This window comes from Nycticebus coucang, chromosome 3 (assembly GCF_027406575.1).
Source record: "Nycticebus coucang isolate mNycCou1 chromosome 3, mNycCou1.pri, whole genome shotgun sequence".
Taxonomy (NCBI): domain Eukaryota; kingdom Metazoa; phylum Chordata; class Mammalia; order Primates; family Lorisidae; genus Nycticebus; species Nycticebus coucang.
This window is the reverse complement of record NC_069782.1, coordinates 72,790,388-72,919,039: the sequence shown is the minus strand read 5'-3', so window position 1 is coordinate 72,919,039 and position 128,652 is coordinate 72,790,388. Positions and strand designations below refer to the sequence as shown.

Below are 128,652 nucleotides of genomic sequence, written 5' to 3'. Positions count from 1 at the left end.
ACATTTGTGCAAAAACCACCCATGGGATCTTGTCCAGCCGCAGCTGCTGAGTCAGCAGGTTGAACATGGCCCTGGGAATCTGCATTCCCTCCAGCTCTGCTGGTGTGCAAGCCACACTTTTGAGTATCCAGTTTTAGGGATCTCATGCATTTGCTCCCACATACCCAGTGGGTGCTGCCCAATCCCTGTGAGGACAAGGGGCTCTCTGTTCACAGGCTTTTGGGCCAGCCACAAAGTCATTGAGCAAACACTGAGCACTGACTAAACCAGGTGATGTGATCTGCCCCCAGGCAGCCAGTCTGAGGCTGCAGCTGCTGAGTGAGCAGTGATATTGTTACCAAGAGGAGCCAGGGCACCATGGTGGAGACGGCTAGGGAATCTGGGGACCAAAAAGGTCTCAGAGGCAGTGGCAGAACCAAGGCTAGGGTCACAGGCCACTGTGTTGTCCCTCCATGGATGCTGTATCTGAGGCAGGCCAAAGGAGTCACACCGGTGGGCATGGCCAGGGCCCTGAGCACAGAGGTGTTAGCTCTAGGCAGCCAGCAGTTTAGGAACTCTGGAACTCAGTCCCATGTACCCAGCCACATCAGTTCACTACTGTGTTCCTGATGACCTGGAGACTAACCAGGCTTAGGGCATGGACTTTACCCCCAGACGGGAAGAAGACGCATCCAAATGCTGTGTGCCTTTGCAGGTGTGTCTTGTATATGGTGCAAGGCTAGGGCCCCAGGCAGAGCTGGGCACAGACATCTCTGACCCAGAGTGGGGCAGGGGTGGCAGGGAGGGCTGCCTGGGACTTGCTTATGATAGGGCCTTGTCCTGTAGACATTGGGATATTGGCACCACGAGAGTTGGGGAAGTTCAGCCCAGAGGAACCTGAACATCATTCCATAGGCAACAAGCACTTGGGAAAGGAAATTTGAGCCAGATCCTTTTGTGGCTCAGCCCAGACAGACCTGGTTGGTATAAGGCCAAGGGGCTGCATGAAGAAGGGGCCCTGGGGGTGGGGGGAATTTAGAATCTGCCCAATCCCCAGACTAGTTTCCCAGGGGGCAGGAATAAAGTGAGCTCCGCTCACCTTGCTGTTTATGGCATCTACACCTACTTCACCTGAGAGTCCATGTGAGAAAGGGTGTGACAAACTCACCCTCGCCTGCAGCCCGCAGTCTCCTTGTAGCTGCAGCTGCCTCACCTGGCTCCAAACCAGCCCTATAGCCATATTCACCCTGCCAGGAACACTGTTCCCAAGCTCTTCCCCCAACTGGCTCCATCCAGACATTCTAATTTCAGCCCTCCTCCTCCTTAGACCCCTTCATTTTACCCCCTTTCCTAAGTGGAAGACTTCCTCAACTCAGGGCTGCCTGCATTGAGACAAACCTCCCACTCCCCATCAAAGCTTCACACCAAAACCCGTGCCTAAATTCGTCTGTGGCCATTGCGTGAAAACTCAATTCTAAGCGCGCTGAAGGGTATTTTGTGCCCAAGCAGAGATTGGAATGGGTGATAACTGGGGAATGGGAAATTAAAAAAGGTCGGAACACCAGTGAGACAAAGAAGGGTAGCAAGAGGCCTAGAGAACGGATTCCTTGGCTGGGCGCCTGTAGCTCAAGCGGCTAAGGCGTTAGCCACAAACACTGGATCTGGCAGGTTCAAATCCAGCCCGGGCCTGCCAAACAACATTGACAACTACAAGCAAAAAATAGCCGGGCGTTGTGGCGCCTGTAGTCCCAGCTACTTGGGAGACTGAGGCAAGAGAATCGCTTAAGCCCAAGAGTTTGAGGCCTCTCTGAGTTGTAACGCCATGGCACTCTACCCAGGGCGACAGCTTGCCTCTGTCAAAAAAAAAAACGGATTCCCTTTAGAACAAAGTTGCTTGGGGAGCTCCGGAACCTCCAGAACGCAGCCCCCGTGGCCTCAGAGCGGAGCGGAAGCGCCCCTGAGTATTGTGTCTCACCTTTGATAGAAGGGTAGGCTGAGCAGCGGGGACCCGCACCGGAGACCTCGCGGGGCTAGCGAAGGGGGCAGATGGGGAGGGGCTAAGGGGCGGGACAGCAGCAAGCGGGCGGGGCCTCGGAGGCTCCAGAGGAACACGCAGGGCAGTCTAGGCGGCCACCAGCCAAGGGCGTAACGCGGGGCGACCTTTGCGCGGGGCGGGTTTCTGGCAACCCCAGGCCAGGACGTACTGCCGCGTAGGAGCCTAGCGCCCTGGAGACCGCGCCAGAGCCGAACCCGGATCCCAGCGCTGCAGCCATGGACATACTGCCACTGGCCAGTAACATCGCGACGCTCTCGCTCTTCGCAGTCCCGGTGTCCTACGCGCTCAACCAAGTCTCTGCGCTTTCGCCGTGCGTGCGGGGAGGGGCTGCGCCGGCCTTCGGGGGTAATGGGGGCGGGCGGAGCGGGGAGGACCAGAGGGGGCCTGCAGGGTGGATGTGAGGGCGGCGGGCCTGGCTCCCACGGTCCCTGCGCCCGCGTCTAGCTGCGGCCTGCGAGGATGGGGGCTGGGCCAGGAAAATTCTCCCCTCTAACCGGAAGTCCCTTTGCCTCTGGTATGGGCCAGGCTAGGGTGCGGGCGCTCCTGGGACATTTGGGATCTGGGGAGAAGGGATGTTGGGAAGAAGAGCCCCCGAGGGCAGGACTCGGAAAGGTTTTGGTGTTTCCTAGGCATGTTTCCATCACAGGCTTCAAACTCGTCAAGGGTCGAAGTATTGTCCCAGATAAAAGCCCCAGCGTTCCCCCACTTCTGTCGCCTCTATCTCAGGCTGAGGGACCCAAGCCATGAGCTAGTGTCTTGACCAGGGTAGGAATTCCTGGCTCCCTGGGTAGGAATTCCTGTCTCTATCTCCTGGGACCCTGGCTAAGCCAAATTGCCTCTGGGAGCCACGGTTTCTTCACCTTTGTAATTTACATAATCCTTGATTTCATCCAATAGTTATGATTGAGGATTATCAATTGTGTGCACAGACTCTGTCCTAATATTATCTGAGTATTATAATTGTCATTGTTGGTCATATGGGACCAGGATGGAGATTCTAGGGTCAGAAGGGTTCATAGAACCAGGTCCAGGTGGGAGGCCTGGAGCGTATGGGCAAGTAATGGACAGAGCCTTGCTGTGTGACCTTGAACCCACTTGTGTTGAGGGATGCCCAGAGACCTGACTTGTTATCTATAACACAGTGAGTTGATCTGTCTTATCAGGTTAGGGGAGACAGATAAGAGCAGTGGTTGGGTGGAGTTGATGGAGGCGTTCGGACTTTAGCTGGGAGGAGTCCAGAGCCTCTACCCGTCTACAGAACTGAGGACTAGAAACCCTCCAGCATGAGAGCTGGGCCTGGCCACAAAGGTGTTGACATTGTTGAATGACTGACTGAGCAAATTGAGTCCAAAGAATCAGCAAATGATGGGATAAATGCTATGGTCAGAAGGGCTTGATGAATGTCTCCTCTGTACCTGATCCAAATCAAGCAGTGATCCTTTCTGGGGAGTCAGGGAGGGATTCCTGGAGGAGGAACAATGTAGATGGGCCATGAAGGATGAGTAGGAGTTGGCTAATTGGAAAAGACATTTGGAGTGGTTTCCAGGAGGGAAAAATAGCCTGAGCAAGAGCAGTTTCAGAGATGACACTGATGGACAAACATGTGCTTTAGCCTCATCTCTTGGAGCTTCCTGGAGCCTGCCCTTCCCCCTACCAGGGAGGGTGGGATGAGGCCTCAGTATGGGGCCTGGCCTACCTGACTTGGTTTACCTCTCCACAGCCCCTTGGCGATAGCATTGATGAGCGCCCTGATCCTAGGAGTGCTCTTTGTGACTATCTACAGCTTGTCCTATTGTGAGATCTCCTACGACCCACTCTATGCTGGTGAGTTAGTGGGAGGCCAAAGGCAAGAGGACTGTCTGAGCAAGGGCCTCCACCCTCAGAGTTAGGGGCCATAGAAGAGCTTCCTCCATCAGCCTGGGGCTCTTGAAGAGCTCCCATCAGACTGGAGACCTCAAACAGACTGAACACTCCCCCCTTAGACTTAGGAGCCTTGAAGACCTTCCTCCTCTTTTTTTTTTTACAGTTTTTGGCCAGGTTGGGTTTGAACCCGCCTCCTCCGGCCTATGGGGCCAGCGCTCTACTCCTTTGAGCGACAGGCGCCACCCAAGACCCTCCTCCTTCAAACCTGGGGCATCTCCCTCCTCAGACTGGAAGTCCCTGAAAGACTTTGCCTTTCCATTATTCTGAGATCTCCTGAGGGTGCCTCTCCCATGAGACATGGAGTCTGCAAAGGGAGTGACTGTACCTCCCCACCAGAACAGGGGCTTCTGAGGGCCAGGCTATGCCTCCTCCATCAGACATGTAGAATGAGGCAGAGCTGTGATCATTTAATCTGATGGGGAGGGACTGGACTTAGAGTCCTTGCCTGGAATCTTAAGTTAACTTCAACCTCCACCTTATACTTGGCCTTGAGCCCACTATGCCTAAAACCCACCTACTCTTGGCCCTAGCCCCATGCATCCCAGATCCCCACCTACCCTACCCACTCTCCTTGCAGTCTTCGCTGTCTTCGCCTTCACCTCTGTAGTGGACCTCATCATTGCTCTTCAGGAAGATGGCTATGTGGTGGGCTTCATGGAGTTCTACACCAGGGAGGTACGTGGGGGAGGGTGGCCCTGGATGTCCCTTTCCCCATTGCCTGCCAGAGCATCACACCTGCCCCCACAGGGTGAGCCATACCTGCGCACAGCTCACGGAGTTTTCATCTGCTACTGGGATGGGACCATTCACTACCTCCTCTATCTGGCCATGGCTGGCGCCATCCATAGAAGGTGCAGGTGATGAATGAGCAGGGTGGCTCCTGACTCTGGGAGAGAAGTCAAGTCCTCAGGTGGGGTTCTGGACCAGGGTAAAGCCAGAGCTGTCTATAGGAAAAATCAGGAGGGCATGTTCTAGGGCTCTAGCCAGGGGAGGCTGGGAGAATGTTCTAGGGAACATCATCAAGTATGTGTAGTGGTGGCCAGTCATCGTTTGTATCTACCCTGTGCCTGGGCAGCCACTTAGACAGAGGGACTGACTGTTCATTCTCCTCTGATCAACTGCCTGTTGTCCCTTCCATCCTGAGCAAAACTGAGAGGGACCTAGAGCTGGGAACCCTGGGTGGTCCCTGGGCCCTGAGCCTGGGAGTTGTTACCTGCTGGTCACCCCTCAATACCCTGCCCAGGAAGAGATACCGGAACCTTGGACTGTACTGGCTGGGATCCTTTGCCATGAGCATGCTGGTGTTCCTCCCAGGAAACATTCTTGGTAAGGACTCAGCTTTGGGGAATCCTGTGTGCCTTGGGCTGTGTTACTTTCCTGCACTTGGAAGCTCCCTGCCCCCCATGTTGAGGCCTCCATCACTTACTCAAAGTTTGCAGAGTCTCCTCTCCCTAGACCTCTCGATAGCCTTGGTCAGCAGCTTACCCCCTTCTATTCCTGAATTCCCAAGCTTACTTCCCAAGCTACTGGTCTCCAACCCCAGAGGTTTGGCCCAGAATGCTCTTAACACAGGGAGGGAATTTTAGAGTTATTCTTGGGGAGAAGAGTAAGAGCTTCATGGTAAGTCTTGGGAAATAGAGCAGAAAAGGCAATATAGGATGTTAGTATGGAGTAGCAAAGCCAGCAGAGGAAACATGCAAGCTGTATCCACAGGATATACCTAAAGTGTAGGATCTGTATATTCAGAGGGTAAATCAAGTCAGGCCAAGCTGAGGATCATGGACATCACCTTGTAGGCACTGGGAGCCATGGAAGCTTGAGCTTGAGTTTGAGCAAGGATGATATTCATGAATTAAGATATTCTGCCAGGGCTCTGGCCTAGTTCAGCTAATTAATGGGCCCAGCGAGGCCAAGGAGACCCTTGCTGAGTGATGCCTTCTGTCCCCCACCATGGCAGGCAAATACAGCTCAGAGATCAGACCTGCTTTCTTTCTCACCATCCCCTACATGCTGGTCCCATGCTGGGCAGGCATGAAGGTCTTCAACCAGTCCCGGGTGCCAACCTGCTTTACCCCTCACATGGTGAGTGTCTCCCTAACATGGTGAGTGTCCCCAGACAAGCCTTGTCCCAGCATACCTGAATGTCCCCCGATTTGGTCAAAGAATTTGTCTCCTTGGTCATGAGGAAAGAAAGGAGGAGCCTTTATTGAGTGCCTGTTAGATACCAGCTTTCTCACACTGTCTCTGTCTCTTGTGCTGTCTCTCTCTCTCTCCCCCTTGGGGCAGGTACAGGAAGAACAAAGAAAGGGCCTTCTGAAGCGCCCAGTGGATCTGGCCCTTATCATATACCTCATCCTTGCTGGCTTCTTCACCCTGTTCCGGGGACTGGTGAGCCTCTTCCTCCCCACTTCCACTCTCCCTTCCCTGACTCATCTCTTCTGCACATGCAGAAGAGCCACCGCCCTTCTGTCTAATCACCCAAGGAAGTTCTTCATCGAGTCTGACCCGAGTGTTCCATGACAAAGCCTCATTCCTAATGAGCTTCTCCTCAACCAGAGGGCAAGAACCAGGGCTGAGAGAGGCCAGAGCAAGGGGTTTTGTCCCTGCCCAGGAGGGTGGGCGGGGCTTCCTGAAAGAGAGAAGTCTGAGGTGAGTTGTTTGTCTTTCTGCCCCAGGTGGTACTTGAATGCCCCATGGATGCCTGCTTTGTCTACATCTACCAGTACGAACCGTACCTGCGGGACCCTGTAGCCTATCCAAAGGTGCAGGTGAGAAGGCAAATAGGAAGAAAGGGCCACACTCCTGCTTGTAGGTAGGAGTGAAGTGCAGAAGCACAAATGGAATGTATCATCCAGTCAAAAAATACAAATATATGGCTTGGCGCCTGTAGCTCAGCGGCTAGGGCGCCAGCCACATACACTGGAGCTGGCGGGTTCAAATCCAGCCCAGGCCTGTCAAACAACGACAACTACAACCAAAAAATAGCCAGGTGTTGTAGTGGGCGCCTGTAGTCCCAATGGGAGGCTGAGGCAAGAGCATCACTTAAGCCCAAGAGTTTGAGGTTGCTGTGAGCTGTGATATCACAGCACTCTACTCAGGGCGACATAGTGAGACTCTGTCTCAAAAAAACCAAAAAAACAAATATATTGTCTTAGTATGGTTGAATCCAGCAATTCAGTGATAGTTCTGTCTCTGGGCTCTGCTTTCTTTGTCTGGCTCCACTCTTAGGCAATCTATTTGTGGGGTGGAAGAGATAGCCTAAGGTAGTGCCAGGCCCCCATTCACCCTACTCAGCCACCCCAGAGGTATGTGAGCCCTTATTGCCCCAGACCTTAAGCACAAGTCTCAAGCAGGCTTAGACTGACCCAGCCTGAATCACATTCTTTTTTTGGGGTTTTTTTTTTTTTGCAGTTCCTGGCCGGGGCTGGGTTTGAACCCACCACCTCTGGCATATGGGGCCAGCGCCCTACTTCTCTGAGCCACAGGTGCCGCCCCTCACATGCCTATTTCTTACTGATCATTATGGCCAAGGAACTAGAATGTTCTGACTGGCTAGACCAGAGTCATATACCACTTTTGGGAAAAGGTGGATGAGCTCAGTGTGCGCATGTATATATATGGTGGGGGGCAGGGATCTCCAAGGAAAATAGAGGATAACTTTACAGAGCTCCTGGGTGGGGCCTGAAGCTGCCCAGACCCTCCTTTGGGGTCCCACCTGTGGGGTCTCAGGAGACCCAGCTGGGGTAGACACTCATTTCATAGACTGTGTTCCCCCCTACTCTTCCTACAGATGTTGATGTATATGTTCTACGCTCTTCCTTTCTATGCCCTGGCCACCTATGCCCTCACCTTTCCTGGTTGCTCCTGGCTGCCTGACTGGGCCTTGGTGTTTGCTGGAGCCATTGGCCAGGTGAGGTAGTAGGTGGGAAGTGAGTGGGTGAGCAGGTGTGTAGTTATTGACCACTCATCAATTGTTTCTGTGCTTTCCCTGGGCATTGCAATGATGACCCCCAAGAGGCCCCAGCCTCAGGCCAAATGCTCTGTGGTTCCCTAGTTTGAGGGAGCCCAAACCAGACACAGAATTTGGGGTCAGAATTAGAAGGGTCCCACAGACGTGATTCTCAGATAAGGACAGGGGCTGAGAGGGATTCCAGAGGGGAAAAATTTCCTAGAGGCAGGGGCATAGGAGCTGGGTTTTGATGTATAAAGATGAGTTCTCTAGGCAGGGAAGGACATTCCAAGAACAAGAACAATACAAGGAAAGACACAGAGGAGGACAATGATTTATTTAGTAGGGCTATAAGGTGGGTAAAGGCAGAGATAAGAGAAATTGGCAGCTAGATAGTGAAATCTTCAAACTCTGATATTGGAGGCTTGTGCTGAGGGTAATGAGGAGCCATGGCACATGTCTGAGCAGTGGAGGGCCTGGTCAGAGATGGGTTCCTAATGGGAAGTATTAAAGCCTGGGCCCAGGCTAGGACAGTAGGGATCAGGAAGCCAATCTATGGGGGAGAATTAACAGGATTTATGTAAAGAGCTCTGGGGTGGGGAAGATTGGGAAGAGAAGCTGGACCTAGGTCAGAGAAATGGGGTGCCAGACTTAGAAGATAGGTGAAGGCTCGGTGCTAATGGCTCAAGCAGCTAAGACGCCAGCCACATACACCTGAGCTGGCGGGTTCTAATCCAGCCTGGGCCCGCCAAACAACAAGGACGGCTGCAACCAAAAAAAAAAAAAAAAGCCGGGCATTGTGGCGGGCACTTGTGGTCCCAGCTACTTGGGAGGCAAAGGCAGGAGAATTGCTTGAGCCCAGGAGTTGGAGGTTGCTGTGAGCTGTAATGCCATGGCACTCTACCCAGGGTGACAGATTGAGGCTCTGTCTCAGAAACAAAAACAAACAAAAAAGAAGATAGGTGAAGATGCATCTTCTGGTTAGGTAGCTGGCAAGAGGTTCACAGGCAGGTAGACAAGGGCAGAGAGGGACTGAGAGGACATGAGGAATCAGGAATATTTAGAGACAGACAGATAGGAGAGGGGAGATAGCTAGGTCAGAAAAGCCAGTGAGATGAAGATGATGCCTAACTGCCATCTGGAAGATCCCAGGAGTAATGTTGGTGATTCTGGAACTTCAGTCTCCTCCTGGCCCTGACATGCGTCTTTCCTGTTTGGCTACCAGGCACAATTCTCACACATGGGTGCTTCCATGCACCTGCGCACTCCCTTTACCTACCGCGTGCCTGAGGACACCTGGACCTGCTTCTTCGTCTGCAACCTGCTATATGCCCTGGGCCCTCACCTGCTGGCCTACCGCTGCCTACGGTCACCTGCTTTCTTCCTGCAGCCACCATCCCCTAGTCTTTCAGCTCACCATAAGAAGCAGCACTGAGGGGGCTGTGGGGCTCCCCAGAACTCTGTTTACACACCAGCTGGCCCTGCCCTAGGAAAGGTGGGGCTTTTGTTTTTAGAGGCAGGAGGGACATCTCCAGGTGTCTTCAGTCCTGGCTTTGGTAGTTTCAGGCCGATGGGTGGGATAGGAGACCAACAGCCAGGCATTCCTGTAAAGAGAGCCTCAAATAGCTGTCACCACATCCCAACTCCCACACAAACTCTTCTACCCCCTTCCAGAATTTATCCATCATCCCCAGATGGATCCTTTTAGTAAAAATTATTTTGATGGGCAAAATGTGGCTGCCTGAGTGTTTCAGGGTGCAGGGGTAAGGGACCTATTTCCTGGACCCTATAAGGACCCATCCATCACTGCCATCATGGCCATGAGGAGATAGAGTTATCAGAACAGCAGAAGTTAGTTCTAGGCTCAGCGCCTGTGGCTTAAGCGGCTAAGGCGCAAGCCACCTACACCTGAGCTGGTGGGTTCGAATCCAGCCTGGGTCCGCCAAATAAAGACGGCTGCAACCAAAAAAAAGCCAGGTGTTGTGGCGGGTGCCTGTACTCCCAGCTACTGGGGAGGCAGAGGCAGTAGAATCTCTTGAGCCCAAGAGTTGGAAGTTGCTGTGAGCTGTGATGCTACAGCACTCTACCCAGGGCGATAGCTTGAGGCTCTGTCTCAAAAAAAAAAAAAAAAATGAATCCAGCCCAGGCCCACCAAACAACGATGACTGCAACCAAAACACAGCCAGGCATTGTGGCGGGTGCCTATAGTTCTAGCAACTTGGGAGGCGGAGATAGGAGAATCTCTTGAGCCCAGGAGTTGGAGGTTGCTGTGAGCTGTGATGCCATAGCACTCTACCCAGGGCGACAGCTTGGGGCACTGTCTCAAAAAAAAAAAGTTCTAGGGCGGCGCCTGTGGCTCAAGCAGTAGGGCGCCGGTCCCATATGCCGGAGGTGGCGGGTTCAAACCTTGCCCTGGCCAAAAAGAAAAAAAAAAAAAAAAAGTTCTAGTTAGTGTGCACAGTTCCATCTTCCACATAGGGAAAACAAAGGCTGAAGATGGATAAGAAACCTGCCGGAGGTCAGGAGGTCACAATTAGGAAAGAAAAGTTCCTGCTCTGCTAATAAATCATAACTAATAGCATGACACTGTTATTAAGCACCATGCAGAAGGCTCACCTCACGTTCCAGATGGGAAAACTAGGGCTGCAGGAAGTAAAGGTCTCAGTCTGAGGTCATCTCAACCTCTCCACCAAGCCAGGCTGAATGAGGGACAGAGCTCCAAAATCCCACAGCAATGAGGAGAATGTTAGATTTGGACCTGTGGCACCAGGTCCCCATAAGTAGAGTGATCACTGTGAGGCCCATACCTTGTACAGTGAGCACTTTTGGGTGCTGGAGCCCAGGACTCCACAATGGTCACCCGGTGGACAGATGGGTAAACTGGGGCTAGCAGGCCAAGCCCTTTAACCAGATCACTCAGCCCTCCTGCCAAAGCTGGGTAACTAATATGAAAGACTCCTGGCTGGGGTGGTGGATTACGCCTGTAATCCTAGCACTCTGGGCAGCCAACGCGGTGAATTGCCAGTTTGAGACCAGAGTAAGAATGAGATTGTCTCTGGCCCAGTGTTGTGGCAGGCACCTGTAGTCCCAGCTACTGGGGAGACTGAAGCAGGAGAATCAGAGAATGGCCTAAGCCCAGGAGTTGGAGGTTGCTGTGAGCTGTGACGCCACGGCACTCTACCCAGGGTGATAAAGTGAGACTCTGTCTCTAAAAAAAAAAAAAAATAGAATGAGATTGTCTCTACTAAAAAAAAAAAAAAAACTAGCCCTGCATTGTGGTGGGCACCTGTAGTCCCATCTACTTGGGAGGCCAAGAAAAGAGAATCACTTGAGCCCAAGAGTTTGAAGTTGCTGACACTATACCCAGGGCAACAGTGAGACTCTCAGAAGAAAAGAAAGATCCAAAAACGTTCTGCTACTGTGAAGAAAAAAAAGGGGGGGGGGGGCGGTGCCTGTGGCTCAGCGAGTAGGGCACCGGCCCCATATGCCGAGGGTGGCAGGTTCAAACCCAGCCCCGGACAAACTGCAACCAAAAAATAGCAGGATGTTGTGGCAGGGCGCCTGTAGTCCCAGCTGCTTGGGAGGCTGAGGCAAGAGAATCGCATAAGCCCAAGAGTTAGAGGTTGCTGTGAGCCGTGTGAAGTCATGGCACTCTACCCGAGGAGGGTACAGTGAAACTCTGTCTCTACAAAAAAAAAAAAAAGAAAGAAAGAATCCAGATTCCATCAGGCTCCCCCTTCTCCCATTTTAAAACTGAGGTCCAGTTTAAATCAGTTGAGGCCCAGTGAGGCTCTTTCCTTGCCTAAGGTCAGCCAGCTGAGACAAGGAACTGGCTGTTCACTTTAAAGTCCAGAGCAGTCCTTCCTCTGCCTATGCTTCAGGCCACTCCCAGCGAAGCAGTGAGCCCTCCGCGTCCCCTTTAACGCCCCTCCTCCCCATCTGTCTCCCTCCTCCCCTTGCAGGCAGACGCCGGGATTGCGCTTCCCGCAGGGACCTGCCCAGTCCTTCCTGGATGTGCGCGGAGCGCAGTCTGGGCGCGGGCGTAGGGGCCGCTCCGCAGGGGCTGCGAGGGCAGAATGGTGAGTGGGGTCAAGGGTGCAAGTCCCAGGTCTCCCCGATCTGGGATTCTGTCTCTGTGTCCCTGGATGTGAGTCCCTTCGTGTTTCTCTCCCTCTCTGACTCTCCCTTCTCTTCCCTCACACCGTTTCGTATTTCTCCTTCTGGTATTCTGAGTTCTCTGTCTTTCTCTGTTCCTCTCCCTATCTTTCTCTCCCTCTCTCTTGTTCTCCCTTTCCCTCTTCGTTTCCCTCTCTTCCTCTTTCCCTTTCTCCCCTTTTTCTCTCCTCTGTGTTCTCTGTCCCTACCCCTGTATCTCCCTCCTCTTCTCTGGGTCCCTCTCCCTGTCTTCCCTTCCCCCTTCTCTATGTCGCACACTCTCTTCTCTGTCTCCTCCTGCCTTTTTTTCTGTACCTGTTCTCTCTGCTCTCTCTCGGTGCATCTCTCCCTAGGTGTCTCTAGTTCTCCCCCCCACCCCCGCCCTCCATCCACCCGTCCCGGCCCCGTTTGCTGCAGTCTCCTGGCGCACGGATAACCTTGCTGCCGACACCGCTCCAGCTCCTCCCTCCCATCCCCAGCCCAGCTGAGGAGGAGAGAGGAGGAGAAGGAGGTGCTCTAACCCACGGGTGTTGGGGGTGAGGGACAGGCGGGAACTGGGGCAGGGCTAAAGATTGGGGAGTCCAGGGGTGTGGGCTACACGCAGGAGCGAAGGGGAAGTCCTGGAAAGGTGAGCACAGGGAGAGGGGAGGAAGACTTCTCCTTAGAGGTGGGAGGGGGTTCTCTGATACCCCGGCCAGGGTGGGGCCGTGGATGTCTGAGAGGTCCTCGCTTCTGGAAAGGTAGGCCAGGGAGCGAGTGCTCCAAAAGGCAGAGGCTGGGAGGCTAGACTGAATGTCACAGGTCCGTCCCCAGGTGTGCGCTGGGGTGGCCCTCAGACCTGGCCAGCTCTTGGCGGTGGCCTGGGGAGTCCTGCTGCTCAACGCACCCGCTGGGGCTCAACGTGGCAGGAAGAAGGTCGTGCACGTGCTGGGTGAGTCAGGGACACCAAGCAGGTCTTGCCCCACGGGAGCCATAGCCAAGATCAATCACCTGGGTGCTGAGGTGGAGGGAGGATGTTCCTGATGGCCTCGGTCCCCCCAGCCCCTCCCCATCTGTTCTTTCTTCCTGAGCCCCTTTGTCCTCTATCTCCTGATCTCCACCCAAGTCTGACTTCCACATCCCCTCCCCTGGGGCCTCTTCCCCAAAGTCCCCCTTCTGACCGTAAGCCTCCTCTCTGAACCCTTCTTGGTCACTCACAGAGGGTGAGTCAGGCTCAGTGGTGGTGCAGACAGCTCCTGGGCAGGTGGTAAGCCACCGGGGTGGCACCATCGTCTTGCCCTGCCGCTACCACTACGAGGCAGCTGCCCACAGTCACGATGGTGTCCGCCTCAAGTGGACAAAGGTGGTGGACCCGCTGGCCTTCAACGACGTCTTCGTGGCACTGGGCCCCCAGCACCGGGCATTTGGCAGCTACCGCGGGCGGGCTGAGCTGCAGGGTGATGGGCCTGGGGATGCCTCCCTGGTCCTCCGCAATGTCACACTGCAGGACTACGGGCGCTACGAGTGCGAGGTCACCAACGAGTTGGAAGATGATGCTGGCATGGTCAAGCTGGACCTGGAAGGTGACCAGCCTGTGGGCAGGATGAAGCTTGCTTCTTAGAGAGGGTGGGGTGGAGAGAATTGCAAGGGACAGAGCCAAATCAAGCTGGCCTAAAGGAAACTAGAGGTTTGATGGGATAGAGGCCCCAGATCTGAAGGGGTGATCTTGTTCCCTGGGGACATTGGCAATGTCTGGAGGCATTTTAGATTGCCCCACTTAGGGCAGCTGGTTGCTACTAGCATCTAGTGTGTAGAGGCCAGGGATGCTGCCAAACATCCTATAAAGCACAGGACAATGCCCTACAGCAAAGAATGATCCAGTGGGAAATGTCAATAGTGAGAACCTTCACTGGGTACAGTGGCTCACTCCTGTAATCCTAGCACTCAGAGAGGCTGAGATGTGAGGATGGCTTGAGCTCAGGAATTGGAGATCAGCCTGAGCAAGAGGGAAATCCTGTCTACTAACAATAGAAAAATTAGTTAAGTGTGGTGGCTGGCACCTGCCTGCAGTCCCAACTACACGGGAGGCTGACACAGGAGGGTTGCTCGAGCTCAGGAGTTTGAGGTTGCTGTGAGTTAGGCTGAGAACATGGCATTCTAGCCCAAGTGACAGAGCAAGACTGTGTCAAACGAAACAAACCAAAACACACACACAAATAGTGAGGACCTGGTGAAATCCCTGGATAGGATTCAGGCACAAGAAGTATAGATTTATATCCTGTTACAAACTCATCCCTCATTTCTGCTTTGCTGGGTGGGCTTTCCTTAAGTGGGTTTCTCTTTATGGAACCACAGACATAGTCCCAGACTTTCAACCTCTCACCTTAACTACTGGTTTCCTAAGATCCTCAACTAGAGTCCCAGAGTTGTCCCTCACTGGCCCAGCTTGAGTCATCCTACCCACCTAGAAGCCAATCCCTGTGACTGAGAGAAAGGATGCTCTGGCTGATTGTGGAGCTGGAAGGTGGGGTTTCTATCTGAAGAATTTCTCCTCAGTCCACCACAGAAGGTTCTAAGGCGAGACTGGAGGACCTTTACTTACTGGACTCCCCAGCTATTACAAATAATAACTATAGCAGCAGCTTTCCTTTACTGGGCATTTTCTACATGTCAGGTGCTTAGCTGAAGAGCTCTCTGAAGTCTCTCATTTAATTTCCTCCAAACTTAAGAGGGAGACAGCTATGGCCAGTACATGGGCACTTGCCTCAGAGAGGCTAAAGCCTTCCTTGCTCCAGGCACATCCTAGTGAATGGCAGAACCTGGATTCACCCCTCCACCCCCAGTCTTTCAGCTCCAGGCATTCTCCCTGGCCCTCGTCTACCTCCATCCTGGGTTTGCTGAGAGCACCCCATTCACCCCAAGCCCTGCCCCTCAAATACAGACACAGAATCTTCTTGAGCTGAGCTGTGAGCCCAGTGAAGGAAAAAAAATCCAGAAGAAAATCCAAAAAAATCTAAAGAACTGAAGGTGGACCGGAAACCAGTGGGTACTGCCCTGGGCAAAGCTGGGAGATTAAAGAGGTCTTCACCCAAGGCCAACCTTCCGGGGGCTCCCGGTCCGTGGTGGGGGTGGGGGGGCGGGGTCAGCACTGGACACAGACATTCGCAGTTTCATGGGCTTGGGGTTGGACCAGAGGGAAGAAACCAGTACTAGGGAATGTCAGAGGCAGGGAAGATTAAATGAAGGAGAGTCTGGGAGCTGGGTTTTTTAGTAGAAAGAACACGAACAAAGCTATCCAGCGGTGGAAGAGGGGTGGACAAAATTAAGTGTATATTTCTTTTCTTTTCTTTTCTTTTTTTTTTTGAGACAAAAAAAGCTGTCTACCCTCAAGCTGTCGCCCTGGGTAGAGTGCTGTAGCATCACAGCTCACAGCAACCTCCAACTCCTGGGCTCAAAATTAAGTATATTAAGAGAGCAGGTCAAGTGAATCCCAAGATTAAGGCAAAGGAAACTATCATGAGGGATGTGAGCTGGGAGGTCTGAGGCTGATGGATGGATTAAAAGAGTCTTATGGCGCCCTAGATGTCAGGTGGATGGGGGCGGGCTGAGGTGCCCAGCCTGACCGGTGAGAGCCCCCACTCCCGCCCCCAGGCGTGGTCTTTCCCTACCACCCCAGTGGAGGCCGCTACAAGCTGACTTTCGCGGAGGCGCAGCGCGCTTGCGCCGAACAAGACGGTATCCTGGCATCTGCAGAGCAGCTGCACGCGGCCTGGCGCGACGGCCTGGACTGGTGCAACGCGGGCTGGCTGCGCGACGGCTCTGTGCAGTACCCGGTTAGCCAGCCCCGAGAGCCCTGCGGCGGCCTGGGCGGCGTCAGGCACTCGGGAACCATTGGAGGCAACAACGGGGGCGTGCGCAACTACGGGTATCGCCATAACGCTGAGGAACGCTATGACGCCTTTTGTTTCACGTCCAACCTCCCTGGTGTGTAGGCACCGCCCCCAAACGAGCCTCCACCTATTCCCCCCTCCGGGCCCCTCTTCTCCACCCAACCCTCAGTGGTGCGGCAACATCACTGCCCTGGCCAAGGGTGGGGTCCTAGGCTGCAAGGGAGCTGCTACTCCAGGCTGGAGTACTGGGCTGCTTGGTGGTGGTGGAGGGGGAAACGCCCTGAATCCCGAAGCCAGTCCCGACAGTGGTCCTAACAACTCACAACCTGCTCCCGCAGGCCGCGTGTTCTTCCTGAAGCCGCTGCGGCCTGTGCCCTTCACAGAAGCGACGCGCGCGTGCGCCGCTCGCGGGGCATCTGTGGCCAAGGTGGGTCAGCTGTTCGCCGCGTGGAAGCTGCAGTTGCTAGACCGCTGCACCGCCGGCTGGTTGGCCGACGGTAGCGCGCGTTACCCCATAGTGAACCCTCGCGCGCGCTGTGGGGGCCGCCGGCCAGGCGTGCGCAGCCTCGGCTTCCCAGACGCCTCCCGACGTCTCTTTGGTGTCTACTGCTACCGCGCTCCAGGCGCCCAGGATCCCGCACCTGGTGGCTGGGGCTGGGGCTGGGCCGGTGGTGGCGGGTGGGCAGGAGGCGCTCGAGATCCTGCTGCCTGGACCCCGCTGCGCGTCTAGTCCAGGAATAGGCAAAGGGCTGGGACACTTGGCCACAGGTCTAGTGTCCTGCGGTCCCCTGGAAGTTGGTCACATTCCCTGTGGTCCCTTAGAAATTAACCACGCCCCTGGGGTTTCTTGAAATTGGCCAGTCCTAGGGCAGCGCCTGTGGCTCAATGGAGTAGGGCACCGGCCACCTATGCCGGAGGTGGCGGGTTCAAATTCAGCCCCGGCCAAAAACTGCAAAAAAAGAAAGAAAGAAAAAAAGAAATTGGCCAGTCCTGCAGACTAATACCCAGGAATTCCTTGGAGACTGGCCAAACCCCACCTCTTCTGGACAGTGGATCTTTCTCCTGCCCTAAATATCTCCAGAAGATGGGTCACACATGCCCCTTGAGGACCTCAGGAAGCTAACAGACTCTGCAGACTCCTGAAAACTGGCTGTGCCTCCCAAGACTAGTTGGAATCAAATGAACTGTCCTCATGGTCTCCTGGAGGCTGGACCCCCAGGATTGTCTGGAGACTGGCCATACACTCCATGCAAACTAGTCCCTTCACTGTCCAGGTTGCCTTGACAGTGAACCTCCCCCTTTCCATCACCTAGAGAGAATGCAGAAACCTCTGGGTTCACACCCCTGTGGTCACATGGCAACTGTGAGCTAAGTCACTTCCACTCCCACAGTGACTTGGGGACTGGCTACTCCCCTTCTACCCTTCTCCTCAAGAGTCCCCTGAAGTTTTCAGGTCACACACATCCACAGGTCAACTGTGGAGGACTCCCCCAGTTTCATGGGAGAATACTCTCATCTGTCACCTTGAAGATGGTTTGACATGCCCCCCAGCTGGCTCACATGTAGCCATGCCCTGTCCTGTTCCTCAAGTATTTTTCTGGATGAGACAGCAAATCCATCCTGCCTCAACAGCCCCTTCTCTGGCTGTCACCAAAGAGACCATTTGCAGAGGCTAGGAACCCATGAAATCCTATCACTCATTATGGAGACCAGTTGTTTCTGGTTCACCACAGTGACCATCCTGTCATCTAGAATCACACTCCTCTTCCCAAATCAGTCACATCCATGGAAATGGTGCCTCCTTCCTCCATTTGTAACCATAGATACTACTCAATTTCCATCTCACCATCCTCCACCCTGTAGAACTACAACTTCACTTCTGGCTGTCCCTACCCTGACTGACCACCACGGAGATCACCCTTCCCATAGCTGTCCACAGGGTGATCCAACATTCAGTTCTCCAGCTCTGACCATGGAAATAGCTTCTTTCCCAAGGCCCAGTCCAGTTCAAGGCCATCCTCTAAGCTCCACCCCTTTTGAGGACAGCTTGGATGCCACAGTGATTGCCATGGAGACCAAATTGTGGTGTCTGAGGTAACAGAATACCTGTCCTTCCTTTTTTTTTTTTTTTTTGTCTTCAGGGCCCAGCCCCACCAAGCTGTCACCATAGAGACTGTCAGTGTTGTCCTCATGACAATTGACCTCCAAGCTCTCAGGAATGTCTCAGCATGGGCCCAGTGCCCTTGTTGTCTCCCACTAGGTTGCCTCCTGCATCCCATCTTGGGCTTGATGGTTGACCATTCCCCAAATGGGTTTAGCCCCAAACAGTAATCCAAGACAGGCTGGACTTCTGGAACTATGGGCCACCCTCTGTTTGCATGCCCACTATATGCCAGCTGTGCACAAGACACCCTTGCAACACCTGGACATTTTTGTTGTCACCCTACAGATGAGGAAACTGAGGCTATGGCATGCCCTGCCTAACCCTTTGTGTTGTGCAGCCACCTTGCTCTGAGACCTCATCCTCATTCTCATTGAGTTCCTCTCTCCTTCCCTGACTTCCACCCACATTTTCCTCCATCAAGACCTTGAAGAGATGGAATGTTTCTTCAACTTCAAAATTCACCAAGTTCTAGGGGACAGTTTGTTCTAAGAGGTCAGGACCCAGCTAAACTCCTCAATGTTGACAGCCAGCTTACAGGAGAGGGTCAGTGGACAAGGCCATCCCAGCCATGGGTGACTTTAGCTCTGAAGTCCTGCTTGAAGGAGCATAGAGTCCCTCCTAGACCCCTCTTACTGTCATATTTGTTACTAGGAAACCCATCTCTGAGTTTTGGAACCATGTGGGTTTGGATTCAATACTATCTCTTTTTGTTCACCAAATGACCAAACCACTCTGAGCCTGTTTCCTCCTCTGTACCAGGGCTGTTCTGAGATCCTGTGAGTGCAAAGCATATAGCAGGGGCTTAATAAATCCTTGTTCCTTTCGATGAATGAGAAAATGAAGACACCAGTGGGTACTTTATCAATGCACTTGTGTAGACAGAATGTTTACCAGCTGAGGTTGCTTGGTTTTGATTGGGAAGAGACACCCAATTCTTCAGCGTTCCTCCCCCCCCAATCTCTCCTCTTCCTTCCTCACTTCCGTTCCCATTCTCTTAAGCCACCCCATGGGTCCACTCGCTGTCAAACGACCCACCATGATTCCACCCCTTGTCATTGACAATACCCCGGGCATGAAATGTGGGAAATTGTATGCAGATTTCCTGTACCAGGAAGGCAATGAAATTGCAAACTTTCTCTCCTATAGGTATGTGGGGGTGGTGGTAGGGGCTGACAATCACTGTAAGTTACTAAGATACAAACAAAGCAAGAGGAGAAAACAATGTGAAGTCCTGATGTGGTTGTAGGAATGGGGTTATGTCACTACTCATTTTCCAATACCACATGGGACAGAGCTTATTCAAACTCCTGGTCTCAAGCAATACTCCTGTCTCAGCCTCCCAGAATGCTGGGATTACATGAGCCACTGCACCCACCAGCTTATTTTATTATTATTATTATTATTTATTATTATTTTTTTTTTTTGTAGAGACAGAGTCTCACTTTATGGCCCTCGGTAGAGTGCCATGGCATCACACAGCTCACAGCAACCTCCAACTCCTGGGCTTAAGCGATTCTCTTGCCTCAGCCTCCCGAGTAGCTGGGACTACAGGCGCCCGCCACAACGCCCGGCTATTTTTGGTTGCAGTTTGGCCGGGGCTGGGTTTGAACCCGCCACCCTCGGTATATGGGGCCGGCGCCCTGCTCACTGAGCCACAGTCGCCGCCCATATTATTATTATTATTATTATTTTAAGAGACAGAGTCTCACTTTATCGTCCTCGGTAGTGTGCTATGGTGTCACAGCTCACAGCAACCTCCAGCTCCTGGGCTTAGGCAATTTCCTTGCCTCAGCCTCCCGAGTAGCTGGGACTACAGGTGCCCGCCACAATGCCGGGCTATTATTTTGTTGCACTTTGGTTGGGCCAGGTTCAAACCCATCACCCTCAATATATGGGGCCAGCACCCTACCCACTGAGCCACAGGCACTGCACGCCCAGCAGCTTATAGAAACTCAAATCCCTCATCTGAACCAGAGGTGGAGCCCCTTGGTGAGGCTACCAAGGTATCTAGCTGGGCCTCAGGCTCCCTAAATAGGGGAAATGGTAAGGGGCATGTTTCCAGAGATGAACACGTGGGATTTCTTACATCCACATTTTGCTTGCTGGTATCATTTCTCCCTTCGTGGGTTCCAGCTCTTTGGTTTTCCCTTGAGTACGGTAAATTACCTTTGTCTCTTTGCTGGGGGCGGGCGGGGGGGGGGCACCCATTTCCAGCTCAGCCAATGAGTGCTGTGCCCTATCTCCTTGGGTAACCCTGATTGGTCCAGGAGTGGGATGAGCCCGTGTGGACCAAGCAGACACAGTCTGGGAGTTTGGTGTAGCAATTTGGCCAAGGGAACCTTCCTTCTGCTCAGGTCTCTACACTGTTAGAGTGGAGATCTCCAAGGCCCACCTGAAGACAGCTAAGGAATGGCATCCTGAATAGAACCTTTCTTGAAGCCGGATATTCAGAAAAACGTCCCTCTGTCTCCTGTCCTCCAACACCCAGTTCCCTGCCCAGATATATCCAGTTACTTACATATCTTTCCAGAGATGTTTTATGCTCAAACATGCATAGTATTTCTCCTCCCTATTTTTTTACACAAATGACAGTGTGCAACCTATACTTTCTCATATTTTGGTAAAACTCATATGACATAAAATACACTGTTTGGGCTGGGTGTAGTGGCTCATGGTTGTAATCCCAGCACTTTGGGAGGCTAAGGTGGGAGGATCACTGGAGTTCATGAGTTCAAGGCCAGGCTGGACAATATATCAATACCCCATCTCTACAAAACCCAGAAACTATTAGCCAGGCGTGGTGGAGAATGCGTTTAGTCCCAACTACTCAGGAAGCTGAGGCTAGAGGATCCCTTGAGCCCAGAAGTGGAAGGCTGCCTTGAGCTATAATTGCACCACTGTACACCAGCCTGAGTGACAGGGCAAGACGCTATCTCTATAGAGATGGTGCCAGCAGCCTCATGGGTGCCAGCTGCCTCGTCACCCCCATAAGATGGATGCTGGCAGCCTCACAACAGCTTCGCACCACCCCTGGGGTAGGAGGAAGGGAAAAAGAGTTAAATGAAACGATGCCAAGTACCATTACTTTTTTTTTTTTTTTTGTAGAGATAAGAGTCTCACTTTATCGCCCTCGGTAGAGTGCCATGGCGTCACACAGCTCACAGCAACCTCCAACTCCTGGGCTTAGGCGATCTCCTGCCTCAGCCTCCCGAGCAGCTGGGACTACAGGCGCCCGCCACAACGCCCGGCTATTTTTTTGTTGCAGTTTGGCCGGGGCTGGGTTTGAACCCGCCACCCTCGATATATGGAGCCGGCGCCCTGCTCACTGAGCCACAGGCGCTGCCCAGGACCATTACTCTTAAATTGGTCTGTATCGGGCTGGAACAGGACAAGATAAGAACGAATGGGCTGGGCGGCGCCTGTGGTTCAGTGAGTAGGGCGCCGGCCCCATATGCCGAGGGTGGCGGGTTCAAACCCAGCCCCGGCCAAACTGCAACAAAAAAATAGCCGGGCGTTGTGGCGGGCGCCTGTAGTCCCAGCCGCTCAGGAGGCTGAGGCAAGAGAATAGCATAAGCCCAAGAGTTAGAGGTTGCTGTGAGCCGTGTGATGCCACCGCACTCTACCCGAGGGCAGTACAGTGAGACTCTGTCTCTACAAAAAAAAAAAAAAAAAGACTCCTTTTGAAATTCTAATTTGAGTCGGTGGTCCTTAATCTCGCCTCATAACAATAATAACAATAAGAAAATTCACTGTTTTAGCACAAACACAAAACATAAAACGCAATAATGTAGCACAGTGGTTATGGCGGCAGCCACATACACCGAGGGTGGAAGGTTTGAATCCGGCCCAGGCCATCTAAAAACAACAATGACAACTGCAACAAAAAATAGCCAGGCATTGGCTAGGCGCCTATGGCTCAAATGGCTAAGGCGCCAGCCACACACACCTGAGCTGGTGGGTTCAAATCCAGCCCGGGCCTGCCAAACAACAATGACAGCTGCAACCAAAAAATAGCCAGGCGTTGTTGTGGGTGCCTGTAGTCCCAGCTACTTGGGAGGCGGAGGCAGAGGAGAATCGCTTGAGCCCAGGAGTTGGAGGCTGCTATGAGCTGTGATGCCAGGGCACTCTACCCAAGGTGACAGCTTAAGGCTCTGTCTCAAAAAAAAAAAAAAATAGCCAGGTGTTGCGGCGGGCACCTGTAGTCCCAGCTACTCGGGAGGCTGAGGCAAGAGAATCGCTTAAGCCCAAGAGTTTGAGGTTGCTGTGAGCTGTAACACCACTGCACTCTACCAAGGTGACATAGTGATACTCTGTCTCAACCAAAAAAAAGAAAAAGGGCGGCGCCTGTGGCTCAAGAAGTAGAGTAGGGTGCTGGCCCCATATACCGGAGGTGAAAGGTTCAAACCTGGCCCTGGCCAAAAACTGCAAAAAATTAATTAATTAAAATGTAATATTAAATTATATTAGTATAAAATAGCAAGATAGGCCAGTTGCGGTGGCTCAGGCCTGTAATCCTAGCACTCTGGGAGGCTGAGGCAGGTGGATTGCTTGAGCACACCGGTTGGAGACCAGCTTGAGCAGAGTGAGATGCCATCTGTAAAAATAGCTAGGTATTGTGGTGGGCACCTACAGTCCCATCTACTCAGGAGGCTGAGGCAAGAGAATCGCTTAAGCCCAAGAGTTTGAGGTTGCTGTGAGCTGTGACCCCATGGCACTCTATCAAGGGTGAAAAAATGAGACTCTATCTCAATAAATAAATCAATAATAAAAAGCCTGATATACAATTAATCATTTTAAAGTGAACAATTCGGATGCAGTTAGTACATTTTGCAGTGTTGTGCAATCACCACCTCTATGTTCCAAGATGCTTTTGTCACCCCCAAAGAAAATCCCATACCCATTAAGCAATCTCTCCCTATTCCTCCCTCCCCTAGCCCCTGCTAATCTACTTTTTGTCTTTATGGATTTGCCTATTCTTGATATTTCGTATAAACAGAATCATACACTATATGGCCTTTTGTGTCTGTTTTCTTTCACTCACCATAATGTTTTCAAGGATCATCTATGTTGTAGCAAATACCACAACTTCATTCCTTTTTATGAATAATATTCTATGGTCATGAAGTGTATAGGCCAATTTAGTTTATCCACTCATCTGTTGATGGACATTTGCACTGTTTCTATGTTTTGGCTACTGTGGATAATGCTGCTATGACGATCAATGTGTCATATATACCTTAAGTAACTCTTCTCTTAATTTTTTTTTTTCAGACAGAGTCTCACTTTGTCACCCTTGGTAGAATGCCATGGCAGTCATAGCTCACAGCAACTTCAAACTCTTGGGCTCAAGTGATTCTCTTGTCTCAGCCTCCTGAGTAGCTGGGAATACAGGTGCTCACCACAATGCCCGGCTATTTTTTAGAGACAGCATCTCACTCTTGCTCGGGCTGGGCTCAAACCCGTGAGTTCAGGCAATGCACCCACCTCGGCCTCCCAGAGTGCTGGGGTTACAGGCGTGAGCCACTGTGATACTGGAATTTTCCTCTTCAGTAGGTCCTTGGTCTGGAGGATTCGAAGAATGAACCCACGGACCACAGATCAATGATAAGATAGGATTTTTATTATAAGTTAGAAAGGAATACCAAAGAGGTAAAAAGCACCAGAGCTTCTGGAAGGGGGAAAGAACTGAACTGAGGAGTAGCTACAGGGACTTTTTATCTAGGGGTATCAGGTCTAGAGAATTACACATGGCCAGGAGTTGGTAGATGGAAAAACATCTTTTCTTTTCTTTCTTTTTTTTTTTTTTTTTTTTGGCCGGGGCTGGGTTTGAACCCGCCACCTCCAGCATATGGGACTGGCACCCTACTCCTTGAGCCACAGGCGCCGCCCTCTTTTTTTTTTTTTTTTTTTGAGACAGACCCTCAAGCTGTCACCCTGGGTAGAGTGCCGTGGCATCCAGCTCACAGCAACCTCCAACTCCTGGGCTCAAGCGATTCTCCTGCCTCCGCCTCCCAAGTAGCTGGGACTACAGGCACCAACCACAATGCCTGGCTATTTTTTTTTTTTTTTTTGGTTGTAGCCATCATTGTTTGGCGGGCCCAGTCTAGATTCAAACCTGCCAGCTCAGGTGTATGTGGCTGGTGCCTTAGCTGCTTGAGCCACAGGCACTGAGCCGGAAAAACATCTTTTCTTTTTTTTTTTTGTAGAGACAGGATCTCACTTTGTCACCCTCAGTAGAGTGCCATGGCGTCACACAGCTCACAGCAACCTCCAGCTCCTGGGCTTAGGCAATTTTCCTGCCTCAGCCTCTGGAGTAGCTAGGACTACAGGTACCTGCCACAACGCCCAGCTATTTTTTTGTTACAGTTTGTCTGCAGCTGGGTTTGAACCTGCCACCCTCGGTATATGGGGCCAGTGCCCTACTCACTGAGCCACAGGCACCGCCCAGAAAAACATCTTTTCAAAGTTAATGAGTGCACTCACAAATGAATGATGTAGTTCCTCCTCCACTAGGGTAAGGTTATCAGGTCCTTTAGTCTTTGTCTCTGAGAAGGAATTAGGGTGTGTGCTCCTATTCAAGGTGGAACCACCCAAAAAGCATCTCAGGCTGCTTTGTTCCTGATCTTATCAGAGTCCAGAGCGTGTGTCCCAAAAAAGGCAGTCTCCTTGTGCCTGGAAATGGGGGTCTGACCTCTGACTCACGTGGGCCTAGAGAATGGGGGGCTCCCTGTCTAGCCCTGAGTCATGAATCCTGTATCAACTGCACCTGGCTTTGTTTGTTTGTTTTTTTTGGAGATGGGTTCTCACTCTATCACCTAGGCTGGAGGGCAGTGGTGCAATCATAGCTCACAGCAACCTCGAACTCCTGGACTTGAGCGATCCTCCTCCCTCAGCCTCAACAAGTAGCTACGACTATAAGAGTGTGCCACGTTCTTTTACCTAATATTGTTTTCAGATTGTTTCCTATCAGCATATAAAGATTTCCCCCTCCCCATTCTTTTGAAGGCCTGAAGAGTATTTCACATTGGATGCACCATAATGTTTATAGCCAGTTCTCCTTTAACAGACATTTAGATTGTATCCCATATTATTTGGTACTATGTAATAAGCACCTATATCGGGTGGCACCTGTGGGTCAGTGAGTAGGGCACTGGCCCCATATACCAAGGATGGCGGGATCGAACCTGGCCCCGGCCAAACTGAAACAACAGCAAAAATAGCCAGGTGTTGCAGGTGCCTGTAGTCCCAGCTACTTGGGAGGCTGAGGCAAGAGAATCACCTAAGCACAAGAGTTGGAGGTTGCTGTGAGCTGTGACACCATAGTATTCCACCAAGGGCAACAAAGTAAGACTCTGTCTCAAAAAAAAAAAAAAAGAAAAAGTACCTATATCATCACACACAAGTGCAAGTTCAGCTAGAGGATGATATCAGAACCTGTCTGGGCAAGGGGTCAAAACTTGCCATTTGGCTCAGTACCTGTGGCTCAAGTGGCTAAGGTGCCAGCCACATACACCTGAGCTGGTGGGTTTGAATCCAGTCCAGGCAGCCAAACAACAATGACGGCTGCAACAACAACAACAACAACAAAAAAACAACTTGCCATTTTAGGCTCGGTGCCCATAGCACACTGGTTACGGCGCCAGCCATATACATGGAGGGTGGTGGGTTCAAATTTGACCCAGGCCAGCTAAACAAATGCAACAAAAAAATAGCTGGGCATCATGGTGGGTGCCTGTAGTCCCAGCTACTTGGGAGGCTGAGGCAAGAGAACCACTTAAGTCCAAGAGTTTGAGGTTGCTATGAGCTGTGATGCCATGGTACCTTATACCGAGGGCGACATAGTGAGACTCTGTCTCATAAAGAAACAAAAAACTTGACATTTTAATAGTAACCTCCACATCTTCTTAGAGGTGGGGCCAGTTGGTACTCCACCAGTAATAGACGTACTCATCTGTTCCACACATCCTTGTCAGCATTGTGTGTTGTCACTGTTTGCCTTTGCCAATCTGATAGGTGAAAAGCAGTAACAGTATCTCAATGTAGTTGTCACTTGTCATTCTGTTTGTGCAACTAAGTACTACACCACCCTACCACTGATTTAGAGCTTAGGTACAGATGGTTGAGCAAGTAATCATAAATCATTCTCAATTCAAGTGCATTGTCATCATTGATCTATGCAAGATTCTCTCATTAGATTTGTTTTTCCCTTTTATGTGCCTTTCCTTGTGTATTTAAGTGTTCTTGCAAAACGTGTGTTGAGCATCTGCTATAGTTTAAGAGCTGTTATTCCTTTTCTGTGAAATTTTTGTTTATATCTTTTGCCTGTTTGGCTATTGAATTATAAGCTCTTTTCCTATTGAGTCATAGGAGCTCTTTATATATTAAGGCAACAAATCCTTTATTCTGATTTGAAAATTTATTTCTAAGTTTGGCATTTACCTTTTTATTTTGCTTATGGTGAACTGTTTTTCACTATTGCTTTTATAATAAACTCCAAACTCCTCATTATTGCAAACATGGCCTGAAGTAATCCATTCTCTGCCTCTCTGAACTCATCTCCCTCCACTCTCTGCCTTTACCACTCTGTTCCAGCCATTATGGACTCAAATGAGTCACAGTCTCTTCTGCAGGAGGACTCCTGCCTTTGCTGTTCCCTCTGCCTGAAACTCTTCCTTTCTTCCCATCCTCATCTAGTTAATGCTACTTCTCATTGAGATTCTATCCACCTCCGCTGGAAAGGCTTTCCTGACCTTCCTCCAGGACCCAAATTTGTCTTGTTCACCACAGCACCCAGCACTATAAGACATGGCTTATAAACACTTAGTAAACACTTGCTGAGTGAATGAATGAGTGAATGTCAGGAGATGACAGGCAGGTTGAGCTGTTAAAAAATTTTATTAAAATGTCCAAGAAGTACATTAATGTCCACAGTGTCAGATATTACAAACTCACAGAACACTGCAGCTCACAGCAAAACCAGCAGAACCCAAAGCTGTTCACACACACACACTCGCATGCATGCCACACGTGTGGCACACATAAACACACACGCATATCCCAAGGGAAAGATCAAAAGACAAACTGCCCACTTTAGAAAAGACCATGGTCCCCTTCCATCATGGAGCTGGGGTAGAGGGTAGGATAAGGGCCTGAGGTGTCCAAGGAGAGGGAACATAAACCAAGACTCCCCCAGATAAGTTTCATCCTCAGTATCCCCCCATAAAGGAGAATTACTTGTGACATGGATGACTAAAGAAGATATGTTGTTATTATTTTAAACTAAGAAGAGTTATCAAAGTAGAAAGTTAAACCTATATCCCTGGGTTTTCTCAACAATAACCATAGGTGGTGGATAATGTCTATAGCAGGGGAGATTGAAGACAAGGATTTAAGGGTCCAGTTTGCACTACTCAACCATTTCCTAAATTGTGTGTATGTGTATGTGTATAAATATGTGTGGGTGTGTGTGAGAGACAGAGACAGAGAGAGAGCTTGTGCAATTATGTTTCAATCTCTTTCTTGGAAGTCCATAGTAGCACAGCAGTGTTTGGAATCAAGACAGATGGAAGTAAATTCTTACTCCTTTGTTAGCTGTGACTTCAAGCCACTGTCTTTCCCTTACATCTGAGCCTTAGTTTCATTGTATGTAAAATGGGAAAATAATGGACTCTAAGTCACTGCATGGTTGAGAAGATTCAAGGAGATTTTGTCCAAGTCCTTAGCATTAGCATGGTACCTATGCTATAGCTATCAACTATGAATATTACTTCCCAGGAAGGATGTAGGCTCAGTTAACACATTTCTTTCTTTACTGAACACCTAGGTGGATCATGTATTTGCTTATCTTTCTTTTCTGCAGAGGACTATTCTCCACTGTGGATTTTTTTTTTTTTAAACAAGATTTTCCTTATTTATTTTTTATTTATTTGGCCAGCGCTAGGTTTGAACCCACCACCTCCAGCACATGGGGCTGGCGCCCTACTCCTTTGAGCCACAGGCGCCACCCCACTGTGGATTTTTTTAAACACTAATCTATAGATTTTACCCAGACTGGAGGGGTTGAGAGTGGTAACAGACACAGAGGAAAAACTGCCAGAGATCAGGCAGTTAGGGAAGCCTTTACAGGTTGCAGATTTAGGGGAGGAAGACAAAGTGAGTTCTTTTCCACTTAAAAAATTAAGAATTTAGCTGAGCATTGTGGTGGGCGCCTGTAGTCCCAGCTACTCGGGAGGCTGAGGCAAGAGAATCACTTAAGCCCAAGAGTTTGAGGTTGCTGTGAGCTGTGACTCCACAGCAAGCGTGTCACCAAGGGTGACATACGGAGACTCTGTCTCAAAAAAAAAAAAAAATTTTAAAAGCAACAAGAAAAAACTGTGTGTGTGTGTGTGTTTCAGTCTCAGTATTGCTCATCTCTCCATAATATGACCACAGGTAGGTGTCACTACTTCAAGTTTTAAGCATTTCTAATCCACTAGGCAATAGCTGAAGACAGGGATCAGGTGTGGGACCCAAGGCAGGAGCATTACCAATGTTTGCTTAAGGGATGGGTATGTGCGTTGGTTGGACTAGAAAACTTGGCACCTTCTTGGTTCAGGAAGGAGGTTTTTTTGTCTCCCTGAGAGATGGAGTGGGATGAAATCTTGGCTTATCTGGACCTCAACATCCTATCATCTGTGTGTGTGAGAGAGATTCATCATATATGCAGAACCACCAATCTCAGCGTCTGACTGGACTTGGGAGGGTAAGCAATACACTTACTTTCCCTCCATCACCTAAATATTCCTCTGATTAGTCTCATCCCTAACTCTGAGGGCATGGAGGGAGGTTGTTGTAAAAACATAACTAAAACCCAATACATGGGAGTTCCACATTATTTTTATCCACTAAGACCAAACACTGAAATTGGGCTGACATCCCGAGTGAAGGAAGAACAGTCATCAAGTTCACATATGTGCTTCTGTTTAGCCTTCTTCTCCCAACGCTAATGACTGCATAAGCCATCATCCTGGATTTAGGACAACTAATCATTTACTTAAGCCCAAATCTCTGGTTTGAAAAGCAATTGCTTAGTGTGAATTCAAACATTCACTCTTGCACCCTCAAACATACACCATTACCAGTTGTTGAAATAAGGCTTTCTTCAGTCTGGCAAGCTGAAGACTAGATCAATACAAAGAATCCTTGCTGACTGTGCTCCCTTCAGCTGGGATATACTCCCAGAGTTCAGCCTGACAAGAATGGACTTTTCAGACATGTGGCTATGCTTGCCAAGAGGACCTTGTTTATGTCAGAAATGACAGAAAGGAGTTCTATACAAAGGATTATGTGTGGGGAGGATGTGGCTTGGGGCTCAGGGACTTCCAGACCCTCTTGTTTCTCTCTGGGCTCTGTCTCCCTAGGCAAAGGCTCCAGAGGAGGTGTGGGAAAGGGTTTGTGCTTTCATTTGCCTGATTCTTCAGCAGAAATTCCCTTCATCCTTCTCCCAGTCCTCTGCTGGGTGTTTCTTGTGTTTTCTGTGCTCCTTGCGCAATTTGTGGTGGTGATGCTGGTGGTGGTGTTGGTGGTGGTGATGGTGTCGCCGCATCCTATGTGACCGTCTGGCTGCAAGGAAGTGAAAGAGGACAGGGAAGAGGTAAAAGGTGGTGAGATGGGGGTGGCCTGATACAGTGGGCTTCCTTGGGGCAGGCTGGTATACTCTCTCTTATCTGCAAGACTGTATTATCAGACTTATATGACGCCAGATCAACATGTATAGTAACAGGATGTTTTAACTGGAAACTACAAATACCTGGAAACCTACATTGGAGCCTCTGGGGGCAGCCACTTACGTTTGGTGCAGACAATTTGGGGCCTGTCCCATTTGCCATTGCTCCGGCACCGGATGGTGGCCACATGGTGCTGGGCAAATCCTTCCTCGCACTGGTAGCGTACAGTCGCATGGACATTATACTTGGCCTTGCGGGCACCAATGAGTGAAGCATTCTCCACTGCTGGAGGGGGACCACACAGCACTGGGGACAGAAGAATCTCCATTTAGGGGAGTTGCCAAATCTGGGCTAATGTAGTTTTGTGTCTTTTGGGGAATGATATCCTTTCCTAGCAGGTCAGCAGGTCCCTGCCTCTGCCCAGCTCTGATCTCACAGAGCTAGAAGTGACATCTGTCTCTATCTCTTTCACCCAAATTGAGAGCTCCATAGGGGCTCTCCAGAGGGAACCCTCTGGATACATCTCACTCCCAAATTTGTATTTCAAGTATGGGGCACAAAGGGAATGAAGGAGTTGGGTGAAAGAATAATTATTTGAACAAATGGAAAGGCAAAAGGCTGTGAAAATTGACAAAGCAGTAGAAGAGAAAGGTAAACATGACAATGTATACAAATGGTTTCTTTCATATGAAAAGGGCTCTTGGGCGGCGCCTGTGGCTCAAGGAGTAGGCGCCGGTCCCATATGCCAGAGGTGGTGGGTTCAAACCCAACCCTGGCCAAAAAAAAAAAAAAAAAAAGAAAAGGGCTCTTAAAAATCAGTAAGATCAGGGGCGGCGCCTGTGGCTCAGTCGGTAAGGCGCCGGCCCCACATACCGAGGGTGGCGGGTTCAAACCCGGCCCCGGCTGAACTGCAACCAAAAAATAGCTGGGCATGGTGGCGGGCTCCTGTCGTCCCAGCTACTCGGGAGGCTGAGGCAAGAGAATCGCTTAAGCCCAGGAGTTGGAAGTTTCTGTGAGCTGTGTGATGCCATGGCACTCTACCCGAAGGGCACCATGGCACTCTACCCGAAGGGCATAAAGTGACACTCTGTCTCTACAAAAAAAAAAAAAAAAAATCAGTAAGATCAACAAGCTGATGGAAAATTAGGCAAAAGAGATTAACTGGCAAGTCACAGGAAAACAAATGCATATATGTACAAATATCCTGTTAACCTACAAACATTTGGTTATTCTTAGCCTTAAGGATGTAAGATAACAAACTAAGATAACAATGAGATGCTTTTTTTCTATCACTTAAATGAACAAAGAACAAAAAGTTTGAGAATGTGTAAAGATGGGAAGGGTGGGAGGAAATGGGCATTTTTACACAGCGTTAGGAAGTGAGAACTGGCTGGGCTGACCTTTACGAATTTAAATAAAAAGATGAGCCAGTAGGGCAACGCCTGTGGCTCAGTGAGTAGGGTGCCAACCCCATATGCCAAGGGTGGCGGGTTCAAACCCAGCCCCAGCCAAACTGCAACAGAAAAATGGCCGGGTGTTGTGGCGGGCGCCTGTAGTCCTAGCTGCTTGGGAGGCTGAGGCAAGAGAATTGTGTAAGCCCAAGAGTTAGAGGTTGCTGTGAGCTGTGTGATGCCACGGCACTCTACCCCAGGGCAGTACAGTGAGACTCTGTCTCTACAAAAAAAAAAAATGAGCCAGTGAACTTAATAGCAGCAAGGAAGGGGGAGGATGCAATGTACCTGTGCCCTTCTTGCAGACATAGGGGAGGTTATAGTTGCAGGGAACATCATTCCAGCGCCCACTCTCATGTGCCACCATCACCACACAGTCCTCTCCACCCGCGAAGAAATTGTCTGGCTGGTTCTCCCGCCAATTCTCATATTGCTACAGGAAAAGGAGACCAGGGAGTTGTTCAGAGGAGTTGTTCAGAGACTCCTGTCTCAGCCCAGGTTCTAACACTGCCTGCCCTGGAACACCCCTGGCCAAATCCCTCAAACTCATAGAGATTTAGTATTCCCATCTCTACAATGGACACTACCCTTCCTGTCCTAAGTGTGGCCACCACTGTGATCCAAGCCACCCTCCTCAGGCTGGGAAGCTTCAACATCTTCCTCCCTCCTGTCTTGCCCCACCCCTGTTCCATCTTCTACAATGGGTCATTAATAGATCAATAGTTGGACGAAAGGTGACCTCAAACTGGAATTTCAGGAGGGCCTCCCTGAGGAGGCAAAAGGAGAAGTGAGGACTCAAGAACAAGAAGAATCCAAGGCCAAGCCTGTCATCCTAGCATTCTGGGAGGCCAAGACAGGGGGACTGCTTGAGCTCAGGAGTTCAAAACCAGATGAACAAGGGGGAGACCCCGTCTCTACTAAAAATAGAAAAATTATTAAGGGCGGCACCTGTGGCTCAGTCGGTAAGGCGCCGGCCCCATATACCGAGGGTGGCGGGTTCAAACCCGGCCCCGGCTGAACTGCAAACCAAAAAATAGCCGGGCGTTGTGGCGGGCGCCTGTAGTCTCAGCTACTCAGGAGGCTGAGGCAAGAGAATCGCTTAAGCCCAGGAGTTGGAGGTTGCTGTGAGCTGTGTGATGCCACAGCACTCTACCGAGGGTGATGAAGTGAGACTCTGTCTCTACAAAAATAAATAAATAAATAAATAAAATAGAAAAATTAGCTGAGGTGATGGCACATGTCTGTAGTCCCAGCTATTTGGGAGGCTGAGGCAAGAGGATCACTTAAGCCCAAGAATTTGAGGTTGCTATGAGCTATGAGGAGGCCATGGCACTCTACCTAGGGTAACAGACTGAGACACTGTCTAAAAAAAAAGAATAGGAGGGCGGTGCCTGTGGCTCAGTTGGTAAGGCGCCGGCCCCATATACTGAGGGTGGCGGGTTCAAAACCGGCCCTGGCCAAACTGCAATTAAAAAATAGCTGGGCATTGTGGCGGGCACCTGTAGTCCCAGGTGCTCGGGAGGCTGAGGCAAGAGAATCGCTTAAGCCCAGGAGTTGGAGGTTGCTGTGAGCTGTGTGAGGCCATGGCACTCTACCAAGGGCCGTAAAGTGAGACTCTGTCTCTACAAAAAAAAAAAAAAAATAAGATTAAAAAAAAAAAAAAAAAGAATAGGAAGGGGGCGGTGCCTGTGGCTCAAAGGAGGGGGGCACCAGTCCCATATACCGGAGGTGGTGGGTTCAAACCCGGCCTCCACCAAAAACTGCAAAAAAATAAAAATAAATAAAAAACAATAGTAAGGATCCAGACAGGGAGCACAGTTTTAAGCAAAGGGAACGGTAAGTTCAAGGTCTCTGAGGGAGGATGAGGAACCTGTTTGAGAAACTGAATAGAGGCCAAAGGGGCTCATGCTGCTTGATGAAGTTGGGATGTGGTCAGAGAGTGGGTAGGGGCCAGATCTCATGGTAGAGGAGAACAGGTAGATTTTTAAAAATTGTAGCAAAATATATATAGCACAAACTTCACCAGTCTAACCATTTTTAAGTATCCAGTTCATTGTCATTAATTACATTTACAATGCTATGTAACCATCATTACGATTTCCAGAAATTTCTCCTCATGACAAATGTGAAACTCCGTAAGTAGTTTTAGTTTTTTTTTTGCAGGTTTTGGCCGGGGCTGGGTTTGAACTGCCACCTCTGGTATATGGGGCCAGTGCCCTACTTCTTTGAGCCACAGGTGCCGCCTGAAACTCTGTAACTATTAAGCACTATCAAATGCCCATTCTTCCCTGCTCCCAACCCCTAACATACACTGATCTATTTTTTGTCTCTACAAGTTCGCCTACTCTGGGTGTTTTGCATAAATAGAATCATACAAGATGGGGTCATTTAGGTCTGGCTTATTTCACTAATGTTATTAAAGATTTACCCATCTTGTAGCATGTACGAGGACTTCATTCTTCTTTGTGGTTGAATAATATTCCACTGTGTGGGTGGACCACATTGTGTTTATCTATTCCTCCATGTTGACATTTGGGTTGTTACCACCTTTGGCTATTGTGACTAGAGCTGCTATGAACATTCACATACAAATATCTATTTGAACCTCTATTTTCAATTCTTTTGGGTAGACACCTAGGAATAGAATTGCTGGATCATATGGTACCTTTTTGTTTAATTTTTTGAGGACCTGCCAGACTTCTGTAGTGGGAAAAGGGAAATTTTTTGTTGGGATAAAAGCCCAAGGGATTTTTTTTTTTTTAATGTTCCTGGAACTTGTGATACCAAGGGAATTTGTATTTTTTTTTTTTTTGAGCCTGAGTCTCACTATGTCACCCTTGGTAGAGTGCCACAGTGTCACAGTTCACAGCAACCTTAAACTCCTGGGCTCAAGTGATTCTCTTGCCTCAGCCTCCCAAGTAGCTGGGACTACAGGTACCTGCCACAACACCCGGCTAGGGAATTTGTATCTTGAGAAGTCTGAGAGACTGGGAGAGCCTGAAGCAGGGAAGATCCCAAGCTAATGTTATGTTTTGTAGTGTTTTGAGATGGATCTCTCTCTGTCACCCAGGCTAGAATGCAGTAGTACCATCACAATTCACTGCAGCTTGGGCGGTGCCTGTGGTTCAGTCGGTAAGGCTCCAGCCCCATATACTGAGGGCGGCGGGTTCAAACCCAGCCCCGGCTGAACTGCAACCAAAAAATAGCTGGGTGTTGTGGCAGGTGCCTGTAGTCCCAGCTACTCGGGAGGCTGAGGCAAGAGAATCGCTTAAGCCCAGGAATTGGAGGTTGCTGTGAGCTGTGTGATGCCATGGCACTCTACCGAGGGCCATAAAGCATAAAGTGAAACTCTGTCTCTACATAAAAAAAAAAAAAATGAAGTCTCCATGGCTAGGGGCTGGAGGATGAAGAATCTAGGTAGCAAGTGACCCTGTGGGGATTGCTGCAGGAGTCCAAGTAAGAGATGACAGAGGCTGCACAGGTAGGGGGATGTAGAGGATGGGAATATTTGAGAGACCACAGCTGGGGGGCAGGCAGAGTGAGCAAGAGGAGGTGTCAGAGCCCAGTCCTAGGCTTCTAGCCCTAGCAATTGGTGGGTGGGTTGGTTGACCAGGCTGGAAAGTCAGGGATGAAGACTGAAGCTTCACTGAAGCTCCTTTGCAAACTTCAGTGTCCCAGAGACACTGGGGATCTTTAACATCTACTTGCAGATCCTTTGCACAAAAGGGTAAACTGAACCCAAAGGGCAGGGCTGATGCAGCTTGGCAGCCTGGACACCAACTTGCCACTCACCAGCCCTGTGTTGTCCGTCCACTGGAAATCCCTCTCCACAATCCTGTCATTCAGGCCGATCCAAGTGTTTTCATGTCCAAAGCCTGCAGAATGGGGGATTGTGAGGGCTGGGCATATGTCTGTCTCTCTCCCAGCATGAGGCATGGGCTGGAGGTGAGGTGGGGGAGTGGGAGGGGAGGACTCATCCACTCTCATCCCCCTACCCCCAGCTTGGAGGTGGTGGAAAGAGAGCTTGGAGGTGGGAATGAAGAGGGGAAAAAGGGAATGGAGAAGATGGGGAAGACCCACAACCCCTCCCTCTACCTCCACACTGGGAAGGGGAGGACCCAGGAGGTAGGGAGGAAGGGAAGGTGATAGAGGTGGGCAGAGTACCCAGAGCCTCTCAGAACCTTGGGTAGGAGGTGGAGGGGGATGGGAAGAATAGAGGAGGAAGGCCATGAGCCCCTCTCCCAGCCTCTGGCATGGATGGGAAGTCCTCACCCCCAACCGCCAGCAGGTGGACCCTGGCTCCCTTCTTATAGGGAGGAGAACAGGCAGGGAAATGGCTGGAATTAGGCCTGGGCCCCAGGACATGTGGCCAGCAGAGAAAGGAATAAACAAAGACATGACCACATCATTGCAGAAATGAGAAAGCAAGAGACAGAAGACCCCAGAGGCAGGCAGGACAGAATGAGTGAGCAAGCCAGTTACTCAGGAGGAGCAGGTGACCGGGTAGAGTATGTTGAAGAAAAAGAAACAAGAGAACCAGGGAATGAGAAAATGAAAGAATCCATGGGGGGAAAGACAGGGGCAAATGTGAATAAATGGATGGATGAAAAAACAGCAGAAGGGATAAATCAATAAATGCCAGATTTAATGAATGTGACACTCATCTTTCCCCCTAGGTCTTTGCAAAGTTCATTCCTCATTTCATCCCATAAGTCACAGATGCTTCCCCCATCACCCTTCATCCTCTGGTCCTGTTTTGTTTTTTTTTTTGTAGAGACAGAGTCTCACTTTATGGCCCACAGTAGAGTGTCATGGCATCACACAGCTCACAGCAACCTCCAACTCCTGGGCTTAAGCGATTCTCTTGCCTCAGCCTCCCGAGTAGCTGGGACTACAGGCGCCCGCCACAGCGCCCAGCTATTTTTTGGTTGCAGTTCAGCCAGGCCCGGGCTTGAACCCGCCACCCTCAGTATATGGGGCCGGCACCTTACCGACTGAGCCACAGGCGCCGCCCTCTGGTCCTGTTTTGTTACTGGAACACATAGGACCTATTAAATTATAGTATAAACTTATTTGCTTAGATATTTGTTTGCCTATATTTCGCTGAATATAGGCACTCCTTGGGGACACAGCAAAGTCCCTCTGGCTCACTGCTGTGTTGCAGTGCCTGAAATGGTGCCTGCACATAGCCAGTGCTCAGGAAATATTCAGTGAATGAATACGTGAGATGAATGTATAAATGAACAAATGAATCAACAGATGCATGAATTAAGAAACATGGCTTGCATTAATGAACACAGCTTTGGAAAGGTGGCATCTGCAGAGCATGCCACAGCAAAGGGATATAAATGGCACCCCTCCTGCCATGTTGGCTGGTGATGCCTCCCCCCCTCCCCAGAGTGCCTACTGTTAATGAAGCTGTGCTCCTCAGGTGAGTGGATACTGGTGAGATGGCCAGCTCGACGGCGGCAGTCCCTCTCGGCGTCTTCCCATGCCCGCCGGTGGGCAAAATACCGGTAGCAGTGGCCCTGGAACTTGTGCCATCCACGGTCACAGCCCTCCGTGTCTGAGAGGTGGCATAGAAGTATGAAGGGGGCCTGACCTTGGTTCCAGGTCTACCAGGCATAAGCTGAGCCAGCCCACCAGAGAGAGACCCAATCCAAGATCTCCCCAAGCCCTCCTCTCCTCCTAAGGCTTTGTGCCCCCACACCCCACCCCACCAATGCTTTCAGCTTCCATGTTAACTTATTTTCTTTGTTGCTGGAAAAGATTTAACTGGAAGATCATTATACCCTACCCCCTCTCACTCCAAAGCTGAAGTCTCCTGCTCTGATTTTTGGGGCCAAACGCTCTGTATAGACACAGAAGCTCAGGAAACTTTCTCAGGAAGGTGTAAAATTTCCCTCCTGGTAACAGGCTTGAATAGACATTTCTCTAAAGAAGATATACAAGGAGCCAGGCACGGTGGCGCACACCTGTTATCCCAGCACTCTGAGAGGTCGAGGCAGGTGGATTGCCTGACCTTACAGGTTTGAGATCAGCCTGAGCCAGAGTGAGACCTCGTTTCTAAAAATACCTGGGTGGCTCAGCACCCATAGCACAGTGGTTACGGTGCCGGCTACATACATCAAGGCTGGTGGGTTTGAATCCAGCCTGGGCCAGATAAACAACAATGACAAATGCAATAAAAAATAGCCAGGCGTTGTGGCAGGTGCCTGTAGGCCCAGCCACTTGGGAGGCTGAGAGTCAAGACAATCACTTAAGCGCGAGTTTGAGGTTTCTGTGAGCTGTGACGCCCTGGCACTCTACTGAGGGTGACATAGTGAGACTCTGTTTCAAAAAAAATAAAAAAGTAAATATAGTTGGGTGTTGTGGTGGGTACCTATAGTCCCAGCTACTTGGGAGGCTGAGGCAAAAGAATTGCTTAAGCCCAAGAGTTTGAGGTTGCTGTGAGCTAGGATGCCACAGCTCTCTACAAGGGCAACAAAATGAGACTCTGTGTCAAAAAAAAAAAGATACAAATGGCCAAAAAGCACATGAAAATATGATCAATGTCATTAATCATTAGGAAATGGAAATCAAAACACCATGTGCTATCACTTCACACTCACTAAGATAGAGATGATTAAAGAAAGGAGAGCTGCGCAGTGGCTCCTGCCTGTAATCCTAGCACTCTGGGAGGCCAAGGCAGGAGGATCCCTTGATTTCAGGAGTTGGAGAACAGCCTGAGTAGAAGGGACACCCATCTCTATTAAAAATAGAAAAACTATCCAGGCATTGTGGAGTATGCCTGCAGACCCAGCTACTTGGGAGGCTGAGGCAGGAGAATCATTTAAACCTAGGAGTCTGAGGTTGCTGTGAGCTAGGCTAATGCTACTGGCACTCTAGCCCAGGTGACAGGGTAAGACTCTTTTTAAAAAGAAGAAAAAGACAGGCTCAGCACCCGTAGCACAGTGGTTACGGCGCCAGCCACATACACCCAGGCAGGCGGGTTTGAAACGGGCCCAGGCTAGCTGAACAATGATGACAACTGCAACAAAAAAATAGCTGGGCGTTGTGCTGGACGCCTGTAGTCCCAGCTACTTGGGACACCGAGGCAAGAGAATTGCCTAAGCCCAAGAGCTGGAGGTTGCTGTGAGCTGTGATGCTACAGCACTCTATCGAGGGCTACAAAGAGAGACTCTGCCTCTAAACAAACAAACAAACAAAAGCTTGTACATCAAGTTTTGTAGCAACACTATTCACATTAGCCACAAGGAAGAAACAATGCAAATAAATATTCACCATGTTATGAACAGAAAAACAAAATGTGATATAGCCATTCAGTGGAATATTAACCAGCCATAAAAAGGAATGAAGCACTGATTCATGTTACAATGTGGATGAACCCCAAAACATCATGCTAAGCGAACAAAGCTAGACACAAAAAGTCACATATTATATGACTCCATTCCTCTGAAATGTTTAGAATGGGCAAACCCATAGAGACAGAAAGCAGATTAGTGGTTGTCAGGGCCTGGGGAGAGGGGAATGAAGAGTGGCAGCTAAGCAGTACTCGGTTTCCTTTTAGAGTGTTGAAAAAGTTCTGAATTAAATAGAGATGATGGCTTGCCACCTGTAGCTCAGCGGCTAGGGCACCAGCCACATACACCAGATCTGGAGGGTTTGAACCCAGACCGGGCCTGCCAAACAACAAGGACAACTACAACAAAAACAAATAGCCCGGGCTTGGCGCCTGTGGCTCAAGTGGCTAAGGCACCAGCCACATACACCTGAGCTGGCAGGTTCGAATCCAGCTCAGGCCCACCAAATAACAATGACGGATGCAACCAAAAAATAGCCAGGCGTTGTGGCGGGTGCCTGTAGTCCCAGCTACTTTGGAGGTGGAGGCAAGAGAATCGCTTGAGCCCAGGAGTTGAAGGTTGCTGTGAGCTGTGATGCCACAGCACTCTACCCAAGCTGACAGCTTGAGGCTCTGTCTCAAAAAAAAAAAAAAAAAAAAAAGAATAGCCAGGTGTTGTGGTGGGCGCCTGTCATCCCAGCTACTTGGGAGGCTGAGGCAAGAGAATCGCTTAAGCCCAAGAGTTTGAGGTTGCTATGAGCTGTGATGCCTCAGCACTCTACCGAGGGCGACATAGTGAAACTCTGTCCAAAAAATAACTAACTAAATAAATAAATAGGGTGGTGCCTGTGGCTCAAAGGAGTAGGGCACCAGCCACATATGCCGGAGGTGGCGGGTTCAAACCTAGCCCCGCCCAAAAACTGCAAAAAAAATAAAAATAAAATAAAAATAAATAAATAGAGATGATAGTTGCACAACACTGTCAGCATACAAAATGGAAATGAATTGTACACTTTAAAATGGCTCATTCTATGTTATGTGCATTTTATTTTTATTTCATTTATTTATTTATTTAGGGGACAGAGTCTAGCTCTGGAGTAGAGTGCTATAGCACCATTGCTCACAGCAACCTTAAGCTCTTAGGCTTAAGTGATCATCTTGCCTCAGTTTTTCTATTTTTAGTAGAGTCAGGGTCTCATTATTGCTCTGGCTGGTCTCAAACTCCTGAGCTCAAGCAATACACCCACCTCGGCCTCCCAGAGTGCTAGGATTACAGGCGTGAAGCCACTCTGCCTGGCCTGTTATGTGCATTTTATACAAAAAAAAATTATTTTTGAGACAAAGTCTCACTCTGTTGCCTTGGGTAGAGTGCCATGGAATCAAATCTCATAGTAGGGCAGCGCCTGTGGCTCAGTAGGTAAGGTGCCGGCCCCATATACCGAGGGTGGCGGGTTCAAACCCGGCCCCGGCCAAACTGCAACCAAAAAAAAAAAAAATAGCTGGGCGCTGTGGCGGGCGCCTGTAGTCCCAGCTACTCGGGAGGCTGAGGCAAGAGAATTGCTTAAGCCCAGGAGTTGGAGGTTGCTGTGAGCTGTGTGAGGCCACGGCACTCTACCGAGGGCCATAAAGTAAGACTCTGTCTCTACAAAAAAAAAAAAAAGCTCATAGTAACCTCAAATTCTTGTTTGTCTGTTTGTTTCTGGGGTTTTTTTTGCAGTTTTTGGCCAGGGCTGGGTTTGAACTCGCCACCTCTGGCATTTGGGGCCGGTGCCCTACTCCTTTGAGCCACAGGTGCCGCCCAGTAACCTCAAATTCTTGGCCTCAAGCCATCTTCTTGCCTCAGTCTCCTGAGTAGCTGGGACTATAGGCATCTGCCACAATGCCTGGCTATTTTTTGGTTGCGCCCGTCATTGTTATTTGGCGGGCCTGGGCTGGATTCGAACCCGCCAGCTCAGGTGTATGTGGCTGGTGCCTTAGCCACTTGAGCTCAAGCAATCCACTCACTTGGCCTCCCAGAGGGCTAGGATTAGAGGCATGACCCACTGCACCCAGTCACAAAATAATAATTTACCTTGTGTTGGACTCACAGCCATGAAACCAGAGACAGAAACCTGGAGTGTGTGTGTAGGGAGACCTTAGCTGGGCAAGCAACTCCTGCAGCTGGGCACACAACTCTATTTCTGGGGTTATGGTAAGTACTCACCTTTCTCACAGAGGCTGCCACCATAACTTGGAAGGCAAAGGCAGACAAAGCCATTGACCTCATCGATACAGGTGCCTCCATTCTCACAGGGACTACAGACGCAGTCATCGATGTCTGGCAGAGAAGGGGAGGAGCTGAGTCAGAGATCAGGGTATGGGTATCTAGGCAGAAGATGGGTCATGATCCTGCCATTTACCCATGACCTGAGTGTAGCAGTGGTGATCTGAGCAGATGGCCCAATGACTCTGCAGCCAAGGGGGGGGCGGAGCTTCACACAATGGACATAAATTAGCATTCATGAAAGCAGATGCCACTGGGCCAGCCCAGGACCAGGATGAACAGAAAGTTCCATCTGACTCCAGAAAAGTGAAGGTCATACTCTCAAAAATAGCTCATAGTGTGCTGAAGCTGAAGCCTCTTTTAGGCATTTGCAAGGACTTGCCAGAATCACAAAACTGTTTGTAGGTAGAGCTGGATATTTAGTTGAACTACTCTTCTACCAATCCACATGTAGATAAGTGTTTGAGGCACGTATGAGGCAAGTCACGTTCCCTCCTTGAGACTCAGTTTATTATTTTGAAAGTGATGATAATAGGGCGGCGCCTGCGGCTCAGTGAGTAGGGCGCCAGCCCCATATGCCGAGGGTGGTGAGTTCAAACCCAGCCCCGGCCAAACTGCAACAAAAAAATAGCTGGGCATTGTGGCAGGCGCCTGTAGTCCCAGCTGCTCAGGAGGCTGAGGCAAGAGAATCGCGTAAGCCCAAGAGTTAGAGGTTGCTGTGAGCCGTGTGACACCACGGCACTCTACCCGAGGGCGGTACAGTGAGACTCTATGTCTCTACAAAAAAAAAAAAAAAAGAAAGTGATGATAATAACATCACCTTTTTAAGGGTGGTTGTGAGTGGTGAATGGAATAGCTCGAGAAATTATATTGTTTATATTTATTGTTATAATTATATAACAATATGTAATTCTATAGTAGTGTGGTTGTAAAGACTGTGAAGTCAAGGAGATACACAGGGCTCAATAAATTATATCATTTATATTTGTTGTTATAATTTTATAATTTGTAGTATTCCCTGTGTTGGGCTTTGGGGCTAGAACCCAGTAGTTCTGGTAGCTGTGCTTATACTCTCGTCCACCTAGGAGAGGGCAGGATACCCAAGGGCCATTTTCTGAGAGAAGAACACTTCATCCCTTTGTGTTCTCCTCCCCACCCTGCACATCCGCTGGTATAGGAGACACACATCAGAGCCTTGGCCCCCAGGATAAGAGCTCAGCTGTTTGGTTCTTTTTCCACTAATTGAGGCTGATTTAGCTGGGTGCAATGAGTGGAGGATAGGAAGGGGGCTTCTGAAGCCACTATTTTGTGATTTCTGAGTCCTATGGGCATGGCTACTGGAGTAGAACCCAAGGCTCAGGAGTCAAACAAATCTTAAGTTCAGGATGTGAGTCTGAGGTACTCACCAATCTCACAGTTCTCCCCAGTGAAGCCCTGGTCACAGCTACAGCCGTACATGGTGCCATTGGCATTACAAGTCCCCCCATGCAGACAAGGGTTGTTCTCACAGGGATCAGAAGGAACTGTAAGATAGATGGGTAATGTGTGGAAGAATTAGGCAACCATTTGCCTTCCCAGAATCCAGACCTTAGGCCCCCAAACCCCTCTATAATTCCCCAACTGGTGGCTGCCAACTGCCTCTCATATGCCCACTGTCATGAGAAGCTTACTCCTTTCAGAAACTGTCCCAAAACATCTGTGGGCTGCGTGCCTGTGGCAAGGTTCCAAAGACCAGGGATTCCTAAAGCTTCTCTTGGGAAGTCTTCTCCAAGAACATAGACTTACGTGTCCTCCCTGACTTGTCCTCCTTCTTCTGGACATGGTCTACTTCTTACAACTTGGGGAACAGGAGTGGACATCGACTCTAAGTAGGGTATGAATAGCACTAGGGAGAATGGTAACTATCACCTCCTTCATTCTGATGGCTCAACATCTTTTTTTTTTTTGTAGAGACAGAGTCTCACTTTATGGCCCTCGGTAGAGTGCCGTGGCCTCACACAGCTCACAGCAAACTCCAACTCCTGGGCTTAAGCGATTCTCTTGCCTCAGCCTCCCGAGTAGCTGGGACTACAGGCGCCTGCCACAACGCCTGGCTATTTTTGGTTGCAGTTTGGCCGGGGCCAGGTTTGAACCCGCCACCCTTGGTATATGGGGCCGGCGCCTTACCGACTGAGCCACAGGTGCCGCCCCAGCTCAACATCTTTTAATGCAACCTTAGTGGTTATAGTATAAATGGGTGGTGAATTATAGTGACTATAACCATGGACTATGGAGTCATAAAGGTCTGGTTCAATTTCTGGCTCTGCCACTCACTACGGGACTGTGGGCAAGACATATCTCTGAATTTCAGTTGCTTCACCAATGAAATGGAAATAAAAATAGTTCATCCTCTCTCCCAGTTCTGACCACCAATGCCATTTCTGACTCTGTCTATATTACCCTGGGGACTTATAGTGGGTAGGGAGTGAGTGGGGTGAGAATCTCATCATTGCTCAGTATGGGATTGAGCACCCATACTCAATCCAGTTGGGTTTCCCTGGAGGCAGGAGGGTCTCCTCCCCAACTTGGGGGTCCAGATGTCATGTAGGTGGTCTCCACTCCCTAAAGAAATACCTCCCTGGAGCCTGGGAAAGGCAAGGCAAACATTCTCATCCTGGCCAGGCACAGTGGCTCACACCTATAAACCTAGCACCCGAGGCAGAGGAGAGAAGATTGCTTGAGATCAGGAGTTAGAGACCAGCATGAACAAGAGCAAGACCCCATCTTTACCAAGAACAGAAAAATTAGCCAGGCATTGTGGTGGACTGTAGTCCCAGCTACTCGGGAGGCTGAGACAGGAGGATTGCTTGAGCCCAGGAGTTCCTATGTGCTAGGCTGATGCCACAGCACTCTAGCCTGTGCAACAGAGTGAGGCTCTGTCTCAAAAAAAGAATCTTTGGGCCAGGTGCGGTGGTTCACTCCTATAATCTTAGCACTCTGGGAGGCCAAGGTGGGTGGGTTGCTTAAGCTCACAAGTTTGAGATGAGCCTGAGCAAAAGTGAGATCCTGTCTCTACTAAAAATAGAAAAACTGAGGCAAGAGGATCTCTTGAGCCCTAGTTGAAGGTTGCTGTGAGTTATGATGCCATAGCACTCTACTCAGGATGACAGCTTGAGACTCTGCCTCAAAAAAAAAATCTTTATCCTGTTGCAGCTGATACCAATCCTTTGTCATGGCAGTATCTGACTGTTCCACCACACAGACACAAAAACCAAGGCTCAGGCAGGGCGTAATGGTTCATGCCTGTAATCCTAGCAGTCTGGGAGGCTGAGACAGGTGGATTGATGAGCCTGAGCAAGAGAGACCTCTATCTCTACCAAAAATACAAAAACTAGCCAGCTATTGTGGCAGGCACTTGTAGTCCCAGCTACTTGGGAGGTTGAGTCAGGGGGATCACTCGAGTCCAAGAGTTTGAGGTTGCTGTGAGCTATGACACCACAGCACTCCACACACAGTGACAGAGTGAGACTGTCTAAAAAACAAAACAAACGAACAATAAAAACCCACAGGCTCAGAGAAAGGCGGAGCCTGGCTCTACGTTGCACAGTAGAATGGTGCAAAAAGCAAAAGATATCAGGTTTAAGGATCCCTCTTTAGTTAGAATGCATTTCTGTTTTGTTCTGGTCTAGGGCCTTACAAGAAATTGAGGTAATATCAAGCAGTTGTCTCCTCCCAGTTCTTCTGGCCTCTGCTGTCCATATGCTATTTTCCTCACAGCAGCCACAGTAAGCCTATGTAAACACTAGTCAAGTCGCATCCCTCCCTTGCCTAGAAACCTATATGGCTCCCCATTGCCTTCGGAAGAAAAGTCACAGTCCTCACCACAGTCTACACAGCCTTATGTGATGTTCTATATCTCCCTGCCCTTCCTTCTCCTCTCTCTCCCTCACTTACTCTGCTTCAGCCACACTGGTCTCCCTGCTTCTGCAAAACACCAGACACAGTACAACCTCTGCATGGACTGTTCTCTCTGCCTGGATCATTCTTCCACCAGATCTGCCATGGCTCTTGCCTGACCACCTTCAGGCTTGCTCAAAAAAAATTTTTGTTGGGCGGCGCCTGTGGCTCAGTTGGTAAGGCACCAGCCCCATATACCTAGGGTGGCGGGTTCAAGCCCAGCCCCAGCTGAACTGCAACCAAAAAATAGCTGGGCGTTGTGGCGGGCGCCTGTAGTCCCAGCTACTCGGGAGGCTGAGGCAAGAGAATCGCTTAAGCCCAGGAGTTGGAGGTTGCTGTGAGCTGTGTGATGCCATGGCACTCTACCGAAGGCCATAAAGTGAGACTCTGTCTCTACAAAAAAAAAAAAAAAAAAAAAATTTTGTTTTTTGAGACAGAGCCTCAAGCTGTCGTCCTGGGTAGAGTGCCTTGGCATCACAGCTCACAGCAACCTCTAACTCCTGGGCTCAAGCGAGTCTCCTGCCTCCCCCTCCCAAGTAGCTGGGACTACAGGTACCCACCAGAACGCCCAGCTATTTTTTGGTTGCAGCCATCATTGTTGTTTGGCGGGCCCAGGCTAGATTTGAACCCGCCAGCTCAGGTGTATGTGGCTGGCGCCTTAGCCGCTTGAGCCACAGGTGCCGAGCCTGGGCTTGCTCAAATTTAATCTGGTTAAAGAGGTCTTTCGTGGGCGGCACCTGTGGCTCAGTCGGTAGGGCGCCAGCCCCATATACCGAGGGGGGTGGGTTCAAACCCGGCCCCGGCTGAACTGCAACCAAAAAATAGCTGGGCGTTGTGGCGGGCGCCTGTAGTCCCAGCTACTCGGGAGGCTGAGGCAAGAGAATCGCTTAAGCCCAGGAGTTGGAGGTTGCTGTGAGCTGTGTGATGCCATGGCACTCTACCCAGGGCCATAAAGTGAGACTCTGTCTCTACAAAAAAAAAAAAAAAAAAGAAAAAGAGGTCTTTTGTGACACACTTTCCCAGGTACAAGCCACCCACTGGCATCTTCCCCCACTTCTTTGCTTTACTTTTCTCTTTTATTCATATCACTTTTATTTTTTTTTCATATCACCTTTTTTTTTTTAGACAGAGACTCACTCTGTCACCCTGGGTAGAGTGCCATGTTGTCACAGCTCACGCAACCTCAAACTCTTGGGTTCAAGTGATCCTCCTGTCTCAGCCTCCTGAGTAGCTGGAACTATAGGCATCTGCCCCAATGCCCAGCTAGTTTTTGTATTTTTAGTAGAAACAAGGTATCACTCCTGCTCAGGCTTGTCTCAAACTCCTGAGCTCAAGCAATCCACCTGCCTCAGCCTCCCAGAGTGCTAAGATTACAGTTGTGAGCCGCTCTACCTGGACTACTTTTTTTGTTTTTAACAGACACAGAGTGTCTCACTGTCACACAGTGATATGATCACAGCTGACTGCAATCTCAAACTCCTAGACTCAAATGATCCTCCCATGTTAGCCTCCTGAATAGCTGGGACTGCAGGGACATGAAACAGGGATTTCACTATGTTGCCCAGACTGGTCTTGAACATCTGGCCTGAAGTGACCCTCCTGCCTCAGCCTACTAAAGGGCTGGGATTAGGGGTGTAAACCACCCTGCTCATCCTCTGATCACTTTCTTTTTTTTTTTTTTGTTGAGACAGGGTCCCACCCTATGCCCCTGAGCAGAGTGCAGTAGGTGTGGTAGCTCACCACAACCTCAGACTCGGGCTGTGGGCACCCGTTGCCTCAGCCTTCGGAAGCCACTGGGATTACAGGCGCTCGCAGTGGCACCCGGCTGGGTTTTTCCATTTTTTTCATGAGTCGGGGTCTCACTGTTGCTCAGGCGAGTCTCGAACTCCTAAACTCAAGCGATTCTCCCTCCTCAGCCTCCCACAGTACTGGGATTATAGGCGTGAGCCACCGCGCCCAGCCTCTGATCACTTTCTAACCACCAGAATAATTTATTTTTTATTTTTATTTTTTTGTAGAGACAGAGTCTCACTGTACCGCCCTTGGGTAGAGTGCCGTGGCGTCACACAGCTCACAGCAACCTCTAACTCTTGGGCTTACACGATTCTCTTGCCTCAGCCTCCCAAGTAGCTGGGACTACAGGCACCCGCCACAATGCCCGGCTATTTTTTGGTTGCAGTTTGGCCGGGGCCGGGTTTGAACCAGCCACCCTCGGTATATGGGGCCGGCGCCCTACTCACTGAACCACAGGCGCCGCCAAAAATAATTTATTTTTTTATTAGGATGATTGTTTCTTGTTCATATCTCTCCCTAGAATAGTGATATTCCATATGGCAGCCACATATAGGTTCATGCTTAAATTAATTAAAATGAAATAAAAGTAAAAACACAGTTCTTCAGTCATACCACATTTCAAGTTAATGTAGATAGAGAACATTTTCTTTTTTTTTTTTTGTAGAGACAGAGTCTCACTTTATTGCCCTTGGTAGAGTGCCGTGGCCTCACACAGCTCACAGCAACCTCCAACTCCTGGGCTTAAGCGATTCTCTTGCCTCAGCTTCCCAAGTAGCTGGGATTACAGGCGCCCGTCACAACGCCCGGCTATTTTTCTGTTGCAATTTGGCCGGGGCCGGGTTTGAACCCACCACCCTCGGCATATGGGGCCGGCGCCCTACCCACTGAGCCACAGGCGCCGCCCGATAGAGAACATTTTCATCACTGGGAAAGTTCCAGTATGTTGCTCTACAATGTCAGCTTTCAGAGGACAGGGGATTTGTTTTCAAGATAGGGCCTGGAACACAGCAGGAGCTCAATAATTGCTTGCTAATTGCATGAGGGTAGCAGCTGAGGCTCTTCTGGGATGGTGGCATGTGCCCCATGGATAGCAAAGAGGCTTGTGGATGGTGGGGCTTGTGGCGGTATTATGGTCTTGCACGTGCATGCACACGCATGAGGCTGCTGGGCGACAGGACGTGTGAACCCCGCCAGGTGCCCTGCGCTGCCAACACCTGCCCACGGACTGGCGGTGATTCAGTCAGTCACTGGTGCTGCATTTATTTTTGGCTTCATTAGCATTTCTGTTGCAAGTGGTGGGTGGGTAGGTGCCTGGGTCTCCCCAGCATTGCAACTGGCTTTAGTCTGAAGCCAAGGATCTAGCCAAGTCCAAGACAGATGCAGCCCCAGCGGTGTCTGCAACTCCAACCTGTATGTGGCTTCCCTCCCACCACTCTGACTGCCCCTTCTCTATTTACCTTGACAGTGAGCCTCCTTTACTCTGCCCCATCATTCAAGGCCAAACCTCCCTACAGCCTATCTCTCCTCTGCTCTTTCTCTGGGTAAACTCACTCCCAGGAGGTGTACTTTTTTACACTGTTGAGCTAAGCATTTTATAGCTCAGTGATTAAGATAGAAACCTTGGTTTTCAGACAGCCTGGATTCAAGCCCTGGCCTTGACATGCTTTAGCTGCCTGGATGCCCAAGTCACCTGACCTGACTGTGCCTCGGTCTCCCCATCTGTAAAGTGAGGCTCATACTAAATCTTTTGCCACAGGATGTTGTAAAGATTAACCAAGATAATTCCAACAAAGTGCTCAGAACAAGCCAAGCACACAGGCACTAACCAATAAGTATTAGCCTTTATCAAAACAAGGCCTCCTGCCCTGGATCTGCCTGACTTCTGGGCATCTAAGAGAAGAAGATCCCCACCCCCCCAAACATAGTCCAGAGGTGACAATCAAACCCTCTATCTGCTATTCCCATCATCACAACGCATAGCCTTAAAAAAAGTTGGGGAGGGGGCGGTGCCTGTGGCTCAGTGGGTAAGGCGCTGGCCTCATATACTGAGGGTGGTGGGTTCAAGCCCGGTCCTGGCCAAACTGCAATAAGAAATAGCGGAGTGTTGTGGTGGCTGCCTGTAGTCCCAGCTACTCGGGAGGCTGAGGCAAGAGAATCATCTAAGCCCAGGAGTTGGAGGTTGCTGTGAGCTGTGACGCCATATCACTCTACCGAGGGTGACAAAGTGAGACTCTGTCCCAAAAAAAAGAAGCAAAAAGCAACTTCAAAACCAATTATGTTAGTAAGAGTGCTTTGGGCAAGGCAGAGTGGCTCACATCTGTAATCCTAGCACTCTGGGAGGCTGAGGCGGGTGGACTGCCTGAGCTCACAGGTTCGAAACCAGCCTAAGTGAGAGCAAGACCCCATCTCTAAAAATAGCTGGGCATTGTGGCGGGCACCTGTAGTCCCAGCTACTCGGGAGTCTGAGGCAAGAGAATTACTTGAGCAGGCCAAGAATTTGAAGTTGCTGTGAGCTCATGGCACTCTACCAAGGGTGACAAAGTGAGACTCTGTCTCCAAAAAAAAAAAAAAAATAAAGCACTTTGCAACTCAGAAAAGGGGCTTTTTAATTAGCTTCATCTTCTTCTTAATTTTTAAAGCTCGTTTGGCCAAAAAACCCAGTTTAATATGGCAGGACCTAAGAAGGTTAGGAATTTGCAGGCAAAGCTCCAGGGAAAACATAGCAGCGGCTTTTCTGGACTTTGGTCATTGACTACCTGGGTAGCAGCAGACATCCCTGAACCTTTGTTGTCTGTAGAATAGAGATAATGCTCACCACTTCTGCTCCTTCCATAGTACCCACATCCCCTGTGGCTTGAGGTTCCCAATTCCTATTTGTCTAGGAAGTCCTACCTGCCATGCTTCCTCCCTCTGGCCTCACCTGGAAGGCATCTGTATCCAGCTCTATCTCTCTGAGACTGGGTGAGTCGCTGAAGTCAGCTCAAAGTAGACATGGATTCGGTTTGTTAGCTGAACTCATTCATTCCCCAAATCAGATTCTACTCAATTCCTTATCATTTCCACATTTTGGTCACTGGTGTACATACACGCTGTGCTCAAAATGGATCAAGTGTAAATTTACCTCCTGGCCTTTGCCCACACTCTGTCCCTCTGCCGGGAATGTCCTTTCCAAAATTGAACTCCACCTGAAGAGCTTGTGCCTCTAGCATCATTCCCTTGCTAAATACCTTCCAGACCCCCAGGGACAATCCCTCCTCCCTGCTCTGGGGCTCCTCCAGCTCCTGGTCCCCAAACCCTGACCACAGTGAGCTGGATAAGGCCTTGCAACTTTGAACTTACCCTCCTCGGCACTCCCATTTGCAGGGGTCCCTGGCAGGGCTGGCTCTTCTCCACTTGCTGCCTCCTCCCAGAAACCCTCCACACCTGGGCTCCCTGCAAGGACCTCCAGCTCAAACTCCTCTGTGCCCAGGGAGATGGGCAGCAGGGTGCTGGTCAAGTCCCATGGTGCTGTAGTTTCTCCTGAGGAAACTGAGACAGCCTCATCCATGCTGGCTGCAGTTGGTGTCCAAGGAGGAAAATCCAGCTTTCCAAGGGGGCTGCCCTGATGTGGAAGGGCTGAAGCTCCCAGCGTTCCCTGGGCTTCCATCTGGCCCTCTAGCTGAAGCTCCAGAAGGGGTTGGGAGCTTGAGGAGGCCAGTGTGGACATGGCCAGGACCTCAACCTTGTCCCCCTGATCCAGGGACGTGAGGGACATCACCATACTTGTATCCACAGCCATCTGAGAGGCCAAGGTGGAGCTTTTGGCTTCTTCAAATACATGGGATCCAGATTCCCAAATTCTACCAGCATCACTGGAGTCTACCAGGGCTGTGGACTCCGTGGGACCCACCATGGCTCCTTCATCTGTAGCAGCCCAAGGCTGCAAATTCAAGGTAACTCCAGGCATGAAGACGACTCCAGGATCCCCCAAGGGTGCAGATGGAAGGCTGGCACCCAGCCCTGCACTGTATGGTGAGGGCCAGGTGCTCTGCATCTCGTCAGCAGTGGCTCCAGAGCTATAAGTAGGGCTTTCTGCTGTGTTGAAGTCTCCAGACTCAGGCCCTAAGATGCCCATGATGCCCGTGGGTTCTGTGGCAGTCTCAGTGGAGGCAAAGTCTACCACCATAGTCCTGTCCACAGAGGCCCAGGGGCGGGATCCGGGGTACTCATCTTTGTTGAGAGGAGTAGGTCTGGTCACTCCAATTTCTCCAAGGTTTTCCCTGGGAGCATCAGAGTTGGCTCCAACTCTTGTATCCATGGGACTTCCTGTTCTGTGGCTGATGAGTGTCATGCTCCTGACTTCTCCACCTAGTCCTGTCGGGCCCAAGGAGGAGGGTAGGGAATACACCTTGGTCTCTGTGACAGGGGAGAGCAGTGCAGTGGCCATGACCTCACCATGCCCCTTGATCCCATTGGCCTCAGTGGGGATAGGTGTTAAGTGTGGCAGGAGTGACTGTTTGGGGGCATGCAGCATGGCCATGATAGGGAGATCGGGGGAAGTGACTACAGGGGATGCCTCCCAGGGGGCAGGGCTGGGTCCTTCCAAGAGGCTAGGAGCCGGGACAGTGGCCTCTGAGGGAGACCAAGGCAGGTCTTGGGCAGGTGGCCTTATGCTGGGGCCCTTGGGTTTCTCTAACTCCAGGCCAGAGATGCTAGGTGGGATGATAGTTGGGTGCCACTGCCAGGGCTCTGGGGAGTTCCTGCCACCAGAAGAACCTGCAACAACATCAACAACAGTATTTGTGATTATCTCTCAGCAGCCTCCTTTTTTTACTATCTCCTCGGCTCTAGGCCTGAGAAAGAAGAACCTTCTGAAGCCAAGGGATTCAGCAGGCATTCAGAGCTTCCACCCCTGGCCTGAGTGTGGCCATATCTCCATTGCTCCCCAGATCCTCAGGCAGGTACGCCCCCTGCAGATCAAACTTACCAGCTCTAGGCACATCCACCTCATTGGTCAGATCAGCCCAGGGCCTCTGGTTCCTGCCACTCTCCAAGGTGTCCTTGGCTCCAGAGATGGTGGGAGGTTCCACATGATTCCCAGCAGTCTCTGTGGTGGGGGGCTGGGTGCTGGCCTCTGTTCCCCTTTGTCCCCCACCCTCTGGTTCCTGCTGCTGGAAGTAGCGCCCATTCAACCCTTTGAAGCGCCCCCTCCTCCTTGGTGTGAGCTGGATTGGGGCCACCTCCATGTGCGAACCTGTTGCAGTGCCTGCTCCCATGCTCCTGGGGCTGGCAGCTACTGTGCTGTGCCACACTTCCCCAGTAGGCCATGAAGCCAGTGTGGGATCTCCATGGGTAGAATGGGGGGTCTCTTGAGTTTCCTGGTTCTCTGCCAATATCAGGGGTTCTTCTTCTCCACTGGACACCAGAGGCTCCTGTAAGTCAGGGGTGACTGCCTCTTCTTTCCCCAAGTTGGGGTCTAATTCATGAATAGGAGGTCCCTCTGCCGACAGAATATCCCCCTCATCCCCAGATGATGGAGTCTCTGGGTCTCCATGTTGTGGTGTGGGGTGATGAGCTATGGGAGAAAGCAGATGAGGTTGTGTTAGACCCAGGGGCTGCTTGGGAGTTCTGCTTGAAGTCTACGCACATTCTAGCATGCTTCAGCACAGATCTTCCATGCATCTCTGTTTCTCTGTACCCCTCTGACTCTCTCTGTGGTTTCTGAGATCTCCAGGCTGAGAGAGGAGGATGCAAAGTTATCACCTCCACTGTTCAGGCTGGGACCCGACTGACTGAGCCCACTCTCAGGGTTAGTGTCAACTGGTCGCACTGAGAAGTCAAGAGACAGTATGGCTCATGGGCAAAGTTCAGGCAGCTTCCAATTCTCATGAAGTCAGGTTAGCCTTGGCCTTGGATCCTCCCCTGGGTATAGGAGGCGCCCTATGGGCTTAACACTGGTTTGTTTTTACTTTTTTCCCCCCAGGGCCAAAGGCAGCTTTACCCAGAGGATTTGGCTCCTTGGGGTTGAGGTTTGCAGCTTCCAAAGCTGTGCCTCCCCCCTCCCCCGCATAAGGGAGAGCGTAATTTTTGATGTGGGCCCCTGTCAAGGCACGTGGCCAATCCAGGCATTACTTTTTCCACGTGGTGTGGCTATGGGCGTGATCCAGATAGTATATGCTCCACCCAGAGGCGTGTCTTTCAAGGTTAGAATTCTCCTAAACTTCAGAAGACAAAGTCCAGTCTGCAAATATGACTCTTGAGCCAAAGCTTGGCCTTCTCTGGTGCCGGATCCTTCCGCTAGGGCGGGGCTCCCAGGGAAATATCATCAGGGACGCGGCCTTCACCAGGGGCGTGGCCTATCGCGCAGCATGCTTCCCGGGGGGCGTGACCTTTGCCAAAGTGACAGGCCTAGGGGAGTGGCCACCAGGCGACTCCCCCTCCCAGGCCGCGGCCTAGCACACACCTCGGAAGCAGTAGGCATCGAAGCGCGCAGCGGGCGCAGGGAAGCCGGTCCGGTTGGCAAAGCGGTACACTGTGCGCACACCTGGCGCTGGGCCCCCGCAGCGCCGACGCGGCGTCTGGATTGGGTAGCGCACGCTGCCATCGGCCAGCCAGCCTGGGTCGCACTGGTCCAGGCCCTCGTGCCAGGCCAGGTGCAGCTGTCCCACTGAGGCCAGAGTAGCGCCCTGACGGCGGCACTGAGCACGGGCGCCGGCCAGCGTCAGGCGGCGGGCAGGGCCCACGTAGAAAACCTCGCCTGCAGGAGGGGGATGGTTAAGGTCAGGGAGGCCCAGAGGACCCTCCCTCAGAAACCAAGAAGGGGGTCCACATAGCCGTCCATATAGCCCCAACCTGGCTGGAGTTTGGGTGATAGTTAAACGAGACAGCGACAAGAGCAGCTGAGTATCCTGCCAGAGCATTGTCGTTATCTCTCACGCAGAGCTAACAAATCTTTTCACCAATGAGGTAAATCAGGGTTCAGAGAGAGGGAGGGGCTCAGTGAGTTGGGGGATCAGAAAGGAGAAAGAGACAGGGCTGGCGAGAGGGAGGTAGGGAGGAGACAGGCGCTCAGGGAGGGACGGAAAGCTCAGAGAGAGGGTGGGTCCAGCTCTTGGCTGCAGGTTTAGAGAGGAGACTTAGGAGAATTGCATAAGGACTTACAGAGGGATGGGAGTTGGGGAGAGTAACAGGGGCTCAGAGAGAGGTGCGTGGGGGGGGCAGGGTCCTGCAAGCCTCAGACTTACCCCCCAGCTCCCTGGCAAAGCAATACACATCATAGTGTTCCTGTGGGTCTCGCCTCCCATAGCTCCGAACCCCTGGAAGACTGCTACGGTCGCCATAGCAACCGGGACGGGACTGGGTGATAGGATACCTGACAACACAAGGGGAGGGTCCTTCTCAGAGGTGTGCTCCTGAAGCCAAGAAACCTCTTTCCTCCATCTCCTCACCCTGTGTACCCCTCACCTAACGGTGCGGTCAGAGAGCCAACCAGCATCACAGTTGTCAAAGCCGTCCTCAAAGGCAGCCTGCAGGTGTCGAGGAGCTGCAATGGTGGCTGAGCTGAGACGGCAGGCCTCCTGGGCCTCAGCAAAGGTCAGCACATAGCGGTCCCGGGCTGCCCGGTAGTGGAACACAACCCCTATAGGGGAACATCCAGGATGAGAGAGTTGACTTTTGCTGGAATATGCAAAAACAGACCCCTCTCTTACAGATGACACTCCTCCAGTCTGCTAATAGACCCACTGTCATACATTGCCTTGTACCACATCCATTTACCCAGCACCCAGCAAAGTGCTAGGGCAATGGTGGTGAGTGAGATCCACATGCCCCCATTTCACAAATGAGAAAACTGATAACAATGTCCATAAAGGACTAGAAGGCTCCCTGGAGGAGTTGACATGTAAGCCAGGATGTGAAGCACCAATAACAGGGTCACTGTGACTCAAATTCTTATTTAGGTATGAAAGAAATGGCTAAGCAAGATAAAAGAATTAAACATTTTGCTCCATCTAATCAGACTGAGAAGTCTAGGCACAGTGGCTCATGCATGTAATCCCAGAGCTTTGGGAGGCAAGGTGAAAGGTTTACTTAAAGCCAGGAATTTGAGACCAGCCTGGGCAACAGACCAAGACCCATGTCACTACCAAAAATAAATCAGAGAGCCCTTGGAGGAAGCTGTGTCCTCAGCATCTGGTGTTCAATAAGTATGTGGCTTAATGAATGAAACAGAACAAATCTAGAGGTAGAATTCACTTTTTCACCACTAATCAGGTGTTTTTTGAGTTTTACTGGTTTTGAGAAGTGAGCCCTTCAAAAGGGGATGATTGGGGTGGTGCCTGTGGCTCAAGGAGTAGGGCTCCAGCCCCATATACTGGAGGTGGTGGGTTCAGACCCAGCCCCAGCCAAAAACTGCAAAAATAAAAAAATAAAAAAAATAGGGCGGCGCCTGTGGCTCAGCGGGTAGGGCTCCGGTCCCATATGCCGGAGGTGGCGGGTTCAAACCCAGCCCCGGCCAAATTAAAAAAAAAAAAAATAAAAAAAAAATAAAAAAAATAAAAAAAATAAATAAAAATAAATAAAAAACAAAAGGGAATGATTGGTTGACCCCATAAAAATGCAATACTATCCTATTTATGTTCCCAATTCATGGCTTGGAGGGGAGAGGATTAATCCCCAGGATAGGGAGTCCAAGGACTTGCCCAAGGTCCACATAAATTATGGGACTAGATTTCACAGTCTACAGCATATTTTCTATACCACAATCCATTCACTGAGTCACACATTAAAAATCTATTGAGCATCTCCTGTGTGCCAGACCCAGTTGTACACTGCTTTAACATTTTTTTTCTTTGTCCATCTTGATAGGTTAGGAAAACAGAAACTGCACTGGGTATTTCAACAGGAAGAATTTAATAAAGGAATTGGAGAAATGGGTATTTATATATACATATATTTTTATATAGTTTATGGTTTGGGGGTTTGGAGGTTTTTTTGTTTGTTTGCTATTTTTTTTTTTGCAGTTTCTGACCGGGGCTGGATTTGAACCCGCCACCTCTGGCATATGGGGCCAGCACCCTACTCCTTTGAGCCACAGTCACCGCCCCTTGTTTGTTTGCTTTTTTAGAGATGGGGTCTCACCCTATCACCCAGAGTGGAGTACAGTGGGGCTGAAGACTCCCGGGCTCAAGAAATCCTCCCACCTCAGCCTCTTGAATAATTGAGACTACAGGCATAAACTACCATGCCTGGCTAATTTATTTTTCCACTACATTGCCGAGGCTGGTCTCAAACTCCTGGCCTCATGCCTCAGCTTCCCAAAGTGCATGGATTATGAAGAGACATTACAGGGTGTCATTCTGTAAGTGGCAAATGCCACGGCCCATGGCCCTTGCTCCTGTAATACATATTTCTTTTTTTTTTTTTTTTTCTTTTTTTTTGTAGAGACAGAGTCTCACTTTATGGCCCTTGGTAGAGTGCCGTGGCCTCACACAGCTCACAGCAACCTCCAACTCCTGGGCTTAAGCGATTCTCTTGCCTCAGCCTCCCGAGTAGCTGGGACTACAGGCGCCCGCCACAACGCCCGGCTATTTTTTGGTTGCAGTTTGGCCGGGGCCGGGTTTGAACCCGCCACCCTCGGTATATGGGGCCGGCGCCTTACCGACTGAGCCACAGGTGCCGCCCGTAATACATATTTCTAATCGACATACATTTTTTTTTTTTTTTGGAGACAGAGTCTCTGGGATATGGTGCTGTGGCATCAGCCTAGCTCACAGTAACCTCAAACTCCTGGATACAGGCAATCCTTCTGTCTCACCCTCCCAAGTAGCTGGGACTACAGGCAAGTGCCATCTCGCCTGGCTAATTTTTCTATTTTTAGTAGAGACAGAGGCTCATCCTTGCTCAGGGTGGTCTTGAACTCTTGAGCTCAAGCAGTCACTTCATCCTCCTAGAGTGCTGGCATTACAGATATGAGCCACTGCGCCCAGCTGGGATGGCTAATTTTTCTGAGTTTTTTGTTTTTGTTTTTGTAGACACTGGGTTTTATTATTGCTCAGGCTGGTCTCCAAACTCCTGACCTCAAGTGATACTCCTGCTTCAGCCTCCCAAGGTGCTAGGACTTTGTTATAAGCCGCCATACCTGGCTGAGTATTCCTGTTTTACATAGAAAGCCAATGTCCTTTGTCTTACGTAAAATTAGGTAAATTAGGTAACTGTAAAATTGACTTTTAAAGCAAAATTGCAAAATCCTGTCTAGATATTACTTACCACTCCTGTGTTCCATAGGAAATTGAGCTGGAGGCTGCTTCCTTTTGATTAAAAAAGAAAAGTAGGCTCTGTGCCTGTAACTCAATGGTTAGGGCGCTGGCCACATGCTCCAGGGCTGGTGGGTTCAAACCCGGCCCAGGCCTGCTAAACAAAAAACAATAGCCAGGCGTTGTGGCAGGCACCTGTAGTCCCAGCTACTAGGGAGGCTGACACAAGAGAATCGCTTGAGCCCAAGAGTCTGAGGTTGCTGTGAACTATGACACTACAGCACTCTACCAAGGGTGACAAAGTAAGACTCTGTCTCAATAAAAAAAGAAGAAGAAGAATTGGCCAGGTGTGATGGTTCATGCTTGTAATCCTAGCACTAGGGGAAGCCAGAGTGGGTGGATTACCTGAGCTCAGGAGTTTGAGACCAGTCTGAGGAAGAAGGAGACCCCATCTCTACTAAAAATAGAAGAATTAGCCAGGCATTGTGGTGGGTGACTGTAGTCCCAGCTATGTGGGAGGCTGAGGCGAGAGGATCACTTGAGCCCAGTAGTTTGAGGTTACTCTGAGCTATGATGTAAAATGAGTGTGCCACGGCACTCTACCCAGGGCAATAGAGTGAAACTCTGTCTCAAAAATAAATAAATAAATAAATAGGTACTAAAAGATGGGATAGTATCTGTGAAGACCTTCTTCATGACTTTATCAAAAGAAATGAAAAGGAATCACTCTTCCGGGTGTAGTTTCTAAGGTGACACTGAGTGGGTAGGCTCCAGGCTCAGCCCCTCCCTCTCCCAGGCTCAGCCCCTCCCTTCCTTGCCCCAACTGACCCGTCACCTCCAAGGGCACCAGGTCCTGTTCATCTTCGATGCCCCTCACCACCTGGCAGCGGTAGAGCCCGGAGTCACTGGCCCTCAGTGGCCCCAGCAGTAGTGTGGCATTGGCTCGTCGCCGGGGGTAGGCAGGCAGTGACACTCGTCCCTGCCAACTCTTGGCCACCCGAACCACATTGTCCTTGGCCACCAGGATGGGCAAGTCTTGTCGCTGGCCTGACGCAGTCCGAATCTTCGTCCACTTGATCCGAGGGGCATCTTGGGCTGCATCTTGCCGTGGCTGCAGGGTGAAGAGACAGGGCAGGGCCACCAGCTCTGCCAGTGCAGCCCGTACTGACCCAGATCCCACCTTGTGCATGTGGAGCCCCTTTTCAGCATCATCAATGATATCCTCTGTGCCTAGGTTAAAGAACATGGAGAGAGGGTATGACTCTGTGATAAGGACCAGCAAGCAGGGACAGCTGTTTCTCTCACAGCCACAGGAAAGTCACTTTCTTTCTCTGAGCCTCAGTTTCTCCAAAAGTTAAGCAAGAGGCGGCCAATAGAAGGAAAATAATATGTATGAAGCATCTTCATTATAACATGCATTTTACAGCAATCAGCTCATTTGACTTTTTTTTTTTTGTAGAGACAGAGTCTCACTGTACCGCCCTCGGGTAGAGTGCCATGGCGTCACACGGCTCACAGCAACCTCTAACTCTTGGGCTTACGCGATTCTCTTGCCTCAGCCTCCCGAGCAGCTGGGACCACAGGCACCCGCCACAATGCCCGGCTATTTTTTTGTTGCAGTTTGGCCGGGGCTGGGTTTGAACCCGCCACCCACGGCATATGGGGCCGGCGCCCTACTCACTGAGCCACAGGCACCACCCTTGACTTTCTTTTTTTTTTTTTTTTTTTGTAGAGACAGAGTCTCACTTTATGGCCCTCGGTAGAGTGCCGTGGCATCACACAGCTCACAGCAACCTCCAACTCCTGGGCTTAAGCGATTCTCTTGCCTCAGCCTCCCGAGTAGCTGGGATTACAGGTGCCCGCCACAACGCCCAGCTATTTTTTGGTTGCAGTTCAGCCAGGGCCGGGTTTGAACCCGCCACCCTCAGTATATGGGGCCGGCGCCTTACCAACTGAGCCACAGGCGCTGCCCTTGACTTTCTTTTTGTTTGTTTTTTGAGAGACAGGTCTTGCTCTTTTGCCCAGGCTGGAGTGCAATGGCATGATCAGCATAAAACAGCCTAAAACTCTTGGTCTGAGCCTCAGCCTCCTGAGACTACAGGCACACACAATTGTGTCTGGAGATTTTATATATATATATATATATATTTTTTTTTTTTTGTCAGTTTTTGGCCGGGGTCGGGTTTGAACCCGCCACCTCTGGTATATGGGGCTGGTGCCCTACTCACTGAGCCACGGGCACCACCCATGTCTGGATATTTTTTAAATATTTTGCAATGGCTGGGCACAATGGCTCACACCTGTAATCCTAGCACCCTGGGAGGCTGAGGCAGGTGGATTGCTTGAGCTCAGGAGTTTGAGACACCAGCCTGAGCAAGAGGGAGACCCCATCTCTACTAAAAATAGAAAAACTAATCTGGGTGCAGTAGTTCATGCCTATAATCCTAACACTCTGGGAGACCAAGGTGGGTGGATTGCTTGAGCTCAGGAGGTTTTTCTTTTTTTGAGACGGAGCCTCAAGCTGTCACCTTGGGTAGAGTGCCGTGGCATCACAGCTCACAGCACCCTCCAACTCCTGGGCTTAAGCAATTCTCCTGCCTCCGCCTCCCAAGTAGCTGGGACTGTAGGCACCTGCCACAACTCCTGGCTATTTTTTGGTTGCAGCCATCATTGTTGTTTGGCAGGCCTGGGCTGGATTCAAACCCACCAGCTCAGGTGTATGTGGCTGGCACTCTAGCCGCTTGAGCCACAGATGCCGAGCCGAGCTCATGAGTTTGAGACCAGCCTGAGCCAAAGAGAAACCCCATCTCTACTAAAAATAGAAAAACTGAGGCAGGATGATAACTTGAGCTCAAGTTAGAGGATGCTGTGGGCTATGATGCCATGGCACTCTACCCAGGGTGACAGCTTGACACTGTCTCAAAAAAAAAGTAATAATAATAATAGAAAAACTAGCCAGACATTGTGGCAGGTATCTATAGTTTCAGCTACTCTGGAGGCTGAGGCAAGAGGATCACTTGAGCTCAGAAGTCTGAGGTTGCTGTGAGCCATTTTGACACCATACCACTCTTCCAGGGCAGCAGAGTGAGACTCTGTCACAAAAAATAAAAGGGCTGGGCCTGGTGTCTCATGCCTATAATCCTAGCAGTCTAGGAGGCCAAGGCAGGAGGATTGTCTGAGCTCTGGAGTTTGAGACCAGTCTGAGAAAGAGCGAGACCCCTTCTCTACTAAAAATAGAAAACTAGGGCAGCGCCTGTGGCTCAATCGGTAAGGCGCCGGCCCATATACCGAGGGTGGTGGGTTCAAACCCGGCCCCGGCTGAACTGCAACTAAAAAATAGCCAGGCGTTGTGGCGGGCACCTGTGGTCCCAGCTACTTGGGAGGCTGAGGCAAGAGAGTCGCTTAAGCCCAGGAGTTGGAGGTTGCTGTGAGCTGTGATGCCATGGCACTTTACCGAGGGCCATAGAGTGAGACTCTGTCTCTACAAAAAAAAAAAAAAATAGAAAACTAGCCAGGCATCGTGGCAGACACCTGTAGTCCCAGCTACTTGGGAGGCTAAGACAAGAGGATCTCTTGGGCCTAAGAATTTGAGGGTGTTGTGAGCTATGCTGTCATGGCATTCTCTGCAGGGCAACTTGAGACTCTGTCTCAAAAATAATAAAATAAAATACTTCATAGATATGGGATTTTGCTGTGTTGCCAAGCTGGCCTTGAACTCCTGATATCAACTGATCTTCCTCCTTTGGCCTTCCAAAATGCTAGAATTATGGGTGTGAGCCATCATGCCTGGCCTCACTTGATTTTTTTTTTTTTTTGAGACAGAGCCTCAAGCTGTCACCCTGGGTAGAGTTTTGTGGCATCACAGCTCACAGCAACCTCCAGCGCCTGGGCTCAAGCAATTCTCCTGCCTCAGCCTCCCAAGTAGCTGGGACTATAGGCACCCACCACAATGCCCAGCTATTTTTTGGTTGCAGCTGTCATTGTTTTTTTTTTTTTTTTTTTTTGGCCGGGGCTGGGTTTGAACCCGCCACCTCTGGCATATGGGGCCGGCACCCTACTCCAATGAGCCACAGGCGCCGCCCTCTTTTTTTTTTTTTTTTTTTTTGCAGCCGTCATTGTTGTTTGGCGGGCCCAGGCTGGATTCGAACCCACCAGCTCAGGTGTGTGTGGCTGGTGCCTTAGCCGCTTGAGCCACAGGCGTCGAGCCAACCTCACTTGATTTTTATAAGCACTGCAGACCTGCAGTGTCTCATTCTCTTTTGGGGGAGCTGAGAAAACAGAGGCTCAAAGAGAAAATTGTACTTGCCTAAGTCCACTAAGCAAATCATTGAATGATTTCTAAAGCCTGGGCTCTTGACCACAATTGGAGAGATGCCAGGAGAAGAATACAGACCTTTATTTCCATTGCCCTTTTCTTGTCAGACATCAATAATCAATCTCCATATTATTCTTATTTCTCTCTCACCATGCTCTCTCCCTTCCCCCTCTCTGTTTTTGCTCTCTCTCTCTCTCTCCCCACCCCTCTTTGGCTCACCTCAGCAAAACACTGAGAGGCGGGAACCTCCAGCTTCTGCTGACAGTGACTAAAAATAACCTCGCAGGTATCTTGTTCTTTTTTGACTGTTCAAAGACCTTTTCATCTATTCTCATTTTATTCTCTAGACCAAGGCAGGGGACCAGCAAGAGAGGGCTCTGGAATTCAAAAGCTGCCCCATCATGTTCTCTTTTCAGACTCTAATCTGTCCTTCCCCACAAGCCAACTCACCCTGTTCCCCAGCCACAAAAATCAGCATCTGAAGCATCAAAAAGCCCAAGGCCCAGACAAACGTGGTCCCCATCCTGGACCTGAAACAAAATGGAGAGGCAGGGAGGAGTAAGCCATGGTACAACCCTCCCTGACATTCAGCTTGGAAGGACGAGATACCCCCACTCTACAGATCAAGAAACTAGGTCTTGAAGAGGCCAGTGTATTATTCAAGGTCACAGAGGAAACATACAAAAATTTGAATCCAGAACTACCTAACTTCAGGATCTAAGCAGTGATGCCTCATGATCAGAAGCATGGGTGTTAGAATGAATCCGAGGTAGGGTTGGCAGAACAACCCTCTGCCTGTTCCTTGCTGAGTGACCTTGGGCACATATCTTAACTTCTCTGTGCCTCACTTTCTTCCTGGGTCAGAGAGGGGCAACATCAAGTAGTTGAAAGGAATGAAAGAGTCAATACATATAAAATGCTTAGAACTGCCTGGCATAAAAGAGTATATTTTAGCTGTTGCTATTATTATTATTGACCTTAGTACAGCCAAAATTGAAATTCCAATTTTTCAAATCAGCCTCCCCCATCGGAGCAGGGGTTCCTAGAGGGCAGCAGCCAGTTGCAATTCTCCCAGGGTCCCCAGTCCAGGCAGCAGGCTGGCCTCCAAGCCAGCCTTTAATCTGGGTTTAATGTGAAGTCTGGAAAGGCAATCCTGTATCCCAGCTGACTGACACGATTCTCAGCTTTAATTCCAGGATTTGGTTGTTACCAAGATTCTATTCTTGGTTTCTGGGATTTCTGAGGTACTGCCAACTCCCAGCTGGAGGAAGGGGCCTCACCCTTGCCCACCCCATCCTCCTTCTGACTTCATATGGCTTGATGAAGATTTTTCCCAGGCACACGGAGAAATTGCAATTGTGAGTCCAGTTCTCCATAAAGGTTGTGACCCATGGGCATAAAGTGGACAATTGCTGAGTGCTTCTTGTGAGCAAAGCCCATTCCAGATGCGGGATACAGCATTGTCTTCCCAGATTTCACATTCTTCCAGAATCCAGAAATCCTCCAGAGAGGGGCCCCTCCCTAAAGCCTCCTACCCTTCCGGATAGCACTCACCAGACCTCAGGAAGTGGACACATATGGGGAATTAGAACATCATCTGCAAATCCAGCCTTTGCACTCTGCTCCCATAAAGAAATAACTGTCAGGAAGGGGGATTGGTTGGAGTCTGGAATGGCTAGAGCTGACCCCCCTCTCTTCTTTCCAGTTCTAAAGAGTCTCCAGGCTGGACATGGTGGCTCATGCCTGCAATCCTAGCACGCTGGGAGGCTGAGGAGGGTGGATTGCCTGAGTTCAGGAGTTCAAGACGAGCCTGAGCCAGAGTGAGACCTTGTCTCTTAAAAAAAAAAAACAACTAGGCATTGTGGTGGGCACGTGTAGTCCCAGCTACTCGGGAGGCTGAGGCAAGAGAATTCCTTAAGCCCAAGAGTTTGAGGTTGCTGTGAGCTCTGATGCCACTGCACTCTACTGAAGGCGACAAAGTGAGACTCTGTCTCAAAAACAAAACAAAACAAAACAAAGTAAAACAAAAAACTCCTGCTAGGAGGCACAGCGAGGGACCTGTCCATGGTGCTGAACAGTGAAGTTTCAACACCACAACACTGCCCATCAAATCTGCAAACACAGTATCTCTGGGGCCCAGAAAGGGCCAGTGGTTTGCTTCAGGCTGCACAGCAGGGCCAAGGTCCAGGCCAGTTCTTGGACTGGTGCCCCCATGCACCAACCTGTAAACCTCAGCAACATTTGACTATATCTAGTGTATCCTCATTTCTTCCCTTTGGAACTCTGTGCTAGGGTGGGGTCCCCTGATGGCTCTTCCAGCCCTGGGCAGGTATTAGAGGGTAGGTCAGGACTCTGGGTTGCACTTGACCACACCAGGGCCTTAGGAGGGGACTGGTCAAAGAATTCATATTCATATTCTCTCTCTCTCATATCCCATATAGTTAAGAGCGCAGACTACATCCAGACAGCCCTGCCTCTGCTCCTGAACTAGCTGCTTTAATCTCTCTGTACCTTAGTTTAGTTTCCCCACCTATAAGATGGTAATGATCCTGCAAATAACTCATAGGATTACTGTAAGAATGAAATGACCTAAAACTTGCAAAGTCCTAGAAATGTTAAATTTAAACACAGCTCTGGTGACGCCTGTGGCTCAGTGATTAGGGCGCCAGCCCCATATACCAAGGGTGGCGGGTTCAAACCCAGCCCTGGCCAACTACAAAAATAGCCGGATGTTGTGGGGGGTGCCTGTAGTCCCAGCTAATTGGGAGGCTAAGGCAAGAGAATTGTCTAAGCCCAAGAGCTGGAGGTTGCTGTGAGCTGTGATGCCACAGCACTCTACCAAGGGCGATAAAGTGAGACTCTGTCTCAAAAAAAAATAAAAATAAAAACAGCTCAAAGTCTCCTGTACACACTAAAAATATACCAACTGAGTGAGGTGGTTCGACATGGTGAGAGACACGGTTCCAGGTGAAATACACACACACACACACACACACCTTCCCACTGCCTTCCACTTGCACGCTCACACACCTACATCCTTGTCTTAAAATACTTCCTCCCTGTGGCTACCAGAGGGTGAGCATTTACACAGCTATCTAGGGCCCATCCCCTCATGAATAATGTAGGATCCTTATACATATGCAAATAGAGGCCTTTGGGTTGCTGGGGGAGGGCAGCCCAGATTAATGTGAGTGAGAATCTGTGTGTGTGTCTCTCTCCCTTCACTCCCACTTTCAGTCTGGGTGGACACTGAGTGAGCGTGAGTTTGTCAGGAGACTTTTTTTGTGTGTTTGTGACTGGGTATACATCAGGAGTTCTGTGTCCAGCTAAGGACATGCATGCTGTTGTGCCCTGTGGTCTGTGCAGCCTGAAGGAACTCATGCACTGGGTGGAGTACACAGAACCCAGTGTGATTTCTGGATGTGTGGGTTTGTCCCTCAGGAGCGGCTGTGTGCACATAGATGTACTTCTGGCCTGAGAGAGTGTATTAGTGTGCACAGGTGTGAATGTAGAACTCTTTAGAGGAGAAAGGAAGCCGGGCTCAGTAAATTATTCTAGGCTGCACCTTGGGGACTTCAACCCCTGCCCAACCTCACCCCATAAGCTCTCTAACTCCTCTCACACAAACCACATCCCACATTCCCACTCCCAGGGCTCATATCGCCACTCACATGGAAAGGACTCTTGCCACACATATGCACACACAGGACACACACATAGCCACACACCCCAGACACAAGACCCTGGGAGACACACAGATTCACAGTGACATTAACAAAGAGAGGCAATATGGGCACTCACAAGACAGGCAGCATGTCTTCTGCACAAAGATACACACCCACAGCCTCCAGGCATCCCCACACAAACCCCTCCATGAACTGATCACCATTAGACATAGCCCTTCACTTCTATTCATGCTCACTCGTGATGCCAGCCCTGGCACAAACCGGGATGGATAAATGTGGCCTCAGTGACTGATGGGTGCTCATCATTTTGCCACATGGTGATGTGGCCCCTGGCATAAGTTGTCTGACAAAGACACAACTGCAGTCATGTCAGACTCACAGGGGATCCCGGACCCCCTGGGCACACTCTCCCTCCCCTGCCTGCCTAGGGCAAACACATACACAAAGCCTCCCTCCTCTTTGGGGGGTGGAACTTTCATTTGGGAATGTCCATAAGCAATTGACACTGCTGGTTTCTGGGGTCCCAGAGTGCACCCACTCCTCCCTCTCTGCTCTGCCCCCACAATCCCCCTGCCAGGGCCCAGTGCCAACCCTTTCCTCACTCTGGCTGTTCCCACTGATGCTGCTTGAGAGGAACAAAGCCCTGAGCGCTCCTACCCACAATGGGCCTGGGGTTCCTGTCCCCTACTTCCCAGCGCCTGTGTCCCCAAACCAAGCCAGGGCATCCAAATGCACCTATAGGAACTGAAGAGACAAGGGTCTATGTCATGCTGTGTGGATGTGCAAGATATAGAGGTGTGATGGGAAGCCCCCTTTTTGTGCTAGCGTCCCTTTTGGATGGTGGGATCCATAACTGGGGGCCCCCACTCAGCATTCACATGGAATACACAGTGTGCTCCTGGGAAAAGGGACAGCACCTCAAACCCAGGTCCAAAGGAACAACGGAGGACCATCTTGGGATGGGGCCCCACAGAGCCTTCTCCCTGAGTCAGAATTTGGTGACAGGACCTGGCCTGAAAGGACAGGGAGACAACAGGGCATCCTTTCCCCATGGCCATTCACTTTTAGCACAGACCCTCTTCCACTGAGCTCAGGCTGCGGCCCCCTCCCCACTGCAGTCCAGCTGGGGAATCCTCCATTCACCTGCAAATTGGGAATCCCCACTTAAAATCCTGGGGTGTCTCAATTCAGACACGGGGATGCCCTGTTCTGGAATTCACAATTCAGCATCTGAGTGTTTTTCTCTTCTCTCCAAACTCAGGTGCTCCTTCCCTAGCCATGGTTCCCATCATCCCCTCCCCAGGTCTGAGACCCACCCCCAACCAGGCCCCCTCCCCACCTTGGGGTTGTCTCTACATTCCTTGGACAACCTTACCCCCAAATGCCTGTCCCCTGACATCCTCAAGCGCCCTCCCAGTTAGCCCTTCCTCCCCATCCTGATGCTCCCCTCCCCCCTTACCCTCTCCTCATTCTGGGGGCTTCTCCCTGATCTCAGACCCCTTCCCCAATCCCAGGCTCTGTCTCCAATCCCGAGGTCTTCTCCTCCAATGCCTTCCCCTCCCCACGACGGACACCCCACCTGGCTCCTAGCTCGGACGCATCCCGGGGCGGTTGCCGGCACAAAGAACGCTCGGATCAGCTTGCTAGGCGCTGGGTCCAGCCCCTGCGCTCCGCTCGCCCCAGCACCGCCTCAGCGCTTATAAAGGGGCCGCGGGGCTGCTCTGCGCATGCGCCCCCGGCAGCCAGCGGCCTCCGGCTGCTTTGGGGAAGGGGGCTCCTTCTGTCTAAAATCTTCCCCCACTTTTCCGTCACTCACTCTTTCCGGGGGTGGGGGCTGTGCCTGACTTATCCCCTACCCCACATTCTCTTTGCCCCAGGAACCGCGTTACGTGTACCCAGACCGCCCCATGATGAAGTCTGACCCATTATACAGGTGGGGAAACTGAGGCCCAAGGGAGGCAAAGTCGCTTGGGGAAGGGCGACTTGGGGAAGGGCAAAGTCGCAACAAAGGGAAGGGCAGAGCAGGAAGTCAAACCCCGGATCTCTGGGGGCTCGCTCTCAAGGCAGTTTTGGCTGCAGTTACTGTTTTATCCCATTCATAAAGAGGAAACTGAAGCCCAGAGAGGCTGGGAAGACTCCTTGGTCACACAGCTGGTGCTAGGCAGTAGGGTGGAAGCCCAGGTGTGCCACATTCCAGAGATGTTTCCAATAGCTCCAGCCAGATAATATCATTTTTTATTAATTCACTTTTGTCCAATCAGCATTTGTGGCTGTGGTTAAAGACCTGGTGCTGTTACTGATACAGGAATATTTTTGCTTTGGACAGGGCATAGGTGTGTCATCGCCAAGATACCCCAGTTTTCAAAAGCCTACATCCACACAATGGAATATTATCCAGCCATAAAAAGGACTAAATTCTGACACCTGCTACAATGTGGATGAACCTTGAAAACAGGATGAAAGAAGCCAGACACAAAAGGCCACATAGTATGTGATTCCATTCATACAAAATGTCCCAAATCCATAGAGACAGAAAGCAGATTAGTGGCTCTCAGAGGCTGGGGTAGGGGGAATGGGGAGTGACTACTAAGGGAGACCAGGTCTCCTTTGGGAAAGATGAAAATGTTCTGGAACTAAATAGAGGTGATGTTGCACAATAATGTGAATGTACTTAATGCTACGAAATCATACACTTTATTTTGTGTTATGTGTATTTTATCACAATAAAAAAACCAGAAATGAGGTGAGGAAAAATCCTAGAGAAGTCAGTCCCATCCCCTGTCTACCTTCCTGTAGTCTCGGTATCTCATAGATGAGAATGGGCTTCCCCCCACTACCACTGGAGTCTTACGTCTGTGTGTATGTGTTTGAGTATCTCTGGGTTGGGTGTCAGTCTAGTGAGGAGAGAGACAGAAAACAAGATAGTTTCCACAAGATTATAAAGAGAAGTGGGGGGTGGCTCAAAGGAGTGGGGCGCTGGCCCCATATGCTGGAGGTGGCGGGTTCAAACCCAGCCCCGGCCAAAACTGCAAAAAAATAAAAAATATTGGGCGGCGCCTGTGGCTCAGTCGGTAAGGCGCCAGCCCCATATACCGAGGGTGGCGGGTTCAAACCTGGCCCCGGCCAAACTGCAACCAAAAAATAGCCGGGCGTTGTGGCGGGCGCCTGTAGTCCCAGCTACTTGGGAGGCTGAGGCAAGAGAATTGCTTAAGCCCAGGAGTTGGAGGTTGCTGTGAGCTGTGTGATGCCGCGGCACTCTACCGAGGGCCATAAAGTGAGACTCTGTCTCTACAAAAAAAAAATAAAAATAAAAAATAAAAAATAAAGAGCAAGTGGGAATGAGTGAAGGATGAAGGAAGAACCCAAGGGAGGAAGGGGCAGCCCTAGGGTCTAAGGTGACACAAAGGGCAGCTGCACTTACTGTTTAACTCCATGTCACAGAAGGGAGTTGTAGGTCAGGGATCTCAGCTGATGTGACTTCGGGTAACAGCTGTGTCACCAGAGACCAAAGAGTGTGTGACTCTGGGAAAGCCATGTGCTTAACTGTGCCTTGGTATCCCCATCTAAAATGGGGATAATTGGCCAGGTACAGTGGCTCATGCCTGTAATCCTAGGACTCTGGGAGGCCAAGGTAGGCAGACTGCTGGAGTTCAGGAGTTCAAGACCAGCCTGAGCAAAAGTTAGACCCTGTCTCTACTAAAAATAGAAAAACTAGCCCAGGCTCAGTGCCTGTAGCACAGTGGTTACGGCACCAGCCACATGCACCAAGGCTGGCAGGTTTGAGCCTGGCCCTGGCCAGCTAAACAACGATGACAACTGCAACAAAAATATAATCAGGTGTTGTGGTAGGCGCCTGTAGTCTCAGCTACTTGGAAGTCTGAAGCAAAGAAAAGAAAAAGAAAAACTAGCCTAGCCTTGTGACAGGCACCTGTAGTCCCAGTTACTCAGGAGGCTGAGCAGGAGGATTGCTTGAACCAAGTTTGAGGTTGCTGACAGCACTCTAGTCTGGGCAACAGAGTAAGACTCTGTCTCAGGGCGGCGCCTGTGGCTCAAGGAGTAGGGCGCCGGTCCCATATGCTGGAGGTGGTGGGTTCAAACCCAGCCCCGGCCAAAAGTCACAAAAAAAAAAAAAGTTGAGTTGGGCGGCGCCTGTGGCTCAGTTGGTAAGGCGCCGGCCCCATATACCGAGGGTGGTGGGTTCAAACCTGGCCCCGGCTGAACTGCAACCAAAAAATAGCTGGGCGTTGTGGCAGGCGCCTGTAGTCCCAGCTACTCAGGAGGCTGAGGCAAGAGAATCGCTTAAGCTCAGGAGTTGGAGGTTGCTGTGAGCTGTGTGATGCCATGGCACTCTACCGAGGGCCATAAAGTGAGACTCTGTCTCTACAAAAAAAAAAAAAAAGACTCTGTCTCAAATAAATAATTAAATAAATTAACTGGGAATAATTAACTGTCCCCATCTTATAGGTTGCTGGGAGAATGAAATGGGAAGTTAGCACACAGGCAGAGGCTGCTACTTATTTTACACTTTTCTGGGGAAACTGAGGCTCATGGAGATGGAATCACCTCCCTAACAATGCACAGCATGGGTATGGACTTGGTAGGAGTTCAGGTTTGTGGCCAGAGAGCTGACTCTCACCTCCCCATTTCCCCTGTCCTTTCCCTCCCCCTCTTCCCTACCCCCTGGTTTCCCCTAAAGGAACCAGACTTGAGCTTAGAGGGTCTGGCCTGAGGCCCAGGGGCGGGCTGTTGCCGGGGGATTGAATAAGGTGATCTTGCCTGGGAATCTGCTGGGCTCAAAGAGCTATTTATAGGCCAGAGCTGGGATTGGACAAGCCCCCCTAGCCCCATCCCTGAGGGCCTTCTCTGTCCCCCTCCCACCAACACTGGGGCCCGAGCCAGGGGCTAATGCCAGTGGGGGAGGGGGCTAGTGGGCCAGAGTGGAGATGGGGAGGCCAAGCCATCCAGCAGAGCTGGGTCGCAGGGGTGAACAGTGTCCCCCCAAGTACCTCAGAACATACCCAAAGTGGCACATGGTCAAATTACATACAAAGTCATCAACCACCATCGACACATAGTTATATCCAACCACACTAATCGCACGGTCAGCTCTCATACAACTTCATTTGGACACCCATGAGTCTTCTCAGCCACACGAAACCACACCTGACCACACACAAAAATCACACCTGGCCATGCACAATCAAACCTGGCTATCCCAAACCACATCTGGCTATGCACAACCACACAACCACACTTGATCACATACAAGTCATGCTTGCTGCATGACCAAATGCACAGCTGTGAGTGAGGCTGCATCTAGCATCCCTCTCTCCTCAAACACACTCATTGTTGTTCATACCCACCCACCTTCACCTTTTTTTTTTTTTTTGTAGAGACAGAGTCTCACTTTATGGCCCTCGGTAGAGTGCCGTGGCCTCACACAGCTCACAGCAACCTCCAACTCCTGGGCTTAAGCGATTCTCTTGCCTCAGCCTCCCAAGTAGCTGGGACTACAGGTGCCCGCCACAACGCCCGGCTATTTTTTGGTTGCAGTTTGGCCGGGGCCGGGTTTGAACCCACCACCCTCGGTATATGGGGCCGGTGCCCTACCGACTGAGCCACAGGCACTGCCCCACCTTCACCTTTTTGCAAGCCACAGGAAGCTCACCTTTGCCCCAAGGTATCACACCCAAACATGTTTCCAGGTATGGCCACACCCTGGAAAGGGGCGCTAATGTTATTAACCCTGACATACACAAGCCTCCCAGCTACTGTCACAGTCAGCCCCAAATCTTCCCACGTATGCTCATCTCAGTCCCTGCACACCCAGCCACTCACTCACACTCACACTGTACCTCCAGTGGGATGCCACGCTTGCACCTCACCAGCATCAACAACCCCTGCTAGCTGTCAGTGAGCATCCTTCTACTTTGTGCTGGTCCCTGCTGGACCTGGACACATCCTGGCAGGTAAATTAGACTCAGTGTGGACAGATTATGGGTTCCAGGCTTGGGAGATTTTGTCACACCCTCCTTCCTCTGCAGTCACCTCAGGGTGAGACCATAGGGAAACTATTACACCCATTCCCCAGGTTTGAAGCTACCTGAGGGCCTTTTCCTGTCCTGCTCCAAGATGACAGATTTATGTTTTTTGCATGAATGGGGTGAATGCCGTGGGAGAATCCCCACTGACCCAAACTTGCTGTGTGACTTCAGCCAATCCCCAGCCTCTCTGAAACTCCAGTTTCTCCCTGAAAAATGCAGAACTCAGCCCAGTGGGAGGATTTTGGGGGGGTCAGACTGCAGTTTGCATCCCAGTCCCCCAAGGTGGCCATGGCTAAATGACTTTGCTTTTCTGTGCCTCACTTTCCCCCAGCAAACCAGAGAAGCTGCCTTTGAACCTTCTAGAGCAGTGGTTCTCAACCTTCCTAATGCCTCCAAATGCTGCGACCCTTTAATATAGTTCCTCATTTTGTGGTGATCTCCAACCATAAAATTATTTTCGTTGCTACTTCATAACTATAATTTTGCTACTGTTATGAATCGTAGTATAAATATCTGATATGCAGGATGTATTTTGTTACAAAGGGGTCTGGACCCACAGGTTGAGAACCACTGTTTTAGAGCTCTCCCTGCCCCATCTCCTGATTTGGGGTGGGAGTTCTTAGTCTCTCCTCACTCAGGAGAATGAATGGACCACTTTTGGCTGCCCTGCTAGGAGCCTGGAGCTGTTAATTCCCTGGAGAAAAAGGAGGCCTTTTCATGCCCAGGCACCAGTGGGGTGAGGAGGCAGGAAGAGGGTATGGAGCTGGCTGCACCCCAGTGGACAAGGTGGCCCCATGCCAAGGCCAGGAGTGGTGTGGAGAACCCTGGGGCCATGCATAGCTCACTGGGGGACGTTGGCTAAGTTGCTGTGTCCTCGGCTATAAAATAGGGATGACAGAGACCAGCTAAGGCAGGTTTAATGGGCTAATGGATGGCAAAAAATATATGGCTTCAAGTCAGACACACAATGGGCTCCCAACAAATGTCAGCCACTATTGCTATGTGTCAACTTAAAGAGCCCACTGAGTCCTCCAATGGTCCTGTAAATAGAATTCCCCCTACTTTACAGATGAAGAAACTGAGGCTCAGAAAGGTCAGAATGTTTGTCTAAATTCACATAGCCAGTGATGATCCAGCCAAGATTTGCACCAGATCTGGGCTCTCCAGAGTCCATTCTCTTCTTAACTTCCTCTGGGGGTAAAGATGGGGGTGGAGTATTTCCTGTCACCTCCAGTCCCATCCCTGAGATCAGCAAAGCTGGTGGCACCCTTCAGGGGCTCATGAGGCAGCCCTTCTGTGGGTGACCCAGTTTCTCCACCAGCCCCCATCCTGGAGTGGGTTTAGGCACATGCTAGCAGGATGCCAGGGGGACCATTCCCCCAGCCCTTGAAGAAAGGGGCTGGATGCCAGACCATTCAGCTAAAGCCAGGGACAACAGTCTCCTGCCAGTGACTGCTCTGTCTGGGAACCCTTCATTCATGCAGATCAGATGGCAACCTGCCCTTTCTCAAGCACCTTTCATGACTGCTCCAGGCCTAGAAGGATATGGCTCCACATATATATTTATTCTTTTGTTTTTCTTTGAGACAGAGTCTCACTTTGTCACCCTTTGAGAGTGCTGTGGCATCATAGCTCACAGCAACCTCAAAGTACTGGGCTTAAGCGATTCTCTTGCCTCAGCCTCCCAAGTTGCTGGGACTACAGGAGCCCACCACAATGCCTGGCTATTTTTAAAGATGAGGTCTTGCTCTGGCTCTGGCTGGTCTAGAACCTGTGAGCTCAGGCAATCCACCAACCTGGGCCTCCCAAGTGCTGGGATTACAGGCATGAGCCACTGCGCCCAGCCTCGGCTCCACATATTTTATTCAAATTCATGGTCTTTTACCCAATTAAGCTTTTGCTTATGCTGTTCTCCCTGCCTGGAATGCCCTTCCCACACCAGATTTTCTTTTTTTTTTTTTTTGTAGAGACAGAGTCTCATTTTACCGCCCTCGGTAGAGTGCCATGGCGTCACACGGCTCACAGCAACCTCCAGCTCTTGGGCTTACATGATTCTCTTGCCTCAACCTCCCGAGTAGCTGGGACTACAGGCGCCAGCCACAACGCCCGGATATTTTTGTTGTTGTTGTTGCAGTTTGGCCAGGGCTGGGTTTGAACCCACCACCCTTGGTATATGGGGCCGGCACCCTACTTACTGAGCCACAGGCGCCGCCCACACACCAGATTTTCTTACCCTAGTGGATTTCTGCCAACACATGAAGGTACAGGTCAAAAATCTCCTCTCTCAGGATCTCCTTCCTCCAGGTGAAGCCCCTGGTCCTCCAGCCCTATCTCACCCTCTGGCTTAGCCCTGATTCTCTGGGGCACACAGTGTCTATCTTTATCTTGCTCAGACTAGGATCTCCTCATTCAGCAACTGGGTTAGAATTGAGGTCTCTTGCCACCCCTAACATCATGCAGCACAGGGCTGAGGAAAAGGGTGTGACAATAGAGGAAGGCAGGAATTGTCTAGTGAATCACTGAACCAAATATTTAGCCTGGTATCTGAAGCTTTGCATAATCTGATTTGGCAAACTCTTGTTCATGCTTCAAAACCCATCTGCATGCCCCCACCTCTCAGAAGCCTTCCTTGATGTCTTCTGGGAAAGAGATTTGGCAAACAGGTCTCCTATGTTCTAACAAGGACAAAGGAGATTGATGAGGACTCCTGATATTCCCAACATCATGGTCTTTTCCATACCTCTTGCTTTGGCCTCTGGGAGGCAATGAGGGTCAGGGGTTTCCAGACTGCATTAGCAGTTAGGGAGTGTATTCAGCACTTTCCCGAGTAGGAAGCCATCGCTATAGGAAGTCTCTCGGATTCCAAAACCAGTGCTGTGCATCCCAGCACCAAGGAACAGCACCCGGAAGACAGAAGGCCTTCTTTCTCCAGCTCAAACATTGAACCTGGGCTCTTTAAGAAGCGGGCATGAAGGGGCGGGGTGAAATCAAACCCTGCCCTAGGAGCCGCGGGGGGGGGGGGGGGCGGCACCTGACTTACATTGCGCATGCGCCGCATTCACGCGGTTCCGGGTCCCAGGTTTTGGTTTCCAGGGTTGATCCGCGACAAACTGAGGTTCGGATAGGGAACGACCATCCCCCAAACCCGCGGGAAACTTGTTTCCTGTGAAAAGCCTAACCTCTGGTCATTGGCATTTTCTCCGATCACCACTCCTAAATTGTTCTGGCCTGTGGGAGGGTGATCGAGATGATATTTAGGACTGGAGCAGGCAAGGGAGTTACGGCTCAAAGCCAGAATTAACAGGTAAGGATGTGCAGGCCAGGGACGCGGTCAAGGTTGTAACCTCTGTGGCTGAGGTGGTGTCGGGAGTCAAACCTAAGTTGAACCCAGACCCCGAGAAATCCTGTGGAACCGAGATGACCCACTCCTTGGTTTGTCCAGAGACAGTGAGCAGGTAAGAGTCTGGGGGTTCAGAGAGTGTCAGAGTCCTAAGGCTGAGGTCAGCCCAGCTCAGTGAACAGAGCTGGGAGGAGCTCCCTCCGCAGCGCCGGGGACTGGCTCAGTCCCTCTCCTCACCCAGATCATACTGGTGCCTCTTCTAGGGTGAGTTCTGTGCTGAATCGCAACACTCGGCAGTTTGGAAAGAAGCACCTATTCGACCAGGATGAGGAGACGTGCTGGAACTCGGATCAGGTGAGGTGCTTCCCCAGACCAACATCGGTGGTGTCAATCAGTTTCAGGAGTCCAGGATGCCTTGAGAACTTTCGGCAGGGGAGGAGGGCCCAGTGGGTATCAGGAACAACACATGTACTCAATTTCTTTGTTTCTCCTCATGGACTGTGTGAATGAGAGAGACAAGCAGAGCAGGGTTCTGAGCCTGTACCTACCATGGACCTTAGTTTCCCTGTCTGCTTCCAGGGCCCCTCCCAGTGGGTGATACTAGAGTTTCCCCAGCGTGTCAGTGTCTCCCAACTGCAGATCCAGTTCCAGGGCGGCTTTTCCAGTCGCCGGGGCTGCCTAGAAGGTACTGGAAGATCGTGAGAGGTGGTGGGTCCAGGGAGTACCCTTCACACTCACTGTCTGCCTCTTTCTCTGCTGCAGGTTCACAGGGAAATGAAGCTCTTAGCAAGATTGTGGATTTCTATCCTGAGGATAGCAACTCGCTCCAGATATCCTGTCATGGCCTTTGTGGTGGGGTGGCATGGGCCTTTGAAAGCTTTGGTCTCACCCAGACCTGAGTGGGTGAGACTTCTAGGTGTGTGACTTCTAGGCCTCCATTGCTTCATCTGTAAAATGGGGGTGATGACCACCTGTTTTATGTGAGAGGATCAGAGCAACCCATAGTTTGCCCAGGTCATCCAGGACATTAGTGATGTCTGAGCTAGGGCTATAGCCCAGGTCTGGGAAGGGTGGGGCTTGGCAGGTGGGAACAAGAAGCCACTGTTTCCTTTGACTGCCTGTGATCACACCTTCTCTGTGCCAGCTACTGAGGTGGACCGGCTGAAGGTAACATTTGAGGATGCTACTGACTTTTTTGGCCGTGTGGTCATCTACCACCTTCGGGTGCTGGGAGAGAAGAAAGTGTAAGACCTCCTCCAGGAAGCCCTTGGGGAAGGAAACACAGCAATACAGTGAAGTCCTTCAAGTTCTGCACAGGTTTATTGCTTCCTCTTGGGAAGGGTCCCCTCCCACCACCTGTCCCGGAGCTGCCTTGGAAGCCAGTTCTGGGTTTACCCAGCTCTGAATTAACTGTTTTGTTCCCTGAGTGTCTGAGTCCCCAGCAGGTGGCCTTCACTCAGAGTTGGCAGGTACCAGGTTGTTCTGGAAAAGTTTGAGGATGTGGTTCTCAATCACCTGTTGGACTAGAGATAGGACAAGGGAAAAGGGGGGACTGTGAGCTTGAATTGGGAGCTAGAGAGGCACAGCCAACCTGCACTCTCCCACCTTGGGAAACAAACAGAGGCCTCCCAGCCCTGAGACTTGGATGAAAGACCCACTTTATAGACTAGGGAATCCATGCCCTTCCAAGAGCAAAGCTGGAAAGATCAACATCCCGTCCCAGGAAGTTCAACTTCTGTAAGTTTGTAAAAATCCATTTTTATGTGGTTTTCCAAAATTATAAAAGTATTTTCTACCAAAGTTGGTGAACTGTGACTTTTATGAAAAGACAAGAGGGGTGGCAAGGAATGATTTGTTTCAAATGGAATAAAACACCAAAGAAAGGAGGAGAATATTTCCTAAGCCCTTAATCCCCATCATGACCCTAGGGAGGTTCTGTTAGGATCTCCTCATTAGATGAATGGGAAAACTGAGGTCCCACTATCAGGGAGGAAGCAGGGAGTCAAACTGGGGTCTTTCTCTGCTCAAAACCATCTCCCACCATAGAGGGTTGGCCTCAGTGGCTCTTTGCTCATAGTGGCCTGTCTACCTCTCTTCTAGTCTCCCAGAATCCCTCCTTGACACCCTCCCCCATCCCCAACATCCTAAGGTTGGACTGGGGCCTCCTTTGGTCTCTCCGTGCCTGTGTGTTTATACCACAGCCCAGTCACTGACACTCATTGGTCTCCCTACCTCAACACACAGAGTCTAGTCACAGGTGTCCTCAAACTACGGCCCCCGGGCCACAAGCAGCAGTGTGATTGTGATTGTATTTGTTTCCGTTTTGTTTTTTTACTTCAAAATAAGATATGTGCAGTGTGCATAGGAATTTGTTCATAGTTTTTTTTTTAAACTACAGTCCGGCCCTCCAACGGTCTGAGGGATAGTGAACTGGCCCCCTGTTTAAAAAGTTTGAGGACTCCTGGTAGAAGTTAAGACTGGGACATGCCCAGGCCAGGTAAACCATGGCCTCTGACAGTCTTTGAACATTCTCAGAAGCTATTCTCAGAGGATAACCCATGTACCCCTTTGTGGTTCCCTGCTTATGGCACCCCATTGCTGCTCCATGGGTCTCAGGCCAACCTTTCCGGTATCCCAAGGCCACAGCGAGGTCCATCGGGGTATAGCCTGAGTCAGCTTCAGTGGTGAGGTCAGCGCCTCGGGCTGCAAAGCAGAGCAGATGCTGGAGGAGAAGCTTGGCCTAGCAGCAGGAGCCCAGAATGGGACCTGAAGACTCAGGAGGTCCAGTGACCTCATGACCTACTATGTGGCTATGGGTCTGCCCTTTGCCCATGTGGCCTTGGACAAGAGCCCAAACACTTTAAGGCTTAATTTTCTCTGAAGACTGTGGCGCCAGGGGCTCTGAGCCATGGAAGGTGTAGGTGTTCAACCCTTTGGTCAGACCCCTACATTATCTTAACATTTCCTCTTCCCAAATCCCCGCCTCTGAGAGAAGTAGGTAGTCACCACCCATTTCAGGAACAGTATAAGCATTCTTGCAAGGCCATTTGCGGCATTGGGGGGCCCCAGAGCTAGTCTCTACTCCCACTCACCCAGCAAAGCCTCAACGCACTTCACGTGGTTCCCACGTACAGCATACAGCAGTGGGGTCCCTCCATTCTGTTGAGGGGGAGGCAAGGGAAACTCAACCATTTATCTCTTCCCAATTCTCACAGTGTACCTCACTCTCTGGCCTCTAATTTAACATGGTTCCTCCTCCTGCTCATCACCTGGCCAGTCTTTCTTGTCCTTTGGGTCTCAAACTTAGATGCTCCTTCTTCCATGAAGCCCTCCCTAATCTTCTTTGGGTATTTATGGGTACTTGGAGCTGCTTGTGTGCCTGCCATCACAGCACTGTTCATTACATCTCAGCGGCCCAGTTACATGACTGCCTCCCCCAAACTTGGGAATGGGTCTGACTTATGTTCCCAGTGCCTACAGCAAGTCCTAGTGCCCTGCAAACACTGGAAAATTTTGTTGTGTTTAATTTTTTTTTAGAGACGGTCTCACTGTGTTGCCCAGGCTGGAGTGTAGTGGCATGATCATAGCTCACTGTAGTCTCGAACTCTTAAGCTCAAGAGATCCTCCTGCCTCAGTTTCCCACATACCTGGGACTACAAGCGTGTGTCACTATGCCTGGCTAATTTTTTTTTTGTTTTGTGTAGAGACAGGATCTGATGTTGCCAGTCTGATCTTGAACTCCTGACCTTGTGAGCCTCCGGCCTAGACCTCTCAAAGTATTGAAATTACAGGTATCAGCCACAATGCCCTGCCTTGATAAATGTTTGTGGGCAGAAATGTTAGCAAGGAGACTGAGAGGTGCCCGGGTGGGTAGTGCCTCACCCAGTCATAGATATTGATGTCCACATCACGCTCTAGCAGCAGCCCCACGATGTCCGTGTAGCCACCAGTGCTGGCCAATGACAGGGCACTCTCCCGCTCCTTGGCCAGGATGTGGGGGTCAGCACCCTGACAGGGAGAGGGGACAGCAACAAGAGGAATAGGGGCATCCCCAGGAATCCTGGGGTCATCACAGCAGTTTCTTTTTTTTCTTAGAGACAGAGTCTCACTTTATCGCTCTCGGAGAGTACCGTGGTGTCATAGCTCACAGCAACCTCCAACTCCTGGGCTTAGGCAATTCTCTTGCTTCAGCCTCCCAAGTAGCTGGACTACAGGCGCCCGCCACAATGCCCGGCTATTTTTTTGTTACAGTTTGGCCGGGGCCAGGTTCAAACCCACCACCCTCAGTATATGGAGCCGGCGCCCTATCCACTGAGACACAGGCACCACCCTCTCCCACAGCAGTTTCATTGTAAGGGCCAAGTAACTGGCAGACACAGCTGAGACACAGACCCCAAGCCCACCTTCCCTGCCAATCCCAGGAACCTCCAGTTGGGCCAGAACATACCCACTCAAGCAGGAAGCGGACGGTCTCGATTTCTCCAAATGCAGAGGCCCAGATGAGGGGGGTGAAGCCACGTTCGTCTGGCTTGTTGATGAGGTTGTCACCTGGCAGGAGGGGGACAGTACCACCAGGCTATACCAGGTCCTCTCTCCCCAGTGCCATGAAAGTGAGGAGGCACATGCAAAGATGGACACATGTGGACATGCTGACACACATGTAGGCATGGGCACAGAGGACCCACATGCACACACCAAACAAGCACAGGCACACTAGCACTTGCACGTAGACACGCACCTTTCTTCAGATGCTCCTTAAGCTGGCTCAATTCCCCCTGGGCTGCAAGCTGGTGGATAGACAGGGCTGGAGGCCAGAGAGAGGCAGAGTCCTCATCTGTCCTACCACTTCTCTGTGCCTCAATTTACCCTCTGCCCAGAATTGTTCCTCTTGGCCCTGCCATCCCACTACCTCTCTTGCCACTGGGGACCATAGGTCTACTCACAGTCTAAGGTAGCTGGCAGGGCTGACACTTCGTTCCCCCGCTGCCGGTTGGTGAGGGTTGTAGAGTGCTTCAGGGAGCTGCCTACCGGGAGAGACAGGAAAGCCCTTAGTTTCTCTTTTTCCTTTTTTTTTTTTTTATAGACAAGAGTCTCACTTTATCACCCTTGGTAGAGTGCCACGGCATCACGGCTCACAGCAACCTCCAACTCCTGGGTTTAAGTGATTCTCTTGCCTCAGTCTCCTAAGTAGCTGGGACTATAGGTGCCTGCCATAACACCCGGCTATTTTTTTTGTTGTTGTTGTTGCAGTTTGGCTGGGTCTGGGTCTGAACTCACCATCCTCGGTATATGGGGCTGGTGCCCCACTCACTGAGCCACAGGCGCCGCCTTTTTTTGAGACAGAGTCTCACTATGTCACTCTGGGTAGAGTGCCGTGGCGTTACAGATCACAGCAAACTCAAACTCTTGGGCTTAAGTGATTCTCTTGCCTCATCCTCCCAAGTAGCTGGGACTACAGGTGCCTGCCACAATGCCCAGCTATTTTTTGGTTATAGTTGTCATTGTTGTTTGGCAGGCCCGGGCTGGATTCAAATCCACCATCTCAGGTGTATGTGGCTGATGTCCTAGCTGCTGAGCTACAGGCGCTGAGCGAGTTTCCTTTTTGTGGAAGGGAATCTTGGCAAGTACCCTAGGGACTTGGAGCTACTAAAAACAGTGCCTGAGGGTGGTGCCTCTGGCTCAAAGGGGTAGGGCGCCAGTCCCATATGCCAGAGGTGGCGGGTTCGGGCCCAGACCTGGCCAAAAACTGTAAAGAAAAAAAAAAAAAAACAAAACAGTGCCTGAGACTTCACCATTCACTCATTGCACTCTCTTGGATGCTCAGGGTGCATCTTTCTCCTCCATTCCTGGCAATGTCCCTAGGCAAACAAGACAGAGTTTTTGTCTTTAAGGGACCACCTGGCAAGTGGGTACTTCAGGCATATAGAAATAGAACAAAACCTCAAGTTGAAGCAAGGGTTCAAAAGAATTTAAAAAGCAGGGAGAAGACAATGAAAATAAGGGAGAACAGGGGATGAGTCTATTTTAGACAAGACAGTCAGAGGAGGGCCTCCAGGAGGTGACACCATTGAGATCTTAGAGTCAAAGAAATCAGCCACAGGAAGAGGTGTTGAAGGAGCATTCCAGACAGAAAAATGACAGAAACAAAGGACCTGAGATAAGACTGAATTAGACATGTTCCAGAACTCCAGTCAAAAATAAATCCTCAGGCTTGCAGACAAAATCCTGTACATGGGCTGGGTGTGGTGGTTCATGCCTGTAATCCTAGCAATCTGGGAGGTGAACGTGGGAAGATTTTTTTTTTTTTTTTTGAGACAGAGCCTCAAGCTATTGCCCTGGATAGAGTGCTGTGGCACCATAGCTTACAGCAACCTCAAACTTCTGGGCTCAAGTGAGTCTCCTGTCTCCGCCTCCCAAGTAGCTGGGACTATAGGTGCCCGCCACAATTGCCCGGCTATTTTTTTTTTTTTTTTTTGTAGAGACAGAGTCTCACTTTATGGCCCTCGGTAGAGTGCCATGCCATCACACAGCTCACAGCAACCTCCAACTCCTGGGCTTAAGCGATTCTCTTGCCTCAGCCTCCCGAGTAGCTGGGACTACAGGTGCCCGCCACAACGCCCGGCTATTTTTTTTTTTTTTTTTGGTTGCAGTTCAGCCGGGGCCAGGTTTGAACCCACCACCTTCAGTATATGGGGCCGGCGCCTTACCAACTGAGCCACAGGCGCCGCCCCCAACGCCCGGCTATTTTTTGGTTCCAGCCATCATTGTTGTTTGGCAGGCCCAGGCTGGATTTGAACCCACCAGCTCAGGTGTATGTGGCTGGCGCCTTAGCCGCTTGAGCCACAGGCACCGAGCCGGTAGATTTCTTGAGTTCAGGGAATTGAGACCAGCCTGATAACAGTGACACCTTGTCTCTACAAAAAATAGAAAATATTAGTCAGCCATGGTGGTGCGTGCTTATAGACCCAAGTACTCAGGAGGCTGAGGAAGATTACTTGAACCCAAGAGTTTGGGGTTGCTGTGAGCTAGTGATGTCACAGCACTCTAGCCTGAGCAACAAAGTGAGACTCTGTCTCCAGAAAAAAAAGAAAAAAAAATCCTGGCTGGGCAAGGTGGTTCACACCTGTAATCCCATGTAATCCCAGTACTCTGGGAGGCTGAGGCAGGTGGATCGCCTGAGCTCACCAGTTTAAGACCAGCCTGAACTAGAGTGAGACCCCTCTCTAAAAACAGGCGGTGTTGTGGTGGGCACCTGTAATCCCAGCTACTTGGGAAGCTGAGGCAAGAGAGTCACTTGAGCCCAGGAGTCTGAGGTTGCTGTGAGCTATGATGCCATGGCATTCTACCAAGGGCAACAAAGTGAGACTCTGTCTCAAAAAAAAAAAGGAGTGTTGTGCCTGTGGCTCAGTGAGTAGGGGCGCAGGCCCCATATACCGAGGGTAGCGGGTTCAAACCTGGCCCGGCCAAACTGCGACAAAAAAATAGCCAGGCATTGTGGCGGGCGCCTGTAATCCCAGCTGTTTGGGAGGCTAAGGCAAGAGAATTGTGTAAGCCCAAGAGCTGGAGGTTGCTGTGAGCTGTGTGATGTCATGGCATTCTACCGAGGGTGGTAAAGTGACACTCTGCCTCTACAAAAAAAAAAAAAAAAAAAAAAAAGGAATGTCTAACAAAAGATGAATGGGTAGCGTGGGGCCTGTGGCTCAAAGGGGTAGGGCGCTGGCCCCATATACCACAGGTGGTGGGTTCAAACCCAGCCCCGGCCAAAAACTGCAAGAAAAGAAAAAAAAGAAAAGATGATGGATAAACAAAGTATGGTCCATCCATACTTTGGAATATTAGTCAAAAAAAGGAATGATGCACTGACACATGCTACAATGTGGATGAACTTCAAAAACCTCATGCTGAATGAAAGAAGCCAGTCATAAAAGGCCACATATTGTTTGACACTATTTATTATTTTATTTTATTTTTATTTATTTATTTTTTAGAGATAGAGTCTCACTTTGTCACCCTTGGTAGAGTGCTGTGGTGTCACAGTTCACAGCAACCTCAAATTCTTGGGCTTAAGTGATTCTCTTGCCTCAGCCTCCCAAGTAGCTGGGACTACAGGTGCCCGCCACAACGCCCGGCTATTTTTTGTTGCAGTTCTCATTGTTGTTTAGTAGTCCTGGGCCAGGTTCGAACCCGCCTGACCTGGTGTATGCAGCCGGTGCCCTAACCACTGAGCTATGGGCACCAAACCTGTATGACACCATTTATATGAAATGTCCAGATAGATAAATCCATAGAGATAGAAAGCATATTAGTTGCCAGGAAATAAAGGGAAAGGAGAATGGGTATTGGGTGTGGAGTTCCTTTTGGGGTGATGAAAAATTCTAGATAGAGGTGGTGGTTATATAACACTGTGAATGTACTTTCTGACACTAAATTGTACTGAAATTCTAGTTTAAATGGTAAATTTTATGTTCTGTATACTATATATACCACTATATAAAAATGTACAAAGTTGTGAACAACCTTGTTGGGTGGAGAGGGAAGACATGTCCTAGGGAGTGGATCATAAAAACAGAGGTCTTGGGCCAGGCAAGGTGGCTCATGCCTGTAATCCCAGCACTCTGGGAGGCCAAGGCGGGTGAATTCAAGACCAGCCTGAACAAGAGTGAAAAACCGTCTCTAAAAAAATAGCCAGGTGTGTGGCAGGCGCCTGTAGTTCAGCTACTTGAGAGGCTGAGGCAAGAGGATCGCTTAAGCCCAAGAGTTTGAGGTGACCCCTCAGCACTCTACCAGGGGCAAGAAAGTGAGACTCTGTCTCCAAAAGAAAAGAAAACGACAGAGGTCTCATCTGACATTCTATCAACATTGAATCCCAGAAGGCCAATGCCAGAGGAGGTACCTTACCCTGCAGGGAAGAGACACTGGCATCTGGTTCAGGATTCCCAGGCTCTGGGGTGCAAGGGTAGAGACTGAGGACCACAGTGTCAGAGCCATCTGGGGCTTCATCCTCAGGGTCTTCCGGGTCCCCAAGTTCTAAGGCAGGGGGCTGCTGGGTCAGGATGAGGTCCTCTGCAGGCTGGGTGTGCTCCATAGGGGAAGCTGGGGGGACACCAGAAAGACAGAGATGACAATAATTACCAACAGCTCTTATTAAGTAGGCACTGACTGCATACCTGGCCTTGGACTATGAGGGTGGTTAAACTGAAACTCAAGTTAATTGCCAGAGCTAGGAAATTAAAACCAGAGTCCAACTGCTTTTCAGTCCTACTATTCACCACCACCAAGGCAAAAGCAATATGCAATGCTAAAAAACCCCAACCCTTCTGTCAGCTGTTTGGGTTTGAATACTCCCATGGATAGGCTGTGCGAACTCAGGCATGTGACAACCTCTGAGCCTCAGTTTCCTTCTTAGTAAAATGGGGAAATGAGGCCTAAAATAAATAGTCTGTAAGTGGCTTAGCAGCGGGCCCAATTAGGGCAGAACTTAATAAACAGTCGCTTTGCTTATTTGGGAGTGAGGGCTCCAGAATGAGTGAGGGCTCAACAAAGATGCAATTGGCATCAGTCCCACCCGCGCCTCCCAAACTGATTCAGGGTCCACTCACCTCCCCAGGAGTCTCCTCTGTCCCCCCGCGCCGCAAGCCCAGTTTCCCCAAAACTTGGGGGCCCAATTCACAAACTTTTTTCTGCCAACGGATATGGTAGGGAAGAGGTTAGAGACTGGACCTTCAGCGTCCTAGCTTCCTCTGCGAGGACACGGAGCAACTTGATACGAGACCGCTACCTCCCCCAACTCCAGAGCTCCCCCACACTCCAGAGCTCCCCCACTGCGCCTGCGCACCCCCGCCCCGCAAAAGTACGAAAGGTCCCGAGCGATAAGAGATGCTCTGCCCCTTTAAGACTGTGGAGAGGCGTGGCTCCCGTAAGGACCCTGGAGGTGCAACTGAGCCTGCGCATTCTTTCTCCCACGCCCACCAACAGCTCCGGAAGGAATGGGCGGGGTCTCAAGGGGTTCAGAGAATTTCCCAGCTCTTGTTTCCCCTCCACCTCTATCTCCGTCGGTATATTTTTCCAACGGAAGCCAATCAGCTGCAGTCCCGGAAGGATGGACGGGGCTTTCTAAAGAGGGGAGGGTAGCGGGGAAGTGGGCGGAGCGTCCAGAGTTTTAAACTGGCGAGGTGGCACCGCTACCTAGTTACGTAACAAGGTCTCTTCTGCTGTTCCTAAGCTTTATAAGCATGTGCAGGGATTTGGTAGCAGCAGAGGGCTAAAGAAGGGGGTTCATACGGCCCGAAGTGGGCAATGTGTAGAATGGTCTTCCAATACATCTGCCCCTGGAAAAAGAGGTTTGGGGAACCAGGGAGTTCTTGCCCTCCCCCGCCTGGGTGTCCGCGGGAGCTTCAGGGGTCTCCTCCCTCTCCTCATCCAGCCCCCGGGAGTGATCCTTCCCTCCATCTCTCACTCACATCCCCTTTTCTATATCGGAGATCGAGAAGTGGGGTGAGCAGGCCAACTGATAACCGGAACTGGAGTCGTGCGGCGCCCGGTTTCCACAGGGAAGGCTTAGGCAGCAGTCCCGGTTTTCGGACTTCCGGGTTCTGTCCACCGATTCATTGGCAGCAGTCGCTATGGAGGAACCAGAGATGCAGCTCAAGGGGAAGAAAGGTGGTGGGGGTCCCCGGGAGGGGTCGGAGGGGTCGCGGAGGGGCGCCTTCACAAAGGGGAGCGTGGCAAAGGCGCGGAGGGAGCGTTCAGGGAACAGTGATATAACTGCTATTGAATCTGAGCTCAGCCACTAACTAGTTGTGAAATCTTTTTTTTCTTTCCATTTTTTTTCCCTTTTTTTTTGGCCGGGGCCGGGTTTGAACCCACCACCTCCGGTATATGGGACCAGCACCCTACTTCTTGAGCCACAGGCGCCGCCCCTCCATTTTTTTTTTCTTTTGGCCGGGCCGATTTTGAACCCACCACCTCCGGTATATGGGGCCGGCGCCCTACTTCTTTGAGCTACAGGCGCCGCCCTAGTTGTGAAATCTTTAGAAAGTGGCCGGACCTGGTTTTGTCATCTGTAAAATGAGGCGTGTAATACCCCCCTGAATTGTTTTACTAATTCAGTAATCTGCCCGGACGTTGTGGCTCACCTGTAATCCCAGCTTTGGGGGAAGTTTAAGAGGATCATTTGGGCCTAGAAGTTCAGGCTGCCATGAGCTGTGATCGTGCCACTACACTCTACACTCGATCCTAGGCGACAGAGCGGGACCCTGTCTCTTAAAAAAAAAAAAGAAAACATAATCTGATATTTATAACACATTGGAAGAATGGGTAGGGTGTGGTAATTGCTGTCCCTGGTGTCTCCTTATTCAACTCTTTTCTTTTACTTTTTTTTTGAGTCAGCCTAGCTCACAGCAACCTCAAAATCCTGGGTTCAAATGATGGCGATTCTCCTGCCTCAGCTTCCCAAGTAGCTTGGACTAGAGTGCACGCCACAACACCCAGCTAATTTCTTCTATTTTAGTAGAGATGGGGTCTTACTCTTGTTCAGGCTGGTCTCTACTGAGCTCAAGGGATTCTCCTGAGTCTGACTCCCAGCATGCTAGGATTACAGGCGAGAACTACTATGCCCTGGCTGGCTGGCTTCCTTCTTTCTTTTTTGTTACTTTCCTTTCCTTCTTTTTTTTTTCCTTTTTTCATTTTTGAGACAGGGTCTGACTGTCACCCAGGCTATATTGCAGTAGTGCCATCATAGCTCATTACAGCCTCAGACTCCTGGGCTCAAACTATCCTGACGCTTAAGCCTCCCAACCCAGCCCAACTAATTTTTCTATTTTTTTTGTAGTGACTAGGTCTCACTCTTCCTCAAGCTGGTCTCAAATGCATGACCTCAAGTGATCTTCCCACCTGGGCCTTCCAGAGTGCTAGGATTAGAGGCAGGAGCCTCCTTGCCCAGCCCTTATTTTTAAAATGTTCACACATTTTAAGAAAACTATATTAAAATGGTAATAATATATACCAATAACAAAAGATGAAGACAACTCATGTTTGAGCACCTCTTCTAATTGCGTAACTCAAATGTGACTTAAGTATTGCCATCTTAATACAATTTTCTCCTTTCTTAAAAACTATACATTTTTTTGGCACCCTCTGCATGTATACATTTCTGTGTTTCCATTGACTTACCACATACATCCAGCCCTTCTGTTTTTTTTGAGAGAGAGCCTCACTATGTTGCCCTGTGTTGTGTTGCCCTGAGTCACAGCTCACAGCAACCTCAAACTCTTGGGCTTAAGCCATTCTCTTGCCTCACCCTCCCACGTAGCTAGGCCTACAGGTGCCCACCCCAATGCTTGGCTATTTTTGTTGTTGTAGTTGATGTTGTTTGGCAGGCCCAGACCGGATTCGAACCCACCAGCCCAGTGTATGTGGCTGGCACCCTAACTGCTGAGCTACATGTACTGAGCCACAGCCCTCCTTATATGCAGGTTCTGCTTGGGTGGATTCAGAGAAAAATTCAAGAAAAGCCGGGGGCAGTGGCTCACACATGTAATCCTAGCACTCTGGGAGCCCGAGACAGGCCGATTGCTTGAGCTCACGAGTTCAAGACCACCTGAACAAGAGCAAGACTCCATCTCTAAAAGTGGTTTGGGCTCGGCACCTGTGGCTCAAACGGCTAAGGCACCAGCCACATACACCTGAGCTGGCAAGTTCGAATCCAGCCTGGGCCCGCCAAACAACAATGACGGCTGCAACCAAAAAATAGCCGGGCGTTGTGGTAGGTGCCTGTAATCCCAGCTACTTGGGAGGCGGAGGCGGAGGCAGGAGAATCACTTGAGCCCAGGATTTGGAGGTTGCTGTGTGCTATGATGCCATGGCACTCTACCCAGGGCAACAGCTTGAGGCTCTGTCTCAAAAAAATAAAAAATAAAAAAATAAAAGTAGTCTGGAGTTGTGGTGGGCACCTGTAATCCCAGCTACTCAGGAGGCTGTGACAAGAGGATCACTTGAACCCAGAAGTTTGAGGTTGCTGTGAGCTATGGCACCATGGCACTCTACCAAGGACAACATGGTGAGACTCTGTCTCAAAAAAAAAAAGAAAGAAAAAGAAAAATTCAGGAAAAAAAATTTCACGAAGTTCCAAAAGGCAAAACTTGAATTTGGCTTTCACCTTGTACTACTTTGAATCCCTATGACTAAGGTAAGGGCCAAGACCCTGAGGTGGTAAAGTATTCAGAGCTGGGATTTAAATTTAAATCAATTAAAATCAGGTAAAGAGCAGAGCACTGTGGCTCATACATGTAATCCTAGCACTTTGGGAGGCTGAGACAGGTGGATTGCTTGAGTTCAGGAATTCAAGACCAGCCTAAGCCAGAGCAAGATCTCATCTCTAAAAATAGCTGGGTGTTGTGGCTGGTGCCTGTAGTCCCAGCTTCTTGGGAGGCTGAGGCAAGAGAATCGGTTAAGTCCTAGAGTTTGAGGTTACTGTGAGCTGTGAAGCCACGGCACTCTACCAAGGGCAACAAATTGAAACTCTGTCTCAAAAAATATAAATAAATAAAATCAGGTAAAATTAAAAATTGAGTTCCTTTGTCACACTAGTCACTTTTCAAGTACTCAGTAGCCATGTGCGCACTTTACAGTCTCAGCCAATTGGGAGGCTGAGACAGGAGGATTGCTTGAGCCCAGGAATTGAGTCTACCCTGGGCAACATAGTGAGACCCCAACTAAAAAAAAAGTTGTAAGATACTTCTGCCATCTCAGAAAGTTCTTTTAGACAGTGCTGGGTGTGTCCAAGGAATAGCCGAGGGTGGAAGGCAAGGAGAGCAGGTAAATAGCAACCAGAATCGGCCATGGTACGAAAGACAGATTTTATCCTCTGGCAGGTGGGAGCGTTGGAAGCAAGGGAGGGACATATCTGGCCTCAGCCTGATCCTACAGAGGAGCTCACAGGAATGAGTTAAACCTCCATGTAGTTCCTGTGTGCAGCAAGGGGTATAGGCTTTCATGTCACTCTTTCTGTTATGGCTGAAGGCCATCCAGGGATGTAAACTTTCAGACACTTGGGTTCTGTGGCATTTTCTTTTTTCTTTCTTTTTTTTTTTTTTTTTGAGACAGAGTCTCACTTTGTTGCCCTCAGTTGAGTGTCGTGGCTTCAGAGCTCATAATAACCTCAAACTCTGGTCAATTCTCTTGCCTCAGCCTCCCAAGTAGGTACCTGCCACAATGCCTGGCTATTTTTTAGAGATGAGGTCTCGCTCTGGCTCAGGCTGGTCTTGAACCTGTGAACTTAGGCAATCCACCTGCCTCGGCTTCCCAAGTGTTAGAATTACAGGCGTGAACCACTGCGCCCAGCCATTCTGTGACATTTTCCAAACAAGAGTCTCAAGTGGGGGCAGCGCCTCTGGCTCAAAGGAGTAGGGCACTGGCCCCATATGTCAGAGGTGGCGGGTTCAAACCCAGCCCCAGCCAAAAACTGCAAAAAAAAAAAAAAGTCTCAAGTGTGGTCACTGGGGTGAAAGGAATGTAGGAGGGGCACAGTGGACAGCAGGAATGTCCACCAAAAGTGGATCTAGTGGGGGAAAGATAAAGAGTTCACTGGAAACATTATTGTCCTTTCTAATAAAGCCCTGCTGCGACCCTCTCTAGCCCATCACAGGCCACAGGCGACCCAGATACTAGGGAAGATACTGGACACTCTGCTCTGGCTAAGCTCATGGTTGAGCAATCAAGAGACTGATGCTTTGTCTCCTTGTTTCCCCACCCCTGCCCCCTGGTTGGCTAACTGTTGACTGTGGACCCAGTCACGGACAAGTTCACTGAGAGTGTCTATGTCCTGGCCAATGAGCCATCTGTGGCCCTGTACCGGCTGCAGGAGCATGTGCGCCGCTCCCTGCCTGAGCTGGCCCAACACAAGGTGAGCTGGGGCCTGCTATGTGTGTAAGGGCTGTCAGGCAGGAGTGAAAGCTGGGACATGAGGAGGGAGGCATGTGGTGGCTGAGCCAGGTTGAGGCTGTGGTAGATGGATCTGGGGTAGACTTTGAAGGAGTCAACAAGATCTGCAGTAGTTAGGACTTGCATGGTGAGAGGTAGCCATGTGACCCTCAGAGGGAAGGGCATGCCAAGTAAAGGGAACAGCCAGTGCAAAGGCCCCAGGGCATGTTGGTCACGTGATCACAGCCCAGACTTCTGAGGGAAGGGAGTTACAAGAGGAAAGGTCTGGCAGCCACTCTGAGGACTCAGGAGAGCCTCACTAAGACTCTTAAGGAGAGCTGAGAGGAAGGCCCTCGAGGTGGCAGCCTCCCCTGCTAAATGTGCCCCCAACTCCTGCAGGCTGACATGCAGCGCTGGGAGGAACAAAGCCAAGGAGCCATCTACACCGTGGAGTATGCCTGCAGGTGAGAGCCATAGCTGCCCTAGGGCCATCCTACATTTCTCTGGCCTCCTAGGCATTCAAGGGCATCCTAGCCAGCTGTCCAGTGAGCCCCATCCCGAACCTACCTAAGTGGAGGCTTGTGGGCCAAGTCACAACTCACCTGATCAATACCTCAAGTGAGCCCCTTCCCTGGACTGTGCTCCTCCCCATCTGTCATAAGAGAAAGTAGTAAGGATTCTGGAGGTACCACACAGGTAGGGAGCCAGCCAATTCCTTTAGGGCCCAGTGTTTCTTTTCTTTCTTTTTTTTTTTTTTTGTAGAGACAGAGTCTCACTTTATCGCCCTTGGTAGAGTGCCGTGGCGTCACACAGCTCACAGCAACCTCCAACTCCTGGGCTTAGGCGATTCTCTTGCCTCAGCCTCCCGAGTAGCTGGGACTACAGGCGCCCGCCACAACGCCCAGCTATTTTTTTGTTGCAGTTTGGCCGGGGCCGGGTTTGAACCCACCACCCTCGGCATATGGGGCCGGCGCCCTACCCGCTGAGCCACAGGTGCCGCCCAGGGCCCAGTGTTTCTTTTTTTTTTTTGAGACAGAGTTTCACAGCTCACAGCAGCCTCCAACTCTACAATGCCCGGCTATTTTTTGGTTGTAGTTGTTATTTGACAGGCCTGGGCTGGATTCGAACCTGCTAGCTCTGGTGTATGTGGCTGGTGCCCTAGCCTCTTGAGCTATAGGTGCTGAGCTGCGCCCAGTGTTTCTTTCCCATAGCAGAACCACAAATGGGCTGGTGGGGTAGGCAGCAGCTAGAGGGGAGGGCCAAACCACAAATATGGGTGTTTCATTTTTATTTTGTTTGCCTTTCTCCTTTTTTTTTGAGGCACAGTGTTACTCTCTTGCCCTAGTAGAGTGCTGTGGTGTCAGTCTAGCTCACAGCAACCTCAAACTCTTGGACTCAAGTGATCCTTTTGTCTCAGCCTCTTGAGTAGCTAGGACTACAGGCATGAGCCAGTATACCTGGCTAGTTTTTCTATTTTTTTTTTTTTTTTAGAGACAGAGTGTCACTTTATCACCCTTGGTAGAGTGCCATTGCATCACAGCTCACAGCAACCTCCAGCTCTTGGGCTTAGGTGATTCTCTTGCCTTAGCCTCCCGAGCAGCTGGGACCACAGGTACCCACCACAATGCCCGGCTATTTTTGGTTGCAGTTTGGCTGGGGCTGGGTTTGAACCTGCTACCCTAGGTATATGGGGCCGGCACCCTACTCACTGAGCCACAGGCACCACCCCCTAGTTTTTCTATTTTTAGTAGAGCTGGGATCTCACTCTTGCTCAGGCTGTTCTTGAACTCCTGATGCTCCTGCCTTGGCCTCCCAGAGTGCTGGGATTACAGGTGTGAGCCACCGCCTGGTATTGTTTGACTTTCTCTAAATTTTCAGGTAACAAAGAGAAGATGGCTAAGATGGCTACTCAGGCTGGTTTTTTTTTTTTCTTTTTATTTTTCAAATTTATTTTTATTATTTATTTATTTATTTCTTGAGACAGGGTCTCGCTCTGTCACCTGGGCTGGAGTTCAGTGTCATCGTGGTAGCTCACTATAACCTCAGACTCCTGGGCTCAAGAAATCCTCCTGGGGCGGCACCTGTGGCTCAAAGGAGTAGGGCACCGGGCCCATATGCAGGAGGTGGTGGGTTTAAACCCAGCCCCAGCCAAAAACTGCAAAAAAAGAAAGAAAAAAATCCTCCTGCCTGGGGGATGCCTGTGGCTCAGTGAGTAGGACACCGACCTCATATACTGAGGGTGGCAACAAAAAACTACAACAAAAAATAGCTAGACGTTGTGGTGGGCACCTGTAGTCCCAGCTACTTGGGAGCTGGGGACAAGAGAATCGCCTATGCCCAAGAGCTGATGGTTGCTGTGAGCTGTGATGCTATGGCATTCTACTGAGGGTGAAAAAGTGAGACTCTGTCTCTAAGAAAAAAAAAAAATCCTGCCTCAGCTTCCCAAGTAGCTGGTTCTATAGACATGGCTGATTTTTCTGTTTGTGGTAGAAATGGCGTTTCACTATGTTGCTCTGGCTGATCTTGAACTCCTGGCTTTAAGTGATTCTTCTGCCTCAGCCTCCCCCAAGGGCTAGGATTACACGTGTGAGCCACTGTGCCCAGCCTTAACAGTGAGCTCATACTAGGTAGGCAATCAAACTCAAGAGAAACTGCCTTTGGTTGGCAGGCGAGCTAGCATGTGAGGAGGCCAAGGTGGGAGGATTTCTTCAGGCCAGAAGTTCAAGACCAGCCTGGGCAACATAGCAAGATCCTGTCTCTATAATAAATTTTTAAAATAATAAATTATAATAAATTTAAAAAGGGCAACATGTTAGCAGTTCTGACTGCTATAGAAATGTGAGTGATTCTTACAGCTAAAGCTTACTTAACCTCACAGAGGGATGATAGCCAATGCTATTTGTAAGCCTGTCCATGATTGGTAATAAATGGAGTGAATTTTCTTCTTGCTTTTAATAAAAGGACATCAAAGTAACACTTTTATTTTTATTGCAGACGATCTTACACAGGGAACTTTTTTTGCATAGCAAGGCCCTGAACAACTTTGTAAATATTTTTCTGGAATACTTCTGGAAAGGACTGTTTTTTTCTTTTCCACACACTTAGTAAAATGGAAAGGACTTTTTTCTTTTTCAGAGACAAGGTCTCACCTTGCTCTCTCACCAGACTGCAGTGACCAGATCATAGCTCACTGTAACCTTGAACTCCTAGCCTCAAACAATCCTCCTATCTCAACCTGAGTAACTGAGATTACAGGTGTGTGCGCTATGCCAGCCTGAGATATTTTTGAGGACAGCTTTACATGCTTCAAACTCTTTCAGAACTCTAGCAGTTTCAGTAGCAGTGAAATGAAAGTTGTATCTTGGCACTATGTTTTCTATTGCATAGGTCTTATCTAGGCATAGCAGAGAATTCTAATATTTAAGCCCACAGGAGCACTCAGACAGGCCCGTGGGATCACCAAGGTACCCGCCACACTCAGGCAGAGGTCCCTCTAGTGCTGGGGTATGGGAATGCATCAGCAAGCCCAGGGAGCTGACCTGGCCTGTCCTCCCATTTCAGCGCTGTGAAGAACCTGGTTGACAGTAGTGTCTACTTCCGCAGCGTCGAGGGTCTGCTCAAACAGGCCATCAGCATCCGGGACCACATGAATGCCACTGCTCAGGGCCACAGGTAGTTCCCAGAACTGCCCAATCTCACTGCCAGGACCTCCAGCTCAGCCATGAAACACTGCTTCTTGCTTATTGGAAAACTCCCTTTCCTCATCTCATGGTGTCCGGTGACTTCCTCTTGTCCTTTGCTGTCTGTAGCACAAGAGTTCAGCTCCTCAGCACCGAGATCCTGAACTCTGCTGTGTGCCTGAGCCTGGGCTAGGTGCCAGGGACAAGTGGTGACTGAGGCAGGCAGGCTCAGGGAGATGCACAGCAACTAGGTAAATACACAACAGACAAGAGTGTTGCAGATGCACTTCAAAGGAAGCAGAGGGATGTGGATGCCACCTCCACTGGCTCTCTGAGGAGGTGGCCTGAACAACATGCAGACAGACATGATCAGGGGACAGAGTTCTAGGTGGTGGAGTGGCAAGGACAAAGGCCCTGGACATGTTAGAGGAATGCTGGTGTGGCTGGAATAGGAGCATGGGCAAGTGAAGAGAGATAGGGCCAGGGAGCTGGGCAAGGGCCTCTTTCAACCCTGTCCCAGTGCATCAAGAGGAAGAAAGCCTTTGAGCCAGACAATTTAGAAATGAAAAGCACTTTACAGTCCTTGGATACTGGGGAGAGTTTTAGAGAAATCGTTCTTCTGTTTGTTTGTTTTCAATTATAAGTTAATAAACATGCATATGAACATACACTCATATGCTATAAGCCATAAGGTCACCTTGGAATGCATCCAGCCCTTACAGGTTGGGGTTCTGGGATGCCTGTCCCCCTCTAGGTGTTTAGAAAGAAGAAAACATCAGTGATGCTGTTTCTCATAACTAAGACAGAATTGTCCAAAAACAAAAAGGCCTTGAACCTGTGTAAGAATGAGCATGGAGCTATCTTTCCTTTAAGGGTAGCATGACTGGGTTTTATCTGGGCTCTTGTGCATCTGTGGAAGAGCAGCATCTGGCTGTTCTGCTAGGCATTGCTGCTTGGCACTTGGGACTGGGGTTCACTCAAAAGCTCTACCTTTCACTGTCAACTCATGGTTTCCAAAATGCTTCCAAATGCCCTGCTTGTGCCTGCTGCTGCAAAAATGCGACATGCTTCTGAAAGACATCAGTGCCAGCTTGAGGTGCTACTGACACCTCTTTGCAAACCCTGTGGGTTTGAAGTACCCTGTCCTACATCATTTAAGTCCTAGACATGGCCTCTGAAGTGGGTGACTGGTCTTATTTTATTTAATTTATTTTTTTCTTTTTGAGACAGAGCCTCAAGCTGTCACCCTGGGTAGGGTGCATGGCATCACAGCTCACAACAACCTCCAACTCCTGGGCTTAAGCGATTCTCTAGCCTCAGCCTCCCAAGTAGCTGGGAACACAGGTGCCTGCCACAACACCTGGTTATTTTTTGGTTGTAGTTGTCATTGTTGTTTGGCAGGCCCAGGCTGGGCTTGAACCCGCCACCTCTTGTGTATGTGGTTGGCGCCTTAGTGGCTTGAGCTACAAGTGCTGAGCCAACTGGTCTTATTTTTAAAGAGGATGCAGTGGCTAGGTGAGGTGGTTCACACCTGTAATCCTAGTACTGTGGGAGGCCAAGGCAGGAGTTTGCTTAAGCTCAGGAGTTTGAGACTAGCCTGAGCAGGAGTAAGACCCTGTCTCTACTAAAAATAGAAAAACTAGCCGGAGGTGGTGGCTCACGCCCTGCACTCTAGGAGGCCCAGGTGGGTGGATTGCCTGAGCTCACAGGTTCAAGACCAGCCTGAGCCAGAGCGAGACCCCATCTCTAAAAATAGCCTGGTGTTGTGGCAGGCGGCTGTAGTCCCAGCTACTCAGCAAACTGAGGCAAGAGAATTGCTTGTGCCCAAGAGTTTAAGGTTGCTGTGAGCTTTGATGTCATAGCACTCTATAGCACTCTACAGGTGACAAAGTGAGACTCTGTCTCAAAAAAAAACAAAAAAACTAGCCTGGCATTGTAGTGGGCTACTCTAGAGTCTGAGGCAAGACAATTGCTCAAGCCCAAGCCCATGGCACTCAACCCAGGGCAACATAGTGAGACTCTGTTTTTTTTTTTTTTTTTGTAGAGACAGAGTCTCATTTTATGGCCCTTGGTAGAGTGCCATGGCCTCACACAGCTCACAGCAACCTCCAACTCCTGGGCTTAAGCGATTCTCTTGCCTCAGCCTCCCGAGGCAAGAGAATCGCTTGACACCATGGCACTCTATGAAGGGTGACAAAGTGAGACTCTGTCTCAAAAAAAAAAAAAAAGAAAGGATGCCCTGAAATTTCAGGCTAGAGAGTATGACCCAAACCTGTACTCCAGACAACTGAGAAGGCCTCATGGCCTCTGACCTCATCCTCACGGAAACTGCACGTGTTTTGTTCCAGCCCTGAGGAATCACTCCCACCCTCCTCAGCCTGATTCCAGAAGCAACTTAGAGGCTGCTCTGCCTCCCCCATCCCAGGTCAGTGCTGAGGGTAGCTGAGAGCCTTTCTCTGTTCTGAACTAACTTGTCACTTGGCATCTAAACAGGGACCTGCTTCTCTAACCACTTGGCTTTCTCACTGGAATTGCAGGATGGTTTCACGGGTGGGAGGACAGGAAGGGTGTCTGCAGGCTCAGAGTGGCCCACTCTGCTCTCTGCTGCTCAGGTAACTTGTGAGCCTGTCTCCCTCACTCATCACCTTTCTCCTGCCTCTTATGCAGGCCTCTTATGCTTATCCTATTCCAATCCCAGGATTCTTTACCCAACAAGACTAAGACATGGATCCCATGTGTCCCCTGTCCCACCTCATGCCAAAGCCTGCTTTACCCACCCAGCTCCAGGATGCTCCCTCCACTGTCTACCTGCTGTGTGACCCTGGCAAGTTCTTTCCCCTCACTGGTCTCTTAATTTCCCTTCTGTAAAAGTGGCTCATCAGGTAAAAGAGAGGGCATGAGCTGTGGTGACATATTCATTGTAGCTATCAGCTGTTGGTGCATGACAAAACACTCCAAAACTTAGTGGTTTGTAGCCCTATAATTTACCTAATCACTGTTTTGCAATTTGGGATAAGCTCAGCTGGGTGGTTTTGCCAGTGTCAACTGAGGGATCACTCATGTGGCCCTTGTTGGAGCTCAACTGTAACTGGATAGTCAGAGGGGGCCTGTCTGGTTCTTCGCTGGAGCTATCCACAGGGGGACTGGAGGAATCAGGCTTCCCTCCTCTCCAGCAAGGCAGCACCCATGCAAAATACTTATCCAGCCTCTGCTTGCTTCACATTTGTGGGTATCCCATTGATGAGGTCAATCATGTGGCCAGGCCTAGGACCATATAGGAGGGGACTGCACAGGGCAGTGTGAATCCTGAGATGTGTGACTAACCACACGTGGAGATCATGGCACTAGAAAGATCTCATGCATCGTTCAGTGCCTGTAGAAGGCAGATGCAGGCCACTACAAGGTGTTCCAGGACTTACTTGTCTTCTGTGCCATGGAGGCCCTCTCAGAGGTTCAGGGGAGGCAGGTACAAATGGGGCCCCACAGCCCCTCAGAGCTGTAACCTCCAGAACTAAGAGACAGTAGAATTCAAGTGTGTCCAGCACTTATGGGCACCACAGTGAACACTTATTAGGTACCACAGTCAGTCAGTGAGTACTTATTAGGTACCACAATTAGTGCTTATTGGGCACTACCTGGGAGATGGGGGGGGCTCAGTGAGCACTTTTTGGGCACCTTTGGCTGTCAGTGAGTACTTGATAGACACCACAGTCAATCAGTGAACGTTTAATTGGGCACCACAGTCAGTGAGCACATATTGGGCACCTCAGTTAGTGCTTTTTTGGTACCACAGTCAGTTGGGGAACACTTATCCCAGGCTTAGCTCTTGTTATGGGCATAGTGAGGCGATCCATAGGCTGAGGGGTGGCCTAGGAGCCATCTAGGGGGTCTGAAGCTGGAAGGGAGTGGGCTGGAGTTGGCAGCCCACCCTCACACCCTGCACCAGCCCTGGGCCCACTCCCTATTCCTCTCGTCCTTTAAGGACACTACTCTGGTGCTCTCCCCACTCCGCTGTGTCATCTCCCGTCCTCTGTGCTTGCATACCCACCATAAAAATGCTCTTCCTGGGCGGCGCCTGTGGCTCAGTCGGTAAGGCGCCGGCCCCATATACCGAGGGTGGCAGGTTCAAACCTGGCCCCGGCTGAACTGCAACCAAAAAATAGCTGGGCGTTGTGGCGGGCGCCTGTAGTCCCAGCTACTCTGGAGGCTGAGGCAGGAGATCGCTTAAGCCCAGGAGATGGAGGTTGCTGTGAGTTGTGTGATGCCATGGCACTCTATCAAGGGCCATAAAGTGAGACTCTGTCTCTACAAAAAAAAAAAAAAAAAAAATGCTCTTCCTGACCCCACCTGTGTCCCTATAGACCCCTCTTCTTTTCCCAGAACTTCCACTTCTCTGCTCCTTTCAGGGCTTTCCAGCCCCACCTTTCTGCAAAGCTGCTTCCCTTGGGGTTACCAATGACCTTCACAGGCCAAGTTGTCACCTACCTCTCCAGGTTCAGAACCCCAAATACTTCCCTGTTTATGGAAGATGAAACCGGTTTAGAAAGGTAAAGTAGCCATCCTGCATGTGCCAGGATTCTCCCCTACCCCAGACCCTTTGACCCTGAGGTGTTTTTGTTTTTTTTTTGAGAGAGAGAGAGAGAAAGAGAGTCTTACTCCATTGCCCCAGGTAGAGTACTGTAGTTTCACAGCTCACAGCAACCTCTAACTCTTGGACCTTAGCAATCATGTCTCAGCCTCCAGAGTAGCTGGGACTACAGGTGCCTGCCACAATGCCCAGCTAGTTTTTCTATTTTTCTTTTTAGTAGATAACGGAGTCTCACTCTTGCTCAGGCTGGTCTTGAACTTTGAGCTCAAGCAGTCCACCCACTTCAGCCTCCCAAAGTGCCAGGATTATAGGCGTGAGCCACCACGTCCAGCTTGACCCTCAGCTTCACCCTGTCCTTGGCCTAGCTGGGCTTCTCTCTTAGGTACCACCTCACCCCTGGGTCTGCCTCTTAGGCCACACTCTGCCTCTCACTCCCAAGCCTGATCAAAAGTTAACACAGCCGGGCTGCGCCTGTGGCTTAGTGAGCAGGGCGCCGGCCCCATATACTGAGGGTGGCGGGTTCAAACCCAGCCCCGGCCAAACTGCAACAAAAAAATAGCTGGGCGTTGTGGCGGGCGCCTGTAGTCCCAGCTACTCGGGAGGCTGAGGCAGGAGAATCGCCTAAGTCCAGGAGTTGGAGGTTGCTGTGAGCTGTGTGACGCCACGGCACTCTACAGAGGGCAATAAAGTGAAACTCTGTCTCTACAAAAAAAAAAAAGTTAACACAGCCTTGTGGAGGCTGAAAGAGACCAAAGTGAGCAAGTGTGACTAGCATCTTCTTCCTGCTCCTGCCCGGAGCCTCCAAGCCCAGCCGTGAATGTCCCCAGATATGGCTTTGCTGCACCTGGACTTTTACCTAACCTCTGTCAGGCATGGATGTGATCTATTGGACCAATAACTGCTTCCTCCATAATCCTGATCATGTACCCGCAGTGTGCCCAGGACGGTCCTGGAGGCTTCATAAGAATAATCTCATTTCATCTTCAGACAGCCCCATAAAGCAGTTCTCACCCCCAAATACAGATGGGAAAAGAAAGACTATACCAAAGGAGCCTTCGACTTGTAGCACCAGGTCACACAGAAAAGAGGAGAATGTGGCCTGATTTGGTCCCAGCCCTACCTCTAACACGCTGTGTGATATGGGGCCTGGTGCTAACCCTCTCTAGTTTCCTGTTCTGCATCTGGACAAGGAAGTCGGGACTGAACCATCTCTACAGGCTGATGTGGACACTCTGGAACTCACCAGCCTGACCTGTGTTCTACCCTGAGCAGCAGCTTCTGCCTCAGGCTCAGACCATATGGAGAAGCCAGTCAGAGCCCCCCCTCCCCGCCCCCATCTCCCAGATCACAGTGATTGGTTCTAGATGGGTACATGATCCCGTGAAAGGGCTTCCCTAGGAATATTGCTGGAAGCATGAGAAAGGAAGAAACTGTCTTCTTGCCAAGGTGGTTGAACTGGGTGGCTGGGGGGAAGGGGTCATCAGAGAACATTGTGTGCAGCCCTGGGTCCTGCTATAGCTGACACTAGCCAATCTCAATTCTCCAGTTTCATGAGCACCTGAATTATCATTTTTGCCAAAATTTGCTTTGAATCTATTTCTGCAGCCATGTGCAAAAGAGCCTGCGTGGTCACAATAGAGTTGTTCAGTATGTAGCCATTGCTCTGGGGGAATACCCAGCGTGATGCTACAGGGTTGTTGGAGGAAGAGGGGTGGCAAGGACCTGGGGCCCCCTAGAGGAGACAGGGTCCTCTCTGTGAGCCAGCATGATGCTCTAATGGGCAAGACAGGCCAGCCTGTCCCCAGAGCTCAGAAGGCTTCATGTGACAATGAATGCAACCTCAGCCAGCGGCTAGATACCCCTCTCCTTTTAAAGGGAACTGAGCAAGATTCTGGGCTGTCGGACACCTCGCCACCCTGATTTCGAGTGCTCACGGGGTGCTTGCTGGTTAATTTGCATCTCATTTGCGTGTTCAATTCTCCTTTTCCGCTTGAAGGACGCCCTGCCCAGTCCTGCCTCCAGGGGGCGCAAGAGGCAACGCCTTGGCCGCGAGCTCAGCTTCGAAGCGGTCTTTGTCCGCGAAACCGGCTGATCCTGCTGAACACATCTCTCCGCCCCTTTTCACTCTATATGCCCTCGCTCCACCTTTTCAGAGTGAACTGAAGCTCCAAGAGGCTGGATCACCCAACAGAGCCTTGGGGACAAGAGCGCCAGCCTCCTCTGCTCTCAGGTTGGAGGGCAAGGGCACTCCCAGATCCAGCTTAGTACAATTTGCTCTCGGCCACAAAAGAGACAGTGAGCTCCCCGTGCCATGGAGGCATTCAAGCAGAAGCCTGGCACCTACAAGGCTAAAAATTACCTGGGAGGGATGAGTGAAGTATGGACCCCTTTAAATCTGTGGATGTGGTAAAAGGAGACCCCTAGAGGGCAGCGACTTGACTTCAGCTCCTGTTGTAGTGGTTAGGGTGGCTAGATTTTTGTCCTTAGCCCTTGGTCCAAGCCCTGGTTTTTGTTTTAGGTCTGCTATGCCCTCCTGGAGAATCCCTGCACACTCAGACTCCTGGGAAGCCCCTCCTAGCTCTGTTGTGTCCCCCACAAAGCCCCTGGGTGCCCCAAACTTGGTCTCCTGCCCCTCCACCACTCACACCTTTTCTGGGACTCTCCAGTTCTTCAAGAAATCCATGGAGACACCTCTTTGGTGCCACTATGCACTAGTCCTGGCTCCAAAGAACCTCCAGGCTGGGGAAGAGAAAGCTGGATATATATACCCCCAACACGCTGGGTCAGTTCTGGGCCAGAAGAAGGGATGGGGCTGGAGAGACCCAAACAGGAGAAGGATAGGAAAAGCTGTTAAAGGAGGGAACATTGTATGTGGGCCTTGAAATGCTTCAATCCCTCAGGAAGAGGGGCTAGCATTGTCCCCACTCCTCACATGGGCAAAGAGGTTCAGAACAGTGAGTGACTGGCCTGAGGTAACACAGCAAGATGGTGGCAATGCCAGGTTGGGGACTCAGGGTTCTCTAACTTTGGGGTCCCTACTTGCCCACTGGGCACATTGTTCTTGCCATGGAAGGTCCTTCAAAGCCTTCACCACCGACATTCTGGGAGAGGAACCAGAGGAAGGGGGTAGCAGTTTCTCCACCTACTCCCACACTCCTGCCTCCTCCTCCACTTACCCCTATCTCCCTGGTGCCCTTCCCAGTACCTTCCAACCCTCCCCTTCAACTTGAACCTCTTATTCCAGCAACCAAAGGTCTCATCTTAGAAGACCAAGGTGGAGACTCTGGATGACCCTGCTGAAAGGGGGTGCTGATCAGAATAGGAAGGGACTGGGGGGGGGGGGCAGGAACAGAGGAGGGAGTCCAATGCAGGAGCGGATAGAGGGTCAGGGCAAATGTGGGTGCAGCTCCTGCAAGCTTGGCTCTACTAAGCCAGCCCTTCCCACCACACCCGGCTGCTCCCAGAGCTAGCCCAGCTGCCGCCCTCACGTAACCAGAGCCTGCCTGTTGCATCAGAGGCAGACGGGCAGCAGCGGGTAAACAGAGCAGCCCTTGGGGGGCCCGGGGCTCCCCAGCCACCTTCACACTCCCCAGTCTCATTCTGCACCTTGGAGCCAAGATGGAAGCCCCCAGCCTGGCCCTGGTCCTGGCCCTGGTGTGTCTTCGGAACATCTGAGTGTGTGGCCTTGAGCACTGAGTGAGAATGGGGGAGACTTACTGATAGCAGTGTGGACCCTAGTTTTTATGTCCAAAGAGAAAGTTGTGCCCAGACTAGAGGTCCAAGCTGCCCATGTCACAGGTAAACTGAAATGCCAGGAGAGAGATAAGCCTCCCAGGTCCCCTGTTCCCTATCATGGGATTTCCCATAGACTGGCATCTCCCACATGGGACTCCCTGAGTTTAGGGGTCTAGTCACCTCTTGCTTCCTATGGAGATAGACATCAGGCAGCCACTACAACCCACCTCTCCCTGCAACTGCCCCAATTTGATTCCTTCCTCCCCACATTTGAGCCCCTGCCAAAGCTCCCGGACGGATCTGCTTCCAATTCAGCTTTATCTCATTTTGTCCCACCCCACACCAAAGGATGCTCTGTACTTTTCCTCTGCGCCTTTGCAAGTGCTGTTTCCTTTTGAAAAGATCTTTTCCCAGAGACAAACTACTCATATTTGAAGACTCAGTACAAATGCCCCCCTTCTAGGAAGCCCTCCTGACCCTTTTGGCACAGCCATTTCTGGTCTGTCCCAGTCTCCTATCCCTCTAGTCCAGGTCTGACCTCACAGGACTGGGAGAGTATGCAGAGGCTCTGCCTCCACGCAATTGGGGGCTTCTCCAGGATTGCTTCTCCAGAGCCATCTTCATCCTGTAATTCTTTTCAAATTGATTCACTCAACAAGTCCTCTCTGTTCCTCCTCTGAGTCTGGCCTTGTGCTGCGTGGTGCTGGGATCCCAGAGGAGGGGGAGATTTAGAGTCTGCACTGGGGTCTAGTGGAAAGCCCCACACAGCTGACCTTTGAAGTGGCCAGAAGGGAGCAGAAAGGACAGGGGCATGGCTGCAGGGGTGGAGGGTAGGGTAATGAGGCTGGGTCATTGGACCAGCAGCAGAGGGTGTGTCACCTTCCTATGGAGGCACAGGGAGGTTACACGGGCAACCCTGGAGTCCCTTTCTACAGTCCCTCCATTTAGGTGTAAGCTGAGGTCAACTTTGCCTGTGAGAAAGACTTGGTTCCTGGAGCCAACAGGGTCTGGAATCGGAGTTACATTTCATTCAGGGTAGAGTAAGTTCAAAGATGAGCCTAGCAATGGAAGAGTTAGAAACGGGGTCCAAGTTAGGGTCAGGGTAACAGTAGAGTCAGGGGTCAGCAGTAAGGTCAAGTGCTCTTAGTGGGGGCGGGGAAGCCTGGCCGGTCTTATCCAGCCTCCCCTCACACCCCCATCCGCCCCTGTCCTTCCTCATTATAGCACCCACAACCAGCGTCTTTTGAGTCTCCGGCCCAAGTGCCCGCCCATCACAGCCTATGGCAACTCCCTCTATGCAAATAAGATCGCCTTGTCCAATCAGTCTCGGGAGCGGGGCTGCCCACTCAGAAGGCATCTAGCCGCCGGCTCTTGAGAGCTCTGTGTAGCAGCCGCCGCCAATTCCGAGTGCTGCGTGTTCGAGTGACCCGGCAGAGCAGGTGCGTGTTACGTCGGGTCGAGACTCGTGCAGTGTCCTCTGTGAGCTGGATTTGGTTTGGAGGTCCGGATGTGCTGCTGTGCGTTCCAGGGTTGGCTGTGCGTCAGAGGGGTTCTGTCCCTGGGGTATAAGCATGAAAGTTGTGTTTCCGGCAGTTGTGTGTCTGAAAGAGTGTATAAGTCTGAAGAGTGTGTTCAAGGGATTTGTTTCTGAGAGTCTATATGTGCGAGTGTTGTGTCCAAGGGTACTGTGCCTTAGGGTTGTGTGTCCATGGAGTTGTTACTCTTAATGGTGTTGTGTGTCTGAAGAGGTTTATATCTGAGGAACAATGTCTGAAAGTTGTGTGTGCAAGAGTTTGTATCTGAAGTTTTGATGTGAGTTGTGGAGGTTTTCATTTTTGTTTCTATTTTTTTAGAGATGGCCTTACTCTGCTGCCCTGGCTAGAGTGCAGTGCCATGATCACGGCTCACTGCAGCCTCAAACTCTTGGGCTAAAGCCATCCTCCTACCCCAGCCTCCTGAGTAGCAGCGATTGCAGATGCACACCACCAGGCCTGCCTAGTTTTTTTTTTCTTTTTTCATTTTTGGGGAGACCAGGTCTCACTATGTTGCCCAGTCTGGTCTCAAACTCCTGGCCTTTGCAATCCTCCTGCCTTAGCCTCCCAAAATGCTGAGATTACAGGTACAAGGCACTGCATCTTGTTGCGTTTCAAGTTGGAGACCGTGTCTCTAAACTTGTTGTGCTATGGGCCCTTGTGATGTGTCTGTGAGCTCTGTGTCTGAGAGCTGCAGTGTCCCCCTCTCTTGGTGTGTACCTCTGTGGTAACTATGCACAACCCATGCCTTCCTTCTGTGATGTGCTCTAGCATTTCACAGTAGGATGGTGAGCACAGACCTCAGGGTATACAGGGGAGACTACAGCTGCCTGAGCCAACCCTTCTCCCTGGTCCTCACTGTCCCCATCTGAGACTTGGGTACAGAGTCACAACCCTCTGTAGCAAGCTAGTGGCAGTATTACTTTCTTTTTTTTTTTTTTGTAGAGACAGAGTCTCACTTTATGGCCCTCGGTAGAGTGCCGTGGCATCACACAGCTCACAGCAACCTCCAACTCCTGGGCTTAAGCGATTCTCTTGCCTCAGCCTCCCGAGTAGCTGGGACTACAGGTGCCCGCCACAACGCCCAGCTATTTTTTGGTTGCAGTTCATCCGGGGCTGGGTTTGAACCTGCCACCCTCGGTATATTGGGCCAGCGCCTTACGGACTGAGCCACAGGCGCCGCCCGGCAGTATTACTTTCATAGACATAATCCTCCCTCCCTGCCTTTCTCAGGGACCAGGGCTGCAGATGTGGGCAACAGTGGTCCTGGCCACCCTAGCCCATAGCTGCAGACCTGAGAAGTCAGAAATATCTGAGGCCTCATGCCTGGCCTGGCTAAGAATCATCACCAGGGAAGGTCAGGAGCTCTGGACCCTTGGCATCTGGGACAGGAACTCTTAGACTCTTGAAGTGAAGGAAACTGAGTTCAAAAAAAGTATTTAGAGGCCGGACCCAGTGGCTCATGCCTGTAATCCTAGCACTCTGGGAGGCCGAGGCAGGGGGATTGCTTGAACTCACAAGTTCAAGACCAGCCTGAGCAAAAAGTGATACCCCATCTCTACTAAAAATAGAAAAACTAGGGGTGGTGCCTGTGGCTCAGTGGGTAGGACACCGGCTCCATATACCGAGGGTGGCGGGTTCAAACCTGGCCCTGGCCAAACTGCAACAAAAAAATAGCCAGGTGTTCTGGCAGGTGCCTGTAGTCCCAGCTACAAGAGAATCGCCAAGAGGCAAGAGAATCACCTAAGCCCAAGAGTTGGAGGTTGCTATGAGCTGTTATGCCACGGCACTCTACCAAGGGCAATAAAGTGAAACTCTGTCTCTAAAAAAAAAAAAGAAGAAGAAAGAAAAGAAAAACTGAGGCAAGAGAAACGCTTGAGCCCAAGTTGGAGGTTGCTGCGAGCTATGACACCACAGCACTCTACCCAAGGCAACAGCTTGAGACTGTCTCAAAAAAAAAAAAAAGTATTTAGATTTGTAAGGATCAGTGTTCAAGGTTTGATATACAGAGGTCACAGGGGCTTCCTGAAAAGTCAGCCTCTCTCCCTCCTATCCCCTACCTTTGCCCACTGCCTACTGGAATTGAAGAGGGAATCTCAGCATCCAGGAAACAGAATTTCAGGATATTTAGGGGATTTGAATCTCACTGGTGAAAGCTGGAATTATATTTGTGGGAGGGAAGATAGAGACCAAATAGGGACACCCAGGTCCCTCAGGAAAAATGGTTCAAGGCCACTCCTAAGTCCCTTGAGAGAAGAGAAGTCAGAGGTGAAGGGCATGGCTACCTTTCCCTCCTCTCTGTGTGACCTCCAACAGGTTGCCACCCCTCTCTGAGCTCCATGGCTGCTCCTGTGACCTGAGCAAGTTGAATACAATCTTGGCTTCCCATCTCCACCTAATGATTTGGTTAAATCATGACCCAACCAGGTGGATATCTGGAAATTGCAAATGAGGAGGAGAAAAGGAATTAGAATCATTCATTGTCCCAACTTGGAGGTGGTGAGTGTAGCTATGTTGTGGGTCTGGGCTTCTGGAAGATTTGAGACACATATAAACATGGAGACAGATGTTGTTTTTCTTTTTTCTTTTCTTTTTTTGTGAGACAGAGTCTTACTCAGTTGTCCTTGATAGAGTGCTGTGGCATCATAGATCACAGTAACCTCAAACTCCTGGGCTCAAGTGATTCTCTTGCCCCAAGTAGCTGGAATTATATTTGGTATATGTGGTAGGTGCCCACCACAACACCCAGCTAATTTTTCTATTTTTAGTAGAGTGGGGTCTTGCTCTTGCTCTGGCTGATCTTGAACTCCTGAGCTCAGGTGGTCCACCCACCTTGGCTTCCCAGAGTGCTAGGATTACAGGTGTTAACCACCTCTCCAAACCAGATGTCATTTTTCTGTGAGGGTTTAGAATGTGTCTGGGATCCTGCAGGGGTTAGGGAACGTACCCTATCCCTTGCCTGTGAATTCCCAAGGGGGGTACATGGAAGTTAAGTCCCATTTCTCAGACCCCCAAAGGCCTCCCTGGGTCAGTGTCTTGAGGACTTGTGTGACTGCCCTGACACCCCTGGGCTCAGGAATGAGTATCTTGAATTCTGATGGTTATTCTGGACTGGACTAATCCCAGGCTCACTTCCCAGACTGAGTAGGCACAGTAACTTGGGGTGTGGCTAGCTTGAAGTACAGTGGGCTGGTCTAGGCTTCAGTGTGGATCTGGGGGTCTTACCATGTGGCCCTAAGAAGAAGCCTGCCTCTTCCTGTGAAAACAGGGGCAACTGTCTCCGCTTCTATGGGCTGTCTGTGGGTCAGGCAGGTGTGTAAATGAAGTGGGGTGTGCACTCACATAGATAGTGGGTACTCAACAATAGGAGGTACCATCGGAACTATGGCCAAGTAGAGATGCCCATGAACCCCTTCTACGACCATTTCTATCTCACCATCTGCTGGTGGGTGTTCTCCTCAAGATCCAGATTCACCTAAGGGTCAAAGTGGGGTCCAGGGAGGGGTGTGATTGTGGTAGGATGGAATAAGGTATCTCACCTACTTACTGCTATGGGCAGGGGCCTACCATGACCACTGTCCCAGCCTGCAGCCTGGCCTACTCCAGGCCCCATCCCTCCTGGATGCTGTCCTCACTTCCTGTCCCAACAGGTTTTTTCCCCACAGCAGCCACAGGGTCTTCTGAAAATCCTGAATCAGATAATAGCTCACCCCTGCTCATACACCTTCCATAGCTCCTTATTGCTCTATAGTTCACCCCCTCATCCTGCCCCCCAAGTCCTCTTGCAGCCTCCCTACCCTCCTCTATCTCTACCTGCCCCAACCACACTGGCCTCCTCTGCTCCTGGAACTGGCCCAGAATATTACAACCTCAGGGCTTTTCACTTGTCATTCTGTCCACCAGGCAGACTGTCCCTCAGATTCTTACATGGCTAGTGTTCTGTCATCCTTGAGATCATTCTTCTTCAGAGAGGCTCTCCCGCTAGGCATAGTGGCTCACATCTATAATCCTAGCACTCTGGGAGGCCAAGGTGGGCGGATCACTTGAGCTCAGGCAGATCACTTGAGCAAGAGTGAGACCCCATATCTACTAGCCGGGTGTTGTGATGGGCGCCTATAGTCCCAGATATGTGGGAGGCTGAGGCAAAAGGATCACTTGAGCCCAAGAGTTTGAGGTTGTTATGAGCTAGAGATGCCATGACCATTCTGCCAAGGGCAACAAAGTGAGACTCTGTGTCAAAAAAAGAAAAGAAAAAAAAAAAGGCTCTCCTGAGCCCTCCGCTTGCTCCCCCGCCACACTCCACAGCTTCTCCCTGTTCAATTTCTTTTTTTAATCATTTTTATTTTATTTTATTTATTTATTTTTTTTTTTTTGTAGAGACAGAGTCTCACTTTATGGCCCTCGGTAGAGTGCCATGGCATCACACAGCTCACAGCAACCTCCAACTCCTGGGCTTAAGCAATTCTCTTGCCTCAGCCTCCCGAGTAGCTGGGACTACAGGCGCCCACCACAACGCCCAGCTATTTTTTGGTTGCAGTTCAGCCGGGGCCGGGTTTGAACCCGCCACCCTCGGTATATGGGCCCAGTGCCTTACCAACTGAGCCACAGGCACCGCCCTATTTTTTTTTATTTTTATTTTTATTATTAAATCGTAGCTGTGTACATTAATGCGATCACGGGGCACCATACACTGGTTTATTTTATTTTATTTATTTATTATTTAGTTTTTATTTTTTGTAGAGACTGAGCCTCACTCTATCGTCCTCCGTGGAGTGCTATGGCGTCACAGCTCACAGCAACCTCCAACTTAGGCGATTCTCTTGCCTCAGCCTCCCAAGTAGCTGGGACTACAGGTGCCCGCCACAATGCCCGGCTATTTTTTTGTTGTTGCAATTTGGCCGGGGCTGGGTTTGAACCTGCCACCCTTGGTCTATGGGGCCGGTGCCCTACCCACTGAGTCACAGGCGCCGCCCTATTTTATTTATTTTTTGAGACAGAATCTCACTTTGTCACCTTTGGTAGAGTGCCTCGGCATCATAGTTCACAGCTCAAACTCTTGGGCTCAAGCAATCTTGCTGCAGCCTCCCAAGTAGCTGGAACTATCGGTGAACGCCATAACATCTGGCTTTTTTTTTTTTTTTTTATGAAACAGAGATTCAAGCTGTTACCCTGGGTAGAATGCCATGGCAGCATAGCTCACAGCAACCTCCAACTCAGGCTCAAGCAATCCTTTTTCCTCAGTTTTTCTATTTTTAGTAGAGACAGGGGTCTCGATTTCTTTTCCTCAGGCTGGTCTCCACCTTATGAGCTCAAGCAATCCACCCGCCTCAGCCTCCCAGAGTGCTAGGATTACAGGCATGAGCCCAGCCAACATCTGGCTATTTTTTAGAAATGAGATCTTGCTCTTGCTCAGGCTGGTCTCCAGCTCCTGAGCGCAAGCAATCTACCCATATTGGCCTCCCAGAGTGCTAGGATTACAGGCATGAGCTACCATGTCTGGCCTTTCCTGTTCAATTTCTTTTTTTTTTTTTGAGACAGAGTCTCACTATGTCCCCCTTGGTAGAGTACCATGGCATCACAGCTCACAGTAACCTCAAACTCTTGGGCTTAAGGGATTCTCTTGCCTCAGCCTCCCAAGTAGCTGAGACTACAGGTGCCCGTCACAACGCCCGGCTATTTTTTGGTTGCAGTTATCATTGTTTAGCTGGCTCAGGCTGGGCTCAAACCCGCTAGCCTGGGTTTGTGTGGCTGGCACCGTACTCATTGAGCTACGGGCACAGAGCCAACCCTGTTCAATTTCTTGCATGCAAGCCTTAGTCCTAGACACAGTTACGTGTTTGTTGTTGCCTCCCCCACCAGATTGGGCAATGGGGGTCAGCAAACTCTACACCCTTTTCCTGTATCCCTGGCACCTGGTGGGTGCCCAGACATTTCTGGGGGAAGATAGAGCAGGGCTGGCAATAACCTAAAGGCCCATCTCAGGATCCCTGCTGGCTGCATCTTGGGGCTGCCAGGCTGAGCAGAGTCCCTTCCGGCCCAGTGCTGACAGATGTGCTAATTTCCCAAGCAGGGAGGCTTAGGCCTCTGGGAATGAATTTCTGGGCCCCCACAGGGAGATCTTTCTCTGGAACAAAGACAGGGAAACCTTGGGCCGTCCCTGCATCCACCACTGTGTCTCAGGGGACATTGCTGGGGGCTTTAGGTGGCCCTGGGCTCCAACTGGGTCTCCCCTAGTGGGTGTGCCCCACTGGGGTGGGGTAGTGGGCCTCAGCCTGCGGTGACTATGACAGAAGAAATAGTCTTCATGGCAGTTGAGGACACCTCCAGGACATGAGGTTAGCAGTGGGGTGGTCCTGTGGGTATGGTTTCCTTTAAAACTGGGTAGTAGGACCTTCAGAAGGTCAGTTCCTTGGCCTGAGAGAATCACCTGCACTGCTGTTTTTCTATGAAGATTGTTTAGAGCAGGGGTCTCAAACTAGCAGCCCATGGGCCCAATCAGGCCTTATATTTATTGTGTGAGCCCTGAAGTATGGGGAAAAAAACACTAAGGCTGGCACAGTGGGTCATGCCTGTAATCCTAGCGCTGTTTCTTCTGTTTGTTAAGCAATTGTTTGCTCATTCATTTGAGAAAGGGTTGGCTTGGCTCCCATAGCACGGCGGTGGTTACGGCACTGGCCACATGCCCTGAGGGTGGTAGGTTCGAACCTGGCTTTAGGCCAGCTAAACAACAATAACTGCAACAACAAAAAAAAATAGCCGAGCATTGTGGTGGGTGCCACCTACTTGGGAGCTGAGGCAAGAGAATCACTTAAGCCCAAGAGTTGGAGGTTGCTGTGAGCTGTGACACCATGGCACTCTACCAAGGGTGACATAGTGAGACTCTGTCAAAAAAAAAAAAGTGTGTGGGGGGTGATTGTGTGCCAGGTGCTAGGGAGACTCACTCTGTTCCTGCCATCATAGACAGGACATCCTAGTAGGGCAAGATGTTCCTCAAAGACAGCAACATAGTGAGTCCCTGTCTGTACAAAAAATAGAGAAATTAGCAGGGCATGGTGGTGGTGGCCCTGTAGTCCCAGATACTCAGGAGGCTGAGGCAAGAGGACTGCCTGAGCCCAGGAGTTTGAGGTTGCAGTGAACTATGATGATGCCACTTCACTCCAGCCTGGTAGGGCTAAAGTGCTACAAAAAGAGTTGAAGTCTACCCAGGGAAATTCTGGGGAAATCGGGTGTTTCCAGAGAGAAGGATTTCTGTAGATCCTCGTGGACATGTGTAGCAGCTCTTCAGACCTGGGCAAGCCGAGAAAGGTGTTCCAGGGAGAACACCTTGACCAGGCAAAGAGAAAGTGATAGGAAAGTGGCAATTCGCTTTGGGGCTAGTCTAGTGTATCACTTAGGTGCCCAAAAATGAGACAGAAGAAGGGCTGAGAATTTGCTGGTAGGAAAAACATTTTTTTTTTTTTTTGTAGAGACAGAGTTTCACTTTATGGCCCTAGGTAGAGTGCCATGGCATCACACAGCTCACAGCAACCTCCAACTCCTGGGCTTAAGCAATTATCTTGCCTTAGCCTCCCGAGTAGCTGGGACTACAGGCGCCTGCCACGACACCCGGCTATTTATTTTGTTGCAGTTCAGCTGGGGCTGGGTTTGAACCCGCCACGCTCGGTATATGGGGCCAGCGCCTTACGGACTGAGCCACAGGTGCTGCCCAGGAAAAACATTTTTGAGTTGGGAAGAGGTGGGTGGGCACCTAGAGAGTTTGCTGGATTCAATTGTATAAATGGGGAAACTGAGGCTCAGAAAGCATCAAGCAGTGAGTGTGTGGTAGAGTTGGAATTTGAACCCTAGACTAGTTGACTTCACAGCCCCAGCCCTGGCTTCTTACTGAGTGCCTATAGGTGGCTCCTGGGGCAGTCTTTGAGTGGCTGCCCCAGGCTTCTGCTCTCACACCAGGTACCTTTCCTCAGTGGAGCAGTCTGAGGGTGCAGGGGTCAGTCTAGAGGCAGTGACTGAGGCCTCAGTTTCCTCATGGGATGACAGAGGGCCTCTGCACAAAGGGACCCCCATGGGCCTTCTCCAGCTGGAACATTCCGGGATTTCCAGATTCAAACACTTCTCATGGCTCAGACCCCCCCCCCCCACAACCCCTAACTGGCATCTGTCCCCTGGGGGGAGTGCCAACTACCCTCAAGAAGGAAGTCATAGGGTGCGCCATTTCACTGCAAGGATTGGGCCTGCCTGTGTGTGATGGGGAACAGCATGAATTTGGGGCCCTACATGTGTTTGGGAGGGTCTACCTATTGTTGGGGGGGGGTCTGTGTGTATTGGGGATATGTATGCATTTCAGGGTGCTGTACATGTTTATGTGTCTGAGGGTCTGCATATTGTTGGGGGAGTCTGCATTTGGGGGGATCTTTGTGCCATTGGAAGTTCTACATGTGTTGTAAGTACTGTGTGTGTCTTAGGGATTGGGTATATTTGGGGGTCTAGTGTGCATTCAGATTTGTGTTTGGCCAATATTTGTGTTCAGAGAGTTATGTGGGTTTGGTGTATTGTGCACTGTGTTCTGGGGACTTTTGTGTCTGAGACGATCCATTGTTTTAGGCATCTGTGATTTTGAAGGGCTTTGTATGAGTTTGGTGGTCTCTGTGTGGGCTATGGAGGGACTATCTCTACCTCCCATTGTGTCCATACAAGGACAGAATGACTCCCAACCCTAAACACCCCTGCTTCTCAGCATCCATGAACTGGATTGCCCCTCCCAGGGTGGAGGAAGAGGTGATCCTAATGCCCTTTAGGAGGGTTCAGGGTCCAGTGACCATGGAAGCACCCTGCACTGACTGCAAAACACTTCACCCCGGGCTCAGTGAGGTGGCCCCATTTTCTGAGGCTGAGATGGCTGGCTTCAGAGGAGTCATTGCCCAAGCCCACCCTCTCTGCAAAGTCCCCAAGAGCAGATGTGGGGCTCTAGGGACTACTGTGGGCTGAACCAGGTGTGGGGGGGGGAGGCAGGGCTCCAGCTGGGGAGGGAAGGTCACAGGCAGCTGGGGTCGAGCCTCACTAGCCCTCAAGAGAGGGGAGGGAGGGTCCTGGCTTTCCAAGGGGCTCTTCCTGTTGCCTGTAATGAGGTACTTGGGGAGCAGGTGATGAAACCGCAGCCTGAGTTGCATTAGGCAAGCGGCTGGCGTGATTCGTGGAGCAGCGCCACATCCCCCCTCTGTCGCCTCCCGCGGGCCCTTACCTCCCCCTGCCACCCACCTGCCTCTCACTTCCCCTTTCCCGAGGCCTGGGTCCCCCGCTAAGCTGTGGCCTCCCTGTAGGCTCAGGGGTCTAGCAAAGTGACTCTGCAAATTGTCCCCTACCTACCTCCATTAAAGCCCCACTGGGACAGCTGAGAAAGGCAACATGACTCCTTGATCTTTCTCTCAGACCATTGCCGCAAAGTCTTTTTTTTTTTTTTTTTTTTGGTTTTTGGCCGGGGCTGGGTTTGAACCCACCACCTCTGGCATATGGGACTGGCGTCCTACTCCTTGAGCCACAGGCGCCGCCCTGCCGCAAAGTCTTTAAGGTTAGGATCCTGTGACCCATTTTATGGGGGAGGAAATGGAGTCTTGATCTGGCCAAGGGTGTCACTGTGGTAGTGCAAGATGGCATGCTGGCTCAGTGTCCCCAGTTCCAAAGCCAGGTCCCTCTTCCGTCTAACTTTTGGAAAGCAAAAAGAAAAGGTTGGCAGTCCCTCTTCTCTCCCTCCCCTATTGCCAGGAGAAGGACTCTCACCCTCATTTACAGGTGAGAAAAGTGAGTCTTCCCATATGGAGAGGCCAGTGGTGAAAGGTCAGTAGGAGGGTAAAAGAGTGGGATTCTCCTCTGTCTCTATTATTTGGGGTCTAAGAGGCCTCCCCAGGCTGGAGAATCTCAGAATGGTGTTTGTTGATTGACTTTATGACCACAGGTACTGCCTCTGCACTCCTGAGATCATTCTTGATCTTCTAAGCTCCCTCCCACCCCCTACAGTGCTCAGGCTTACTCCTTCCCTACCCTAGGCATGGCCTACCAGCACATCCTGCCCCTGTGATCACCAAATGATTAGTTCACTTTGCCACTGATCCAGTTGCCACCTCTCTCCTGGTTCAAACTCCATATCTCCTACCTGGCCACTTGCCTCAGCCTCTTCCTGCCACCTCCCTTTTGCTCGGAGACCCTGCTCCCACAGCAGCTGTGAGAAGGGGGACCTTTTTTTTTTTTTTGTAGAGACAGAGTCTCACTTTACCGCCCTCGGTAGAGTGCCATGATGTCACAGGACTCACAGCAATCTCCAGCTCTTGGGCTTCCCCAATTCTCCTGCCTCAGCCTCCCAAGCAGCTGGGACTACAGGCGCCCGCCATAACGCCCGGCTAGTTTTTGGTTGCAGTTCAGCCAGGGCTGGGTTTGAACCCGCCACCCGCGGTATATGGGGCCGGCGCTCTACTCACTGAGCCACAGGCGCCATCTGAAGGGGGAGCTTTTTAAAAACAAAACAAAAAAACCCAACAGTTCTCACTCTCTTACCCAGGCTGGAATCCAATGGCCTGATAATAGCACATTGTAATCTTAATTCCTGGGCTCAAGTTATCCTCCTACCTCAGCCAGTATAGTAGCTGGGACTACAGTGTGTGCCACCACACCTGGCTGATTTTAAAATGTTTTTAGAAATAGGATCTTGCTATGCTGCCCAGGCTGGCCTCAACCAATCCTCCTGCCTCAGCCTCTCAAAATGCTGGGATTACAGGTGTGAGCCACTGTGACCAGCCTACGACCTATCATTAAAAATACAAAAAGGGGCTGGGTGCGGTGGTTCCTGCCTGTAATCCTAGCACTCTGGGAGGCTGAGGCAGGTGGATTGCTTGAGCTCAGGAATCCAAAGACCCTGTCTCTAAAAATAGCTGGGTGTTGTGGCAAGCGCCTGTAGTCCCAGGGAAGCTTAGGCAGGAAGATCACTTGAACCCAAGAGTTTGAGGTTGCTGTGAACCATACTGCCAGAACACTCTACCAAAGGGGACAAAGTAAAACTGTCTCAAAAAAAACCAAGGATCAGGGCAGCACCTGTGGCTCAGTGAGTAGGGCGCTGGACCTATTTACCGAAGGTGATGGGTTCAAACTCAGCCCCGACCAAACTGCAACAACAACAAAAAATAGCCAGGTGTTATGGCGAGCGCCTGTAGTCCCAGCTACTTGGGAGGCTGAGGCAAGAGAATCACCTAAGCCCAAGAGCTGGAGGTTGCTGTGAGCTGTGACGCCACAGCACTCTACCAAGGGCGACAAAGTAAGACTCTGTCTCAAACCCGCCCCCAAAACCAAGGATCGTTTGAGCCCAAAAGTTTGAGGTTGCTGTGAGCAGCACTCTACCCAGGGTGACTTTGTCTCAAAAAAATAAAAAATAGTGGCTAGGGCGCCTGCCTCATACACCATGGGTGGCTGGTTTGAACCCATCCTGGGGCAGCTAAAAATAAAATAAAATAAAATAAATAAATAAAAATAAAGAAGTAAACTTCTGGGCAGCGCCTGTGGCTCAGTGAGTAGGGCGCCAGCACCATATACTGAGGGTGGTAAGTTCAAACCCGGCCCCAGCCAAACTGCAACAAAAAAATAGCTGGGCGCTGTGGTGGGCACCTGTAGTCTCAGCTACTCAGGAGGCTGAGGCAAGAGAATCGCCTAAGCCCAGGAGTTGGAGGTTGCTGTGTGCTGTGACGCCACGGCACTTTTTAGAGATTCTGTCTCTAAAAAAGTAATTAAATAAAATAAAAATAAATAATAAGAAAACAAAAGTCCCTGACAAGTGACAGAGCAAGACCTTGTCTTTAAAAGTCTCCCCCCAAATCACCTTTCTTTCTTTCTTTTTTTTTTTTTGTAGAGACAGAGTCTCACTTTACTGCCTCGGTAGAGTGCTGTGGCGTCACATGGCTCACAGCAACCTCCAGCTCTTGGACTTACGTGATTCTCTTACCTCAGCCTCCCGAGCAGCTGGGACTACAGGCGCCCGCCACAACGCCCAGCTATTTTTTCTTCATTGCAGTTTGGCCAGGGCTGGGTTTGAACCCACCACCCTCGGTATATGGGGCCGGCACCTTATCGCTGAGCCACAGGCCCCGGCCCAAAATCACCTTTCTAATCGTCTGTGGTCGTTCGGTCTTCTTAAGCTTTCTACTTCTTTTGAGGTCAACTAAAGACAAGGGTACAAAGAAAAGGTTGGGGAGGGGCTGGACTCTCAGCTTCAAATGCCTGCCCTTTCTTCCCAAGTCAGTAGGTCTACCTTTCTCTGCCTCTATGCTGGGCAGATGCCACAACTCTGTGCTCTCTGACTAGACAAGGGTGCTGGGGGATATGTGTGCAGAAGAGGCTTTCCAAGCCTCAACCTCCCCTTCATGCCTGGCACAGTCAGCATGTGCTGCCACCTCCCCCAGCAGTTCCGATCACACCAACATCTGGAGAATGGGCCACCAGGGTCTGTCTGCGGCTTCAGAGCAGGGATTTGCATGTGAGGACAAATATACATGCACACCCCAGGACCTCCGCCTCTGCATTCCTTGGCTGGCCCTTCACACCTGGTCCCGAGACAGGTCTACGCTGAGTGGCTGGATTTGCATACGCGTGTATTTCTGGGCAGGCTATCAGCTGGGGAGTCTGAGAGGAAGTTGTTGAGGGAAGCTAGAGGTAGGGGGTCAGCTGTGTCTCTCTTGACCTGTTCTACTCACCACATCTTCCTGGCTACTACCCCTGGGCCTGGTCCAGAGGGGGTTCTAGTCTAGGGGAGACAAAGCTCTGGGTATATATATCCCCAGCCCCATGGGGTGATAACTGGAGAAGGAAGATGAGGACTGTGGGAGTCCAGAGGAACGGCATAGAGGGCTTCCTGAAGGAATGGATTTTTCAAGCTGGGTTTTGATGTGTGAATAGGAGTTGGCCAGGTGAAGAAGGAGGAAAAGGGTCTTCTGGGCAGAGATATTTATCTAAGGGAGAGAGGTAGGCAGGAGCTGATTTGGGTAGTGGCATTGAATGCCAAACTGTGTGTTGGAACTTCCTTATAAGGACAGTGGGGAACCATGGAGAGTATGTAGGCAGGGAAGGCCATGATCAGAGCTATGTGTTGGGTAGATCTTGCAGGGACCAGAGTTGGGGGCTGGCTTTGGTTCTTGAGTAATGGGATGGGGGTGGTGCTTACAAAGTCATCAGGGGTCAGGAGTGTGAAATCCCCACTTAAACTCATCTGCATCTTTCAGGACTGGCACCAGAGTTGATGGAGGACCACTGGGTATTCTAGAGGATCCAAAGGACCCTCGTGTACAATGACTTAAAGTGCAAGGTATAGGCCTGGCACAGAGGGGGTCCTACCCTCAGTCTTTGCCCAGAAAGATGCAGTCCTGGCCTCCTATCCAGCTTCCTGCCACCTCCACCCGAGTCCTCAACAGTCCTGCACTCATGGAAGCCACAGACTGAGTCTTAAAATAATGAATTAAGGCCATGCCTTCTTGGTCAAAACCCTCTCATATCCATTCATCACTCTTAAACTGAAACCCAAATCCATCCCCAGAGTGCCTCGTGCCCTCCCCCCTCACTCTATCCTTGTTGCTGTTTCTCACCCCACTTCTGGGTCCTTGCACCTGCTGTTCCTCTGCTGGAACCTACTTTCTATGTCAGCTCTCAGGCCTCAGTTTGGAGAGAACCCCCTGACTTCCCAGCTGTGATCCCTGTCCTAGCCATGGTGTCTGTGTCTAAAATGGGGAGAGGCTGAGACCAAGCCAGAGGTGGGTCTTTCAGACCCAAGAAATTCAGGTCTAAGACCTGACTCGGGCTATGCTCTCATGGGACCCCAGGCGTTGGGACATTTCCGGAGTCATCTTGGCACTGGGACCTCTGGACTAGTGCACCCCTCCAATCCCCAGGGACCCATCAGGGTGGGGGCCCTCTCAGCCATGGGAATGTACCCAATTCCGGCCAGGAATTAAAATTAGCTCTGGAGGTTAAATTTAGCAAGTCTAGCCAGAGCTGAGGGGCTAGGGCTACCAGCCAGGGAGTTACATAGTTGTAATGGCTCAGACACCCAGTCCAGAGAGAGGAGAGGGTGTTCCTGGGGTCACACAGCTGGCCATATATGCCAGCCAAGATATATCACACTTCTGGGCCCCTGGGATGATGGAGGGTCCTGCCTAGACGGCTTGGGCTGGGGGTCTGGGATGCAGCAGGTGTGGCCACTCCTGGAGGAGGACCTGAATTTCTTGGGAGCTTATTGCCAGGCCATGTGACAGGCACTCAGGATGTAGTGCTTGCCCTAGGGGTCCGTTTCTCATCTCATTCACAGAACAGAAAACTGAGACCTAGGGAGAGGCCACCCACAATGAGGGCAACCCTGAGCAAGGGTCAGTGGCCAGGCTACAATGCAAGTACAGGCCCATGTGACCCTGGGGAGGCTGCTTCCCTGAAGCCTCTATCACCTGTGATGTGATGGAGGCTGGTAAATGGAGTGTGGTCACATAATTGACAGAGGGGGAACGTCCCATCTTGGTCTCAGGGGCCTGGGAAGGCTGTACAGTGTGGGGTGGATGCTACAGAACAGGAACTATGATTCCTTTGTTCTGAGAAACTCTGCATAAGGGTGACTAGGGGAGGCCTAGACACTGACATGCTGTGTTCCTTGTGGCCCAGCAGACTTTCCTTTCTTGGACCCCAGTTGGGGAAATCTGATGTTCCATTAAGGGGTGCCTAGGGTTTCTCCTGTGTCACTAAGTGGACTTGGGGTCCAAACAGGCTTGTCCAGAGCATCCCTGCCTCCTCCCACTGGAGCAGGGTGGGGGTCACTATAATTCTCTTTTCAAAAATATTTTTTCTTTCTTTCTTTTTTAAATTTTTTTAGAGACAGAGCCTCACTTTGTTGCCCTCAGTAGAGTACTATGACGTCACAGCTCACAGCAACCTCCAGCTTTTGGGCTTAGGTGATTCTCTTGCCTCAGTCTCCCAAGTAGCTGGGACTACAGGTGCCCGCCACAACCCTTAGCTATTTCTTTTTTTTTCTTGCAGTTTTTGGCCGGGGTCGGGTTTGAACCCGCCACCTCCAGTATTTAGGGCTGGTGCCCTACTCCTTTGAGTCACAGGCGCTTCCCCTCCTGCTATTTTTTTGTTGCAGTTTGGCTGGGGCTGGGTTCAAACCTTCAACCCTCGGTATATAGGGCTGGCGCCCTACTCACTGAGCCACAGGAGCTGCCCCCCCAAAATATTTTTTCTAACAGAAATAATTTAATCCTTGGAAGGGGAAAGTTGGAAAATTCAGAAAATCAGGCCAGGTGTAGTTGCTCATGCCTGTAATCCTAGCACTCTGGGAGGCTGAGGTGGATGGATCATCAGAGCTTAGGAGTTCAAGACCAGCCTGAGCAAGACCAAGACCCCCATCCGGCCAAAACTAGCCGGATGTTGTGGCCAGCACTTGTAGTCCCAGCTAACGGTAGGCTTAGATAAGAGGATCGCTTGACCCCAAGAGTTTGAGGTTGCTGTGAGCTCTGATGCCACAGTCCTTTACCCAGGGCACAGAGCGAGACTCTGTCTCAACAATAACAACAACAACAAAATAAAAACGAAGAAGAAGAAGAAGAAAGAAAAGTGTTAAAAAAAAAACTAAAAAAGGGAGGTGGGTAGAGGGAGGGGGACTGGTGGGATTACACCAGCGGTGCATCTTACAAGGGTATATGTGAAACTTGGTAAACGGTCTGTAAATCTAGTGAATGATGCCCCATGATCATATCAATGTACACAGCTATGATTTAATAAAATAAAAAAAACTAAAAAAATTAAAAATAAAAAAAAAGAAAGAAAAGGGTACATTGATCTGAAATATCCAGACCAGGCAAATTTATAGCAACAGGAATCAGATTAGTGGCTGCCAGGGCTGAGGGAGGGGGATTGAGGAATGACAGCTAATGGGGACAGAGTTTCCTTTTGGGGAAGATGAGAAGGTTATAATACTAGGTAGTGGTGGTGGCTGCATAGTATCAGCATTGTGAGTGCACTAAATGCCACTGAATTATACTTTTTTTTTTTTGGAGACAAAGTCTCACTTGTAACCCTTGGTAAAGTGCCCTGGTGTCACACCTCGCAGCAACCTCAAACTCTTGGGCTCAGTCAATTCTCTTGTCTCAACCTCCCAAGTAGCTGGGACTACAGTTACCTGTCACAACGCCTGGCTATTTTTAGAGGCAGGGTCTTGCTCTTGCTTAGGCTGGTCTCAAACCTGTTCACTCAGGCAATCCACCTGCCTAGGCCTCCCAGAGTGCTAGGATTACAGATGTGAGCCACTGCACCCGGCCCTGAATTGCTACACATGTAATCCTAGCACTCTGGGAGGCCAAGGCAGGTGGATTGCTTTAGCTCAGGAGTTTGAGACCAGCCTGACAAGAGTGAGACCCTCGTCTCTACTAAAAATAGAAAAAACTAGCCGGGTGTGGTGGCACCCAGCTACTCAGCAGGCTGAGATGAGAGGATTGCTCAATAGTTTGAGGTTGCTGTGAGCTATGCCAGCATAGCACTCTACAGGTCTAAGGCGACAGAGTGAGACTGTCTCAAAAAAACAAAACAAAACGGTTCGGTGCCTGTGTATGGGGCACCAGCCACATACACCTGAGCTGGTGGGTTCGAATCCAGCCCTGGCCCGCCAAACAACAATGATGACTGCAAAAAATAGCTGAGCGTTGTGGCGGGCTCCTGTAGTCCCAGCTACTTGGGAGGCGGAGGCAGGAGAATCTCTTGAGCCCAGGAGTTGGAGGTTGCTGTGGGCTGTGATGCCACAGCACTCTACCCAGGGCAACAGCTTGAGGTTCTGTCTCAAAAAAATAAAAAGAAAACAAGAAAAACATTAATTTCACCTTAATTTACAAAAAAAGAGGAAACTCATTCATCATCCCCTGCTTGGCAATGAGTGTTTTCTTCTAGTTTTTTTTTCCCATTCTCCATTCTCTCTCTCTCTTTTTTTTTCTTTTTTTAGAGACAGAGTCTCACTTTGTCACCCTCGGTACAGTGCCATGGTATCACACAGCTTACGGCAATCTCCAGCTCCTGAGCTCAGGGCGATTCTCTTGCCTCAGCCTCCCGAGCAGCTGGGACTACAGGTGCCCGCCACAATGCCCGGCTATTTTTTTGTTGCAATTTGGCCGGGGCCGGGTTTGAACCTGCCACCCTTGGTATATGGGGCTGGTGTCCTATCCACTGAGCCACAGGTGCCGCCCTTTTTTTCCATTCTCAATGCGATATTTTATGTTTTTTTGTAAATCAGGGTTTTTCAACTTTTTATCTCATGGCGCACTTGAACCTATAAACTTCTGCAGCACACTTAAATTATGTTGATCAAAAAAAAAGAGTAAAAGAAAAGAATATATTTACTGTGCTTTGAACTTCTTTCAAAAATAATTTAATTAATGATCTTTAAAAATTTTTGAGATACACCTAAGATCCTCTCGTGGCACACCAGTACACCTCTGCACACTGGTTGAAAATCACTGTTGTAAATAGCCCTGATCTAGCCCATGGGGGCCTGTTGTGGCATTGAGTGAGAGGCAATGCATCTAGCACGTGGACCCGGCCCCACTGCACGTCAGCTCAGCATGCATGAGCCCCTGTATGTGCCACTGTCTCAAGTCTAGCAGCGCAAGATTACTGACTCAATGACTGACTTTCTGAGCAACACTGGGTACTGGCATTGCGTGTTCCTCTGCCCTGGCCTGTGGAGGGCTTCTAGGCTGTTGCCAGTATTCACAATAGCAGCATGTATACGGCACCTCCCGAGGGCTGGCCAGATCTGAATGCCTTGTGTGGGTTAGCTCATTTTATCTCCCAACAACACTGGGAAGTGCCCACCACTATTATCTCTGCTGCATAGATAAGGAAACTGAGGCCCGGGAAGGTCAAGCTCACCTGAATTTCCATGGTTACCAGCTTGTGTTGATTTAGGCCCTAAGACGGGGCATCTATATCTTTCTTTAGCATCCTTGGTCAGCCTTCTCTTCACGTGGAATTGGTCTGAATGTGTTTACTGATCATCTGTTGCATTCTGGCCAGGTTGATGACAGAGGCTGTGGGAGTGACCCAGCCTGCCTGGGTTTTCCCCATCATCTTCCCTTTGGCGCCTATCAGGGGCAGACAGAGAATAGGTGGGAGGCTGGGGTCTTTACTCCTCCCTACTGTCCACCCATTCATGCTGTTCTCTTTCCCTCCTCTCCCAGACCAAGGTCACTCTGCCCAAGCTGGGAAACATGGGGAGAAAAAAAATCCAGATCTCACGTATTCTGGACCAAAGGAACCGACAGGTAAGTTTACTGGGTGGAATGGTGGCTGGAGGAAAGACACTTGTGGAAGGAGACACAGCCTAGGCAAAGATCATTTTGTGAAACTGCAGGGGTAGGAGGAGGTGTCAGGAGTCTGAGAAGGAGGGAGGGTTTTCTCTTTTTTTTTTTTTTTGAGGCAGAGTCTCACTTTGTCACCCTCAGTAGAGTGCCATGGTGTCACAGCTCACAGCAACCTCAAACTCTTGGGCTTAAGTGATTCTCTTGCCTCAGCTTCCCAAGTAGCTGGAACTATAGGCACCCTCCACAATGCCTGGCTATTTTTTGTTGTTGTTTTTGTTGCAGTTGTCATTGTTGTTAAGCTAGCCTGAGCCAGGTTTAAACCCGCCAGCCTTGGTGTATGTGGCCAACACCCTACCCACTGAGCTACAGGAGCCATCCACGGGTTTGCTCATTTTTATGATCATTTATTCATTTATTCTTCTTGATGACCAGAACCCCAGTCACAGGGAGATGAAACTCAACACAGATGCACCCAACTCAAAGACCTGGCCCAGAGGGAGTCACAGAATTGGGGAAGCCCAGAGAAAGAGAATGTGGGTTCTGCTTGGGAGGCCAACGAAAACTTCCCAGAGGGGAAGGAACATTTGGGTTGGGTTTTGAAGCACCAATAGGAGCTTTCCAGGTCATACATTGAGAAGGAACAGTGCAGCTAGAAAGAACATCATGCACAAAGGCATGGAATCAGGAAGCATATTTGAGGTTCAGTTTGGCCTTGCCAGCTCCCCCACTCCACCCCAAATCCTTTTCTTCTACTTCTCTCTCCCCTGCCCCTGTGGGTCCAGGTGACATTCACCAAAAGGAAATTTGGGCTGATGAAGAAGGCCTATGAGCTGAGTGTGCTCTGCGACTGTGAGATTGCTCTCATCATCTTCAACAGTGCCAACCGCCTCTTCCAGTATGCCAGCACAGACATGGACCGTGTCCTTCTGAAATACACAGAATACAGTGAGCCCCATGAGAGCCGCACCAACACCGACATCCTCGAGGTACCCCTAGGCACTCTTCCCCAGTCCTATGGAGCCCAGCACACTCTGCTCTCTCAGAACCTAGGGACTCTTGGTTTGCATAAAAGATGAGCATTGCAGTCTGGCTTTTTGCTGGTAAAAACAAATTTGGGGTCACGGAGGGCCCCTTCTAGGAACATCAGAAACATCAACCACTGTGCATTGAGGGCTATGTGCCCCTACCATGCATCATCTGATTTAATTCTGTCACCTGTTGGGTGAGTAGATGATCTTTCCCTCCTATAGGTGGGAGCATGAGGCTTGGAGGAGTTCTTGCTACCTATGAAAGTCACATAGTAAATATTCAAAGGAGGCAGAATTTGAACCTATGTGTGTCTATCCCCAGAGAGTGTGCTCTTAAATTTCTGCTGTGATAAATGGAAGCGGGGGAGAGACAGAGGGAGACAGAGAGGGAGAGAGAGATACATGGAAAGATAGAGACAGAGACACGCACACACACACACACACACACACAGAAAAAGACACATAGAAGGAGAGAAAGAAACAGAAAGACACTGAGAGAAACACACACACTGAGAGAGGGAGAAACAGAGGCACGCACAGAAAGAAAGAGACAAAGAGAGAAACAGAAGCAGAATAAAAAGCACTACAAAGGCTCAGCGCTCATAGCTCAGTGGTTAAGGCACTGGCCGCATATGCCGGCTAGCAGGTTTGAACCCAGCCTGGGCCAGCTAAACAACAACGATGACAACTACAACAGAAAAATAGCTGGGGGGCGGCACCTGTGGCTCAAACAGGTAGGGTGCCAGCTCCATATGCCGGAGGTAGTGGGTTCAAACCCAGCCCTGGCCAGAAATGGCAAAAAGAAAAAAAATAAATAAGTTAAAGAAAAATAGCTGGGTGTTGTGGTGGGTGCCTGTAGTCTCAGCTACTCGGAAGGCTGAGGCAAGAAAATCACTTGAGCCAAAGAGTTTGAGGTTGCTGTGAGCTGTGATGCCACAGCACTCAACTGAGGGCGACATAATGAGTAGACCTCAGTCAGGCCTAAGCATGTTTCTCTCTGAGCCACTGTGTCCTAGGGAGAGAAAGACTGCCATGGCCCTTATAGCAGTTGGACTCAGTCCCCTCACCTGCTGCCTAGAGTGGGCAAGATCCATTGTCCCTGTAGATAAGGATAGCTTTACCTAGTATGGGAACCTGAAGCCCCAGGGATAGAGAGGCAGAGGGCTAGGACTGCACCCAGGAGCCCCCAAAGTTGGAGGAGAAACTGGCAAAGGAGGGGCCAGGGCCCAGGAGTGTGTGGTCTGTTGCTGCAAGGGAAGGCAACTCAGGAAATCTGCGGACATTTATTAAGCAGCCACTGCATACCAGGCTCTGAGGCTGCACGTGGGGGCAGAATGTAGGTCCCCATGTCGTGCGTTGAAGCACCATGACAATGGGCCTGGGCAGTTCTGGGTGGTTCTGAGCTCTTCTTGCATGACCTGGGCAGGTCATTGGCCTCCCTAGTCCAACAGTAGGAAAGCCCTGTCCTTGCACATAGTTGGAAATTTCTGATGGTAATTCACAGGGTTTTGGTCAATGAAGTTTGACTGGAGCAGGCCATGCCTGCATTCCACCTTAGCCATAAAGCTGGGTAGGGATGGCCTCAACCCTCTTCCATAAAATGGGGTTCCCTGGCCGGGGTAGCGGGTGAAGGTCCATTGTGTTGTCTCCTATCCCCACAGACGCTGAAACGGAGGGGTGTGGGCCTTGATGGGCCAGAGCTAGAACCAGATGAGGGGCCTGAGGGGCCAGGAGAGAAGCTGCGGAGGATGGCAGGTGAAGGGGGTGACCCAGCTTTGCCCCGGCCCCGGTTCTATGTAAGTGACACTCTGCCCCACTGTGAATGCGGCCCTGCCCCACTTTCTAGGCCAGTAGTTCTCAACTTTCCTAATGCCTCCTAATGCTGCAACCCTTTAATACGGTTCCTCATGTTGTGGTGACCCCTAACCATAAAATTATTTTTGTTCCTACTTCATAACTATAATTTTGTTACTGTTATGAATTGTAATGTAAATATCTGATATTCAGGATGTATTTTCATTGTTACAAAGAGGTCAAGACCCACAGGTTGAGAACTGCTGTAGGCCATAGTTGAGGATGTTACTAAGAGAGCGACCTTCCCTCAATGAATCCTCAACAGTTAAAAAAATAAGGGGGGCGGGGCCTGTGGCTCAGGGAGTAGGGAGCTGGCCCCATATATCGGAGGTGGCAGGTTCATACCCGGCCCTGGCCAAAAAAAAAAAAAAAAAAAAAAACTGCCAAAAAAAAAAAAGGCAGGTGGTGCCTGTGGCTCAGTGGGTAGGGTGCTGGCCGTATATACTGAGGGTGACAGGTTCAAACCCGGCCCCGGCCAAACTGCAACAAAAAAATAGCCCGGCCTTGGGGCAGGTGCCTGTAGTCTCAGCTACTCTGGAGGCTGAGGCAAGAGAATGGCCTAAGCCCAGGAGTTGGAGGTTGCTGTGAGCTGTGTGATGCCACAACACTCTACCAAGGGCAATAAAGTTAAGACTGTCTCTACAAAAGAAAAAAAAAAAAAGGCTCGGCGCTTGTAGCTCAAGCAGCTAGGGTGCCAGCCACATACACCAGAGCTGGTGGGTTCAAATCCAGCCTGGTCCTGCCAAACAACAATGATAACTATAACCAAAAAATAGCCGGATGTTGTGGTGGGTGCCTGTAGTCCCAGCTACTTGGGAGGCTGAGGCAACAGGATCGCTTAAGTTTGAGGTTGCTATGAGCTGTGACAGCATGGCCCTCTACCCAGGGCGACAGCTTGAGACTCTGTCTCAAAAAAAAAAAAGAATGACCTTAGAGCCAGGGAACCTGAAATTTGGAGGCAGATCTCCACCTGGGTTGGTACCAAAGGTTGCTTGAAGAACATGCACCATGACTGGGGCTTTGAAGGATAAATTCAAGTTCAACAGACAAACAGTTTCTTCCTTAATTCTTTGATCAAACACCCCGGGCAGCACCCTCAGTGCCAACTCTATGCTGAATGAAATGCCTCAGCTCTAGACCTAGCTGTCTTGGATAGACAGCCAGACACAGCCTCCCCAGCTTGTGGGGTTAGGCCAGAGGGAGGAAGAGATAGGGAATCCAGAGGGAGGAGCAGAGAGACTTGAAAGAGGGTAGAGACTGGTCCCTGAACTCATCCAAAGTTTCTCTTTCGTACTTGACACCCCCATCTGTACTGTCCTCCTATCATTCCACCTCTCTGCCCACAGCCAGCAGCCCCTGCCATGCCCAGCCCAGACATGGTGTTTGGGGCTTTGCCCCCATCAGGCTGCGACCCCAGTGGGCTAGGGGAGGCCCTGCCTGCCCAGAGCCGCCCTTCTCCCTTCCGCCCAGCAGCCCCCAAAACTGGGGCCCCAGGTGAGCATGGGGCATAGGCCCTGGTGGGGGGCAGTGGTAGGGGTCCCAGAGGTAATTTGGATGGATTTGGCTCTGGCACTGCCTGCTGCATGCATCACCTCTAAACGGCACACTTCATTAGCTAACATGGTCTGCATGTCCTCTCACTGGGGGTCTCTTCCTCCCCAGGCCTGGCACACCCTCTCTTCTCCCCGAGTCACCTCACTAGCAAGACACCGCCCCCCCTGTACCTGGCAGCAGATGGGCGAAGGCCAGACCTTCCTGGTGGCCTGACTGGGGCCCGAGGGGGACTGAGTTCTGCGGTGAGTGAGGGAGGGGAGGGTGTGGTGGGGCTGATGGGGACAGGTAGGGTGGTGGGGGTGTGGGCTTCAGTTTCCCCTTCACCCTCTCTCTCTACAGAGAAGCCTCTATGGTGGCCTGCAGAGCCCTTGCTCTGCTGCAGCCCCAGGAACCCCGCTGGGGAACTTCCCCTTTCTCCCTGCAGGTCCCCCAGGTACGCCCCCCACCCACCCTTCCTGGGAACCTGGGACATGTCAACACACATGCCCACTGGGGGATCCATACTCTCCTACCCACCAGAACTAAAAACTGGCCCGTGGGGTGGGGTCAGGGCCTCAACCCACTCTTCCTCCACTAGACTACAGCTTGGGAGACCCTCCGCCGCCTCCTGGCTTATTGCAGACCCCCAACCTGGCCCCATGGCAGTCCTCTAGGGGAGACGGCCCCCCTGCCCCTCCCACTCTGCCCAGGTAAGTACCGGGACAGTCCCACCTGCAGAGGAGCTCCAGGTCCTCCCAAGCCCCAGCCACTGCTGACCCCTGGTGGCCACCTGCGGTACTGCGCAACCCCCTCCCAACGGTTCCTGGTGCCGGTGGGTGGCTATTTTGGAGGCCCCAAGAGGGATCGCCACCCCCTCCTTTCCCAGGGTGCTCCTACCAAGCCTCTACCCACGCTGTACTACCTCCCTGGCTTCCTTTCTTTACTCGCTGACTTCACAACTCCCTTTCTCTCTCTTCCCCTGCAGTGGGGGCCGCAGCCTGGGTGAGGAGGGCCCCCCCACTCGCGACGCCTCCCCGCTGACCCCTCCAGTCAGCATCAAGTCGGAGCGCCTCTCGCCAGCCCCCGGGGTCCTCAGCGACTTTCCCAAGACTTTCCCCTACCCACTGCTCCTCGCCCGGTCCCTCGCCGAGCCACTGAGACCTGGGCCCTCCCTGCGCCGGCTGCCCTTGACCGACAGCTGGCCTCGGTAGTGGGCACCGGGGTGGCACCAGCGCAGCCCTCTCACCGGGCAGGGCGAGGGGACATGGGGACTCAGCGTCCCTTCAGGTCTTTTCCTAAAAGACCCAACAGCTACCGCCCCCTCCCATCGTTGGGGCCTGGAGCGGGGTAGCTGGATTCGGATTCACCCTGGGAGGGTGTCTCCTTTCCTCCTTTCTGAGTGTGTATCCTCCAATAAAATACGCGTGGGATCTGTGGACGAGACTGTTGCTGCTGCTCAGAGCGCCCCTTTCATCTCCCCACTTCCTCCCTAGCAGCCTTATTCTTGCCTTGTCTTGGTTTGGGGTGCCCACTCCAGCCAATGGTGTGTCAGGAGGAAGGCTGGGGGAGAAGCCCTACAGGGGGCACCATCGAGTAGGTGATGTAGCTGGGGGCGCTGGGATAGACCAGACCGAAAGTGCTTCCTCTCCAGGGATGAGGTGCTGGGCTATTAACCCTCCAACTCTCCACAATCACTGGCCAGGGCTACTTCTGGGGACTCAGGGTAAGCCCCCAGGCTGGGTCGCAATTGATCACAGCAAGAAGCAGCTGGAAATTGTGATTTCCAGTTGCCTGTGTACTCTCAGTGTGCTGCTCTTTTATCTTTTAAAAGGGCATCTCTTCAATCCGTTGACCCAGCAATTTCATTCTTCCCAAGAGACAAGGGAGAAGGGCATTTATATAGTTCCACTTGAGCCCATCCCTGTGTGAGGGCAGACTTTGGTGTCCAAGAGAGGAGAGCTGTCAGCAAATAGTCAAGGTGCAGCAGCATCCACCTTGGGATGGTCTCAGTGGGATTTTCTTTTAGAGAAGGGATCTTGCTATGTTGCCCAGGCTAGTCTGGAACTCCTGGGCTCAAGCAATCCTCCTGCACCCACTCCTCAGCCCCCTGTAGCTAGAAATACAGGCACATGCATCCTGGCTTTTGGTGGGATTTTTTTTTTTTTTGAGACAGAGTCTCACTTTGTCCCCCTTGGTAGAGTGCCGTGCTGTCACAACTCACAGCAACCTCCAACTCCTGGGCTTAGGCAATTCTCTTACCTCAGCCTCCCGAGTAGCTGGGACTACAGGTGCCCGCCACAACGCCCAGCTATTTTTTGGTTGCAGTTTGACCGGGGCTGGGTTTGAACCCGCCACCCTCAGTATATGGGGCTGGCGCCTTACCGACTGAGCCACAGATGCCACCCTCAGTGGGATCTTTATAACACTCAAGATCTGGCTTCTGTCTTGCTCTGACTCTCATTTTTTTGGAGGAATCTGAGCTCCTTAGTTCACTCACCCCCACTGTGTCATATCCCCTGCCCCTGTCCTCCCCCATCCCTGTCTCCCCCTTGCCAGCCCCCTAGAAATACTTATAGTTCCAACATGTCAAATGTTGGTCTTTCCTCCTGATCCACCTCTCTCAACCCTCAACCTGTCTCCTATTTAAAGTCCTTCCCGCTACTTGGGAGGCTGAGGCAAGAGAATCACTTAAGCCCAGGAGTTGGAGGTTGCTGTGAGCTGTGTGAGGCCACGGCACTCTACCGAGGGCCATAAAGTGAGACTCTGTCTCTACCAAAAAAAAAAAAAAAAAAGTCCTTCCCATCGGGCAGCACCTGTGGCTCAAGGAGTAGGGCGCCAGTCCCATATGCCGGAGGTGGCGGGTTCAAACCCAACCCTGGCCAAAAATCACAAAAAAAAAATAATAATAAAGTCCTTCCCATCTTTCCACCCTCCAAGGCCCAGCTCCACGTCCCCTCCTCCAAGCCTTCTATACTGTCCTCAGTGGTCGGAGGGGGGTGGTGGTGATTGGAGATCACAATTTGGACAACAAGATGGAAAACGTGAGTGTTGGCATCAAAGTTTATAAGATCGGACTCTACACCAGGCATGGTTGGTGGCTCATACCTATAATCCCAGCACTTTGGGCGGCCAACGTGAGCAAAAGCCCCCTTCCTGACCTTACATAGCAGGGACCTGGGGGGCTGCAGGGAGTCAGCATCTGCAGGTGTGGTTACTCCATA

At 50.6% G+C, this 128,652-nt stretch overlaps 7 protein-coding genes across 32 annotated transcripts; 5 read left to right on the top strand and 2 right to left on the bottom strand.

The window, feature by feature from the left end:
* The first annotated feature begins 2,083 nt into the window (after positions 1 to 2,083).
* Positions 2,084 to 9,639, top strand: TM6SF2 (transmembrane 6 superfamily member 2). 3 transcript variants are annotated; one of them, XM_053585792.1, is made up of 10 exons: positions 2,084 to 2,345; positions 3,756 to 3,859; positions 4,536 to 4,633; positions 4,706 to 4,815; positions 5,202 to 5,284; positions 5,916 to 6,040; positions 6,245 to 6,346; positions 6,634 to 6,726; positions 7,749 to 7,868; positions 9,133 to 9,639. In XM_053585792.1, the coding sequence occupies exons 1-10, from the start codon at positions 2,251 to 2,253 to the stop codon at positions 9,340 to 9,342; spliced, it is 1,140 nt and encodes a 379-aa protein (XP_053441767.1). In that variant the 5' UTR covers positions 2,084 to 2,250; the 3' UTR covers positions 9,343 to 9,639. The 3 variants fall into 3 exon arrangements, with proteins under 3 accessions (XP_053441767.1, XP_053441768.1, XP_053441769.1); XM_053585793.1 differs by having other exon boundaries at positions 2,085 to 2,345; positions 4,706 to 4,809; XM_053585794.1 differs by having other exon boundaries at positions 2,240 to 2,380.
* Positions 9,640 to 11,864: 2,225 nt separating this feature from the next.
* HAPLN4 (hyaluronan and proteoglycan link protein 4) lies at positions 11,865 to 19,701 on the top strand. 3 transcript variants are annotated; one of them, XM_053586381.1, is made up of 5 exons: positions 11,865 to 11,986; positions 12,876 to 12,993; positions 13,262 to 13,624; positions 15,693 to 16,025; positions 16,270 to 19,701. In XM_053586381.1, exons 1-5 carry the CDS (start codon positions 11,984 to 11,986, stop codon positions 16,659 to 16,661), a joined length of 1,209 nt encoding a protein of 402 aa, XP_053442356.1. In that variant the 5' UTR covers positions 11,865 to 11,983; the 3' UTR covers positions 16,662 to 19,701. The 3 variants fall into 3 exon arrangements, with proteins under 3 accessions (XP_053442356.1, XP_053442355.1, XP_053442353.1); XM_053586380.1 differs by having other exon boundaries at positions 12,864 to 12,993; XM_053586378.1 differs by lacking the exon at positions 11,865 to 11,986 and having other exon boundaries at positions 12,147 to 12,993.
* A 7,277-nt stretch (positions 19,702 to 26,978) lies between these two features.
* Positions 26,979 to 73,771, bottom strand: NCAN (neurocan). 5 transcript variants are annotated; one of them, XM_053586586.1, is made up of 16 exons: positions 66,399 to 66,492; positions 61,584 to 61,663; positions 57,647 to 58,048; positions 54,030 to 54,204; positions 53,810 to 53,937; positions 53,029 to 53,322; positions 51,820 to 52,140; positions 51,553 to 51,672; positions 49,926 to 51,341; positions 42,263 to 42,379; positions 40,797 to 40,910; positions 36,659 to 36,817; positions 35,044 to 35,126; positions 31,540 to 31,684; positions 29,924 to 30,106; positions 26,979 to 29,696 (listed from the first exon to the last, which is right to left on the bottom strand). In XM_053586586.1, the coding sequence occupies exons 2-16, from the start codon at positions 61,654 to 61,656 to the stop codon at positions 29,551 to 29,553; spliced, it is 3,876 nt and encodes a 1,291-aa protein (XP_053442561.1). In that variant the 5' UTR covers positions 61,657 to 61,663; positions 66,399 to 66,492; the 3' UTR covers positions 26,979 to 29,550. The 5 variants fall into 5 exon arrangements, with proteins under 5 accessions (XP_053442561.1, XP_053442558.1, XP_053442559.1 ...); XM_053586583.1 differs by lacking the exon at positions 66,399 to 66,492 and adding an exon at positions 73,604 to 73,771 and having other exon boundaries at positions 51,553 to 52,140; XM_053586584.1 differs by lacking the exon at positions 66,399 to 66,492 and adding an exon at positions 68,241 to 68,356 and having other exon boundaries at positions 51,553 to 52,140.
* Positions 73,772 to 73,922: 151 nt separating this feature from the next.
* On the top strand, positions 73,923 to 75,451 carry NR2C2AP (nuclear receptor 2C2 associated protein). Of its 2 annotated transcripts, XM_053586581.1 has the most exons (5): positions 73,923 to 74,318; positions 74,467 to 74,557; positions 74,783 to 74,888; positions 74,966 to 75,033; positions 75,332 to 75,451. In XM_053586581.1, exons 1-5 carry the CDS (start codon positions 74,281 to 74,283, stop codon positions 75,449 to 75,451), a joined length of 423 nt encoding a protein of 140 aa, XP_053442556.1. In that variant the 5' UTR covers positions 73,923 to 74,280. The 2 variants fall into 2 exon arrangements, 1 of the variants encoding a protein (XP_053442556.1); XR_008379070.1 differs by having other exon boundaries at positions 74,445 to 74,557; positions 74,966 to 75,370.
* Positions 75,452 to 75,510: 59 nt separating this feature from the next.
* On the bottom strand, positions 75,511 to 84,739 carry RFXANK (regulatory factor X associated ankyrin containing protein). Of its 5 annotated transcripts, none has more exons than XM_053586571.1 (9): positions 84,664 to 84,739; positions 83,102 to 83,296; positions 79,147 to 79,227; positions 78,942 to 79,007; positions 78,651 to 78,751; positions 78,086 to 78,211; positions 77,296 to 77,362; positions 76,768 to 76,906; positions 75,511 to 75,726 (listed from the first exon to the last, which is right to left on the bottom strand). In XM_053586571.1, the coding sequence occupies exons 2-9, from the start codon at positions 83,286 to 83,288 to the stop codon at positions 75,711 to 75,713; spliced, it is 783 nt and encodes a 260-aa protein (XP_053442546.1). In that variant the 5' UTR covers positions 83,289 to 83,296; positions 84,664 to 84,739; the 3' UTR covers positions 75,511 to 75,710. The 5 variants fall into 5 exon arrangements, with proteins under 5 accessions (XP_053442546.1, XP_053442545.1, XP_053442544.1 ...); XM_053586570.1 differs by lacking the exon at positions 84,664 to 84,739 and adding an exon at positions 83,878 to 84,254; XM_053586569.1 differs by lacking the exon at positions 84,664 to 84,739 and adding an exon at positions 83,924 to 84,253.
* Positions 84,740 to 84,748: 9 nt separating this feature from the next.
* On the top strand, positions 84,749 to 99,829 carry BORCS8 (BLOC-1 related complex subunit 8). 7 transcript variants are annotated; one of them, XM_053586578.1, is made up of 6 exons: positions 84,749 to 84,862; positions 88,993 to 89,105; positions 89,522 to 89,586; positions 92,684 to 92,794; positions 95,151 to 95,227; positions 99,387 to 99,829. In XM_053586578.1, exons 1-5 carry the CDS (start codon positions 84,826 to 84,828, stop codon positions 95,182 to 95,184), a joined length of 360 nt encoding a protein of 119 aa, XP_053442553.1. In that variant the 5' UTR covers positions 84,749 to 84,825; the 3' UTR covers positions 95,185 to 95,227; positions 99,387 to 99,829. The 7 variants fall into 7 exon arrangements, with proteins under 7 accessions (XP_053442553.1, XP_053442554.1, XP_053442552.1 ...); XM_053586579.1 differs by lacking the exon at positions 99,387 to 99,829 and adding an exon at positions 98,557 to 99,380; XM_053586577.1 differs by lacking the exon at positions 99,387 to 99,829 and adding an exon at positions 98,378 to 99,380.
* MEF2B (myocyte enhancer factor 2B) lies at positions 99,605 to 126,867 on the top strand. Of its 7 annotated transcripts, none has more exons than XM_053586562.1 (9): positions 99,605 to 99,620; positions 120,894 to 120,977; positions 121,799 to 122,002; positions 123,706 to 123,840; positions 125,245 to 125,392; positions 125,561 to 125,694; positions 125,792 to 125,885; positions 126,030 to 126,141; positions 126,417 to 126,867. In XM_053586562.1, exons 2-9 carry the CDS (start codon positions 120,924 to 120,926, stop codon positions 126,640 to 126,642), a joined length of 1,107 nt encoding a protein of 368 aa, XP_053442537.1. In that variant the 5' UTR covers positions 99,605 to 99,620; positions 120,894 to 120,923; the 3' UTR covers positions 126,643 to 126,867. The 7 variants fall into 7 exon arrangements, with proteins under 7 accessions (XP_053442537.1, XP_053442534.1, XP_053442538.1 ...); XM_053586559.1 differs by lacking the exon at positions 99,605 to 99,620 and adding an exon at positions 102,484 to 102,564; XM_053586563.1 differs by lacking the exon at positions 99,605 to 99,620 and adding an exon at positions 102,624 to 102,642.
* The last annotated feature ends 1,785 nt before the right edge of the window (positions 126,868 to 128,652 follow it).

Bases quoted from the DNA above. Each gene is read 5' to 3' on its own strand.
- RFXANK (XM_053586571.1), bottom strand. From the start codon at position 83,288: ATGGAGCACACCCAGCCTGCAGAGGACCTCATCCTGACCCAGCAGCCC. The intron at 79,008-79,146 runs GTGAGTAGACCT...TCTGGCCTCCAG, and splicing joins CCTGCCAGCTACCTTAGACT to CCCTGTCTATCCACCAGCTT. The intron at 77,363-78,085 runs GTGAGGCACTAC...CCCCCTCAACAG, and splicing joins ACATCAATATCTATGACTGG to AATGGAGGGACCCCACTGCT.
- TM6SF2 (XM_053585792.1), top strand. From the start codon at position 2,251: ATGGACATACTGCCACTGGCCAGTAACATCGCGACGCTCTCGCTCTTC. The intron at 6,041-6,244 runs GTGAGTGTCTCC...CCCTTGGGGCAG, and splicing joins CCTGCTTTACCCCTCACATG to GTACAGGAAGAACAAAGAAA. The intron at 6,727-7,748 runs GTGAGAAGGCAA...CTCTTCCTACAG, and splicing joins TAGCCTATCCAAAGGTGCAG to ATGTTGATGTATATGTTCTA.
- MEF2B (XM_053586558.1), top strand. From the start codon at position 105,106: ATGAGGAGGAGAAAAGGAATTAGAATCATTCATTGTCCCAACTTGGAG. The intron at 122,003-123,705 runs GTACCCCTAGGC...CTATCCCCACAG, and splicing joins CCAACACCGACATCCTCGAG to ACGCTGAAACGGAGGGGTGT. The intron at 125,886-126,029 runs GTACGCCCCCCA...TTCCTCCACTAG, and splicing joins TCTCCCTGCAGGTCCCCCAG to ACTACAGCTTGGGAGACCCT.
- HAPLN4 (XM_053586378.1), top strand. From the start codon at position 12,855: ATGTCACAGGTCCGTCCCCAGGTGTGCGCTGGGGTGGCCCTCAGACCT. The intron at 12,994-13,261 runs GTGAGTCAGGGA...GGTCACTCACAG, and splicing joins GAAGGTCGTGCACGTGCTGG to AGGGTGAGTCAGGCTCAGTG. The intron at 13,625-15,692 runs GTGACCAGCCTG...TCCCGCCCCCAG, and splicing joins GGTCAAGCTGGACCTGGAAG to GCGTGGTCTTTCCCTACCAC.
- NCAN (XM_053586583.1), bottom strand. From the start codon at position 61,656: ATGGGGACCACGTTTGTCTGGGCCTTGGGCTTTTTGATGCTTCAGATG. The intron at 53,323-53,809 runs GTAAGTCTGAGG...CCCCTCCTGCAG, and splicing joins CTTTGCCAGGGAGCTGGGGG to GCGAGGTTTTCTACGTGGGC. The intron at 51,342-51,552 runs GTAAGTTTGATC...ATGTTGTTGCAG, and splicing joins GGTGGATGTGCCTAGAGCTG to GTTCTTCTGGTGGCAGGAAC.
- NR2C2AP (XM_053586581.1), top strand. From the start codon at position 74,281: ATGACCCACTCCTTGGTTTGTCCAGAGACAGTGAGCAG. The intron at 74,319-74,466 runs GTAAGAGTCTGG...TGCCTCTTCTAG, and splicing joins TGTCCAGAGACAGTGAGCAG to GGTGAGTTCTGTGCTGAATC. The intron at 75,034-75,331 runs ATATCCTGTCAT...GCCTGTGATCAC, and splicing joins AGGATAGCAACTCGCTCCAG to ACCTTCTCTGTGCCAGCTAC.
- BORCS8 (XM_053586578.1), top strand. From the start codon at position 84,826: ATGGAGGAACCAGAGATGCAGCTCAAGGGGAAGAAAG. The intron at 89,106-89,521 runs GTGAGCTGGGGC...CAACTCCTGCAG, and splicing joins CTGAGCTGGCCCAACACAAG to GCTGACATGCAGCGCTGGGA. The intron at 92,795-95,150 runs GTAGTTCCCAGA...GTTTTGTTCCAG, and splicing joins GCCACTGCTCAGGGCCACAG to CCCTGAGGAATCACTCCCAC.